This window comes from Microplitis mediator, chromosome 2 (genome assembly GCF_029852145.1).
Source record: "Microplitis mediator isolate UGA2020A chromosome 2, iyMicMedi2.1, whole genome shotgun sequence".
Taxonomy (NCBI): Eukaryota; Metazoa; Arthropoda; class Insecta; order Hymenoptera; family Braconidae; genus Microplitis; species Microplitis mediator.
In genome coordinates, this window is record NC_079970.1 from 8,885,751 (window position 1) to 9,029,929 (window position 144,179).

General features: G+C 29.1%; 1 protein-coding gene and 1 long non-coding RNA gene across 7 annotated transcripts; one reads left to right on the forward strand and one right to left on the reverse strand.

The window, feature by feature from the left end:
• Window positions 1-296: 296 nt before the first annotated feature.
• LOC130662944 (uncharacterized) lies at window positions 297-2,841 on the reverse strand. The gene is made up of 3 exons (XR_008989125.1): window positions 1,478-2,841; window positions 927-1,259; window positions 297-593 (listed from the first exon to the last, which is right to left on the reverse strand). It is a non-coding gene; the product is annotated as an uncharacterized LOC130662944 (long non-coding RNA).
• Window positions 2,842-5,666: 2,825 nt separating this feature from the next.
• Window positions 5,667-86,914, forward strand: LOC130678689 (optomotor-blind protein-like). Of its 6 annotated transcripts, XM_057486080.1 has the most exons (8): window positions 5,672-6,093; window positions 7,090-7,979; window positions 12,246-12,573; window positions 34,947-35,060; window positions 36,774-36,936; window positions 74,960-75,106; window positions 78,070-78,146; window positions 85,036-86,914. In XM_057486080.1, the coding sequence occupies exons 2-8, from the start codon at window positions 7,151-7,153 to the stop codon at window positions 85,883-85,885; spliced, it is 2,508 nt and encodes an 835-aa protein (XP_057342063.1). In that variant the 5' UTR covers window positions 5,672-6,093; window positions 7,090-7,150; the 3' UTR covers window positions 85,886-86,914. The 6 variants fall into 6 exon arrangements, with proteins under 6 accessions (XP_057342066.1, XP_057342062.1, XP_057342065.1 ...); XM_057486083.1 differs by lacking the exon at window positions 34,947-35,060 and adding an exon at window positions 35,332-35,445 and having other exon boundaries at window positions 5,667-7,979; window positions 36,774-36,927; XM_057486079.1 differs by lacking the exon at window positions 34,947-35,060 and adding an exon at window positions 35,332-35,445 and having other exon boundaries at window positions 5,669-7,979.
• The last annotated feature ends 57,265 nt before the right edge of the window (window positions 86,915-144,179 follow it).

A 144,179-nucleotide genomic window follows, 5' to 3' on the forward strand; every position in this document is an offset into this window, starting at 1 on the left:
CATAAATCGAATAAGTGGTAAATAATAAAATAAAAAATTAGTATACTGGATATTTTTGCTCATAAAAATACCGAAAACTTCTAACTCTTATTTTATAAATTCTATCCCATTGACTAATAATTAATATAAAATGTTATTTATTCGTTATTATAAATTAATTTATTACTTACATAAATCGAATAAGTGGTAAATTTTTAAAATTTTTCTATGTTTATTTGAATAGTAATAAGTAGATACCAATTTATCGATTCTTTTTCATATTAATTTTAATATACGAAATTACAAATTTTGCTCTTCTATGTGTATCAAATTTTAATATAAATAGTAGCCATTTTGTAATATAGAATGATCCTGGTTTGATATTAGTACACAAATATACTAATTTTGAGTCAAAAATAAACTACAAACTATTAAAATTTTGAACATCATTTTTTCCGTGTATTTATATCGATAGATATATTTCCTTCGGATGAATTATTATTACACAAGCATGGTGACTGTATTCGCGGCTGGTTTGTGTGTTATGAAGATGAGTACGTACCAGGACAGCTCGTAAGTCATTTGCGCGTCGTTAACGTGGAAGAGCGTAACGACTAAATCGAGACAAAACATAAAAGAGAAAATTAAATATCTTAAAAAAAAAATAGATGAATAAATAAATAACAACTATACATATATTATATATACATATATACATATTTTCAGTCATTTCGGTGGTAGACCGAGTTCTAAAAGCCACACTAGTGTTATATTGGTGTATTATAAATTACAAACTTCCAAGCTTAGTCATCAACATACATAATGTATAAATATAAATATATATTTTCATATTTATAAAATATATAAATATCAGTTTTGAATATTTAGTTGTTCACTTTCATAAAAAACACATAATGTGAGAGTAGTGATGCTCGTCACGCACATACCTCAGCAATCTATTTCATCAAGAGCTTTGTTTATGGTTGCAAGTGATTTATAGACTGCAACGCAAAAGTGTCTTCGTATTTTTCGTATATCTGATACATAGATATATATACACATACATATATGTAGTATATATAGGAGAAGAGTGCATAATCTCTATACCGATGCCGAAGAAAATTCATTTCATAAAGCAGCTGCAAGTATACATCATGTCAGCAAACTTGGATGTTTACAGTCTTTTTTCTATCTTTTATTCCGTCATATAGTCTCGACAAACTCAAGATCGTTAGCTTTTCTGACTGCTCTAGAGACTATTCAGTGTGTTTAGTTGTGAGCTATAAAAGTAGAGTAAAATAAAACCGTAAAACTTCAAAGTACATATATAGTTTTATTTATAAATATATTGTAAACGAACTAAAATTAACAATTTTTTAAAATGAATATATCTACTTTAAGTAATGTTATAAAATCTTTAATATTTGTAAAATGTAAAAAATTATTAATATATTTATGATTTTTAATTTATATTCCAAAAGCAGAAACTTCAACACACAAGTATATTATTTAAACACGTCACAAATAATTATTTAATTTCCAAGTTATGTATTTTTTTTAAATTTTCTTATTCGTCAATTTGTAAATTAGCTTATTTACTACCTATTATATGCAGAGTACAAAACAGTAAATATATTTCGTGTGTAATATCTTTAAGATCTCCGGACGTTCGACGTGGCTTCGGTAATAAAACAATTCACGACCGCTAGTCTGATCTTGAGCTTACTCATTCTGTGTTTCATAGCTGCACACACAATCTTACATTTGAACACACATCCAAAGATCCATGGGATTTGCTCTGTAAGCAGTAGATATATGTATGCATATATATATCTTTATCTTTATCACACATAGTTACTATTTTCTTCCTTCATTTATCTCATTTATATATAATTTATACATCGTCTTGGTCTTGGTCGTTGAAATGTCGATTATTCCGTGGCTCTTCGCGGGTTCCCCACCAAACTCGCGACTCTGAAACGACCAACTCCCTACTATACTTACAATACATGCTGTCTTTGTTACTCTTTTTACTATCGTACTATATAACTTTCTCACTTTAACTCATACATTTACTAGACTGTTATTCCCCACCAAAGTTACCACCGTTGATCCACAGCATTTGCTGATCCAACGAATCCACGATAGCGGTAGGGATATCACGGGTTTCGTGGGCGTTCCTTGGGTATGACCATGCCCATAAGCTTGCGTTGCCTTTTCCCAGCTTCGTAGGTCGTCAAATGTTTTTCGCCGCGGATTATGACGCGGTCTGCGCGATTATGACCACCGCTCTCCGCACCATAGCATGCACTGCACCTACATACTACATACTACATACTACATGAATCTATGTACATTCTCAGCATAAATATATGTGCGTGTATATGTATGTGAGTACATAGGACAATTTTTTAGTTTCTTTTATATCTTTATCTTTCTCTCTTACCCTCGTCCATGGTTATTTTTTTATTTTTCCTGATGCTACGCTTTTCTACGTCGCTCTTCCTTCGAATTTTTTTTAGTCTTTGTTGGAATTTTTTTTCTTATTGTATTTTATTTATTTAGTTTTTTTTTTTTTTTTGAACGGTCTGATGTAGCTTCGCCGTCTCGTTTGCTCTCTGGTTTTGTTTGCTCTTGCTCTATCTTGTTCCTGTTTGTGACGTTTGGTATTAGGTAGGAGATATAGGTAACTTTTTTTTTTATTTTTATTTTAGTTGCTTTTTAACCAAATTCTCAAACTCTTTTTCCACATTCATCAATCGGATATGTAGTGATTGCTTATATGCATTGAAGAAGTATCACGTCGTTTGTCTTGAGCTGTTTGTCATATCTATTCAATAATAATTTTTTATTATACATCCATATTTATTTATATTTTTTTTTTTAATTTTTATTTTATTTTAAGCAGAATTATACTTTTAACTTTTTCAAAGTCTTTTTATATCGAAATTATATTAAATTTAATTAATATAATGATTCTGAAGTTAGCCGACGTCTAATAATTTTTGGATTTTTGTAATAACGATAAATTATATTAAAAAAGTTTTTTAAAAATTGCACCTATAGATTTTTTAATTTTCTACATGTGCATTTTTTTAGTTTTTTGTAATTGATTTGTTGAAAAAATAATTTGAAAATTTTTAATTGTCTGCTAACTTCAGAATTATTTAATATATTGTATAAAATAAATTAATAACTTAAAAAATATATAAATGTCTGATAATAATTTTATCTGTCTTGTGAAAATAATAGTAACAAGATTATAAATAAAATAAATTGATTTATTTATTTGTCACAGTGCAAATAATAGATATAACATGAATTAGAACACACTTATATATATAATATTCTCACTGACCCAGTGGTTCTTGAACGGTCGAATTAAAGGGTCTCATTAATTTAAAAACAATCGATCGATGACATATACATTTGTATGTCAAGTGCTTACAATACACAATATAATACCTAAATTGTGGTGTGTAACTTCGATAAAATATATAGAATTCATAACTACCGTATAATTACCTACATAAACCCAATAACTACATAATTACCCGTAACCTTTCATATCAACAATAATAACTACGTCAAAACTTTATTAATTTTAAGTATTGCATGAATATAAAAAATAAATTACGAATAAAAAAATATTTTTAAATCCTGGGCACTAATAAGTATACAATAAAAAAACAAAAATTTATTTAAATATGTTTCCTATGTTAGAAAGAAAAAAAAATTTTTAATATAAGAATAATTTAAATTTTTTAAATATTTTTTTCTAAAAAGTAAAATGAAAAAAAAAAAAAAAAAAATTTGTTCATTAACTGGAATGTGTTTTTGAAATTTTATCACCTCAAAGGTCATTAAGTGAAATAATAATAAAGTACACAATAAATAACAAAAGCAAGTAGATATGGCCTCCGTGGGTGAGTCAAGTCCTATTCGTATTTGTCGTATATATAATACACGAATACACAAGACGAAGAAGGTACACACAAATATATATACAAGTTGACTCAAAGGCAAAAAAATACACTCACACTTGGATAAATGTACACATATACAAGCAAAATAGCTCGCACGGACGCTCTGGGCGTCGGTGTGACACTCTAAGCGCGAAGGATGACGACGTGGAGAAGCCTTGCGCGCGATCGTGTGAGTGTGTTGTGTCGTCGTTGTCGTCGTCGACGTCGTGAGTCGCGGTAGTCTCCCTCACATCTTCCTTTCAAAGTGGGGATGAGTTAAAGGGTGGATCGAGAACAACCGGCTGAGGTTAGGAGTGGGGGTTACATAAAATAGAAGTGGTGGGGGAATTCGCTGGTAAGGCGGGGCCAGTAAAATATTTCCCCTTCGACGCTGTATTCTGTTTAACCAACGCACCGTGTCAATGCGCGCGTCTCGCCTCTAAGCGTCAATTTTCACACGAAATCCTTCAACTTTCCGCGCTTTCATTTCTCGGTCAGACAGCGAGCTATTTATATCTCTCAATATGATATAACTTTCTCTTTAAAAGTAAACATTATCATTTTTTTTTTTAAATTAAACTTTCAAGATTTATTTGATTTTGTGTTCAGTATTTAAAGTAGTTTTATTAAATTTCTAATTATTTAACAAAAAATATAAACAAATAATAAAATAAATAGGTAAGAGTTAAATAAAAATATTTTTTATTATTAGTTAATATTCAATAAAAAATTTTACTTGTTAAAATTAAACTAATATTCTTAATTACATAATCATGTAATTAAAACAAAAAATTTTTTGAAAATAATTAATAGAATTTTATGAATTTGATATCTTTACAACGAACAGTCAGCTGATTGTCGAATAGGAGGATTAAGGCCAAGTTAAAATTAAACTTTTTCATCAATTATTAGATTATTATTAAACATAAATTATTTATTGCATGTATTGACATATTATTTTTCACTTAAAATTTCAATAGAGTATTTATATGTAATATCCTGTGGTATACTAAAAAAAAGTTGAGTAGATAAAATTTGTTGAAAGATTAAACTCTATATCGCAATCTCTGAGTGTTATCTGAATTTACCCCTTCCGTAAGAAATACCAGCAAGCATATAACGGGCAACTGGATGTAGGAAGGGTGGTGTTAATGGGCGTACTCGCGGTTAACACCCTTAGCGGATGGTGGTGGGGATGAAGGCAGCTATTCGGTACAGATCGTGGGACTTCGTGTGTAGTAGAGACTACACGTAAGTGGAAAAAAGATAGGATATAAAATGAAAATAAAGACGGAGTGAGCGTCGGAAAAGGCGTCGCGTCCAACGCCACCCGGATTGGCGCCGGAACGCCAATCCGGGCGTCGAGGCCTCATTATCGCCCAGATACGCCGAGCGGAGAGGTCGAAACGTAAAATTTTCTGGTATCGTATCGTCTAAGCTGTTCACCTTTCCCCGTTTGTCTTTAGTTATGTGCACAGTGGTTCGGTAACTTCGGTCGGGGTATAGTATAGTAAGGAACTTAGATTCAGTGACTATCTCCCACCAATATTTGTTTCAACGTTGCCACCTCTACCTCTACCTTTACCTCTACCTCTGCCTTTGCCTCTGCCTCTGCCTCTGCCTCTACCGCGACAGTAAAAGCATCAGCACCACCAGCAGCAGCAGTAACAACAGCAACAGCAGCGCCGCTTACTTTAGAGTTAACTCAGAGACAAGTCGTTCATTGTAGGGGAAGAGAGGAGGAGCTCAGCAAGGTCTCAGTCTTCGCGTTGCTGCCCTCCAGCATTCACGCCTACCGCGTTCGCGCTGGGAGAGTGTCCCCTCTCTCACTTGCGCTTAACTTTCTTCTCGCTTCCTCCAACAGTCGGACGATGCTACTCGGGACTTTAGCACACCAACACCTCCGTGCGAGCGTGAGGGAGGTGTGGGGGTGAATCCCGGAGGAGGTGTCAATCCTAGCGCTGCTCAGTGACCATCGCGGCGCCACCCAAGTAACACCTCAGTCTCTCCGCGGGCAAACCGGGCCTTGAGCCCGACGCGACCACATATTTCTTACACTAAATATTATTGTAACAGTGTTGTTTATATTTCTCTAGCTATCGCATCGTTCTCCTACCGGCTAAATATTTATCGATACATAAATATATATGTAAGTCGACAAAGTATTCATTTTTTTTCATTCATCAGTGGACAGTGTTATTATATTTTGAATATGTAATACATACATGTACATATGTATATGTATTTAAATGTGACATAAGTTGACGATTGGTTTATTTGTGAGAGTATACAGTGAATTATAAAAGTTGGACGGGTTTTTATGTCGAGCCACGACGAGAGTGGCGTTGCGTTTGTCGCCCGTCGGACGCTGACAGCCAGCTTTGTTTTTTTTCATTAATTTATCGTTAAAACTAATTCAAAAATAGTGAGTGAATATTCGAAATATCTAAAGGATGATACAAAATGCCTATTAAAATGTAGAGAAATAAAATGGATAATATTTTGTTATTTTTTAATTAGTATTATTGTTAAATTGTTTTGTGAAAGTATTTAATCAAGTGTACGATGATGATATTTTAAAAAATTTACCAACGTGTTCGTGTCTTTGGTTAATTATTCATTCGACAGATGACATTGACAGAAATATACATTTGCCGGATTAAATTGTAAATCACGAACGGCTAATAAATATACTAATTAATTTATTTTAATTGAGGATTAAATAAAATAATAAATATTTTACAGTGTCAGTGTATCGCAGAATCATCAGTGCATACAACAACAAATAATAATATGTGAATTTGTCAAGTGACTTATTTTACGTGGTGTGACAAATCAATAGCACATTTAAATAAATAATTTTAAAATGTTTATATTGCGTTTGAATTTAATGCGAGTGTATATTAACGAGATAAAAATAAAACGCGCGCGATGTCGCGTGTTAAGATATGGAATATAGTTTCGTGAGCTTTTGCTAAATAAATAACAAACAAATATATACATATAAATGTTGTGTATTGTAAAAAAAAAAAATGCCAAATTAATTTATCGGGAAATAATAATTAATTGCGATATATAACCGATAGCGAGTTATAAAAAGAAGGAAAAAAAAACGTAAATTAAAACAAGTGCGTTGTTTTTTTAGGAAATAGATTGAGTCACTCGAAGAGTAATCTCGCGCGACTCTGTTAATTCGCCCCATCTCGATGAGATTCGAACAAGACACGACGTGCAGGGGTACCCACTGCGCCAGCACTCCATTACAGGCACCCCAAAAAATAAGATCCAAAGAAGAGGTGGAGGTAGTGGACGGTATCTTGTCGGCGAAGCAGGATAACGCCGGCGTGTTGTTATTAGATCATCATCATCATCATCGTTACAATAATCACAATCATCATCACTCTAATCCTACTCAAAATCATCAACATCAGATTAGAAGAAGAGAATTTGAATTGGAGGTAAATAACACACTCGAGAGTGCGAATACGGGACTTAGGGGGGTGGGGGCGGGAGGGCCTGGGATGGCGTATCCTGCATCAGCAGCCGCGCCGACACTTAATCAGCACTCGCCATTCTCAACAATAAATAATTCGGCGAGCGGCAACGGCAACGGACATCTCTCATCCAGTCACTTACCGGCACCAGCGGCACCTCGGCCTACTGATTTTAGTGTATCCTCGTTGCTTACTGCAGCAAATACCCATCCATCACATCTTGGTGGTTCTTCGTCTCAAGGAAGTGCCTCGCCACCACCCGGAGGACCTGGAAGTCCAGCTGCTGCACCTGAAACACCTCCACCACATAATAATAATAACAATCACTCGCAACGTGATCAAATAGGACATCCGTCGTCAGCAGAAGCTGCCGCAGCTAATTATTTTAACGCCTTGGCTGCCGCGGGTTTTTGCAATCCGAGTGGTGTACATTTGTCTCATAACGCGTCTCCTGGTAATCCACATCATCTGTCGTCAAAAGGACTACTTGGTAGTCCACATCATCATCCCCAGTTTAATCTACACGGACTTACACCTCAAGGTGATTTATATTTTTAATTTTTATTATTTATTTATCATTTTCTTATGGTTTCTTTTTTACGGATAAAGTAAATACGTGAAGAAAGATATTTTTTTTTGTGTCTGGGTCTTGAATTTAAATTATTTATCAATTTTGAGTAGAGATCACGTCAGTTTCGGTTTAAGAGTTTACACGCGCGAACCGTGTCTAGGAAAGAAAAAGCCTTCAGTGTTTTATGTCCGCTTGAATAATTTAAAATCGGGTGATGTCACTTTTTTCTTTAAGTTAATTTTGAATTAGATTTGATTACTATACAAAAATTAGTCAGATACACAGCAAAAAAGTTGTCTTAAGTCAAGAAAATGATTTGGAAGATGAACGTTTTCGGAAACCAAATGAAGATTTTAATGATATACTGGTTAGCCGAGGTCTGAAAGTTTTTTGATTTTGTTCAAAACGATAAATTATAAAAAAAATAATATTTGAAAAAATTGCGCCTATAGTTTTTTAAATTCTCTACATGTGCATATTTTTATATTTTATATTTTTATCATTGATCTGTTGAAAAAAAAACTCCGAAAATTGTTAACTGTCAGTTAAATTCATGATCATAAGATTTTTTTGAGCAAAGAGAATTTGTTTTGATCAGAGGAGATTTCTACTTTATCCTAGAAAATTTAAGTTTTCAAAAGGACTTTCTCGAATCAAGAAAATTTACCTTCAGTCCAGAATTTTTTTTTTCTGGATAAGATTTCAAAAAATTTTTTTTTTAAATTATAACAAAGTTGGTACATAAAGTATACGAAGGATAAGTAATAAAAAAAAAAATTAAACAAATAAAAGAATTGGTGAAAACGTTTGAGAAGTAGCTTAAACTTACGGCATATTAATTTCGTGGAGCGACGCGTGACGCTCGTGCTGGTTCGTTCTTTCTAAGTGCTGCAGGCTCACAGCCAACTCCTGCTCATAGACGTTGTGGTGATTAATCTTTGCCAAGGGCAAACTGACGTGCCGCTTGCATTCGAAATTAAAACCTGCGTAATCATTACCAAAGACACATAGTGTTGTGGCGAAAAATAATAATATTTAATTCTTTTTGTTAAAAATAATATTTAACGTCGTTAAGTCCAATCAGGACAAGTAAATATTCACTACAAGGTTATTAAAAATTATTTATTGTTTTTTTATATTAATACTAGCAGATTCCATCCGTTTCGCGGGCAATAAAAATGTATCACTAATATAAATTATATATTTTAAAAAAAATTTTCATCAAAAATATTGTCTGCATAACAATACAATTTCTCAACATTAAAATTACTATCAGACATTTAAAACAAAATTTTTTGAACTTTCAAATAGGAATTTAATTTGATGATGATGATGATTATTACTATTAGTATCTTCAGTACTTTTTAAAATATTAATTAGAAAATAAAATCATATCATATGCCAAAAAAAAGGACAGATTCATATATATTATGCTCTTTTGTTTTATTTGAAAAAAAGAACAATCGATAATCGATAAAATTTATTAAAATGAAATTTGAAAAAGTATACTTTGTATCATCAAAATTATTACAATATATATCTAAAAACCTTCTTTGAAATACGCAGAATTTTGTGGTGTAAATTTCATGTGAAAATATTCCGTAGTTTTTACGTGAAGATGCGCGTTCAAAAACAAGACCTCTCATTTTATCGATATACATTTTATTTAACTAATTACCTTTACACGTTTTAAAATTAATAGTTATTTTTAAAAAATTTAATAACTTCTCTCCTTTATTTAAATTAATGAAAAATCAAATTTTCCTATGACGTCATATATTTAAAACAATATTATTCTAATGCATGATGAATATATTTATTGACATGGCATTATTGTATATATATTTATATAGTGACAATTGTCATATAAAAATGGGATGGCATGTGTGTGGTCTCTTTGATGAAGCCTAGACCTCAGTGACTTGTCTTGTCTCTTAACTTATACCCTTAATTTACATCAGGCGTACCGCAAATATCTTTGTGTAAATGTTTTACGCAACGTCGATTCTTTCAATTGCTATGTATATAGATATATATATCTCTTATATACATACATATATATAAATAAGAAATTAAAGACGGTATGATTGATTAAATAATTTTGTAAAATGTAATTAATTTCAAACAAGGCGTAAAAATAAATTAACGCATTAATAAAAAATTACATTTTAAATTTATAAAATTAAATTAATTTGAAATTTTATTTAACGTTTAAGATTTTCTTAATTACATTAATGTTATCTTTTTGTTTTATTTGTAATCTAATTGTTTATTAACACAAACAAAAATCCATGTTCAGACATGATTTATATGTATATATATTTCCCAGAAATATGACCGCGGGTGAGTTTGACCCTGGAGGACGAACAAATAGCAGCTCATCGTAGCAAAACTCTTTGATTTGTTTTGTGTGTCTCAATGATCAATCCTCGATAGAAAAAAAAAAAAAAATAAAGCCCGTGGGGTCTAAAAAATAATAGTAAAACCAAAAAAAATGATAGGTAGCAAAATATAAATATATATGTAGTTATTCATTTAAAATAATGTTTTTGTAAATCTATTACTGATTTCTTTATTAGCTTAGCGATTATTTTTTTTGTTAAAATACCCAAGAAATGTTGGTAGTATAGTTACAAAGTAAAGTAAAAAAAGAAAAAAGGCTTGTTCCAATTACTGTATTTTACGATCACAAGGTTCGTTTGTAAAATTGATATCTAGCAACTTGCTCGTTCAAGATCCCAGGAAGAGTCTTTGTACATAAAGAAAAGTGTGGGTTTGTACTTGTTGAAGAATATAAGAACTATGAAACAGAGTTCAACTTCGTAAACAGTTTGTGCACTAATACTCTACTGTACACTCATACTATAATATTTCTCTTCATATACATAAATATACATCATGTATATAATACTTGTCTATTTTTATTTAAAATTTTTTTTTACTTGTTGCTAAATTACTGTTTGAATCGCGTGGTCGAGTAATCAAGTTGGATTTATTTACTTTTATTCTTTATTTATATCACAATGACCATGACTATTAGGATGTTATTATTCCCTTGCTAAATATTGCGTGTGGTAAAAATTTACTAATTTTATTGTGTATAATTATAAATATATAATAAGATTTGATAGAAATTTAATTTATGTTAAGTGAATCTGTTGGAAATTATTGAAGCAATCATGATAACTAATAAGATAGGACTCATAAATCGCTAAAACTTTTTGAAGTACTTCTTTGACGTCAAATAATAATTACAGATTTTTGTTACTTTAAGTGAATTTTGAGTTTATTTAATCTTTAATTGGCAATTTGTCGATAATTTAAATTTATTTTCAATAGTGTAAGTAATTGGTGGTTTCATTTTGTTTTCAATGTAAATATTACTAATCATAAAACAAAGATTTCTTGGCGAAAAAAATTTTTACTCGCCCCAAGAAAATTGTTTCCATTATAAATTAGAAATGAACATTTTTATTTTGGGACAAGAAAAAATTTTTTGGGACAAAAAAAAATTTCTTGCGTCGAGAAAGTTTTTGTCTTTAATTCATAATGCAAAATATTTCTTGCGTCAAGAAATCTTTTTTTTCTGTGTATATGAAGACAAACTCCGTGGAAAATTCGAATTTGGAAAAATTTTTCAAACTTGGTTTAATATACTGTTATTGTAAATAAATAAATAAATTTTATCTTATTCAGTTTATGAAAAAATTTACATCATAAATTGAACAAACTTCATTATTTGTAATTAAGTAAACTATAGATTTTAGATTTATTATAACAGTATATTAAGAAAAATAGCTGATTGATGTTGGAAAAAAAAAATATAAAATATTACTGAAAATTGAGGTTTGTTATTTATTCAAAATATAACGGTGCAATTTTGTAAAATTTATTGAAAATTAATTTTAACATTTTTATTAAAAAATATTCTATTGATGAATTATTAAAATTTTTTACTAAATCCTACAAAAATTTAAAAATTCCATCAAATAAAAGTGAACAGTTTTAAAAATTAAATTTTCTTCTGTTTGTAATTAAAAAATTTCTTGATTTAATTTTACTCTTCCTTAAAATTTTAACGAAAAAATAAAATAAAATCGAGTTGATCTATAACTTCTATTAACTCCGTGTCATTAATTTTTTTCAATAATTACTTTAAGTACGTATATTAAAGTAGAAAAATTATCTTAACAGCAAAATTTTGTATTATATAAAAAAATAATGTTATGGTTCTAGGCCTAGGTCTTGGTCCTCATACACCAGAGGAAGCAAACGCAGCAGTTCTGGCAGCAGCAGCAGCAGCTCTTCATCATCATCACCAAGGCGGCCCAGGTGGCCCAACAATGAGGCCGTTGAGGCTGCCTCTTCCACCGGGCATGATGCACTCATCGCCGCTTCCTTTGGCACCTCATCATCCTCTTGCCGCTCCTCATCATTTTGTACCTCCTCATCATCCCGAAGAGGATGGCGTTGTTGATGATCCCAAGGTTACATTAGAGGGTAAAGATCTCTGGGAAAAATTCCATAAACTCGGCACTGAGATGGTCATTACCAAGAGTGGCAGGTAAAATTTCTTCATCAAATATTATTATACTCTTTTTTTTCTTCTTTTATGTTATTTACTATATAATTTATTATATTTATATAGAGATAGATTTAGGTAGATAATGTTATTATAAACCCAGTATTGTTATATAATAGGATAATCACTTGCCCGTAATTACCACCAGAGACGTTGTGTGAGATATCTTGATAAGGTTTAATTTTATGATAAATTATATAAATGTTATATTAATTTATAATTTATTTTTGACGCGATATTTTTCAAATCATTTACTGTAAAATGTTTAAGTTATTCTTACAAACTACTGGATTATTATAAAACCATTGAGTTTTTTTTTTTTTTTTTGTGTTGATAATAATAATAATTTAGTCGTCAGCTTGGGAAATCATGATCGAACTTCCTTTTCATGTTTGTATCTGTCTTATAAATCTGTGTGAGTTGCGGTTTACACTTTTAGACTCTTTCTTTTCCATTAAGCTGACGCTCAAACGGAAGACTATACCCGGCGAGTCGAAAGTGTCCCTACAAGAACGATCAGGAGTAAGCACTTTCTGACGATATGATTGGAAACTCAAGAAAGCAATAGTGATGTAGATCTCTCTACACACCTTGACGCTTTTTTATAGTCCGTTTAAAGTGTAAAGACTTACTATTTTTATACATCGCAGAGATACTTTTTACAAAAGACATCAGCTATGTATTTGTGCTGCGACAATCAACATATATCTTTTTTTCTTCTTTTTTGTATTTATATATATATAATCCACTAATCCTTTTGGTGACTTACACATATAACTTTTATTTGACACTACTTGACTATTATACATTCAGAAAAAAAAAACTACTGCTATATTTATTTTTTTAAAAATAAATTACATATATATGTTTCGCATAAGATAGATTTTTTGGGAAAAGAAAATATTTATTTAATGATAAAAATAAAGTTATTTGAATTATTGATATAAATAATAATAATATGTCTCTAAACACATTACTATCATTGTATTTAAATACAGAGTGAATATGAATGATAAAATTACATATGCATATTATATATATTAATGACAATGATATTAAGTATTAAATTATAAATTTATGAGATATAAGAATAAGCTCAGTCAATTATAATATAGAATGGTAACAAATGTATAGAGCTTTTCTTAAACGAGAACAATATAATTTATTTTGTTCTCTTATGTTTATAAATATGTAGATACTTATATGTTAAGTATTTATATGTCAAACTTATAAATTAATGTTTTATGAATATTATAGATGAGCTTATATTAGGGCTATAACTTGAGTATAAAAAAATAAAATTGATTTAATGACGTGATAGAAAGATATACTGAAAGGTTATGAAAATTGGATATAGAGGATATATTTATCTATATTGTTTTTTTTTATTTAGTTGCATTTGAAATCAAAATAACCACATCGCGAAAATTACATATTTTGTGTTAAAAGTTCTCATCTTTCAGAGAGAAATATCAAATTTGAAAAAAAAACTTTCCACAATAGCAGAAAAATCGCTTTTTCACTTTAATTGAATTTTTGAAGGCTTTTTCCGTTACTTATAGTAAAGAATAAATATTTTGATTGAAAAATTAAGAAATTTTTATAAAAAAAAAAAAAAAACAATATTCTAAAATTCATTATTACAAAAATATACTCAATATTAAAAGTTTAAATCTTCAGTGAGTCATTATCTTGATACAAAGAATAACTTCATAATATTTAAACAGATCTGCGGAGTTCACATCACTCAAAAAAATTTCATTTGGTGGAATGGCCCAAATATATATATAATAAATTAACAGAGTACATAAAATTTAAGCTGTTTACGTAAATATTATTTAATTGAGATAGCTGTCAAAAATAGTTTAAATGTACATGAGAAGATTTGGTGTTATTTATGCGACGTGTTTATAAATTTTTAGAAAATATTTTGAATATTAATAAATAGATATAAGAAGTTGAGAAACTTTTTTAATTAATACTTATCTTAAAATTTAAATATTTATTTCCTATTAATTTTTATTTCAACTATAATTAAGCATCAGCTAAATCATATTGAATTATTACAAACATAAAAATATTTAAATATGTATTCTTATTTTTTTTATATGTGAAAAACAAGCTAACATTAATGAATATACATTAACAATTCATATGAATATAAATTAATTAAAATTATTAAAAAAAAAAAAAGTTATATCGTCAATAATAGTCGAGTAGTATCAATCTAAGCATTAATCTTATTTCTGTTGACATAATCATCGAAAGTACACCAACTCGACATCATGTCTGAGGCGTAATATAATCTTTTCCATCAGTATGCTCTAAATCAATCTGCATCGATAAATCGTTCTAGACATGTCTCCTCCTTTACTTATTCTTTCTCTTCGTCTTTTTCATACCAATCATTATATTCGTACTGTTCATATATATGTATACAAATATTTTACCACTTGAATGTATGAGTTGCAAAAGTGACGATAATATATATACACATCCATCATCCATCATAAATTTAATGCATTCTACAGCAACGTCAGATAATTACACCTGATGAAAATTGTACTGGTATCCTCATATTCTCAGAGAGAATAACCAGTCTACCTGAACTGGCCTCTGCTCTGGGATCTTAGTCTCTACATCTCAATATGTATATATATATATACATATACATATATTTTGCTCACTACTTCATCTTGTTCTCAAGAACATATGGTCAACTATGTACATAAACTCACACATAGAGTCATAATGATTTGTGCGGGTGTACTTTACTTTAGGATTAAGATTCGCACTCATATATATATATATATATATATATATATATATATATGTATATATATATATATATATATATATATATCTTGTATTGTATTAGTGTATTGAGGATTGGTTTATATATATGCATACATGTATATATACTGGATATGAATTTTGTGTTAAAACGACGAGACTCATGCAGACAGACATGAATTTAAAAGATGTATGAAGACACAAACACAATGATGGTTAGTGAATCCACATTGGCATGTGGGTCTTGTTGGATGATCTGTATATATATATATATTGTATGTATATGTATATAAGAGAAAGAAGCAAATGGACCTCCGGGGATGGTCAGAAGTAAAGCAAGAATAGAGTTGAGATGTGAGTATGAGAGAGTAAAAGAATTTTGATGCACATATAAGAGTAAATAATGCAGGAAGAGTGAGAGGTCTTAAGTATAGGGTTTGGTTAACGATGTTTGTTTTATACATTGGCAGCCTCTTCGAACCTGTAATCTCTCTAAACGAGATATTATACCAGGTCTCTCTCACTCAGCATCTCTGTTCTTCTTTTTTTTAAAACTATTTTCATCTTTGTTACTCTTACACATGTGGTTGGTTTAATCATGAAAATATTCTGGATAGGTTGTTCTGTTAGGATTTTTTGTGTATGTGTGTGTGTGTATCAGCATCAAAAAGTCTCGCCACAAAACGACAGTTTGGTTAATATAAGTGTGAGCCTTGGGCCCCAAAATTACTTCCTTCCCTTCTATATAAAAACTTTCTCTCCTTTCTTTTCGTTTATAATCTCAGTAAGGCTACTTACTAAAATCAAAATTTAATTGCCAGACGTATATTATAAAATTATAAGTATTCAGACACCTTCTATACACTTATCAAAATCGTGGCTCTTATTTGAATTATAGAATAAATAAATATATTGACAGAATATTTATAATTTGAAAAATTATTAAATATTAGCTATCATTTATAAATTCAAGTGAAAATATCAATCATTAGCACAACAGTAATTATTGATAATTTGCTTCATAAGTCATTTTTAAAAGTTAATAAATATTTTTAATGCATCTTAAAAATATGTAAAATTTTATGAAATATATTTAGTTATTAGCATAAAACATTTGACAAAAAAAAAATTCAATTTACTTACGTCTTCAGTAGTACCACAGAAACTGCTAATTATTATATTCCGGTAATTATTAATATAAAGTGCTATATATTTTTGTTGAAATTTTATTAATTTTACACATTACTATCGTATTTGTTTTAAAGCATAAATATATGCAATAATTAAATTAAAAATTTATTGTTCCATTAGTGACGGTGAATAATTAATTACTCACCATATAATTATTAAATTTAAAACGGTAATAAAATATTTGATAAATTGAATAAATAATTGATGCGCAAAAGATATTTTATCGTTCCTATATAAATTTAGTAAATACATAAATTAATCTGTTATCAATATCAATATAAATTTTATTATTTAAAAAATAAAATATTTTTATTTATTAAATAAAAAAATTTATAATTTTTAGTATCAGGGGTTCTTACTTTTTTTTCTTTTGCACCCAAGTGGGTGAATGATATTATCTTTGTTGCACTAATACAGTAATCAGGAACTTTGGTAGAATTTTTCTCTTAAACAAAGAAATAGTATCAGAAAATTAAAGCGCACTTTGGTAGATTAGACAGTAATGTGTCAATGTGTAGTCTGTAGTTTGTATTTAAAAATTTTGTTTCCGAGAACAACTTGGCCGAAAATATCTGATAACTCCTGATATTGCTTATTATTTTCTTGGATTGTTAACCCTGAATGCGCGTAATAAAAAAAGAGGACTATATTTGCTCATGAGGAGTTCTGGTAACTTTTTTTGTTATATTTCACTTTTCTCATAATCAAATTTACCTAAAAAATTGGTTGACCCTTCAAAATAATCAGAATTCAGTGCTGATAGTTATCGGCTATATTTTATTTATAAAATAATATTTCTCAAAATATGGTCGATTGAAAAATTGATTGATCCAAAATTCAGTGATAAAACATAATAACATATTATTTTGTTTCATATTTTATCATGTTGGCATAATACAGGTGGCGCAAAACAAATAATCACGCGGGTTTTTTCAAATATTGATGAATATTACACCGGCACACAAAAAAAACAAGTTCTCTGTACTTTTGACGGGACCGATTTATTCCCATGTATTTTGACCCGCTGAATCCGAATCCGAGGTCCGTTTAACCCGTACACCCTCAGATTTTTAGAAAACTTTAAAAAACCTCAAAAATACACAAAAATCGACCGTTTTTAAAATTTATAAATTTTTTTAACCCTAACTAAGCATGATTTTTATGTATTTCGGTCCTCCACATACTAACCTGAAGTTTATTTAAAACATTAGCCATTTAAAGTCTGAGTAAATTCCAAAAAACCCCAAAAAATTGCAAAAAAGCAAAAAAATTCTTAGTGTTGTGATGAAAAAAATTTTATAGGGCTAAATAAATAATTATTTTCATGTATGTTTATCTGTCACATATAATTCTCGAACATCCATGGCTCAGACATCTCTAAAATTTTAAATAAATGGCAAAAATTCCCAAAAAATCGAAAAAAATAAAATTTGGTATAACAAAAATCATTTTTTAAATCGAAATAAATAAAAGAAATCATATTTTTCGATCTGTGATATATATATATAAAAAATATTTTGGCCTAAAACATAAAAAAATTTTAATATGCTTCAAAAAATTTTTTTTCTAAAAATTTTAGAGATGTCTGAGCCATGGATGTTCGAGAATTATATGTGACAGATAAACATACATGAAAATAATTATTTATTTAGCCCTATAAAATTTTTTTCATCACAACACTAAGAATTTTTTTGCTTTTTTGCAATTTTTTGGGGTTTTTTGGAATTTACTCAGACTTTAAATGGCTAATGTTTTAAATAAACTTCAGGTTAGTATGTGGAGGACCGAAATACATAAAAATCATGCTTAGTTAGGGTTAAAAAAATTTATAAATTTTAAAAACGGTCGATTTTTGTGTATTTTTGAGGTTTTTTAAAGTTTTCTAAAAATCTGAGGGTGTACGGGTTAAACGGACCTCGGATTCGGATTCAGCGGGTCAAAATACATGGGAATAAATCGGTCCCGTCAAAAGTACAGAGAACTTATTTTTTTTTGTGTGCCGGTGTTATCATAAATAAAAACCTACGCATTTAATAGATAGCATAGAAGAGTATAAAAAGTCTGAAATGAAAACAAAATTGACGAATTGATAAAAATGAATCATTTAAAAAATCCCGACTGTCGTGAATATTTAAAAAATAATTTTTTTTCAAACAATAATTTAAGATGAAAACGTAAAATATATCCAAGTAGGCGAACGTATTAAAAAATCAAATTTTGCTGTCATCAAAATTGAGTGACAAATATATTAATTATTTCCCCTGACTTGAATATATTTTACGTGTTCATATCTCAAGTTATTGTTGAACAAAAATTATTTTTTACTTTTTAAATATTCATGACTTTCGGGGGGTTTTAAATGATTTATTTTTGTATATTTTTTTTTTTTTTATAGTTTAGTAACTTGGGTATATTTATCGTGTACAGACTGTAAAAATACTTTGCGTGAAGTAAAGTCATTAAATGGTAGAAATAATATGGACTTAAGCTCAAATAGTATCGAGTATAATGCATATAATATATATATGGAGGTATTATAAAACTTATATATTTAATACAATATCTAAACAGGTACTATCGATATTCAATAATCCATATTATTAATAGACAAGTATATTATCAAATTTATACGTACTATATAATCTCGTATGATTGAGATGTATAAATATTTATTAATGACTTATGAATATATCATATCACAGTTAAATTAAATATTAATAAATACTATTAAGTAAAAGTAAGCTTATGAATTTGACATACGAGGGTATAAAGATATTATGATTCTTACATATTAGTTAAACATATATTATATATATTAGAGTAAAGCGGTTTAATCTCCTTAATTTCAAAATCAAACAAACGCCGGGAGATTTTGTAGGGGCAAACAAACCCATCAAGACACCGTTCGTGACAAAGACATCGTGTAGTTTCACATAAGAGAGAACAAGAAAGAAGTTAAGAGTAAGCGTAGGCGCTAAGCGGTAATCGGTTTAACAAAACTTGTCCTCAACCTTGTTAATCTCTCGTCTCTTCTGTCGGCTAATGATTAAAACGCCTACTGTAAGATTTAAATCTTAGATTAACAGTAACTTAGATTTGTAGTGTATTATAATAAAATACTGTACATAAAAAATTATTCGATTTATTTTTATTGAGTTATTAATTTTTATTTTAATAGAAAAAAACAAATTTTATATGAAAATAAATATCAAATTAATTACAGTTTCTGGTAATAAACTTTTATGTTATCATTATGTTTTTTTTTTTTTTTGTAATTCTGTTTCCAAGAGAACTTAATTTTTGAGAGTTTGATAAATGGGTAAATAAAAACCATGCGTTGAAAATTATTTGTGAATAGATTATTTAGTTAATATGAAAGAGCAGGTTTTACTTTTTTCCACATATAAAATTTTTGTAACTAATGCAAAAGTTGAAATTTTGCGATAATTTTTTTTTTTTTAAATCACGTTTCGAAAAGTGCAAAAAACAAATTTAAAAGTCAGCTGCTCCATAAATTTTAAATTCCGAAAAAGCATTTTTTAGTTTTTAAATCTACTTAACCTTATCAAAAATTGATGTTGTTCAATATTAATATTTTTTTTTTTAAGTTTATTGAGCCGAATAAGTGAAAAAACAAATTTTTTTTTTAAAGCCGCAAAAAAATTTTTATTAGCCAAAATTAGGTGCGGCACCACTTCGACATATTTACCAATTATTAATCAATAGTCGCTTCAATAACCGTAAAATTATCTATACATCTCAAAAATGATTAACATTAAAAATATTAATGGATTTGACTATAAAATTTGAGAGACGCCACCTGATTAAAGTCTCATTAAGTAAAGTATACTGTATATGTGAATATATACAAATTTTTTTTTAATAATCGTGATCAGTTAGAACGCTTGCGCTAATACTTATTTAACTTTGACGATCTCTGCGAGAAAAGGACGGGGAAAGAGACTGCGACCCTTGGGGTCCCGGTGCGGTAATTAGCCGTAGTGGGGCTACGTGTTCTACACGCGCGTGTGAGCTTGAAAATCATGTTTCGCGATTGTAAGACCGAGGAAGTGTTTCTATCCTACGCAACCCCTCCATACTTTGCATCTTTTCTGTTCTCTACCTATACTACATTCAAATATATATATATACTCTTCCTCCCATTTTTTCTCCCGTGCATTGACGTGCTTCCTACAGGCTTAGGGCGTCGGTGAAGTGGACGAGAAGACATATATAAGCAAAAAAGTACCGTATGTATGTACATATATATGTATTGAAGTTGTGTGTGTTAAAAAATGTGTAGGTGAAAATATAAGGTCAACATACTAACGTTGAAATTGTTATTACATATTGATGTGCTAATATTACTCTTTATATCGTCTCTTTTAATTCTCCATGACGCTTTTTATTTTCCTTTACATCCCCTACAGCTTATATAAGAGATTATTATTATTAATATGTGATCTGTAACTAATTAACTTACAATAACATAATCATCATTATATTTTTTATTACTATTTAATGTGTGAATATCAACACACTTTTCTCCACTTAACGTGTACTCTAAGTGCATTATCCCTTGCCATATAAAGTGATGATGACTTCTTCATGCTTCATACACTTCACCTTTTTTTTTTTTTTTTTTTTAACGGTTGAAAATTAAAATTTTGTATTTCACTAAATACAAAGCAATTTATTTTTCTATATCCATCAAAATTACAATTTCTGCTTATATATTACAGTCAACCTGTGGTTAACTTTAGCTTGTTAGGGTAATAATGTCTGCTCTAACAAATAATTTTTATAGATATCACATGAATAATTTATTTTTAATTCACGTAATCAATATTCAATTTTTGATTAAAGAAGTGAAACTATATATACTTTTAGAGTGAATCTGATATAAAATATAGATTACGAAATATTTTTTTTTTTTTTTTACATTTGGAATATATTAAATACAAGAACAAAAAATGGAGGCTAATAAAATAAAGTAAAAAAAAAAACAACATTTAAAAAAATAATTTTTTCAATTGCTCGTAGTTATTTTATATGAATTATCATGAGCTTGTTATTATACCATGGATGGCACTTTGCAGTATATATGTTTACAAGGCAACAAAAGCCCATACACGCGATAACGAGATAGAGCGCATCATATTTTGCTTTTCATTGCACGCAATCGAGTACTGAGTGCGTGTGCTTACACTTTTATATTCTGAAAATATACATTCTAATTTCTTTAAATATTTATTCAAATATTTTTTATTACTATTATTATTTTTATACGCCATTGATACATGCACTATTATCAATATATTATACCCATTTTAATAAATATAAGGTGAGACCTTATCGTATCCATCATGTTGACGTGACAAAATCATTTGATTTACTTTATGATACTACAGTAATAATAACTATTATACTTCTGTTGCTTTATCAATACTATGATTTATCAATTTCAAACTAAGTATCTCAAATCTCATAAACTTTTATCATGTGAATAATATTGAAATGTATTTTTAATTTTTTCTTTTTTACATCTTCATATTGATATAATTTTGTATACAGAAAAAAAATCTAATAACATGAATCAAGAAGAACATATACTTGAGGCGAAAATATCGTTATGAAAAAAAATTTTTTTATGTCTTGAAGATCGAGTCGTTTTTCGTGCGACGAAAATGAAAAAAATTTATGTAATTTGTTTGCTTAAAGGTGATTTTTAAGGGGTAGTTGGAGCCGGTCTGTAAGTTTCAATTGACACACTAGTATCTATGCGAGACATTTCAGAAATTTAGATCCAGTAGATGTTTTACTTTTCATTTTGTTTTTTTATTTTCGTTTAGCGAAAAACGTTCCGATCTTCAGGTACATATTTTTTTTTGGCTTAGGGATATTTTTTTCGTAAAATTGATATTTTTGATTTAAGAAAAAATTTCATCAATTGATAAATTTAAATTCTTGAGTCAAGTATAATTTTGTTAAATCTAAAAAAAAAGAAAATTTGCTTAGAAGACTTTAAATTCTTGTTCCAACTATATATGCTGGTGAATATTTTCTCGAGTTAAGAAAACAAAACGACTTAAAACAAATATTCAATTCCGAAAAAAACTCTTGATTCAAGTAATATTTTTTTTCTGTGTATCAGTAAAACAAACATAAAATCAAATTCGTCAGTTAAACGCGTGAAAATACTATTCAAAGTTCTTATAATGCATAAAAAATAGTAATAGGCTTGTATAATAATCGTTCGTATAATTTCAAGTCTAAGAATTAATTCAAAGAATTGCAAAAACTTTTATTTTGTCTCAAAGAGCTGACACAAAAACGTGTTCATATATTTAAAACAACTTTTTATACAACTACGTGTAACTTTGAAATAATATACAATCATAGTCAGCAAGAGCGATTGTTCAATTCGAATAGACAAAACTTTAAAACTTATTCTCCATTGTACACGTGTTGCAGTAAATATGCCACGCGGTCTTGTAATGCATTATTGTATAATTTTAAAGTTAATTATGTACAAAAAAGATACTTTTATTACTATCTACACATATATCAACAGTAATCATAGTTTACAATTATATATACCTATCATCAAGTATACCCACACAGCTACATATAAATGTTTGTTATTTGTAAGACATAAAAGTTATAAACTTTTAGTTAACTTACAAAAAACATAATTATTTAGTCCTTAAACATTTAAAAGAAATAGAATAATTGAACGATCCCGTTAAAATTTTACCACTATTTATATATATTTTAATAAAAATTGACTTAATGTAACATTGGCTGTTTGTATCGTTTTAACATAATTCCTTGGACACACATTAGTTAATGTCTACTTAAATACATATATTTATATATTCGTAACGCTCCTTATCGGTATCTGTCATATGTGTCAAGTAAAATGCAAGTATAGGTAAACTTATAACATGCGTTGCACGTTGACGCTAACTATGAGGAAAAGATAATAGAGTGTTAACTATTTCAAGTTTACCGACTAAAGCAATTAATTATATACTGCGATGAGGTTGTTACTTATAAATGTCTATTTTTTTTTTTAACTTTTAATCCGTAATATAGAAAATTTTTATACTATACGATCATCATTGGCCATAGTGAAACCGTTATTATTCAAATTCTTAATTTTTTATTCTACATCTACATCAATTATATATATTTTTTGAAATTTATGATACTAATATTTGATGTAAAAAAAAAAAAATAATTTAGTGTGAGTGAGGTTATAATACTTTTCCCATTGAAAACGCATAGAAATAAAAAGTTATGTTAATAGTACCCATCAGAAACTGCGAGTTTCAATGCCTTTTTTGATTAATTGACACAAGTAAATTTTTTGCCTGCTCAATTAGTTTCTGATTAGATTTTACCTCTGCTAGAATCGCATTTGTTTACTATAAATCTCTAAATACTTCTAAAAAATTACCAAACGTATTAAGAAATTTTGAAAATTAAATTTAGTTCTAACAAAAAAAAATTACTGAATTAATAAAAAGCCATTATTATCTTTGTTAAATTACTTAAATTTTCATATTTAAAATCCAGAGTATTATTTTTTTGTTTGTCTGTCGGTCAGAAATTAGCCTACTCCAACTGGCTTTACACGGAGAAATTATTCTTGTTTGAAATGCTATGGTGTCATAGTAAAACCAGACTATGTTCACCACCTGCAGAAAGTGAAATAAACATATGGAAAAATTACTACGATTACTACTAAGAAAACCTTAAAAAAAGTTGACACTTTTCTCTTTCGCACTCAAGTAGACCAACACTATTTTTGTTACATTTTGCACAGTAAATAAAAGCTTAATCCACATTTTTCTCATCAACAAATAATATTCTTGAAAAAACAAAAATGAAGATTGCTGAACTATATAGCAATACATAGATCCTCTTTATTTATTTATCGTTTAGAGTTTTCGTTCGAGAAAAAATTTGAACAGAAATAACTAAAAAAAACCCGCCTTAAAGTGCGCATGATCTTGTGTCGTTATTTCTTATTATTTTTTTTTTCAACATGTATGTATGTATCATTTTACCAAAATACGTATGTCATAATTTACCTCGACTATTTTTATACTCTACCTTGAACAGTGTGCAATGCAAAATAAGACATTGCATCATTATCATCATCATATAGGTTAAATACTCAAATACTTCACGGTAAAGCGCCCTCACACCCTCTTATGATACTTAGCCATCTGTAAAAAACGTTTTTGCATCTTCATATAATTATAACAGTATATAAACATGTTAAATAACAATAATTATCATATTAAATTAAATTAAAAATTAATTGTAAAAACCAAATACATATTAATTATACTAAAAATAATGTTATAAATAAATAAATATTAATGGATAATTGTGAGCATGCAATCGTCCCTAAAGTAAAACCTCTGAGTGAAGCCAAGCGTATATAGTGACTCGATCGATCGCTGCGATGGACTCTCAGAGAGGTGCATGCACGTACATATGTGTACTGATGTAGTCATATACATTTTTACACATATACATTCTTTACATGAAATATATACATACATACATATGAATACTACTACTCATATATTTCTATACAGCACACACTCAACACGTCTTTCCCTTCTTTACTCCTCCACACCATATTTACTCGATGCTCTGTAGTTTTGAATTAGTGGTCAGAATCTTTTTAATCATCAACTGAAATTCACTGCGAGTTAGTGGATAGTCACTATTCCTCCAGCTATAAATATACCACTAATTCAACCAGTGGTATACTTATATATATCTGGTTCCCAGTGCATATTCACAAACTCGCAATAAAGTTGACTAATTTATTTTTCGCGAATATATAAAATAATAAATTTATTAAAATATTTGATTGAGTTGTTTAAAATAATTTAAATTAATAAAAAATTTGTTTTGATTATTCTTAATAAAATTTTAATGTCGATAATACTAATAGTCTGATCACCCGGTGAGTTGACGTGGTAGGTATAGATATACGTGCTTCTCCACTTAGCATTTATATTGGCACGCCAGTGGCGTGAATAGATAATCACCATTTTACCATGCTCGGTTATCTCAACGTCGGTTTATAATACTAAGACCAGTTATATTCGCATAGCAAGTATAAAGAAACGACTACGTAAGATTTTAAGTAGTATAAAATCATTTACCAGATGTAATACTTTTTTTTTTAATTCAACACTACTTTTTCATTTACCGCAAATGAATAATCTTTGTGGCTACTGTTTTACGTATAAATTTATCCTTAGGTGTAACTTTTTTTTTTTTTTAATTTTTTATTACATCATGTTACTTAACATTTATTCTTGTTAGCTATTAATAATTTCTTACTATCAAAAGATTAATTCAATCAATTACCGTACTGCATATATTTATAAATGTTATCTATAAATGTATAGATGTATTTACGTATAATTTAATTAAATAGATAATACAGTAATTATAATTATAAATTTATTTAAAAGAAATTTGTATAGTTGCTATGCATAAAACTGTAGTTTAACGTATAAATTTATAATATAAGTAAGAAGCCAGCTTAAAACATGATGTGCAATGAAGACGTGACGGGTTTCTATATTGACGCTGGTGTGAGTGTGATAATCAAAGGGTTGCAGCATACTCCTGGCCTCCTTCTCTATTTCTTCCTCCCTTGCCATCAGAATTTCTCTTCTCTTCTCTTCTCTTCTCTCGTTTTTTTAATGCTTTTTTTTTTCTTCATTTTATCCATCTCACTCAAATTATAACTCGTCTACTGTAATTCTTTCTCACTTGCCCTTACGCTTGCACCTTTCTTTTGTGAAGAGCGACTGAAGAGCTACTGCCCTGGTACTCAAGTACATCACACATGTGCATTTTACGTGTGTGCAATCTACTCGTATGTATTATGATTTTACATACGACTTTTTAAAATGTCCATATAGTCTGTACTGGAAGAATTTTACGGATATTTTTTTTATCGTATAAAAATTTAATTTACTGTGGTATAAATTCGTATTTTTTTTTCTATCATGCATTTTTAAATAATGAAAAAAATTTTGTCTCCGTAAAAAATATTGAGGTTAATGCAATGAAAAAAAAATTCATTGAATTAAAGTAAGTTAAAAGTAAACTTTTATTTTAAAAAATTTTATGAATAAGCTTTGATTTACCGACAAAAATAAAATAATTTTTTTTTTTTACTAATTAACCAACCGGTAAAAAATGAAAAAAATTCAGTGAATTAATTACCTTTCGACATTAACTTGATCACCTATTATGACGCATTGAGAAGTTAGTTCTTGGGTAAAGTAGATGTACGTAGAAATTCCCCGGAGAAGCAACCGTGAAAGCGAGTAGAACGCGCGAGAGCAACGAAGTAGGAAGAGAAGGGCGCCTGTGGCGTAGTTGGCGGCCAATTTCTCAATGCAAATACCGTTGGTGTCGAAGGGCGAGGCTGAAAAGGGGGTAGTATGCAAATAGAAAGCTGTTACGAAACTCCTTCCATCACACTTTCCTACCTTTTCTTCATTTTGCACTCTCATGTAGTAAACCTCTTTCTCCTTTTACTTTTACGTTCTTTCGTGTTCCTACGGGATCTAGAATGTATCCCTCACTGTTATATATATATATATGTGTATATATACCTCCCCACTTTGACATCATCATCGCACCATTTGTTTTATTTTTCTTCTATATACGTAAATACGCATACACATCCATACATACAAATTCAAAAAATATATATATATATATTAGTCGAAAAAACGTCACATATAGTGGACGCACTTTTTATGTATATCACTCAGAGACGCGAGAATATTCGTATGGATTCTCACATGAGGGGGTGAAATAGAAAAGTGTGAAAGGGTTGGTGAAGAGTACAAGTTCTATCTCTAACTTTTTTTTTACTCTTCTCTCACTCACTCTCTCTTTCTTTCTTTCTTTCACTCTCTATCTTGACGCACGTACATTCACTCTTGAGGCTGCTCATTCAGTCTATGAACTTTTTTTCTTTATTTCTGTCTTTTTTTTACTCCGTTAGGTTTTTACCATTTTTTTTTTCTCTTTTTTTTTTTACCTCCGGGGCGAAATGGAACCGCGTGTAAGACCACTTTCTGCACGCAAGGTGAGAGATATTCTCAAAGTAAAATACACTTATATATTTAGAGTAAAAATCACTTCTTTTTACATGTATATATATAAAAAAAAAAAAATTGTACATTAATTTTTACAAATAATTATTTACATCCGTAAATAAAAAATTTTTATTTTTTTCCGAGTTGTGTAAAAATAACAATTAAAAAAATTTGATGGCTTGGATGTGTCTTAAAAACAACGATACAGTTTTAAAAGATAATTTTTTTTTTTTTTTCGTGACACGTCTTTTCGTTTGAGAGTCTATTGAAGTGGTTAAAAGACCGTGCAAGCTTGACTAATCTTGGCTTTGAGTAACGTTGGTCACGGTGTCCTTAGGGCCCCAACTCCTGGGTTGAAAATGAGAGGAGGAGATCGACCGTGAGGGAGCTACTCCGAGTTCTTGGGCCCCTTTCAAGGTAGCCACAGTATAATTTAGGCGTTTATGGCTTGCCAAGAACAAATAATAATTTAGTGGGCGTCTTGGCGCGTCGCTTCGCCATCCTCATGCCCTCGTCACGGGGCCTTACGTCTCTTCTCGTATCATACCTTCCATGATTTTTCAACATCGTATATATAAATAATACGTGGCGCCAGCCAAACTTCCACCGTTGCCTTATCTCCCGTGGTTTACATGGGCCCCATCTATATAGATCCCACTCTCGACTGACTGGTGTATCATCTCAATGATGATCTTTTGAATTTAAACCTAGTGGTTGTAATATACATGAGTATTCTATGGCGTCTCCCATCCACGATCCCGAGTTACATTATAGGTCTTCTTATTAGTCTAAAATCATCTTTGGACTTGTTTCTCCTCATAACGCCTTCTTTTCGAGGTGTGAGAAAGCCACCGTGTCTAACGGGTGGTCTAAAAGTTTTATTAACTTGACATTATTTTCATTTTTTAATATTTTTCATACTACAATTATCTGTTGGTATTTAAATTAATTTTTTTTTTTTTGAAACAATAACTCAGTTAATAAATTAATGTCTTATATTTAACATCGTAACAATCTTTGGCAGATGGCTAAAAGAAGGGTCATACTTATTTAAATTCTTGAAAGAGAATCCTGGGGCCTGATTAATTACTTTTCTGATATATCTCATTATTCAAATCATGTATACTTTGCTATGAAAACATTTACCTTATTTTAAGCATTTATAATCATGTATTTTAATTTACAAATACATTTTAAAAATAAATTGACATCGCTTTGTTTTCACAAGTAATGTTTTTTTTTTTTTTTTTAAATCATTTGTCTGAATTTAAAAATTGATGTGAACTAATTGCAAAAGATCCCGTTTAAATTTTCATGCACTAGCTCAAAATTTTCATTGATGATTTTTCAGTTGTGTAATTTATTTAAGATCATGAATTTTGTTTTTTCATCAATTTGCCGTCAAATAAGCAAAAATAAAACAAAGTCATAAACTTTTTTACAGCTATAATAATATTTATTTTTTACTGTTAAATATTTCACATAAAAAATAAATATTATATTTAAAAACTTTCTCGTAAATGACAATGAAAATAACTCTTCTCCATGAAGAAAAATGCATTTACTTTTAGCCTTGTAAAGAAATTTATTGCTCGTTACAAAGTCACAGTAGTTCAGGTAATCGTTTTCTCGTTAGTAAAATTAAGAACCAATTATTCGTTAAAATATGATATATATATTTTTTGAAATTAGAAAAATAAATTTAACTCACTCAAGTGCCATATCTTTAAAATAGAGTCCGTAGTTATTTTGTCAATGTTTAAAATAACCATTCAAAACAAATGTCTACACAACCAGAAAGAGTAATCAAAGTAAATAGAGAAAATAACGAAAATTAAAACAATTACCACTAAAAGGTAATTTATTTGAACATCGAGAAAAAATATTATTCAAATGAAACGCAATTACCGTTAATTATTTCCGGTATTGAACAGCACCAGTAAATACATATGTATATATTTATTTAAAAGTAAAAAGTGAATGTTTGATGTGCGAAATAGTTTATTTGAATACAGTTTGATTTAGTGTAACTTGGTTTTGATCTATACGACTACACTGTGTAGTAACATAACCCTGGCGTTGAAACGTATGCGATTGCATTTTCATTTCCGTCGTCGCTTTATGTTTGAGGAAAGACCCTTGTTGAGTGTTCTATCGTATATACGTATATGCATGCGTAATAAGCTCATATACGTATGACACCCAGATATATATATATATATATACATTGACACAAGCACACGTGGAAGGTTACCCTCAATTTTTTTTTAACTTCCTATTCATGATGACCGACTTTAAGTGTTTTTTTTTTTTTCTTAAAGATCTCTTGTCCGCTTTTATTCCTACCATTGGCTAGATTAAATCGTCGTGGACACTTTTAGTCAAAAGCAAGGTTAATAAAAAAAAAAAATTTTTTTTTTTAATAACAAGGAAAATAGTCTGGTCGTGACTCGGAAATACTGCGTTTCTGCATGACTCTGCAGGGGTTCTTGTCCAAAACGAGAGGACGATAATGTGATGCTAGTGAGAGGAATAGGTAAGAGAGGACAAAGATAAGATAAAATAAGAAAGAGAGAAATAAATAAAAAGGTAGGGAAGAAATAATAAAAAAAATAAAGACTGGCGACTATCGGACCCTTATCGTCTTGCTCATCTCTCTTTAGTAAACTGGACGTTGCAATGTTGCATTGAAGGTTCAGAGCCACATATAAGCTCAACCCTAACTGCTTTACAACGATCGTTTGTACCGATTTGTTAAACAACAGTCTAGAGACACGCCGACTCTCTTTTACCTTGTACTGATCATCTTTCTTACCCAATTCTATTATATATTATTTAATTTTTTACTGATAAATTATTTATTATATTATATAAATTTATATATTTTGTTCGTTTATATAAAAATAAATATATTTATAATTTTAATTATTTGACAAATTAAAAAAATTCTTAAATTCATTAATTTATGCAATGAATTTGTCGTAAATTATTTGTATCGGTATAAATATTGAGCAAAGCGCAATGAAGTGAATTACATTCTGATGCTACTGCACCAGAATTTAATTATCTCTCTGTCACTAATGATCTCTGCGATAAATAACAATTTAGTCCGATTTATTGACAAGATCTTTATACATTCACGTACACGCTCTATAGCGATGATAGTTGTTCCACGCTACCATTAATGAGCATTTATTATCTGACATCTTGTCCAGAAATAAATTTTATTTATTTATTATTTTATTTTATTTTTGTCTGGTTCGAAAATTAAAATCGCTAAATTTAATATTTTTCTATAAACAAAATTATTGACATATTTATTAGATAAACATTTTAATTAAAAATATAAAATCATTTCATTAATAATTAATTCTGATAATCAAATTTATTGAATCGTCATTAAAATTGACTTTTAAAAAATTAAATTTTTATTTTTTTTGCCCAATCTTTATATTATTCAAATATTCTATAGATATTAAAATATTAACCCATAATAATTTGATGAAATTAACCTCGTCTATTATTTATTATTTACTTTATTATTTTTTTTTTTCATCTATTTAATAGTCGGGACTTGTAGGCTATTAAAACTTAAAATTGTCGACACCTTATGTGAACGAAACGCCTATATACATATGTATATAGTGAACCTCCTCAGGGTTCCATCAGCTTCTCTTTTCTTAGTCTGATCATCTTCGCGTCTTGTTGGCGCCTCATTTATATTATACGCTTTTGGATCTCATAAAAAATGAATGATCGTATAATATGCTAGCGGAATGTTTATGATTTCGTAATTAGAAATATTTTTTTAACTGATTATATTACAAGTCATTGATAACATCTTCAATAAAATACAAAAAAAAAAGTTATTAAATTTTATGTAACTAATTCAAAATACCAAATTTTATATTAATTAAATTTGGTCTATAATTAATTGTAACTGATATTAAATTTTTTTATTCACAAAAACATTTAAGTAGAAAAGTTTGTGGGGGTTTCTCTGGTGGTGAGTAAAAAAGATAAATCTCGAGGATGTTTTTGCTGGTGCGGATAATCCGGCTTAGAATCCTCTCGAGAGTCCACCGAGGCATAAATGAGAACTTGGCTAGCGACATGATTATACATATACATGCTCCCTTTTTTTTTTATTTTCGCTCTTTTGCCCTCTCATCAATTCTCTCTACTGTCACCTATTTCGCGCGACTCTTCGCGCCGCTATTGAAACTTAAACTCGGCCAACAGTGGGCAGATGCTCCTGAAAATCTCTATTGAGACTTCATATACCTCAAGGCGGCACTATTTCATTCATTTTCCGGTTGAATTTTTATTTCCTGGATTATTTTATAAAAGATCCTCTCTTTGTTACATCCGTATTCATATATATATTGTATCTATGTCCACATGAGAATTTTCTCTTCCAGTAGTATAATCCACATATAGTCAAGCTGTGAAAAAAATAATTATATAAAAAAAAAAATTCATATTTTGATGTAATCATCAATTTATGGTCCCTTTAAAATTTACTCCATTGGTTTGTCGAATGTAAAATAAATAGCGGTGGTCGATACTTGGAATTAATGTTAGACATATAAACCACCCTTCTTTATTCACTTAAATTTGAAATAATGAAAAAAGTGATTATTCACTGTTTACTAGTGAAAAGTATGTCACCAATTCAAATAGTGGTATACTTTTCACTGGCAATAAGTGACTATTCACTTCTAAATAGTGATTGTCACGTGATTTTCATTAATTCGTTTTTAGAGAGTACCAATTAATTCTGTGTGTCGACTGGATAATTTAATTATCTCGTTACCTTCGATTATTTCTTTGTCTTTTTCAATTGTAATTCTTTTTCATTTTATTTTATTTTCTATTTATTGTCATCATGTATACTTACTATCTGTCAAGTTTGTCACTGGTTGCTTAGCATTTTGGCCTTTACAAATAAAACACTAGGTTTCTAGTTGGAAGAAACGCGACATGGATTCTCAGGAATAGGGTGAGCCAAGATGGCTGCCGTCGGACTGGTTAAATAAGTCAGACTTATACCAATAGCATCATATGTAATTCTCATTTTTACTCCATCTTTAAATGGATTTGAATTAATTTTTCTGTTTCAATAATCTATCAAAATTCTAAAAATAAATTTATTACCTAATAAAATAAGTAATGTCACTTTTATTGAACAGGACAAATTGCATAAATTTTTTATTACTTATCAAGTTAAATACACTGAAAAAAAGAAATATTTGTCCCAAATAAATCAATTTGTGATTTTTTTTTTAATATTTCTTAATGACAAATAAATATATTTGGTACAACTAAATAGGAGAGTTGATTCAAATACTTTATAATTTGACTGAAATATATATCATTTATTTGGCACAAATAAATATTTGGTTCCTTGAAATTACTATAATATATTTGTGGTGAAGATATTAAATTTGTGGCGAATAACGGAAAATTTGGTGATACTTAACATATATTTGAAGCACATGGTCCAATCAAAATTAATATCACTGCTGATGGTAATAATATTGTTTCGAAGGGTGATTTGTATTATTAATTATATAAGTGTTGCGATAAAAAATTGACAAATACAATTTTTTTTAATTTTGAAGTAGCTATAAATTATTAAAATATATTTAGCTTTAAATGTCTTTAAAAGTTGATTATTTACGTCAGCTAAAATATATATATTTGGAGCAAATGGATCATTTCTTTACCACAAATAACCCACTTATTTCACGCAATTAAATTGCTCAGATATATTATATCTTTTTTACAATTGAATATTTCTTTGGCCATATCCAAATATTCGACATCTTTGGCTGAATTAAATCTTAGTCGACCCAAATAAGTCTTTTTTTCAGTGTATTTAGGAATAATACTGTAATTATTGTTATTATAACTGTGATATTTTCTATAAGGTAATATAACTGATTTAAATACGGAGAAAAAAAACAGTAACCATGGCTGTATCAATTGATTATCTATACAATAAATGGGGTATAGAAGTACCGTTTTTGGCCACGTTAGGGCCAACTTTGGACTCTTGAAAAATTTTAATAAAATAATTTGTAAAAGACGCAATAACATAGTTAATTTTTTAAATATATTAAAAGATGCTTTTATCCCACTAATAAAATGGGAATTTTATTTTACACTTTTTCATTCATTAAAATAAAGTATTTAATGGCCAAAAATGAAGCAGTAGCCACGAATGGTAGGGTAGGGCAGGGCTAGTTGATCACTTTTTGGTTTGACCTTCCATAACTTTAAGACGATTCATCGGATTTAATCAATTCGTGTGCTGTTAGATTCCTAATTTAGTCTTCTTCAAAAGGTCTCGCGACTCAAAAGCGTAAATTTACAAGTTATTCCCGGAAATGCGCAAGCGCTCAAAATTGCTCAACGTACCCCACTAGTGGGGCTAGTTGTGCAATGGCTAAAATAAACGGAATGACTGTATAGAATGATATGAATACAACGTGAAATTGTGATTAACAAGCAAATATTTATTTATTATCATTATTGCATACTTATATTATTATTATAACTCTAAAATTTAAAATAAAATCAAACAAAATTAAAACTTCCCAATCTTTAAATTATTATTACTCTTTTTGTATTTATAATTATATATTTAACAATAATTATCAAGTAAATAATATCAAATTAAAGTAATGACTAATTATAGGACCAAAAATATTGCTAGATAATTAAAAATTCCAAATTATTAAATCATTTTTGTCACTATCACAATTGCATGTATACAAACGTATAGGTTAGACCAACGCTCGGCACGCATTTAATGCATTCAGCGCGCCTTGCTCAATTAGCCCCAAATGAGGCAACAAAGTAGAAGTTTTGTTTGAAATACAATTCGACTTATGATATTTCAAAAATAAAACGCCTTTTTTTTTCAATATTGTTTTCAGGGTCAAATTTAACACAGATAATTTTAATACCGCGAACTCACACCGGTTATGTTTTAAGTGCTGGTATATATACATTTTTTAATTGACATATGTTTGAATCAATTATATTGTGATTCAACAAATGTGACGCTTTTATTAGAACAAGACATAAATACAATAAAAATAGTTACTGTATGATAATAAATATATTATAATTATAATGCCTGTATTAATTATATGAAGATATAAGGCGTTCTAATCTGTGTGTAAATATTGATCCGGGATCTAGGCAGATGTTTCCACAAATGAAGTTCCGAGTTTCCGGTTTGGATGCCAAGGCCAAATACATCTTACTTCTCGATATTGTTGCAGCCGATGACTACAGATATAAATTTCACAACAGGTAGACTATTTGCTGGTGAAATATACAAGACAATAAAAAAATAAAAATTCAAATTACTACATTGCCTTTTGGATATTAATTTACCAGCATCTTCGTCCGCCATTTATAATGGTGTTTGTTAATAAAAAAATAAATAAATCAATAAACACAGGACTAAATTTATGTTTTTTATAAAAAGAAAGTATAATGTATAGAATATTTAACAAACAGTGGACGAAAGAAATCAACTAATTGGCAATGTTGTTTTCTTGCAATTGCAAATTGTTCGCAGACGCATGTTTCCCGCTTATAAAGTGAGGGTGTCCGGTTTAGACAAACAGGCTAGCTACATACTTCTGATGGACATCGCGGCATCCGACGAGTGCCGATATAAATTTCACAACAGGTGATTATTATTCGGATGAAATAATGTTGTTTTTTAAATATTCAAAATTCATCGAGTTTTTTTTTATCTATTAAATTATTAAATCCCTCGTGTTGTAAACGTGGAGCGTGCGCTGCGAACAATTCCTCATACACGTCGAAAATTATTATTTCCTTTTAAACAATTTATTGTAACTGGCAATATTGATATACGTTTATAAGAGTATATAATATATGATATGCATATTATGTCCAGTAAATATAAATATTTAATTAATTAATAAATCGCCGCTAATAATTTATAGTTTTATGATAATAAGACTTTTTATCATCATTTGTGATATTTTGATAACATTTTTATAAGCAAGTGAGGAAGATCATTTTTTCGACTGGTATGGGGATCGCAAGCTCTGACAATCGACGATGGAGATGAAGAAAAATAAGTTCATTATTTTATTTTCACACTAGAATCCCATTTTTAAACCTGCGCAGAAAAAAATAATTTTTTGGCACATGAAATTTATATTCACCCCAAGAAATTGTTGGCATTATGGACTAAAAACAAAAATTTTCTTGGAGTGCGAGAAAATTTTTTTGTGCCAAGAAATTATTATTTTTTGTGTAGTAAGAGCCAATTTTGACTTTGTTTAAAATTCTTCTGAAGAAAAAATTTTGCATCGCAATAGTTTGAAAAAAAAATGAGTTTTCAATAAGAAAGTTTAAAATTTAAAAATAAATTGAGCTCTTACTTGGTTATTTAATTGGGGAGTATACTAATTAAGACATCATAAAAGTCTATTGAGTTGGTCAATGAACACATTAATTACTTTTTTTTTTATAAATTATGGATGAATACTTTAAATAAAATGTTATTATCTTCATCTTCATCGCGTTTGGCATGTGTAATATTAGTATTTTTTTTTTTTAATTATAAATGTTTAAAAAAACATGATAATTGAGGAGTTTAAAAATAAAAAGTCATAATTTTTTATATTAAAATAATTGAGTTTAATTATATTGTGAATACAGTCGATTAAAAGTAATTTAACATTTATTTTTTAACTTGTACAGAATATTAAAATTTGTAAATAAAAAACGACTTTATTGATCATTATCACAGTACATAATTTTTTCATAATGATAATATTTATAATTTTATTTTATCAATTAATTTAAACTACACGTAGCAAGTTTGAAAAATTAATTAAAAAATATTTTACTAGAAATTAAAAAAGCATAAAAACGACTTTTTATTTTTTAACTTTTAAATTGCCATGGGCTTTTAAATTTATATATAAATATTTTTAAAAAATACGTGACTAAAATAAATTTTTGAATTGATACAAACAGTAGGTGGATGGTAGCCGGAAAAGCGGATCCTGAAATGCCCAAGAGGATGTATATACACCCAGACTCACCAAGTAGCGGAGAACAGTGGATGCAAAAAGTCGTGAGCTTCCATAAACTCAAATTAACCAACAACATGAGCGATAAGCACGGCTATGTAAGTACTGTACGTAACGCAAACCAACCAATCACTTACTACTAGTATTAAGTAATTCCTTATACTAAGCCTCATAGTTATTATAAAGTTAAACTTTAAGTATATATCTACATGTCTTATTCCATTTAGCGCATGATAATTGCTTATAGTCTGATTAAACTGCAGTAAATTAAATTATAGCAACAGAATTTTCTTGAATTTAACATCTAGAACAAATCCAGATTAAGTTATTAGGGTTAAATTAAGTAAGAGGCTTGACAATTCTCTTCCGTTCTCACATCCGTTTCAATTGGCTCTTTTTTTTATTATTATTATTTTTTCTTCTTCTACTGAAGTTTGGAATTTTAGTTTATTCTGGGGTAGTTCTGGCAAAAAGACAGCCACCACCCGGGTTAACATGAAGCCTCCCTCACCGACGTCCCCGCGAATCCCTTTTGCGGGTTTGTCGGCACCCTTTGAATCATCTTGCATCGCTGGCTCGTGAAATCTAGTCCTCTTTTGCTCAACCTCGATGTCAATGGCTGCTGGCTGGCGACCGAGCAGTGTGCGTGGCAGCCGACCTTTGTCAGGCCACTTTTTCTCAGCCTCACTAGCTGCCCGTCTTATTCCTTTCTCTTTCTTCATTATTCTTCTTCTTTTTTTTTCTTCTTCTCTTTACCTCTTCCTCATCTTACTTTTTTCCTTTACCAGGTTACGTTGTTGTCACACTCGTTTTCTGATATTTTTTTTTTTCCGTCCAGCATAGAGCTCACGATGAGTGTACATGTGCTTGCTCTCTTCTTTTCTTTATGAAATTTATCTTTCTCTCTTTCGTTTTACCTCCTCATCAATCTCTCGTCTCGGCTTGTTTGCTCGTTCATTCGTCGAGCTAATGTGACCGCGAATGCTTCACCTACATTACATTGCATAGACTAATATAAGACAAGAATATAGGAGAACCAGAAGAGCAAGCTGGATAACCAACAAAAAAGCTTTTTTTCAGGAGACTTTTATAAGACTTATGATCCTTTGACATCCAGATTGTTCACAGACCCATAAAATTAAAAATGAACCCTTCTATACGGCTAATAGAGATACTTCACCTGGTCCCGTTGTGATGATCTCTGTCCGGGAATCGGCATTAGCTCGACTCTTACATACATGCACCTATTTATTTCGGGCTGATGCTTATCCTTTATCCGTTGAAGATTTTTCAGTGTACCCTAGTCAAGATATTCCTTAGGTTGTTATTAGGTTTGACTTGGACCATACATGCACACATACTACTTACATTATTTTTTTAAATTCTCTTTTATTTCTATTCCTCATTAATTGAAATCTTGAAGATTTTTGCAAATGGCTTTGAAGTTAATTTAAAAGTCACTGTATCTTAAAATTCATTAGTGAACAATACTGACAGTTAGTGAAATTTCACTGATATAGATGGTCACTGTACGTATAGATTCGATCAATGATATACTGAAGGCCATTTATCAATAAAAATTCACTGCTTGTCAGTATTTTTCACTGATGTATTTTAAAAGCGTTACTAATAGTTGAAAATATCAACTTTTGTATGAATAAGTCATTCCTGTTAATGACTAAAAAAATTTTTCACTGTGATATAGTTTTTTAAATCTATACATAGATTTAATTCTCATAATAACATGCTCTAGTTACGATAACTTTATCAGTCCACAAAAAATAATTTTGACGCAAGAAATTTTACGCATTACGAATCAAGACAAACATTTTCTTGGGGCGAGAAAAAATTTTTTGCGCCAAAAAATCCTTTTTTTTCTGAATAAAACAGCTATGGCTTGAGTTTATACCGTGCTGTTTATTAGGAATCAAAATTATGTTTTTTTTTATGTAACTTTGTATTGGAGTCAAGAGTTCGCGCAAAATACGTCGAGCAATGTAAACAATGTAATTTTTTATTTATATTTTTTACCCGAATGGTTTTAAAAAGAGTGTTGTGTCTCTTGTCTTTATTGGAAGATTCTCTTCTCGGTGCGTTTATGTAGAATGTGGTCGTCCATCCACTTCGGGGACACAAACAGTGATGACGATGTGTTTGAGAATGACAAACAGATACTTTGAAGGAACGAACCAAAGGGACGCCGACATACGGGATAAGTAAAGGTGAATAAGGCCAGTTAGAAGATTCACAGGAGCATAAAAGATGAGAGAGTAAAATACGACAGCTGCTTCCGTTTAAAACGTTACCACATGTTATTGTGGCTTCTTTTTAGTTACAGGTATTTTCTTCTAAACATAATAACAGATAAAATAAAAGCGTAGGCGCCACTTTTGCTCTAATTCTCATATGGGAATAAGGGAAATCCCAACACAAAACCTATTTACACTACTCTTAGTACTTAAATTCTTATTTGACCTCCTGATGTTTTTCAAGGACGATAATTGCTGTCTTGCTAAGTACTATTTTCTTAACATTTTACTTCATCAAACATTTTACCCTCATTATCTCTTAGGGTTTTTAAAATTCTTAGTCATTTAATGCTTCAAATTTTTTTTCAGTAACAAATTTATCTTTTATTTTCTTACTTGGAATTTATTTAAAATTCCAAGTTTCTGTAATTATTACCTAAACTTACTGAATATAGACTTACGGTAGTCTCTCTGATTTATTTTTCTCAAAAATATATATTTTTGCAAAAGCTAAATTAGATAGACCTGTAAGGTTATAAACCCACTCATTAATAGGATGAACTAATTTCAAAAATATTATTAGTAAGAATTGGCCGATGAATCTCAAAATTTTTTAAATTTCAAAATCTATGCACAGAAAGAAGTGATATAATTTGGCCCAATAGCACTTTTCATAATCCAGAAAGAATGCCAAAAACTTCTTGGTTCAGAAAATTTTCTCTTGATATAACAAAATTTTGACTTCGTTTTTGGATCCTTTCTATCTGTGTAAGCGATAAAATATATAAGAAAAAACAATATTATACATGATGACTTTTATAAATTTTTGTCGAAGAATCAGTTGGATTTCATTGCAAATCATATCAAAAATTTATCGAAAATAAAATAAATGTATTTATACAAAAAGTAATATTTTCAAAAAATGATATAAGCCTCTATTTCAAAATTAATAGAAGCTTACCGTTCATATATATAACTTTTTCGAATACTAATATCAATATCACGTGTTTTTGAACAAAAAAAAACAATATTAATAATCAATTTAAGAATAAAATTGCAAAGCATATTATCAGAAGAATATATTTAAGTTCAGTAACGTGTTAAATTTCTGGTGAGAAAATAAATACTAAAGTGCATAAGGAACAATAATAATAGCGAATAAGATTTTCAACAATTGAAAGAGTTGCATGCATACATGCGTGCACGCAAAATGGATGTAGTGGTTACCCACAAAAACCCAAATTTTGTAACATTGTTGCTAAAAGATTCCTTTTGCATTGGGATACATAATAGCTTAGTAACCAACTATGCATATATAACTAAATATATATATGTATATATATTATGGAATACATTCGTTCCACTTGATATATGTAATACCCTTACGTATGCACTTCGCGTGGGCACGAGGGTACTCGTCTTGCTTTATTACGTAAAATCGCGTGCCTTAGACGAGGAGAACCGGCACCGAGACAGTAGGGAGCCATTTTGGCTGACGCTCTCTAGAGTTTTCTTTGACGCGTTCGAACTACTATACACGATGATGGGTATCAAGGTGTGTTCGTGCGCATCCAAGAGAAACGCCGATAGCTCCCTATATAGCTTTATACCATGTAGTGATTTGCGTCTGCGCATTATTATCATCTAAATGTTCATGCGCGTATTGTTTTATTATCTAAATATGATAATATATATACATAATAATTACATTATCAAATATCATATTAATGGCACTACATACATCTTGGATAATAGTTACCAGTTAAATTTTTTAAATTGGCTCTTCGAAATTTATTTTTTCCATGGAAAAAAGATGCATCAACAATTTACTTTATTATTTCCAATTTATCATCGATGCTTAATATATTCATTTCTTTATTCGACAATAACAATGAACTTTGAATACAATTATTGCTTTAAAAATTTATTTAAATCATGGCAATAGTTCAAAACTTTTTTTTTCACGCTAATTGTTTCAATTGTGCGGAAAATTAATTTAAAATCATATGCATAAATATACACATTGAAAATAAAGGATTCGTCAGTGTAAAAAAAAGAGAGTGTTAATTCAACACAATATTTGTGTATATATCAACACACGAATCCTTATTTATTGTGTATATATTGCATAAATATATTAGAAGGTGAAAAAAACAAAATAAAAAATATAGAAAAGCTTATTTGTCGTGCATAATAGTTGCTGCAGTTATTAATATATACTGATATAAAAAAAAAAAAAAAAAACAATCGAGTGGTCGTAAAAACACGATAGTCTTAAAGATAATTGGCAACAAGACTCATCCTGGTTACTATTATCTAGACCACATGCTCGCGTGAGTACGCAATAGATGTATAGACAAGGATCGTTGAAGTTGTAAAAAGTAATAAAAAATGAAGGAAATTACAAAAGAATATCATTAAAATAGATAAGTGGTGGTTAAGCCATGCGGGATTAAAAGGGCGATCAACGTTGTCATCCCCTATATCAAAACATTATAATCATGTAGAACATTGAATGGTGTTATATAGATAAAATGTAAGAGTGAATGAGGCAAATGAGTTTATATGACAAACGGAAAAGGAACAGCAAATACGTGTACGGTTGAAAAGGATAATTCGCAGGGCAATTTGCGTTCGTCGAGCGAGAAACAGGCGTGGAAGAATCCGGTAAACCGGTGCCGATCATTATAATAAATAGGATAAAGACATAACGGAATATGTGTATATATACATTATGATGTATCTGAAAGAACCATAATTTTATTTTTTTTAACGCCACTTCAAAAACTTGTAAATTATAGAAAAAAAAATTTTTTCTCACCAGAATTTTTTACTGTTGAAATTTAAAAAATGATCAAATTCTTGCTGTTCATGAAATTTACTTCTGTAGTTTGTTTATTTATTTTTAAAAATATATGTTTCATTTATTTCGTTGTTGATTTTTTGATTCTGGATGTTATAGGAGACAAAGAAACATAATTTCACAAGGAAATTTTTACTTTATATCTTTAGTAGTTTACCCAAATTATCCGATTTTATGTAATTTTTTTGTTATTGTGTAGCAGACTAAATTTAAGCCAAAAGAACTGATTCGAACTTTTTTTTTAAATTTAAAAAGTCCAGCTCGACTTTGTTTCTCTAAGTTAATGTTCAAAAAACGATATATTAAAGGGTTGTGAAAAGTTTTATGTTTACAATCTTCAAGTGATGGTAATTTTCTTTTTATACCCTTAATACTCTTAAATGTATATGAAATAAATTGTATATGTTAAAATTGATCTTAGTGCTTGCCTGTGTTGGTTTTGACATTCATTTTATGTACAACTTCGTGTAAAATATACACGTGTAAAATGTGTTTATAGTGTTCATATATTGACATAATATCTATACAATCTTTTTTTATTGCATAAAATATTTTACTGTGGATTCATAAATATTGTATATAATTTGAAAAGGCGATAACAGACGATTTTAGTACACCAAGAAAGGATTTGTTAGCGCAAAAAAATTTTTTTTCACCCCAAAAAAATTTTTCTAATCCTCAGAAAATTTTTGTCTTCAATTTATAATTCAAAATATTTCTTGTACCGAGGAATCCTTTTATTCTGTGAACACGGAGAGATTTTTTTAAACAATTTATCTTACAATTGCAAGTAAACTTAGGCCAAAAACCGAAGAAATATGCAAAAGATAAAAACTTATACCCTTTATTTAATTTTTTTTGCTCTATCAAAGTCTTCAAATTATTTGAAATTGAGTAGTTGTTGTCTTAAAACTAAACAATATTTATAAATATAAAAGTAATTATTCGTCCTAGATTCAATTCACTTACAATTTTAGAGTAAAATTAATGATATATATAATTTTTTCAGTGTATGAACTGTTTTTATAGATACAGCCCTTATGTAATGATCCATTGAAGGGGGTATTCAATGTACACGCAGATTTTTTAGCAAAAATTATCCCAAGAGTTCGGTGCTTTTGTTAATAAATATTATTGATATATATATATAGTGAGTTGGAATCAGTTATAATTATTATTAATTAAATTAGATATGAATCGTGTTACACTGCACTTATAAGCTCATTAATATTGATGATGGATTGATGAAAAATAACACTGGCACTGGTAGTGATGATAGACGTATTATTACATGATAACTCGCGTGATCTGTCGAGACACATTGTAATACAGACAGGAGGTAGTTTGTTAACGTAATGTAAACACGAAGCGGATGAATGATTTGCAAATGATGCAGTTGAGGATTAATGTCGATGAGCGTATAAGCGTTAAGAGTCTTCTATGTAACTATACATTCATAATTAATTTTTAATAATGCATACTATTAGATGATCCTAGATTATAGTAATCATTTAATAATTTTAAGTCTTTTTTCAATTTAATCCTATATCTTTAATGCTCATATTAATAGTTATTAGATTGTCAATGCATGCGTGCAGTAAAAAAATATGCACTTTAAGCATCTATATATTTAAAAGAATCATATATATCTGATAAAGATTTGCGAGCTAAAGGAAATAAAATAAAATATATATGTTGATAATATGAATTAAATACTTGTTCTCTGTTAGCCGCGAGGATAAAACTCACACAAAATAAAATAAATAAATAAATAATTATAAGTAAAAGAGTATGAGGTGGTGATTAGTCGAAACGAGTTCCGGACATGGTGACCCAACGGCCTGTCAAACCGTTATCTCCTTTAACGCCTCTCTTCACGACTACCCAACGATTCTCGTTAATCATTAAAATAAAACTTAGTGGTTGTGTGTATACTTAAACGAGTAAGAAAGAAGAATTAAATTAAGTTAAAGAAAAAGGATACAGTTTAAAACTGCTATATATATTTATATTCATTGGAATATTATGAAAATTTAAGTTGCCTTGAGATTTTTGAATAAAGCTTTTGATCTTTGGTACGAATCTCATGAGACCGCTGGTGCGATGAAACGATCATAAAACGAAGCTTTAGAGACATGGATATATTTCATCAATTAATTTATTCATCGTATATACCTTTTGCGGTCTAATTGAATTGATCAAAGCATACCGAATACTTGATCGTGATAATAAATATACTACGTTGAAATTAAATATATATATATATATAAGACGGTGATCAGTATTCATATTTTTCGTGTGAAAAAAAGAGAATGTAACATTAATCTTTCGATGTTTTATATATTATCTTTTTTTATTTTATTTCTTAATATTAATAAAACATTATACATACATATATATAGATATATACACCAGGGTAATAAAACTAAAATATCTTTATGGCTTCGAATTAATTATCTCTGAGCACTTTACTGTTTGTCTATCTCTCTTATTGTTGGTTGCTCTATACATCTTTACGTATATATATGTGTATATATAATTTATGGATATATATATATATCTATATATGTATGTATTAGGTCCATAGACGACGGATTTAGACGAATCGGAAACACGGTGTTGGAAGAGATAGAGCGAAGTAGAGCTCACAAGGACTAAATCCTCTTTAGGGGTTGGCCCGAGCAGTTGTAGGGGATGGTACAACTACCGCAACGCGCATTTCAGTTTAATAGATTCGAACAAGCCGTAAGACGATCCCAGACAATCTATCTTTCACTTGTGAGCGATCCAATTGAGACCCCAACGACCGCCGGCTCTGATTCAACATCCCTTCGATATCCACAAATACAGACGTTATACTGCATCAGTACTCTGATGTGTACTTATATTTGTATATGTATGTGAATTTCTCCTCTATTTCTGACCGTGTCTTCACGATGAGGGTCGAATTGAACACGATCAAACACTCTTCATCCCCAAACTGATAGATTCCTCAGCTTCATGTGTATCTCAATAAAGTGTAATGTTACTACTGTGTGCTATATATATAAATATATATGTATATATATATACTAATACCAACTTATATATGTGTGCAAGAAAAGGTTCTTTCACATTTAAATAAACGATCCTATTAATATTTAATCTATTCTTCCCTTTCCATTTTATTATTTGGTTTTTAACATTGAGAATTAATAACGGACGAAAAACACTATTATGATTTCAAAAAAGACTTGAATAAAACCCGGATCAAAATAAGAACATGATGGAGGCTGTAAAAAGTTTTTTTTCGTTTAAAAATCTTTATTTATGGGGTCGAGGATAAGATAGGGCAGTTTGCTTACCATAGGCAGCATAGACACTTGAATTAAAATTTTGAGAAAAAATTTCTTTGTAGTGCGCTCGTAATTTTTAGGAATTTTGCACGCCTCATAATGCGAAGAGTTTGAAGTAGTGCTCTACTCAATAAGTCAAGGCCAAGAAATTTTGCATTTTCGGTTTCTTGATTCTCGAAGAAAAAACTCGAATAACGAAAACTTTAAAAACGAAATTTTTTTTTTACACTCAAAACTTTGACTGCATTATCCGACTTGGTCGACTTACCCGATCCTTTTCGATACTGTCAATATTAAACGTTTTTAAAAAGAAGAAATTTTTTTTCAATTCCAAAATATTCTTCAATTTTGGCGTACGTACTTACGGTTCTTATACATTGTTCAATTTTGTCTCGGGTTCACCTGTACCAGATATTAATTTGAATTAGAATTGCTAAAAAAATTGAACTACCGAAATAATGATATTTGAAAATCGATTGTTATGAGGAAACGTATGGCCTCTTCTTTACAGTCTGTGAAAGAAATCAATCAAACTTTCGTCGTCGCAATCATCTAAAAAATGAGAATTTCAACAAAAATTTTCCACAAGACAGAATTTTTTTGTAAAAACAAACTTTTCAACCTTCGTTATGCTCTCAAAAAACGCTGAAAAGTTTTTATTCAAATTTTATTTTTCGAATTACATCTTCAATAATTATGTCTCTTAAATGATGAAAATTTTCATCGGAACGATTAATCTTCCAAAAAAGTTTGTTTTACAGATTTTTTTGAAGCTGCAAAAATTTCTATAACAATTGATTAATAATTTAAAAGAAAAGTGAAATTCAAAAATCCGGTTAGAACGGCCTAGCCTTAAACATGGACACGTTATAATGTGTGTTAATGTAATGCATTCGTAACACTCTTGGTTTTAGAGGGAATAGTTGCCACCCCTTAAATTATATAACTTTACTATATTCTTAAATTTTGTTGTTATGATTGTCTCTTTATCTAAAAACTTGAAACTTTATCCGAAGTAATTTAAAAAACATTGACTTCATTTCATTCACATGTTTCAATAAATGTAAATACACCCCCCCCCCCCCCCCCCCCCCCCACACACACACACCCATATACATTAGAAAAAAAGGATTTCTTGATGGAAAAATCGTTTTATCGTCCTAAGAAATTTTCAACATTACAAATTAAAAACAAAAATTATTTAGGATGAGAAAAAATTTCTTGCGCCAAGAAATTTTTTTTTCTGTATATATAGATGTACATGTACAAAAATTTGAAATGTATGTCACTACAGTCACACTCTATTTTTGTTGTTTTCTGTACATTTATACTAGCGAAGACTGCATAGCCGGATTAACGAATTTACTGATCGGTCACCCTGTGTGATACACGTATGTAATACATTCTACATGCGTTATACATCCACGCACATATACGTACACATATCAATACATAAAAACTCATCTCTCAGCGAGAGGGGAAAGCAGAGGGCGTATCTAGAGGCGGGCGTCGTCCCCACCGCGGTATAAAATGCGCACAAGCTGTTGCTAGTCGCGCAAACGTTCGCGAACATACGATAGTGTAGTGGGGGACATGTATGTGTTTACATTATTATTGTTAAAGACTTAATCCCAATTTTTTAAAAACTTCAAGTTAATTTTCCTACTTATTTATATATGATTATTATTTGTCGCTAGTTTTTTTTATGAAACATTTGAATATCTCTTCCCTCAATTATTAATTTTTTCAATTTGGCTCAATTTAATTTCTGATTTTTTAATTTTGATTCATAGTATTCAATTAACTTGTAAGAAGTAATCATCCCCAAATATTGTTTCACGCATCAAATTTTTCCATGAGTGATTTTCTTCACCAAAATTGTGTTACATTAATCCTAATCTGAGAACTCTAGTTGATGCATTACTTTTATGTCTAACGATTGTAATAAATTTTTGCCTTATCTCGAAAAAATAGGAAATTTCTTTTATTTTGTAATATTTAAGTTTAATATTTTAATGAGCATTTCTCAATTAATCTTACAAAAATAGCTTACAATTTATCACATTTTTATCAATTTGATAAAATCAATTATAGTTTTCCGGTGATACCATAATTGATAATGGTCGTTAATATTCAAATTTTTTTGATATATACAGTTCATCGGATACGTGGAATTTAAAATACTTTTCATTGATTACAGGACTTTGGAATTTTTTAGTCTTTATACATTTAAAAAGTTCAATGCACTCAAGTAATTAATTTCATGTACCATGTGTTAGAATTTTTGCTAAAAAATATATGCTGTCTATTTATTTACGATGAATAATAAATTTAAAACAGCCAATTTTATTATTATCATTTTTTGTTTGAAGAAATTTTTTTCAAATTCGGTATATTCATATTTAATAATTGACAAAAATTCAGTTAATTATATAATGAGAGCTTTTAGATGTAATTATGCTCAACGTCGATAATTTATTATAAATAATATATTTATTAAAATAAATCAAATATATATATGATTTGTAAACAAAATTTCCAACATAGTGTACTTTGGTGAATTGATAAATTTGCTATACATTAAAATTAATAATATGTATATATTTTTATTTAATTTAGCATTATAAAATAGCTTCATTAAAAGTATATATATTATATATATACTATTTTGTTATTTGTGATTCATGTTGAGAAATGCAATAATTATACGCTTTTATAGATAATGTACTCATAGTGTTTTTAATAGAAAATAATTATATTTTTTTTAATCTTTGCTTGACCATATCTCGAAAATAAATGCGATCACTTTTAGGATAATTTTTTGTGAAAACTAAAACGGTTTATCAATTATACACGCACTATAGTCTTTTAGAAACAGGGTATTTTTTTCTTACTAGAAATTTTGCTATTGGAAATTTTCAATTTCATATATTCTTAGTGCACAAATTCGAAGATTTTATTCAAGATAATTTTCTTGGTTGCTGAAATTTAGATTTAGATCGAGATATACTGATCATTTTCTTTTTTTTTTTTGAATAATTGCTCGATTATTTTTTTCATAATCGAATTTGATTAGATTCTGAATTCAATCAGTCCATGCAATAGACTTCGAGTTGTTTTGAAATGAAAAATATTTTTTTTTCGATTGTATTTAACTATTTAAAGTTAATTTTTGATATACTCTCCTAAATCTAAACTAGTGAAAATGGTGACTACTATATTTACTATTTTCTAATGAAAAGTATACCAATACTTGAAACAGTTGTATACTTTCCTCTAGCAATAAGTGAGTATTTACTGGAAAATAATAAGTTCCACTAATTTATTTTTAGAGAGTACTAATCAAAAGCATTATTTCTATTTATTATAATTTATTTGGACATTTGTAATTCACTTACATGATAATATATAGCCGATTAAAATTTACATTGAATAACATAAGTGTGAAAAATAATTTATGAACTGGCATTTCCCGTTTTATTATCAGTTAAAAAGTACAACAAATTGACTAAAGATATGTATTAGATAACTGCATTACATATTTATATATACCAGAGTTATGTAATAAATAAAATATCGATCCATTTAAAATTTTTAATTAAATTTAATCGCACATAAACTAGTTTTTATCTTATTCTCATGAGTATACTTACTATTTATCACTATTACAATTTTTTACTTCTGAAAATTTTTAAAAAAGAACAAAAAAATATTTAAATTTCAAATTTGTGCTTAAAAAGATGAAAGTAAATTTTACCAAAATATAAAAAAAATTGATTTCACCGTTGGGTATTACACTGAAAAACCAAAAAACGTTTTTGTAAAGGCAAAATTTCTTGGGCAGTTTATCAAAATTATTGTATAATTAACTACATGGAGAGAATTATGTATTTCATAATTTTTACTTGTTAATTGTGAGTAACATGGGGTCAGTATTATGAATAAATTCTCTTCTCTGTTTCTAGATATTGTTCAGTTCTGAGGTAAAAAATACTCAATTTCCAGTTATTTGAAATAAACAAAAGTAAAAATTAAAACAAAAGATATTCTGTCCTTATTTCTTCTGTTCTCGGCCCAGATTTATTTTAAATTTTTATCCTTGTCAGAGTAAATTTTATCAAAAAATTATCTGTGTACATATATAATTCAAAGAATAATTTTCTTAAGAGATAGAAATTCAAATTTATTTACAATATTCGAAAAAAAAAACAAAAAATAAATAAAAATAGCATATCTTGAACTAAACTCAACTCTGTTCTATTTATTAATAATGTTTTTATTAAATCTTTAAGTTATTATATATCAAAAGTAATACTTTATTGTACATTCGATTCAAAATTTTCAACGTCATAATTTTTCCGTAGGGAGAAAAACGTTATTTTTTCTTGTAGTATAGAATAAAATTTCGTTTTTTTTTATATATTTATTGCACAACTCAATTGCGAAGCAATGAGATTTGTTCTTTTAACGCATATCCGGTTCCAGCTGATTCACTCACGTAAAAAACTTATTTACATTTATTCAAATATGCTCGATTAGACTAAAATTCGTATCATTGAAAACATAATTTATTAATGAATAAAATGAACACAATTTTAAATCACTTTTCTTAATGATAATGTTTGAAAAAAAAAAAAAAAGTTGTGTAAAAAACCTGTGGCGTCCTTCAATATGCATGGAGGTTGGTAAACATTATCTTCGATAGTGTACAAACGATTGATCTAGTTGCTATTTTACACCTGAATTTTTAAATAGAAGAATCCGTTTGAAAATCATTATCCAAATTATTTTTGTTTCCCATTTATATAAACTTGAAACTGACAAAATTCATGAAAAAAATTTAGCTTCCATTTTTTTTTCTATTATTTCTTGCTTATGAGGGCGCCATCTATTGATCACTATTTTACACTCCAATTTTTTTTCTATTTTATTTTATTTACTTTTTTTTTTACTATTAACGAACATACGGAATTTTTTCCTTTTTCTTTTATTTTTTGAATGATCAGGTTAATTTTGCATGTTTAGATTTTCCAATTTTTGATAATTGTAATGAATGAATAGATAATTCAAATTATATTTACCTAGATTTAGTTTGATCAGGTCATATTACACCAGATTTGTCTATAATCGGTTAGATATTAGACATAAGTTTCAAGTTTAAAATTCTAGTTTATAGTGTACTAAAGTATTCAGTAAAAAAAGAATTGCTGGTGGTAAATATTATTAATTAGTTAATATTTAATCTCTAAAATCCTCATTTTTAAATCATTTTCCTCATATATTCTCAATTTATACCACTGATATATACCGCAACAACATATTAGAACTATATAGTTCATATATATGGCCATTTCAATTCTACAGGCTGTAGAGTATACAATCTATATATCAAATATATACGTTTATACATATATGTATATATAGTCATCACTATTTCATTTAACGTAGTTTCGTGGTATATCAAACAGCAGCAATGTGGTCGTCGGCACGTACTATTAACCAAATGAGTTATTCTAGTGCTAGGAGAGTTTTCGTTGATTGTGATTTGGCATCGCTCGGTGGCACGTCGCTCGAAATGGCGTTAACGCGAATAAACACATTTCGTCGAGTCCAATCACACCTTCCGGGATTTTAGTTTTACTGTGAACTGCATAATTAAATCCTATGCTCGTTGCGATCACTGTACAATAAAAGTATATTTACTTTATACACATTTTTTTTTTTCTTCAAGTTATGAAATTATTCTGATTGCATATTTTAAATTACAAAAATAATTATTCATAAAAAAATAATATAAATTCTTCATATGCTGTATGACAAGTAGATATGAAAGGTATAAATATATAATTTATCTTTGATAAAAAAAATTTTGTTGTATATAGCATTAAAAAGAGCTGAACGTATATACATATGCGTCATGATTGTCACTTAAGTCGGTTGATAAATAAAGAAAAACTAAAATAAAGTGTTAAAAAAAAATATAAAAATACATGTATGGATAAGAAACCAAGAGTGTGTAGTGTTGTAGAGTAAAGACGTGAGAAAGACAATGAGAGAAAAAGATTCAGGCAATGGTGGCGGCCACTCGATGACAAGCGAAGCGTGAGGCCGACAAGACCGCGGCTTTTACTTGCTGTTTGTTCAGGCTAAGCCGGCGCGACATCTCGAAAACCGCTACATGTCTTTTAGACGCCGGCTTCTTTCTATATATATTTCTGTCTTTTTCCTTTTTTCTTTTATACCTGTATTATAGTATACTCAGGATTTTAATAAGACACCCAACGGGGTAAGATGGAGACTTTAATTTATTAAATTTTTATCCAAACCTTTACTACGTTTTTTTGTTATCGCGAAAATAAATTTTAGTTTTTAATTTGTTTATACGAATTTCAAAGTTCTTAAACGATCTATAGACGGGATAATTATAAATTATTAGAAAATTAAGATATTTTTTCACGTGATTTATGCACAGAAAAAAACCATTTTTTGGTGCATAAATTTTTTACTTCCTTTGCAAGAAATTTTCCCGTCATGAAATGAAAATAAAAATTTTCTTAGGGCGAGGAAAAATTTTTTCTAGTTATATGAAAATTTTTGTTTTTAATTTATAATGCAAAATATTTCTTGTGCCTAGAAATCCTTTTTTTTCTGTGCTTATTTAAAAAACTTAAGCATGATGTCGCTTTTCAAATTTAAGCAAACACTATTAACGTATATCTTTTGATGACTTGCTTAAAATTGTTGGAGGAGTTGTCTATAAATAAATCTAAATATAACTAAGCTGATAAATTTTATGAAATTTGAGCAAATTTTTTAATTCAATCAGAAAAATTATTTCCATTAAATATAAGTATGTAACATAAATATAACCCTCAACAGTTACATTTCCGGCTCCAATCATAACGGTCACAAGGGTTCTATATAGGTCCCTGATGGTGACTTTGATCAGCTGTAGAAATTAAACTAATAAATATTTTTTAAACATTTTTATACAAACTAGTATCCATTACTACCGTATATTTTGTTTTTGACATGAAAAAAAAATTGCAATGATAAAAACACGAAAAAATTGACTTTTTACAATAACTGTGTTAGTTTTGAATATTCTCATTAAAATCTTGGGTCAAATTATTCAAGAATAAATTTACTTTGATATTGAATTTATACAAAAATTCACTTATCCAAAAAATATATTTATTTTAGCAAATCAAGTGAAAGATTTTCCATTGGAAATTTTAAAAAGTTATCAAAACAAAAGTGTGATTAGTTTTTTACTAATATCTCTGTAAATATTGAGTTATCTTGAAAATTGTAAGGGACCTTTTTCGTGGCGCTTTGGGTTCTCTATAAAAAATATGACTTGTGCCTTTTTGATAAACTTTATAGTTATTAAGATATTTTGAGTTTAAAATTCAAAGGATCGGGGTAGAGAAATTCACTCTGAAACTAAGCGTGTTTCAAATGCATTATTTTAACACACATTAAATGTGTTCTACCTTGAAGGCCGTAAGCAAAACTATAGTCTTTTGTAGTCACTTGAAACACATTTCACGGTGTGTTAAAATCTATAGATTGCTATGACGTTTCCATATCAGTTGGCAAGTGTGTTAATTTTGACTACATACTTGGTTTTAAAGTGTTTAGAGTGAAAAATTGCCGGATGGAATTTTCTGGACTCCATGTGACTGTTGAGGACTAAGAAAAAAAAATCATTGAAAATTTTTCATTATAGTATAAATTTATTATAAAATAATATCAATATTATATATATTTATTTTATTTATGCTCGAACTCAGAACTTGAATAGAAAATTAAATTGATATAAATGATTTTTTTGACCTTCTGTGCATAAAATTCTATACTACAGTTAAACAAAATCATGCCATTATTACAATAATTTTTTGTTTTACATTTTTTTAAAAGGAAACTTTACTTCTCATTTAAAAATTCTCAAATTCCATTGAATAACTACAAAAATATCATAAATCTTGAAATTAAAAATTCATATGCAATCATTACCTATAGATTATATAAATATTTTTTATATAAATTTATTATTCCCCTAGATATTTTTTCTTACTCCTGTCCCCTCTACTCTACTCAACACAATGTGCATGTTCACAGTTGTTATATGTTATTCGTATTCATTTAAAAGTTATGCAATGAGTCCAAGCGCGTCGAATGACAACCGATAAAACTGCACTTACCGACACGAAACTCGTATCGTGAAAAATGTACTCCGTAATTCAGGGACTATAGACGACACGTAATTTTATCTTTATTTCCGTTTACGATCAGTAGCTAAAAAATATTAACTACCAGTTTTTATCCTCAATATAATACACTTTTATTTGAGAACTTTTAAGTGAAAATGGTTGAAATTTTAATTAAATTTTCTATGGTAAATTTGGTTTTTTTTTTCTAGTAAAAAAAAATTTCATTTCCCATTCAATCAAAATCTCTATTCTTTCTCCAAAAGGTTATTAGAATTTCGATTAACTCATAATTATATAATCCTATCAAAAGTATAAGCTGTGTAAGTTAATAATTTAATTAATTAAAATCTTTGAAATAAAATTGAGAAAAAAAATACAAGTCAGCTTTTATTTTTATTAATTAAGATTAATTTGTAAGAGCATATGTTTAATTTTTATCTGTAATTGCATTAGCATAAATCGATTTCACATAAAAATATTTCAATTTCAGTAGAAATTTTTAACACATCCAAATATTATAAAAGTATATATAAATATATATAAAATAATTAATAATATCGAGGAGCCACACTGTCGTTCTTTGTAACGATAGATTGCAACGTATATATTCGATGTATGTCTTGAAGTATACTTTATATAAAGCCGGTTCTTAGTTTTCCTCGCGTGACATGTAACTCGTAATTTAACTACTGCGAAGAGCGTAAGAGGTGAAGGGAACTTAGTCTTCCTATATGTGTCGCGATATGTTTCACATAAGACATTGAAACGTCTACACGGTGTAATAATTTTTTAAAGCTAAGAGAGTGATAAACCTTCAACTATAAAATATTACATGTATATTTATATATATGCACATTTTATATCGAAAATTGTTTGATAACCCCGGGTCAAAAAATTATATTTGTTTTAAGCTAATGTTACAGTTTAAACTATTTATAATTATAAATAAAATTTTACATCCGTTATAGTCTGCTTATAAAATTTACTCGAGTTTTGTCCAAAGAAGTTCATATTTAAATTATAGTTCAGACTTCATTATCTGTAATTTTTAGCTGCCAAGATAAAAACAGACTATTCCTGCTTGAATACTAATAAAAACAATAGTTTCTATAAATATCATTAATAAATATAGATATCATAAGTAAAAATTTCAAACGAATCTTCTCTTTTCGGATAAGATTAAGAATTTTTCACAGTTTCAAATTAAGTCTTGTATTGTTCTTTAGAAATGAAATCATTTTTTTACAGAGCAGACTAAGAACCCGCACGGAAAAATTATATATCCGTATATATACTTTTTCCGTGCGGGAACAGTACAAAATTTTGAAAAAAATTCAACAAATAAGTTAACGAGTTCATGAAAAGACTAATGCCTGCAAAAAGATCAAAGTTTTCCATAGGATAGATTTTTTATACTATGTTTCATATTATTTCTATTAACGTTTTTTTTTTTTTTTTGATCATAAGAAGCTTTGCTGTATTCCGTTTGTGACAAATTTGAGGTAATTGATAGTTGTTTAATATATATACTAATATTCGAGCGTGAATCGACTTTACTGGGTAGAAAATTTGATAGAATTTAGTCATTATTCACAAATACATGAACATGATCTGCAGGGTCAAAAAAAAAAGAACGAATTAGACATTTTTGACTTGAATTTGTGTTAACTAAACCGAAAGAAAGTCAAATTTGACTTTTTTGATTTAAATGGATACTAAGTAGTTCAAGTTAGCCAAAAGCATGTCAAAATCAAATGTGTTCTTCATTCATTTTTGACTTGTTTTTGGCTAACTTAACCTACTCAGTATCCTTTTAAGTCAAAAAAGTCAAATTTAAGTCATTTTCTTGCCCCGCAGAGTTGAAAAAGTTATTTGTTTCATTGAAAATATCTTTGCTCTTTAAAATTGTTAAGTGTTTTGTAATAATTTAATACGGTCACAAGTATTAATTTAAAAAAAATTAAAATCATAATTTAAATAGAATACAATATCATTGTATTGTAAAAAGAATAAGTAACTAGCGTTAAATTGAGGTCATTTAGGAATTTTGTGCATTAGTAATGTTATCTTTAGTACGAAGATGAATTGTTATTGTACTTTTGTGACAAGTTAATTGCATAGTAGGCATTTGATTGTTGTTCAAGTAAAAAATTATCCGGAAAAATTTTACCTAAAATGTAAAAGGAAAAGGGTCACAGTGAGGTATGACGAATGGACAAGGGTCTTACTGGCGCCAGAAGTCATCAATTTAAACAGGAAATCGTAGCTCGATTTCATATTTTGACGTGGGCCCATCCTCCGTGACCTGAGGCTTCTTTTCTACGTCGTCCTTTTATGTCTAGAAATATATATGTATATATATGTATATACATATATCTTACTCTCAAAAATATTCTCAGCTCTTTCTATACAGCTTAACCCATAATTCGAATCTTCTCGACGATATCCCCTGGTATATCGGTCTCATGTCCTCCCATTCTTATGCATGAGGTTTTAACCTATAATTTAGTCTTCGCACCTCTCGAGAGCATTGCCGTGTGAATAAGTGGCTGTAATACTCGTACAAACATACGAAAATACACTCCCACATATGTGTAAATACACAAATATATGTGCATACATATATATGTATATAGTTTGAGCCGTCGTGTTCAATTGCTCGTCAGTCCTCGTGCCTTCTTGCGTGATGAAAATAATCCAAGTTTCATCGCCTCGCGGATCGATGTAATTTCAGGTTGTTCACTGCACGGCAAGAGTGTCTGCTGCAAGAACAAGCAATACTGAAGACGATCACACTGAAAACCTGCTCCCAAAGCTGCCTCACTTCACCACTTGAGAATCGAGACTTCACTCCATTGGACTTGAGACCCGAGTTGGAGTTACGTCAAGAGTATGTGCAGTATGTGGATTTTATATCCATCCATATACGTATATATGTGTATATATGTAACAATATGAGTATATACCTAACATATGGCTCGTGCGTTGATCGTTAGTTCTGATAAAACTCTAAAGCTTCTATTCCCGTCTAACTTAGTATATATGGGTGATATTTCTGATATAATCCTACATTATAGTTTGGTTTAAAACGTTTTTACCGGCTTATGAGGATTAGGGAGAATTGATGCTCACTGGCTGCCCCTGAGAATATCTTGATCTTTCTATATAATAAATTCATTTGGGGTGTTACATTTATCTTTACTTCAATTTACCTTTATTTCAATTCATCTACTGTCGATAAATATTTTTTTGCACACCTCAATTGCAAAGCAATACTCGGTCCCAGTTGATTCAATCACGTAAAAAACATATTTACGCTCGTTTAAATATGCTAAACTAGAACGAAATTCTTATCATTTGAAAGATAATTTATTAATGAATAAAACGAACAAACTTTTCAATAATAATGATTGAAAAATAGAAAACAGCTATTTTCGATACATACACGGAGCAATTATTCTTGTTTGAAATGTCATGGTGTCGTAGTAATGCCAAACCATGTTAGCTATCTAACGGAAATTTAAATAAACACATGCAAAAACTACTATGACCATAGTAAAGTTTACAATGGTAACAATAATTTGTGATTTAATCGTTGTCATTTTTACTACGGTCATAGTAATTTTTGCATGTATTTATTTCAATTTCCGTCAGGTGGCCGATATGGTCCGGCATTACTATGACACCATAGTATTTCAAACAAGAATAATTTCTCCGTGTAGGATTAAAACGAGGCATTACGGTACGCTTGCATTGGCGACACGTCTTAGGTTAAGACGCATTTTCAACGAAAACGAGTACATACATCTTTCTCGTACGTGCGAAGCAATTCCTATTATTATTAATATTTTTTGAATGAGCAAGTGAGTTGTGCACGTTTGGATTTTCAACTTTTATTTTATTTTCCATTGCCGTTGTATTCTGTATCAGTACGAAAAAAAATGAGTTATCTTTTCACGGTGAAAAAAATGACTACATTCTAGTAGTATGGTTTTGTACAGACAATTGACACAGTTTTAAGATTCTTAAAAGTGACTACAACGTTTCTCGACAAAAATTATACACTTCAAAAGTAAAAAGTAAATGGTTCACGGAAAAAAATTAATCGTGAATGCAACATGATGCAGTCATGTTGCATTCACATGATTTGTCATGTTGCATTCACATGATAGTCATGTTGCGGTAACATGAGAAAATCATGTGGCATTCACATGATTTGTCATGTTGCATTCACATGATAATCATGTTGCGGTAACATGAGAAAATCATGTGGCATTCACATGATTTGTCATGTTGCATTCACATGATAATCATGTTGCGGTAACATGAGAAAAATCATGTTGCATTCACATGATTTGTCATGTTGCATTCACATGATAATCATGTTGCGGTAACATGATTTGTCATGTTGCATTCACATGATTATCTCATGTTACCGCAACATGATTATCATGTGAATGCAACATGACAAATCATGTGAATGCAACATGATTTTTCTCATGTTACCGCAACATGATTATCATGTGAATGCAACATGACAAATCATGTGAATGCCACATGATTTTCTCATGTTACCGCAACATGATTATCATGTAGCCGAAACATGACAAATCATGTGAATTCAACATGATTTTCTCATGTTACCGCAACATGACTATCATGTGAATGCAACATGACAAATCATGTGAATGCAACATGATTTCATCATGTGAATGCAACATGACTGCATCATGTTGCATTCACGATTAATTTTTTTCCGTGTTTAAAAAAAAAAAAAATTCATTCTTGTAGAAAAAGAATTGACAAATTTTTTTCTTTCATCGTTAAAAATCTAAAGAATCTTTAGCTGTATCTTTTTAAAATCTCAAAATAAACCAATGTCCTGTTAATAGGTTATAAATATTATTTTAGAAATTTATTACGTAAACACTGAAAGGCTTGATAAAAGTATTAATAAATATTTAGTTACTGGAAATGAATTAAAAACATAATGGTTACCTTGAAAATATATAATAATGAAAATAATGGTCAAGATAAATAAGAAGTAGACGATCGTTTGAATTCAACGAATTCCGAAATCGCTCCCGAGAACGCTGACGCCAGAGACTTGGGAGAAGGAAAAGAATAAGAGTAAAGCTGATGTTCGACATACCTTCACGCGCACTACCAAAGGCGTGAGAGATGTCTCAATCTCACCTTCTTCTATCTCTCTTGATAAGTATTTGTGTGGATACCTTTATACATATATAAATACATATATAAACACACATAGAAAAGTATGGATGTACAATTGGATCAATCAGCTTTGCAGCAACTACTATAAGATTTACAGATTCGCGTAACGAGCGCGTGCGTTCACGTACGTACTCAATCCAATGTTATATTTCGCTGTCACGTGTATAACGCGTTCCACATTTTATAACTTGGACGAGATGTCGACGACAGTCATGTTATATGTATAGCTTTCGAGCATTCAGAGATAAAAAATTTAACCATTCGTCTTTTATGTCGATGCAATCATTATTTCGTTCAATTGATATTTTTATTCGCCTTACATACTTGTACGTTATTAAAATTATTTATATATTATTTCATATAAAACCTGATTTAGTTAGAAATTAACTTATTTATATACTATACTTTTACATTACTCTATAAATTTACAAGTGACAAATATCTTAATAATTGAAATTATTTTTAAAATAAGAGAAATTTCCTCGCAAGACTTTAATGATCTTATAATTATCAAAAAATAATTAAGGTTTTCTTAAAAACAAAATTAGTACTTTATTTTAAAAATGTTTTTAATTAAAATCCAACTCAATGTCTTGATTAATTACATAAAACATTTATTTTTATATGGTCACTTTAGATTTTAGGTGGCCAAAATAGTCCAACTTTGCTATAAAACCATACATGAAGAAAAAAACAGGAATTTTCACTATGTCAACATAGAGTACACGGAAAAAAAAAAATTCTCGATTGAGAGTAAATTTCTTGATTCAAGAAATTTTTTTTGAAAACCTTAATTTTCTCGGATAAAGTAGAAATCTCCTGTAATCAAGAGGAATTTTCTTTAATCCAGACAAGTTCTCTTGATTCTAGAAAATCTTGACTTGGTTTCCGGAGGCGTTTGTCTTCTAATATCTTTCTTAATTCAAGATAAATTTTTTTTCTGTGTAAATAGATATTTCATTTCATGTATGAAGGTATAATTCTTTTATTGACATAGTGAAATTTTCTATGTCAACATTTAAAAAATACCCATGCGAAAATAGGAAAAAATATTTGTTTTTAACTTCCCGCTAAGAAAATCGAAGAATTTCAAAAAATTGGGAAGTTATTGTTTACACCCCAATTTTCGAAAATCGAGTTCTCGTTAGATGTTGACGTTTAGAGGTCCTAAGAAGGACTCGCACTGTTTTCAGAATGATGTCCGAGTGAGTGTTTGGGTGTTTAAACATTTTATAACTTTTTAATCAATCAACCGATTTGACTGGTTTTGGGCGCAATCAAAAGAGTTTGTCAGCCATCAACTTACCTGTGAAATTTATATCAATTGATCAAATAGATTCTGAGCTATACGAGAAAAACAAAAAAAAATTTTCTTTTTAGTTTTATAAAAATTTCTAAATAACAACTCGATCGATTGATTTCAAAAGCTAATCAGGTCTAAAACTTGAAGCGCATCGATTGCGGGAGAAACAAATGGTATAAAACGGTTTTTTGCAAATATTTTTAGCTATAATTCAAACGATTTCAAAATTTAGTCAGCTCTAGAATTTGATAAAAACTATCAACAAAATAAACCTATTTGATTGGTCGTCAGCCATTTAAATTTACAAAGTTAATATTTTCTAGATCGTAAGATAAATTTCACTATTAAAAAAATTAGTGTAGTAAAGAGTTGAATCCTAATATTTACCCGGTAATAAAAAATGAACCGTCCAGTTAAATTTAAATTACTAATAGAAAAAAACTCAAACTTTCTTCTTTCTTATAGAAAATATTTTAACATATATATATATATATGTATATAAAATGTAAAATAATTATTCAAATTCCTAGTTTGTACAGCTATTATTAAAGTGTATTACTCGTGTTTGAATTTTACACTGCATTGAGTTTAACCAAGTAAAGGGAATATTATCTTTTCCACTTGATTTTTCTTTTTATACTTAGACACTTGGATTGCTTCCTTTTTCTTAAGGCATAACTGCTCCAAGCACGGGTTACTCTTATTACCCGAGTTATTATGCTTCGACATATTTCCATAACAAGTCGTTAAAACCGATCGTGAGACGCGTGTATTTGGTAAGATAGGTTATGTGAGCGTCTACCTGAACTAAACAGAAAAGATCTTCTTGAACCATACAAGATAGTCTTTTATACTAACTGGCCAACTAACTGCCCAACAGATCTGACTCACTGTGGGTGGCTTATTGGTAATACTTTTTAATTCCGTGGGAAAGCACGATATTATTTTTCACGATTGCGTAAAAAATTTTATTTTCATATTCCTAATTTTTTATCATACATTTTCATATCTATTAATTACTCGCAACATATCCTCAGACTAATTATAGTGTTATAATTTACATAAAATTATTAATTATTAGTCCGTATACTTATTTGTACTGCATAATTATGATAGATATTTTTGTATGATAATATGATATTTAAATCTCACTTTTTAAAATAATTCAGAATGAAATTCATCAATTGATCATTCGTAGATTCCTTCTTAAAGTGGTTAATGTCACCAACAAAATATACCTCTATCTACATCGAGTGTGTGCGGCAACCATGAAAGAGCTTATCCTCGCGTATACCCGTGGGCTTTTATCCACGTGGTAAAGGATTCTCGTGTACCGGTCTTAGATAGATCTTATTTATGCTCTCTCAGGCAAACAGCTACCGATTAAATCGACTTATAGTCACGTTTCGGGGATATAAACGAATCGCAGAAGCACTTCCAGGTGCTTGAAAGTAAACACACACATATATATGTATAATAACTATAGATGCTTACAAACATAAATACATTTAATGTAAGTGAATTGATCCTTCGAGGCGGGTGTTTCGAAAGATCATCGTCGCGTGTGTTGATTCACCTGCTTGTCTTTTTGGGCTTTCAATCTAAAAACTTGTGGAGAGCAAAGAAACGCCCATTGATTCGATTCGCCTGTTAGATCTAGAAAAAAGATAAAATTTAGACCGCTGGCAGGACGAATCAATTCACCAGGAAGAATGTCGAAGGACACTGACGAGGTTAGTTTAGCTTCTCATCTCGTTACCTGAGTTTAGTCAAGGGCCCATCAGGAACACAATATATCTATAGAATTGTAGGTTTTTTTTTTATACTTGAAACAAAGGCTAAGAATAACCGTGACTTTTGAGCAAAATAATGTGAGGGGATATGGGGCAAATGTGTCTATACTATACATATATATGTATATATAGGACCTCATCTAAATTACAAATCTACTTGTGGCCCATCGAGGCACACCTTAACCAATATAGAAAGCAAGTAGGATGTGGATCCCGATGTTAATAAGCAAGGAAACGTGTGTGCAGCCGAGAAGCACCTCTACATATTTTTATTTCGGTTATTTTTATTTTTTTTTTCTTTCGAACAACTTGTTTTGCTATACGGCCCTCTCTGTCCCATCTTCAACACTCCCTAGACCCCCCATGACATGGCGCCAGAGTACTCCGCCCTCGATCTTTAGCTCTCACCTCTTTATATAATATATTCTAAATACTAAAAAGACTATAAATCTCCTCATTCAGAGGTCTTTAAATAATTTCTTAAGTTATATATATTTAAACTAGCAAGTAAGCTCTCAATGTAAGTCTATAGTAAGTATACGTAAAATCTGGTGTCTATTAAAGCAAACTCGAGCTGCGGCTCATTCATCACTTAATGGGCTTAAAAGGTATGAGTAAAAAGAGTGAGAGGTAGCGCGGAGAAAAGTATAAAAAATAGTATGGTTGTTATAGGCCTCATCTCGGGGTGGCCCATGGCCGGCGGGCGTCCGAACAGGGGGAGAAACCTCGAATGAAGGGTTTGGGAGGTTAAACAAACATATGATTACCGCTGTCTACAGCTGGCTATATTATATCTGCCTACCAAGTAATTCTTTTTTTTTCTTTTGTTTTTTCTCTCTCTTTTTCTCTCTGTGAGAGAAAAGAAACTAAGAATAAGAAAAGGAATAACTGTGGCCAAAGGCAATGTGTTACCGAGTGAAGTAGAGAGGAGGCTCGTTCGAAGATGAAGAAATAAGAAGAGAGTTAAACAAGTTACTTATTTTTTTTGTTTTTTATTATTTTCTGTTGTTCAATTTGTTGATTTTATTATTTTTATTTTAAACTTTTTTTGACTTGCATCTTTTACCTTTTTTTTTCCACGAACGCAACGTAACTTTTACGGTCACTGAGTCGAACAACAGTCGCGTGCATAGGACTGTTGGGCTCCAGCAGCAGACCACCCTGTGAATATACCAAGTAATCGCAATTTTATCGTTTCGCCACGCCTTTCTGCTTTACTCGTTTTAAACTTGACTCTTAAAGGCTTTAAAACTCGATCGTTATACAGGCAAGACATCCCGTGATTTTCTTTTCTCACATTAACTGTCGCTAGTTATTAAATCGAACCCAAAAGCCATCAGTTGATTGAACACGTTGGACGAGTTGCTGAGTGACCGGCCATGTTTTTAAATGAATTGATATGATAAAATAAAGTAGTACCTCGCTCTGGACTAGACTGAGACACTGAGGAAGAGAGGGATGTTATAGTCTATAATGGGGCTACCACGGCGGGACAGTTTCCTGCTTAACGCCGAGCCACTCGCCACGTCCGCTTCTTCTTTCAGCTCTTTCAATCTCATTTGTATATCTATATATTTAAATATATGTGTATTCTCTCTCGCACTTGCCACAATCGTTCGTGCCACTTTAATTTACTCGCTCAATCAATCTACCAATCATAATTTATATCAGAGCCACCTCAGGGTGACGATATCGTCAATCAAAATTGCCCCATTTGCCACGGACTTTTGTCTCATATGAGTAACGCCCTCTCACTATTAACCATGTCCGTGGACAATTGATGCCTATTCTCGACACCCAGATACAATAAATTATATATTCAACTAACTCTTACTTTCAATTATTTGATTTTTTGACAATGTTGCCTCGTTAAATCTCTTAATCTACATTTTTAACTCAATTAGTCTCTATTATACTTTTATATTTATAATTTAAATCATTATATAAGATAGAAATTATATTAATTGCGCATACATACAAAAAAAATTCAACAGAAATTACTATGTCGCTAAGCAAACTAGAAATACTTAAAAAAATTAAATGATTTCTACGTATAGCTGAAATTAAAATTGCTGTGATACCAAAAAAAATTATCAAATTATGATCAATAAATGCAATTTAACTTCCAAAGACAAAAGCAAAAATACCGAAAAAACTTCTTGAAATTTTGGCTGTTGTTGGATTTTGAAATTAGGCAGCCTATAAGTAGAAATCGCTGAATTTTTTAAACATTTCTAGTTTACTCGACAATATAGTAATTATTTTACTAAACTTTTATTTTCATGTCAGTCTTATGCACAGAAGTTACAGTCGTTTAAACCGTAATTTCTAAATAAGTAGATAAACCAATAAGTAGATACTGCGTAATTTAGTAGATACAGACATGCAGCGACATTTAACAAACACTGAAACTTTTTTCATTACATTCTTTAAAAATGACTTAATTTTTTTAATAGTATGATTGTTTTATTGTATATGTTTAACTTTTTATTTATAACAATTAAATTATTTCTGTTAATACTAAATTCCATAAATTTATATCCTTCCATGATTTCAATACTTAGACAATGCTGTAGGTCGAAATAATTTTATTGGCTTTTTTTTATGGAAGTTTAACTACAATAATTGGTTATTAATTTTGGCTGACAATATTCCGAGTATCGATAGTTAAAAATTACTAACTGCGATTAGTTTTTTCTATAAAAATTTAAACTATAAAATAATTTGCGTAAAATTAAAAATAAATTGAACTCGAGATATTTTTTTTAGAAAATATTTCATTAAAATTGTATAAAATGAGTTACTTGAGATAACATAAAAAATTTTTATGTATGTGTGCTAAAAAGCATTTAACTTAATAATTTAATTCTTAACAAACAAAAAAAATAAAAAAGTAGTTAAACATTTTCCCTTTTCTATGTAATTCTTATATACATTAATTTCTTAACTGAGAGATAAAGATACGTTTTATTTCGCACAGTAGACATGGATCTTTTATTTTATTTTCTTTCTGTTATATTCACTTTCACGTCTTGCAACCCTTGAGAAATGAAGACAAGACCGTATAAGAAGTGAGAGAGCATACATAAAGACTTACCGCAACATACAAGCGGCGCCTTTTAGTAAATTGAAAACACCCGTTGGATTCGGCTAATTACCAAAACATAATGATGCCACTTTCTTTCTTTCTCTGTCTTACAATTTTGCCGTTACACTGCATCCATGCAAGTATATATATATATATATATATATAAGTATAACACACAGCCACCTTCTTTTCTAAACTCCTTCTTTCTACTTACTTATTTTTCCCGGGAGTCATTTTTTATTTTATTTTTCTTATTTAACTTCTCAACGTCTTCTTATTCTTTTCTGCGGTATTATGCGAGCGCCATATACCCCGAAGGCTCGTGGGTTCCTGGATTTCTTGGCGCCACTGGAATACCAAGCTACACGGAATTCCCGGCACTTTCCTGGATTTCCGGCTTTTTAATCCAACCCGGCATGCGCTAACATGAAAGGCACTACCATTTCACCATCTTTCTTCGGTTACTTATTCATTACTTTTTGATTTTTTATTGGCCAACTTGTAAGCATTCTGTATTGGCTCACTGGGTGTTCGCTTTTTTTTTTTCCTTTTACTTAAACTATGCTTGGAATTGTATAACATTATTTACATAATGTTTCGATTTTTAAATTTCGTGTTGAATTTTAAGCTTCTTAGCATATTTTTGCCTATATTTCTTAAAAATAAAAATCCGATTTCCTCCACATAAATTTCGTGTTGACAAATTTTGTCAGCCTACACAGTTGCAAATTTTGTGTTCTTGTGTATAAAAATTCAATGGTTAAATATTTTGTGTCAATTATTCAACACCATCGAGTGTAAATTTAACTAAAGTTAAATGTGTGATCTGATCTCAAAAAGTTTTAAACCTGTATTATTGTTTGGCAGAAGTATGTGTTAAATTAACACAAAAAATCGAGTAGGCCGTTTGGAACATGTGATTTGTGTTAAATTTAACACAAATTTTTCAAGTGTGTAACCAATCGAGATTTACTTTTTTTAAATTTATTTTTGAAGAAATAAAATATTCTTCTTATCGTAGCAAAATATCTCATAATAATTTTTAGAAAATTTGATTTTTTTCATGGTTCCAAAAAAACTGTAATAAGTCTATAATTTATATTTAGATATTTTCATACCAAAATAAAACAGTGACAGAGCTGAATACAATAACGCAAATGTGTCATTTTGAGATTGTCTTTTAAAAAATAGTTGACATGAGCTATTTTTTTACTAAACTAATTTACTATATTAATGAGTAATTACATATTCAAAAACTAAATATTTCATTGGGTTCTATCAGTTTTGTCACGATGTGGATTCATTAGTATTGCTCATACTAATGGGATTTTAAGTGAGTTTCCTAAAAAATTGTTATCATTTTTATGAATAACATCACAAGAACGTTAATAAACCCAATAATACGGCAGTTATATACATCATATGAATAACGTCATATTCTTATAAATTCGAAATCAGACAAGGTTGCTAATATGCCGAGTCAACTTTACTCTTTCTCACGGCTCTGGGTTAAGTAGTCTGGCCCTATCGATTGCTTAAGAGTTTCATACACGGCACATTGCTATTGTCCGTATCGGTAACTTGTTAATATTTTGGTTTTCAAATTTTTAAAACAAAAATGCCCTAGAGAATCACAAATACCGAAAAAAAAAAACGAACATATTATATTATTTTTTATTATTGATACGAATAAAATTGATTGTCAGTGACAGTGCAGGAAACATCATCGGAAACGAGGTGGCGTCGACGAATTATACTTGTCAAAAGTGTGTGGCGCTACTCGTTGAACCCATCTGCTTTGCATTAACTACCCTTTCAGTTTTTAATACGTGTCAAGTAATAAATAGGAAGCATGAAAAAAACGAATTTAGTTTCCGGTAAAATGTCAAAATTACTCACTTTTCTCAAGTTGGTGTGCAAAAATTTCATACAAATATGATATTTACAAATATCTTATCAATATTAAATTATAATGACTTATTATAAATACATTTTTCATTTATATCAGCTCGAAGCAAACAGTTTGAACCTCAAACGAGTCTGCCAATTATTGGACTATATATATGTTCATGATCAATTGTTATTACCCATCATAATTCATAATCATACATTCAAATTTTTTTTTTTTATTGATAACTAATTGATAATTGGTAACTAATGATCGTGGTACAAACAATGAACTAAAAAGCTTCATTATTAATTAAAAAAAATTTTTTTTCTCATAATTACTCGTATCTAGTTAAATGTATTTATATATTTCATGTCCCAGTTGAATTAATAATTATCGGAAAAATTTTCCCATGAGATAGATACCAATAAGAGATGCGGATAAATTTGAGGTATGAATATTAAAAAGATGTGTAGTCGAGTCGTTTCAAATACGGAAAAAAATATGTATACATATATCCATGCACATACAAATGAGGGAGGGAAATCAGTTAGCGGTTATTTAGTTGGTTCAGGATGAGTGTCGTGTGTGATCCAACGACATCAGAGGTGCCGCCACGCAAACTTTACTAATGGATGTAAGTGTACAACAAGAGAGAAAGAAAGAAGTAGTGTATAGTAAAAAGTGAGTTCTATAGATACAGGGATGAAAGATGTGCCGGAAAAGACTCCTCGCGCTTCCTTCTACTGTTTATCTTTGGAATGTTTTAGGATTCTTGTTTAACCAACTTACTTACTGCCTCTGTAGACGAGTATAGACAGCCGCTCCTATTTGCACACGAAGCATTTCTCCTCTATACCTTTCATTAAGTTTCTGTCTTCTGTGCTAATACTACTTATCGTCGTTTGCCTTCTTATTAATTATCTTTAAAGACGTATTAATGATTTAAACTACTATTTAAATATTTATTGTTATTATAGAGATTCTCTGTACTTATATGAGAACACACCATTCTTTGAATATGAAGGGATCATTAATATTGACGTACACTGACAAAAAAATTCATAGCAATCGCACCTATTAAGTGTTAATTTGATGATGAATGAAAATTTTGTATTCTGAACTTGGACGAATAAAATAATATCTACAATATCCGTACGGAAATTCATATAAATTAGGTGAATACATAAAAATCCTTAAATTGCTATGGGCTTCTGTGGAAATCTATGGAGAAAATTATGCATCCTATTAAAATTCAGGGATATAGTTACCTCTGTTATTAATTTCCGATAGGAATTCTGACGGAAATCAATGACATTTTAAAAAAATCCAGCTGAATAAATTATAGGAACCCATATGGATTTCTAGTTTAATTCCTGTTGTACATTTCAAAAATTGATTCTGTCATTGTATCTTTTATTAATTGTTTGATTTAAATTTTTGAAATGCACAAAGCTGGCCTTACAGCGACTAAAAACGATACCTCTACTCTCTAAAAACGCATTATTGAAAATCACGTGACAATCATTATTTGGCAGTGAATAGTCACTTATTGCCAGTGAAAAGTATACCACTATTTGAATTAGTAACATTCTTTTCACTAGTAAACAGTGAATAGTCACTATTTTCACTGTTTCAAATTTAAGAGAGTACCCTAAATATATTTTATTAGTTCCACTCTAAACGTTCCAGATATGAAACTATCTAGGAATCCATCTAAGAACCCATATGGATTTTCATGGATTCATATATGATGCATTCGGCTGAATTCCGCGGTTACCGCCATTGACCTTATAGAGTCTCATGAGTTCAAATATGGATTCTTATCTGGAGTTATTAACATAGAAAATTTTTCCACAGATTCTCATAAAGAATATACTTTTTCCATAAATTTCCATGATATTTTCGGCGAATTCATATATGGATTACTTTATAGTTTTTTTTTTTTAATTTACAAATAGTTCATAAAAATAATTTGTTTCTTATGGTGGCTATTGTCGAAATATCATTCATGTAAGTTAAATTTTAGCAAGAAAAACGATGATAGTTATATTGTTTTTGTCTGAATATAAAAAAATAGTGTTATTAATTATTCTAATTAGGTTAATGTACAGTAATTGATTTAACCGTGGTGATAATTATTTCAAATAACACTTACTGTCTCCGTCTACAGTTAATAATTGTGTAATTTATTTAACTACCAATAGATATGATAATCAAACTATTTTTTGCTCGTCTAGAAAACAAGAAAATTATAATGAATACAACTTGAGTAAAATTGCATGAGTAAAAAATATCAATAAGTGCACAAAAAAAAATATTTCTTTTAAATAAATAAACCAATTTAGTTGCGACTTTACGACAAATGAACATATTTAACACAACTGAATCTATATAGCATTTGATAAAAATACTATTAATATATACTACAAATGAATCATTTATTTATACGAAAAGAATAAATTTTGCGAAACTTTGTCGCTAGCAAATATACATTTGAAACATGTGAGAACTGAAATATGCCTTCGCGTCTAAAACAGCTGCCAAATTTACTTTATTAAAAAAATATAACTTCAAGTTGTTAAAAATGACTCAATGATTAAAAAGTAACCATGTTATTAATTTATAATTGATCAATTAATTGAAAACTTGACTTATTTGGTTTTCGAAAGGGCCTTCTCTAGAGTTTACTTTTTTTTCATTGCATGAATATTACAGTGTTTGATAATAAGTGTTCTGGTAATTACTACACTCAGTAAAACGTCAATTTGCAGTAACTGAAACATCTCGTTTAAGTTGAGATGCTTAGATAGACGTTTAATATTGCATGCCAACTATTTAGTTATACACTAACTATTTATCATTCTCTGAATTTACATAATTACAATCGAATAAACCATGAATGACTACACTAAGTAATTTTCACTAGTCAGGATAATAATATCCGTCAAAAAATGATATTTGGATATGACTTAAATAATTATTTACGATTACGCATTCAATATATAGTTCAAAATCTAAAATGCCAAATTTAGTGGCAAAAAAAACTATTGGAAGAAATCCACAAGTTACCCAGGTTAGACCAAAGTTACACAGGTTGACTGTGTCGTAATTTTAATATAAAAGCTCAAGAGTGAGGTCAAAAATTTTATTTATTTATAATTGTATATTCAGCTTGTTGAAATATTTGAATTTAAAGGAAAGAAAAAAAACTTACTTAGTAATGATTTGAAGAAACCAAAACCCAAAATTAAGTTTTAAAAGTTAACGCTGAAAGCTTGTAAGCAAAAGTCTGAAATGATATTTTGTTAGTGACAAATAACACGTCTAGTAAAAATACATATTTAGATGAAGTAAAAATAGTTGCCTGAAATTTTCAATGCCAGTGTATCGTTTTCGTAAGGCGAATATGAGCATCATATTAATGTGCTTGAACGTTGATGCTTGATGGCTGAAGTAATTGCGTCTTTCAAGTCGACGAAGCGTGACCACCAGACAGATTGTGACAGAGCAGCTTGTGGTCAAGGGTTATCATTTGGGCTTATGAGATATCTACCGTTTCTCTTAGAGAGATACTATATTATTTTAGAATAAAGTAGTCTTCTTTGTATGTGTGGTGCAGTTGCTACTTAAGTACATATATATGTGTACATGAAAAAAAAAATTTTATAATCCTAGTAATATGGCATTTTTTAAACTGTTTTTTGTGATAAAAGTCTGGATAAATCTTAAAAGCAATTCAAGATTATCATATTTCATTTCTTTAGATAAATTTATTTATTTTTATTATTTTATTTACAATGGAAAAAAAAATCACTATAATTATAGTAAAAAAAAAAAAAAAAAAAAATATCGTTTTCATTGTATGTTGACAAAAATTTTAAAAGAAAAAGAAAACGTATGAAAGAAAAAAAAAAAGGTCAAGTTGAAATTTGAGAAAATTGGTATTTGAACAACTAAATAGGACCCAAAATGATTATGTAGTAAAAACTGTTCGCTTGAGACAATCTTTTGAGGGGATATAACTTAAACTGTAAGAATAAAAAAGAAATGAAATACCAAGGCGAGGGAAAATTTAACGTGGTTTAACCATCATCATTGAAAAAGTTAGCTTAGTCGTCTGCACTTTTCTTTATTTTTTTATCTTTTTTTTTTTTTACGTTTGACCCGCGGCCGCAAAATTATGGGGTCGAGATGGATGAAGCGGAAGTGAAACCTTCGGGTGTCATCTGAGCATTTCAATGCCAGTTCCGCGACGTTGCAGGATAAAGAAAAGAAAGAAAATGAGAGAGATAAAAATCGAGGATAAAAAACCATTCGATCGGCTTCAATCAACGGGTCCATTGTCAGCACAAGCGATAATTCGAGAGTAAAAGAGAACATTCTGAATGTTTCCAGTTACTCTTATTAATTATTCATGAATCACGTATTTTTCGCTCATTATTATTATTATTAGTATTTCCTATTTTATTGATTAAATATTTTATTCATTAATGTTTTATTGTCTGATATTTTTTCAAATTGGTCGAAATTATTGTTAGTAATGTATTTTACTCTTGGCCAATAGCCAAATGAAACATTCTTTGCTGCACTGAATAAATGAAAATTCAGAAAAAATTTATTACACAAATGAAACGTTTCCTCTTTGACAATCAATGAAAATCTTTTCCATTAATTGATTCTCTAATTAAGGTAACATACCTATGAATTGTTCACATTTTTGTTTTAAATCAACGAACTCTATATTTGGTTATTTTTGAAGCTCTATTCAACAAATTTTTGAAAGGAATGCATTATATTTTAGAATACCATCTTTGCTTTTCTATTTTTCCATATTTCATTGTATTTTTTAATCTTTTATTAAACTGCTATCTATAAAAATATTTCGTTACTCCATGCAACTGATTACTAGATAGCACGAGAATGATTAACGTTAATTTTTCTCGGTTTAACTGTACACGATCCTAAGTATTAATTTAAAATTTGTCGTATTTTAGTTGCTTAGGCAAAATTAAATAAATATAAATATTCATAACAAGTGTTCGTATTAGCATATATACTCTTAGGAACTCTGAGGATTTTAATTTTTATATTTTGCCATAAATATTTATAATTTAAAGAATATCATTGAAATAATTTTACTAGTTATTTGGTACTGTTTTGAGTTACATAGAAAATTTTCATTTTCTTTATAACATCAGTCACTATTATAGCGAATTAATGCATCTGTTTTTGCGTAAATACCTCAATCTTATATTGTAGATTCTTTAGTTTTGTGTATACTTGTTAAGGCAATGAACCTTTTTCATATACTGTTTCAGTTTTAAATTCATTTAATTTAATAACTAGTATTTTTTTAATGCTTACATATCTTCACTTATACTTTCACTTTATTTTTCATTATTTTAGTTTTCAAGAATCGCATATATTTTTGCTTGATATTAAAAAAAAAAGTACGTAAAACCACCTCAAAGAGTTTTTCTTCATCCTCTTAATGCATAGAAGCAAAAATGGTATGGGAATAAAAACCTTTGTGGTAGTCGATGTAAGCGGCTGATTTCCGTTTAACGTTTTTTTTATTTTTATTTTTTTATAAGTTCCTTTCATTTTTCTTTTGTATTACACTTCTATCATCTCTTATAATATACAAATATAATAATAAATAGTTCTTAAACACTAAATTTAAAGAAACATATTCATACTTATAAATATACATTTGAATATTTTTTTAAATTTATTTTTAACTTTTTTTACTATTATTTAATAAATGACTGTGTGCTTCAAGTGCAAACAATTTTTTTTAAACACCTAATTTTCAGACAAGAGTCTTTTCGAGATTATAAATTTTTTGAGACGGTAAATTGCTGTAACAATTATTTATTTCTCATTAAAAATATAAGAAACAAAAATAAATTTTTAACTTAAAAGTATACACAGAATAAAAAAGATTTCGAGGTGCAAGAAATTTTTTTTTCGCCCCCCAAAAGACCTTTTTTTTTCAATTCAAAATGCAAACAATTTCTTGGGGTGATTGAAATTTTTTTTGGGACGAGTAAAAATTTATTGCGTCAAAAATCTTTTTTATTTGTGTACATAAAGAATTGCATAATTTTACCTACATCGTTTTTTATTTGAAATTACTCAGCTGAAAAAAAAATTATAAAAAAGTGATTGAATGACTGCAAAGATGGCATCGATGTTTTTTATCCTTTCTTTTTTATTTTAACTTCACCCTCATACTGACTATATATCGAATGCGAAACATGTCGCCTACGCCTTCTGTTCTCCCTTCGACATAGCCGGAAAATCCACCCCTTTTTCGGGCGGTCGATACTTAGGACGCTTCGCCATAGCTTCGACCGAATACCGTCTTTCACCACCTACTCCACAGCCTTGCCTTTTCTTTCTACCACCCTATACTCGTATATACCCTTTTTGCGCACATTCTTGATTCTAAATTACGCCACTATATGTGATGGCGCCACTTATAGTACCCTTATTTGATTATTAAATTTTTTATCTTAATTATAAATCGACAATTAATAAAATCTCGTTAAAACTTTTTAAATTTTTTTTCAAAATTCGGTGTATACATAACCATTAAAAATTTATTTACATCAACACTTACAACAATATACTTAATCATGTATACCATAAAAAAATATATACTGCTTTAATTTAATACTTTTTTATGGACTCTATTATATGTTGAATATAAAAAATTTTTTAATTATATCTAGTTTGGTACTAAACCTTATAGACAACGATAAAATTTTATCTATAATTTTATTTCTTATAATTTATTAGAATATTAAACAACTTTTAAAACAAAAATTATAAAAGACAAGAAAGGTGTAATGAATAAAAAAAAATATATATATTTAAATATCGCATAATTCGTAAAACTATAGACCGATTGAAGTTGTTTGTTGGGACTCGCCCTCGTGATTCCAAGTAGGTGGGCTTCTAGCCAGGTAGCCGAACAGATAACACCCTGAGATTACTGCGGACAGAGTCATTAGCCAAGTCGGCTTCTGTGTGGATGTAGTCTGTCCTTTTCCTTCTTTAATCTTTGCTTGTTTATATACATCCAAATTATTTTTTTAAATTTAAATTAGTATTGTCAAAATATCGACCAAACATATAAATTTTTGCAATATTCTTAATGTACTTTCTAATAAAAATTTTATTTAACAATGGATATGCTAAAAGTTTTAATTCTACTAAAAGACTTTTCTGGTAATAAGTTTTTAGATTAATTTTGCTTTGAAATTTTTCGCATTTGCATTGTGTTAATTCACTATTAAATTCTTCATATATATATAATTTTTTTTTCTCTGATCTGTATTTTCTTCTTTATCGTACCATATATAAGACGAGGCTCAAAAGAGATGCATTTAAAAATTAAAAAAAATAATTAATGTCATAAGATACTAAGAAATACATATTACTCGATATGTTTTCGCATATTTTTTCGAATGACAGTTTGTTAGCTGTATTGGATAGAGCAAGAAAGAGAGTATTAAAAAAAAAAAAAAGTAAATGAAAAAAAATCGTGGCGGTGGCATTTAGCTATAGTGTTGATAGGCTAATGACAAACGCGTAGATTAGCCTTATCTACCCGACACTAATTATTTCCTCTTTGTATAATGCCGCCTATGCCTACGATTCACCAGCAAATGGCGCTGGGATATTTTATTTATTACCATTCACATCCTCTCTTTTTTCTCCTCCTCTTTATCTTTGTACTCCTACTTTTCATCCAAGTTTTATCTCCGTCGGGTTCGAGGTGCTTCTGAACAAGTCTCATGATTATGACGATGGCTTTTGTCTTTTTTACTTTTTTATCAGCTCATGGTGCTCAATATATATATTTTATTTTATATTAATCGTATATTCTTGCAATTATTTCTTCTTAAAACAAAAATTATCATTCAGCGAAACATTTTTTTTTTTTACATTTTAATTACTGCAGTTTAATTTGAATAAAAGCAATTATTATAAAATCCTTTCCTTAATCCATCATACTAACCAAATAATATATATGTCGTAATACCTCAATTGCTATTACGAACTAAGCAATAAAGAAAAAAATTATTTTTAAAAAAAATTAATGCTGTCTATCCCATAATTTGTTTTTTCTCTTTTTCATATTTTTAGACGATATTAAATTCAATGCATAAATATCAACCGAGGTTTCATCTTGTACGAGCGAATGATGTCCTGAAGTTACCGTGTTCGACGTTTAGAACTTACGTCTTTAAAGAAACCGAATTTATCGCCGTTACAGCCTACCAAAATGAAAAAGTAAGTAACTGAATAATTTTTTTTATTTTTTTTCTTTGTTTTGTCAGTTATTTGATTTTTTTTCTCAAAAAAACTGCAAGTAGAATTAAATATTGACTTTTGCCGGCTCAAGTTAAACAGTGAATGGTAAAAGAAAAAAAAGTGGGATTCGGAAAAAAGATCTTAACGCGAGGGCAAAGTTTTATGAGACACCTTGGAGTCGTTCCAAGAGTTTTGTACAACTACTATATTGTAAACTGTCTCAAAATCTTTAAAAATCATTTTTTTTTATTTTTCTACAAATTATTAAATTTAAAGTAAAAGACCCTAAACCCGATTAGTACCATTAGTCGCTCACTTTAACTGATTAATATACGTTTTTATAATTTTTATAGAAAAAAATCATATCATTGATAAATAATTATTTGTCAATCTAAATATATTAGAATCTGGAGATCAAAGTAATCCGGCTTTCCTATGATCTATAGCATTGCAAATGAGAATAATTTCTCCATGTAGTTCGATTGTTACTGTCTTTGAGCGAGTGTATGGCCATGTGTTGATCAAATCATGGTACATCACTACGTTTAGTGAGCGACTATATGGGGTACACTCAACGACTTTATTTAAAAAATTAATAATTATTAATTATCAACATTATTCTTCAAATTAAAATTTTACTCTAATATTTCAAACTAAAAAAAAAACAATTATTTTTCATTTCATTTAGTAATTTATATTGATTTGGTGATTTAATCTCACTCCAATGAAAAATGAATGGATAATGGGTCTTTTACTTTATTATATAATTTTTATAGCGTGATATATATAATTGATTAAATATTTTATCAGAGTTTTGCGTCGAGTAATTCATGTTTGTCATTATATACAACAAAATGTCATATTGAAATCGATTTTATATAGGTTCTAAAAGAGCCTTGAAATTACCAACAAACGCCTATAAATATAAATTTATCGATTGTATTGAAATAAATATATAGCAATAATATAAATTTATATTTATGCATCTTTACATACATGCATATATATATATCGAATTATACCGCTATCTTTCTCTTCCTTTGTGCTTCTGATATAAATAGTAATTCTTTTTTTATCGAATTACAATATTACGTATAGAAAAAAATGATGGCTATAAACTATTTATTATTATCAATATTTAAGATCTCAGCTTAATCACAAAACGTTTTTTCATAGATTCAAATACGTGAACGAGAATATAATTATTTAACCGGCGGTCTTGTAACGAGAAGGTGTAGATTCTATCTATTCGTTGAAAAAAAAAAATTGTTAATTATTCATTTTTAATTTAAATTAGTTTTTGTTTTCGTTTATTTTTATAACTTGAAATTATAAATTTTTCCAATGAAACATTTTTGCAATTTTTTATAGCTCTAAGATATATTTATATAGATATATGTATATGTTATTTTTTATGATCGGCTTCTTTCATCTTAATTTATCTTATTTTTTATTGCAGCCATTTTATAGATTTCAATTTAAATTATGACCGTGATTATACTTTATTAAAAATAAAAATTCTTTTTAAAATATATAAAACTACTTGATATCAATGTGTATATATATAAAAGAGAACATGATTTATTTTTGACAATTATACATTTAATCGTTCTTAGAATCATTAATTTGCTTATCTAATCTATTTCTATGAATAAATATTTAGTGTTTAAACTATCACTTAATGACGTAACAAGGTGTCATGCTACTGAATATTTATTCAGTAATAAATAACTTTTAATGCAATAATATAAAATTATATTTTGAAGTTAAGGTCACCGTTAGAATTTATGTATCTGAAAATAATTGCTTTCCTTTATATCTGGCAATTGAAAAATAGTCTGATAAAATATCATAATTACAAGTATTTTTTTTTTCGGTATAAAATAAAATTTCAATATTTGTTTACGACTTACTGGTGAAGTAAATCTTATTTTACGATCACTAATAACGACAGCTGGATACGTTAAGATAATAACTGTTATTATTATAAAAAAATAGACTACCTTAATTTTTTTTTATTTAAAATTATCGGCCGTTACTTTATTGCATAAAATATTTTTAATTATTTTTCATACTATTTCTTATTATCATAATAAAAGAATGTCCAGAATCAATTACAAATAATATGATAATATATTTAATTGTCTGGGAAGATATAACTCTAGCTCTACGGAGACATAAATTTCACAATATAATTGGACTTGCGTAGATACAATTTTTTGATTACATTAAGATATATGTTTTCACAGAAAAAAAATAATTTCTTGGCGCAAGAAATATTTTGCATTATGAAATGAAAAAAAAAACACATTTTCTTATTAGGACGAGAAAAAATTTCTTTGCACAGAAAAATTTTTTCTCTCCCCAATAAAATTATTTTTTCAAATTCTAATGCAAAAAATTTTTTCGGACGAGTGAAAATTTCTTGCGCTAAAAAATCCTCTTTTTTTGTGTACTTACGTAGATTTATGCAGTTTCAAAATCAAATCGATATTTTTGTATCAAATTTTTTATAGATATTATTTAAACATTGTTATAAAAGCCGATATCAATTTTGCCATAAATTTTAATTTTGAAAAAAAAAAAAAAAATTCCAAAAAATTATTAAGAAAAAATTATGATTGCTTTTTTAGAAACATCTCTGTAAATATTGGGATATTTAAAACAAAAAATTAGAAATTTGTTATGCCTATTAAGAACACCAAAAAAATTGCTTAATTCATTGACACCTGATTAATTGCCTAATTAAATTACTTTTAAAGGCTAATTTAAACTCTTAAAAGGTTTTAATGAATTCAAGTAGATCTAAATAGTTTGATGAAAATCGAAACTTTAAAACAATTAAATTGACTTTGTTCTAAATTATTTTTTCTCGAATTTACATGAAAATTTAATTTTCTCTTGAAAAATTTGGTCTAAGTGATTTTTTTTTTTTTTTTCAGATAACACAGTTGAAAATCGACAACAATCCATTTGCCAAAGGATTTCGAGATACTGGAGCTGGTAAAAGAGAAAAAAAGTGAGTATCGCTTCTAAAACTTACGTAATTTTATTCTATATATTTTTTTTCTTTCTACTCGAACCGTACATACGAGTAATGAATTAAATTATACATAAAATTATTTTTTTTTTCTTCCGAAAAAACAATTTTACTCCAAAACAGAAATAAATAATTTAAGTTGGATTTATTAAATTCAATCAAATGTAATTTATTTATCACTATTTTTCTCACGATCAAAGTATATCTAGTTTATTTCGATGAACAATTGGAAAAAAATTGTATTCGATGTAAATAATTGTTTTTTTTTTCGTCAATAAATATAAACAATGTATACAAAAATATATATATATGGAAAGTATAATTGTGTTTGACATACTTTATAATTGAAATGCAAAACCGTATTGTATAATGTACGATTTTCTAAAGTGAGTCCCAGTAACAAAATAATAAATTTAAACTAGCAGTTGATGATCCCCAAAAAACCGTCAAGGGGTTTGTATTCGAATTCTCATTTGCACCCTCTAACGGGTCATGATCCGTCCATTTGTATTCAATATTGCAAGTTTATGGGCTTCATGTCGATTCACCCCTTGGGGCTATTGCTACCACATCGTCGTGGTTATATCACGCTGTCAAACGCTCAATGAAACCTATTTCGATTTAACTAAAGTCATATTGTATACCATAAGAGAGAATTCAAGTGGATTTTCATAGCATTAACTTTACTATGCATAGAATTTTCCTCACACATCAACATTAATTATGCATATAACATACACGAATGTGCAGCGAGGAGACTTAGTGAACAGTCCCTGCTATAGCCCGAAGGCTTATTGTATACAAATATACATTTTAATTATTAATTGTTTTAGCCAATATATAAGAGCGCTTTTTATTAGTGCCATAAATATGTCCAGCATATTTTCTTGCATTTAGAGCACTAAACATTTCTTTCTCAAAATCGTGTTAGTGAGTATCAATAAAATTAAAGAATTTTAAAATTAATACACCGGGTACTTTAAGAGCCAAATATTTTCACAAACAATCATTTTTTTTTTTTTTCGAAAATCCAAAAATGCACACCTCAGATTTTCATGTTGAAATAACAATGTATAATTGGAACCATGTATTGATATGCTATGTAGTAAAATGCGTATCAATAAAATTTCCGTGCTATAACTTTATTTACACATCATTTTTTTACAAAAAAAATTTTATTTCATCAATTAGTAATAAAAAAAAACATGTTATCATCATGCTAATATGATACGACCGTTTTTTGCCATCAGTAGAACGTCGGAATTGAAATATAACCGTTGGTCAGAAAATATACGACAGCTTTGGTATAGTGCAACAACAGTTGAACGAAGAGAATTAGAATAGTGATATTCAAAATAATTCCATTCTAAGAAATTGTGGATTTATTTAAAAAGTAATTAAGTTGATTCGCTGTGTCATTCGTGAATTATCTTGCTCATGTTCAGACGTACATACAGAAAATGTAAGATCAACATACAAAAAAATAATTTTTCGATATGATTATTATGATTTAATTGACTTTAGATACTATCAGATTTAACGTGAGCAAAATGATCAGATATAACTCATTTTGATTTGACAATAGAGTATTTTGAGCGTGTTTGCACTCAAGGTGTGTAAAAAAAAATTTCGTTGTTTTAATATCATCAGTTGATCTATTTGTACATGAATTTTTTGTTTAAATAAACTTTAAAAAACTATAATATAATTTTATTGAAAACTATTATTTGAATATTCGTTCAATTATAATAAATGAGTTATAAATAGTTTGAAAGATTCACTTAGTTGATATCTTTATCTATTCTTACTGTCTGCTCCCTAAAGAGTGGAAGCAACGCCACGCGCCCGTCACTCAAAGCAATTAAATTTTTTTTAGTCACAAGTTGGCAGTCAATAAAAATAAATTTTTTGTTGATATGTTTTTAACTATAAAGCTTCATTCATATTTAGAATTAATAAAGGTGTGCATTTATAGATTTTTAAAATAGTTAAATTTTTATTCAAAATATTGAAATGGATATTTTGCCGTAATGTTGTAAAAGGATTTAAAAAAAATGAATGGCTTTAGTCAGAAAAAACTGCGGGCATATATATATCGAGATAAAAATATATTAAAGAATTCAAAAGTGTGGAAAGTAGACACGCAAGTTGTGTTAAAAAGTTAAAAATGGTACGAAGACGTTAATAAAAAAGTGGAAGGATGAAAAAGCACGAGGGTCAAAAGCAAGGTGGTATAGGGATGAGGTTGGAACATAGCCAATCATCGGATTAGCATACTGATGTTCAGAGGCGGTGCTATCGTTAACGTTGAGGGTGCCACTCTTGAAGCCGGCTTTGAATTTTATATTAGCACTACGAGCTATTATACACACAAAGAACATTCTTGAGTCTGATCGTCCGCGAAAAAGATTACACACTCGCTAAATGCATCCATAAAATCTTTATTATTTATTTCAATAGTCAATTAATTATAACATTTATTATTTTTTCATCATTTCTGATGATTTTGTAAAAAACAAACAAATAAAAAAGAAATAAATGCGGTTTGAAGTTTAATTTTTTTAGAGGTGTGTCCAGAATTTAAAATCAAAGAAGGGATGGTGGTTAAACCCTCTAACATTATCTAATCCGAGTTCTAAAAAGGGTCGAAAGATCAGAGTTACATATATATACGACATTAGCTACTTTATAAATCATTCTTTCTTTCTTTATTATTCTTTTTCACTCGTTACTTGAATTTGTCGCAGCTATAAATGTAAAGCTAGTGAACGTTGAGGGCAATCGTGAGATGATGTTGAAAATGAACCCCCATCAGGGGTCGTATTAGTCTTCGCAAGCGCTGAAAGGGTGGATTATAATTCCGCACAACGAGGGGTCGCCGAGGGTGGACGATGATACTAATAATAGTCAAGCGAATCCTGCGGTGTCAAAGGCGTTGTCACCCTTTTTCCTCTAACACGAACGTGTCAGGCATAACATGCAGACCACAAATGCGTTGATTCTAACAAAAACGCGACCTTAAAGATTTTATCTTTACTCTGACGCGTCATAATAAATTTTAAATCTTTTTATTATAAAAATTCATTTTTAAGTATTCAACAAATCTTCTTAAAAGTTTTATGACAATAAGATTTTTTTTTTTTTTGTATTACAAAATGATGAAAAAATAAAATGACGAGTAATTTTTGGTTAATAATTAGTTATTCATTATTTAATTAATTATTCAAATGACATTGTCTAATATAATTGGAGTGTCAAAAGTCTATCATAATGTTACGCTTGTAGTCACAACTTGAAACTATTTATGAGGGAGAGTATATGTATTTCATTCCCCAGCAGACAGCATATATGAACCGAGGTACTATCGATTCGTACGCATAAAGTGCAAATATACCTACCTACTGGCAAATCATCTCTTTCACTTTTATATACTCTTTCATTTTCTCACTCTATCTTATCAATAGTATATATATGTGTAATGAAGACATGCGTGGCGTTCATGTACCCCGTTGATCGCATTATACGGTATTAGGGAAAGAGAGCTTGTAATCCGCTTTGTCGGGTAACAAAACCGAGTCTTATATATATATATTATATACTTTGTCTTCAATTTATATCATCAGAACTTACAAAACTGATGATGTTTGAAAAATAAGTTATGTATATGGAAAATAGTCAACTACAATAATTGCGTGGAAAAATGAAACGTAAATAAATCTTTTTGAACCCGGGTGTGAAAAAGTTCCAGCTTAAATTGTGATTATTAAAATTTGTTAGTAATAAAATTAGTATAATCTGGAATAATTAATTTTATAATTTAAAATTTAACTTGAGTTTTTGATTGACTAAAAAATATCATTTGAAACTTTGAAACCGCGAAAATAATATTCCAGGTTTCGAAGAGACATGCGCGAGTACATCATTTTAAATATAGTAATTCTATCATTGTAATATTTAATGCTTTAAAGGAAGAAATATAAAAATGATGAAAATAATATATGCATTAAAAATATGTCATATTATTAATTTTTGCACGGAAAAAAAAAATTATGTTACGATTACAGAAAGAAGGTTATTTAAATTACATGATTTATTTTATATAATGTTTACTGAAAAAATATGTCAATTTAAAAATATAGATAAATTTATTTGTGTTCTCATAATATCATTTTATTGTTATTTTCCATCCACGAATAAAAGCAAATTTGATTAATAAAAATTTTCAATTAAAAAAAAATCTGAAACTCGAAATTATCAAAAATTAACTGTGAACAGTTTAATTTTTTTTTTTAATAAATATATAAATATTGCATTACAACTATGTCATATTTACATGTGAAACTTGGTCTTATTTATATTTTTCCAGATGAAAAATTTAAATATTACAGCGTTAATTTGTAAAAAAAAAATTTATTTTTTAAAATTTTACAGTAATCAGAGCGTAAAAATAATTCAAGTATGTAAATTAAACAAAGTTGCATTACATAAGTCTATAGAAATTTTTTAACATAATTTTCACTGATTTCTTTCCGTGTTGTCACTTCTTTCCTATTCCAAACAGTAATTTTTAAAGTTTATTTTTTTCCGTGTGACTAAATTTGTAAAAAAAATGTTTTTTCTTATCATACTGGCATTTAATATAAACAAATAAATTGTTGCTTTTACGTGGGTGGATAAATATAATAAAATATCAGTGAACCAGATGTATCTAGTTAAGAGTTTTGCACACGTGTATATGATGCGATATAGTCACGATTTTTCATGTTGGCTAGTTTTCTCTAAAGACTAAATCTAAATCTATATCTATACTAGTGATAGTGGGTGGACATCAGAGAGTTTTTAGAGTCAGAGGTAAAAAAGGGTGCTTATACGCAGAGTAGAGAACATTGAGAGTTAGAGTCCCATCGTCAACGCGGTAATCGATCTGTCGAGGCGTCACGCAGTTCGTAAACACGAACAAGTCTATCGTGTGCGATCGACGCTTTGCCCGCAGGGATAAAAAAAAATAAAATAAAAAGAATAAATAAATAGTTGTAGCACTATAACGACAGAGAGAGAGTAAGATTAAACTCTGGCATGATCGTGATGCGGGACTAACGATGGGGCGTGCATGCAAGCCGCTTGTTTGCCCAAACGCGTGTGAGTTAAAACTTTACAAAGTTCTCTATGTATGTATAGAGTTATATAGACATGTGTGCATGTATTTTGTGTATACAACTACGGAGGATTGCAATTTGCGATGGTTAGAGGTGTGAAATACCTTCGTGATTAAAAGGTTGGCTTTATCCATTCCTAGCTATAGCTATAGTGTAGTTTCCCTCTGGATCATCCTATACTGACATTAAAATGATTTTTTAATCGATAGCCTTCTAACTATATATATTTAACTTATTTAGACATCAAGATGAGTATATAGTTAATTTACTTTAAAATATATACCGCTTGTATATCTTTTAATATTTTATTAAATTTTTTTATTGTTATTATTATTTAATAATTAACCAGATTTTAAATGATAAATATAAAAAACGCTATTTAGCAGCCAGAATGGAAGAGATTCAAAAAATTGATTGATAGCAAAATTTAGTTCTAAATTAAGTCAAAAATTTTTAATTTGCACTCTCTAAAAACGAATCAGTGAAATTCACGTGACAATCACTATTTGGCAGTGAATAGTCACTTATTGCCAGTGAAAAGTATACCACTGTTTGAATAGTGGCATACTTTTCACTAGTTGACAGTGAATAGTCACTATTTTCACTGCTTCAAATTTAAGAGAGCACATCTCAATTGCGAGGCATACTTTAGATCCTTCTAATCACAATTAATTTTATTTTCGTATGGGGTAGATTGAAAAGAAAGAAATTTCAAGTTTATCGTTCGAACTTTAATCTGCATTTTACAATTTTTTTTTAACTTTTCTTAACAAAATTAATTATTTGCGAACTTGATCAAGTTAATCACCCAAAGATAACGCGTAGAAAATTGCGATCCGATTAGTACTTTTACGCGTTGTATAGAATAAATATATAAACTTTCAAACCGCGGATATTTTTCGAATTACTTAAGTAGTTGATTGATCATGACTTATGATAATGCTTTTTTCAAAGAAGAAAATTATTTATTTAATGACAATAAAAATAATTGTTCAATAATTTTCTTTTAAGTGATATCATAAAGTAGAAACTTGATTTACAATTTTTTGCTTAAAATAAAGAAAAAAAAAAAACAGTTGTTTACAGTATCCTATCAAAAACAAATCAGACAAAACTTTCGCGAATAGAACAGTGACAATATATCTTAAGTATTGCGAGGTCGTGACACATGTAATTGACGCGAAATTGAAAAAAGTTTTGCCTGAAGGCATGCCGTCATTTCCAGGCGAATAGAAAAGGCGTTCGCAGCACGATTAAGATAATTAATTTAATACCTTAAGTGCTTGAGGCACTATTTGCTGAAGCTTGGACTCTCATAAATCCTTTAGTTTTCCTTCTAGGTACTCAAGTACGCTACCAAGTAAATGAGCGTAGTTATTATTATCATCGTAAACAGGTTGTAAGGATAACTAAACCCACAATTCATCGTGCGTGCTTTATAGCGGTTGTGTGTTTGCATCGTCGACTCACCGACTATTTGCCGATAGTGACCGTTACGCGTAACAACTTCATAAGTCACAATCCATGCTTTTTCCCTCTAGCTCTCTGATTCAAACGTCTGAGAAACAGAATTTTTCTGACTAAAAATATTATTATTATTCTATCTTTTACCATGTTATTAATTTATATGAATATTGTCTCTTATTATTACTTGCATTCGACATTGTCGAAGTAATTTATCCTCAATTGCTAACTCTCAGTCGTTGTTGCAGAAGACAGGCGATGTTGACTGTTTCTGGAGGTACTTCCCGATTAGCGTCAGGCGCACCAGCATCACCAGAGAAACGTAGATCGTCAAATTCAGTAAATGATATGTTGGATGATGATGACAAACTACTGGACGTAGTGGGACCTGATACACCACATCCGGCACAACATCATCGGGAACGTGAACACTCGAGGGAACGAGACGATAGAATGAGTGAACGTGGAGAGGGCAGTGAGTCTTCGGGGTCAGAAAGCGGTGGAATACCTGGTGGACCAACTTCTGAAGGTCCAAGGCCAGATGTATCTGTTGGACCACCTGTACTGCATCCACCTTTGTTACCGTACTTTTATCCACCAGTACCTGGACTTTATCATGGACATAGCCCACTGCTACCACCAAATCCACTAGGACTTCATGGTGGTGTAACACCAGGAATGCTACTCAATGCCCAGCTTGCTTTGGCAGCCAGTCAACATACAGCTTTATTCGGTCATTATCCACATCCTCTTACGAGTCCACTTCATCAGCTTAAAGGACACCGATTTGCGCCTTACACTTTACCTGCTCCATCACACGGTTCGGCTTTTGAAACAGTAACACCCGGAAGTCGAACTCTCAGTCCCAGATCACCTCCACCAAGACCACCAACTGGATCTCCAACTCCTGGCACGGGTGGTGGGCATGCAACTGCAAATAGTGGATCAGCTTCAGCTACTGGAGAACTTAAATCAATTGAAAATATGGTAAATGGACTTCAAGAGAGACGTAGCAGTAGTAGCATTAAAAAAAGATCAAGTCCAAGTTTAACGCCTGGGCATCGGAATGAAGCCGATGGTGGTGGAGGGAGTCCGTGACATGAAAATGAGCCTGTCACTAGTACCAAGGTAGATACTGAGGATGAGGATCTAGATATAACCAGTGGTGATGAGTCTGTTGATGAACAGGAACTCGAGCCAGATTCCACATCAAAGCCTTCGTAGCCGAGATTATCCGTTAATGTTCTTATAAGCGAGACGTCTTCAGACAATTTATTATTGTCTAGTATCAACACCAATGACGACTTGTTGCTTTAGTCTCAATGAGGTTATTAATAAAAAAAAAATAACAATATGGCTACGATTACAAGAATATGGGAATCATATAAAGTGCAATTTTTTGAGTGTTACAAGTATTTTCGACTAACGGCGATGTGTTTGCGTGATATAATTAAATTTTAGACTTTACGAATTTAAAAAAATAAAATTGTAAAGAAAAAGAAAGAAATGAGTTGAGAAATATTTATTTTCTCTTGTGACGTGTGTAAATATAGTTGATATATATAATATGCCTGTACTGGAATTATTACGAGATTGAATCAGTTAATAGTGCTGTGGACACTTATTAATAAAATGACGATCTATTTAGTGATATATATAAATATATATTATATTATATTATGTAATCGGTGCCAGAGCACGTAAAATCTTTGTACATTTAATCAAATAATAACAATGACCGCGTTACGTGAAAAATTATAAATATTTAGGAGAAGAGGAGCCGCAAATATTGCCTGCGAATACTTTTAGGACTTAAGAAAAATTACATAATGATCTTTATCTATGAGTAAATATTGCAATATAAAATAAAAAAAATAAAAAAAAAGTAAAAAAAAAATGTTTAAAAAAAACATGAGCACCTCTACTCTTTGCAGACCCAACTGTAAATATGTACCCTAGCGATATATTAATATTATATAATTATATAAATATATTATAAATACAACTACCCCCTTCATATTAATTATTGAGTATAATAATTATAATAATAAATAAAATTAGTGCTGCAGGAAACAAATCAATGTTTTGAACACCCACGCTGTTCCCACCATAAAAAAAAAAAAATAATTATTTGCGCCGCAACATAAAAAGTATTTAAAATATGTGATCGACTGTTAATTTTGTTCAACGAGATTCAATTATCTCAACATATTTTTTTTCTCAGGAATATTTTTATAATTATTATTGATTAAAATATGAGAGTGAATGTAGCAGATATGAGGCAAATTTTAAATTACAAATAAACGAATTAAACAACTAAAAAAAAAAAATGTACATACTGATTTTTAAATTCTATAAATGCGCATTTTTTAAATTTTATTCTATTTACATTTAATTCACTTATTTTTCAAATTTAAAAAAATTGCCGATTGTCAGCTACAATCACACTCGTATTTAAATATGGTCAAAGGAATTGGTTACGTTATAATCATTACAGATAAAATATTTTCAATATTTATAAAATGTGATTATAAATTTATATTTTCGGTACTTACTATAAAAATTTATTTCATATTTTTTTTTTTTTATAAAATTTCCACTCAAAAAGTTTCACGTTTGATAAATTAGTTTTTTTTTTTAATTCACCCGTTCAAATTAAATATTTATTTATTTAAAAATTTCATACTTTTTTTTTATGAGTGTAAAAAAGAAATAAATAAATTGATTGATTAATTTGTTTTTGATAAACTTGTATAATATAAATATAAATGTAGATAATTATGATGTGCGTAATTGAATAAATGAAATAGTAAGAGAATAATGCAAAGCATCGCATGAAAATACAATAAAATGTAAATGGTGATTAATAAATAAATAAATAAAAATTCGCATTAATATTTAAAACATTTATTATATTACTACTAATAATAATATTAATAATAACTATAATTATAATAATAATAGATGTAATAATGATATATTAATAATAATAGTAATAATAAATTTAAAAAATTAGATGCAAGTGTTCCTTCATTGTTTATATAAATATCAATCTTATTAGATAATGTCAAAAATAAACATCACTTTTAATGCTTAAACAATTTTATTGACTTATAATTAAATATGTGGAGAATAAATATAAATATTACAGCCGTAAAATATATTAAATCTAACTGCATTGATGACCTCTTTACAATTTTTACATATTCAAATAATGCAGTTTTTTACTTGTGATAGTTGTGAGTGGAAACGAAAAAAAAAAAAAAAAATTATGATCCTGAAGTTAGCCGACAGTTAAAAATCTTCGGATTATTTTTTTTTTATCAAATTAATTACAAAAAAAAAAAAAATTTTAATGCGCAGATAGAAAATTAAAAAAGTAATAGGTGCAATTTTTTATATATATTTTTTTTTTTTATTATTGTTAACAGTGTATAGCATATTTATGCCTTTTACACTTCTTGCCTTTAATCGCAATCGCTACCTTTTTCTATTCCCTCCTCTTTTTCATGCGGCTGTGGACCGACTTGTGCTTCTGTACTGCATCATTACGTGATGCCCTATACCCCACCTTTTTGCCGTGGGAGTATAGCGGCAAAGGGAAACCACAGAGAAAACCTTTTGCCAGTACAGCTGTCATTTTTCGGAGCAGGTGAAGTTCCAGTGATCGATAAAATTCCCATTTTACCGATCACTGGCTCTTCAGTCCGCGCCTAGCGCACAGAGACGTCCGATCAAGCTCAATGCATGGCTAAGCGGTCACCCAGCCAAACAGTAACCACGCTCGGTGCTGCTTAACTTTGATGATCGCCCGAGCCACACATGAACCGATCGGCTGCCTCTGCCCCTTCAATTTTTTATATATATTTTTTTTCAATAATTAATCGTTTTTAGAAAAATTCAAAAATCATTATACTAATGATTGGCTAACTTCATTATCATAAAAAGTAAATGAAAATAATAAATTTTATTAAATAATTTTACTCCAATGATTTTATATTTTGTTCAAAATTTTTAGCCGAAAAAATTTGGAGTAAAATATTTGTTATTATTTGTTTTTAAAATGAAAAATAAAAAAAAAAAATTATCAGTAGTATTGACCAATAGATCAAAAATTTTTCTAATGTCTGTTATAAAATATAGACCAAGATAAAATATGAATCTCATGTACGAACAAAATGTCGATCAGTTAATAATTAAAATGACAAATGTGAAATATTAAAAATTTATTAAAATAAAAAACAAGTATTGACTTTTTAAATTGTAATTAGATAATGGCGCTTTTAAAATTTGTGGAAGCTCATTTAAGGGGAAGAAAAAAAGCAATAAGAAAAAGGTCATTATATTGATCTGATTATTTCCCGAATCATTATTATTCCTACGGTATGTATTGTATATTATACACCTATAGAAAAAGTCAACCTTTCCCGTTCCTTTTTTCCCTAAACCATGAAAACTTCCACCCGACTAAAAGTTATATATATATTAATTTAAAAATATACAAATGTTTTATTATTTATTTAATGGCCTTACAACATAAATTCCCTTTATTTTATATCCTTTCATTTGAACGATAATTAAATATTATCAAGTAATATTTCGTTAAATGATTGAATTCAGCTGAAAATTTTTATTGTTTAGTTAAGAATTTCGGGATCCATACTCAGATAATTTTTAATTTTTAAACTTTTTACATAACTCAGGGTAGAATTAAATTTTTTTTTTGTCATTTTTGTAAATTTTTTATAAGCAAATTTTTCGCACAGGAATTTTTTTTGAAATTCACATAAAATGTTGATGAAAGGGCAACAAATACAAGGAGAAAAATGTTGGTTCGAAACCTACCAATTTTTATTATGCCGTCGACCAAACTTGGAACAGGAAGTGATGCATCCAAAAAATTAATATGCTCATACGAAAAATTATTACGCTGCATCACAATACTTACTACGCGCGAGAAACTTATCAATGAGCTTTAATAACAATTACTTTCACACATTATAATAATTGTGATGTGGCATGTAAATTTTTTACAAATGCATAATAACTTTTTGGATGTGATAAAAATTGGTAGGTTCCGAGCCAATATTTTTCTCCGTGCAATTAAACTGAGCGAAAAAATAATTTTAACAATTCAAATAATCTTGATTCAAGAGTTTACCTTAATGATGATCTTCAATGAAATAAAATTTTGTCATATTCAGGTGAATAATAATTTTTTTTTAAATTAATTGTATATAAATTTTCTGTTAATAAGACATTTTTTATGTCAAGCGATCATATATTTTTTAATAATCTTTTTTTCTGCTCTAGTCTTGAATCAAATTTGTTTTTTCTTGTCAATTAAATCTAATTACAAAATTAAATCCAAAAATATTAATTAACTAGGACTTACAAATTGATAATTAATTTTGCTGCGAGATTGTAAGAATGGAAAATTTTTTAAAAAATTGAATAATTTTATGAGCGTTTTAAAAACGGAGAATTTTAAAAACATCTATAATATATTTATGAAATAAAATTTATGCATAAAGAAAAAAAATAATAGAGACAAGGGAATCACTAATACGATAATAGTAAATTCTATGACCTAATAAAATAGCCGTAGGGTTATAAAAAAAAAAGTTAAATAAATTTTTCATCTGTCACTTGGATCTCGACGACATCTGAATCAGCGAATCTATCAACATATTTTTCCATATTAGCCAAGACATGTGTCTCACTTGCTCAGAATAAAACATCTACGTTACATTCCAAGCAATGTACGTATGTACGTCAGTTCTATTTTTTTTTTTTTTTCTTTGATATTCCTCGACAATTCCTTTTCTGTAGTGACCTTCCTATACCAAATAGAGAAGTGTGTGGGACTAGATTTGTTGAGTAAATCGATTGTTATTCTCATCTCAAAGTGATTCAAGTGAAAATTCAGTAGAAATTAAAAATGCCATCATTAAATTGATGCCGATTCATATGTATATGTACCGTATACCGTAATTTACGCGTTAACCTTATTTATTATCCATTCAAGTATTTTAATTGCTTTTGCGTTGGTGTAAAAGCCTCAAGTTGAGAGAAAGAAATAAAGAAAAGGAGACGTATTATCGAAATAACTATATGCATTCCGATAATTCGACGTTTTTTTGTTGAAACAATCCACTTGATATGCCGACAAATTCCAATTATTGAATAAATAAATTGCCTCTATACGTAAGAATAAGTACTTAATACCATGTATAAGTATCCCATACGAAAATATTTATAACCGAAAATGTAGTCAAATATGTATCCATGATTATAACTTGGATATATCCTAGATTATATGACATTTTGCCGCAAGATTATAACCGTGAGATATAATTTAGAATTATAATCGAGATTACAATAATCATATTCTAATTTCAAAATTGTAATTTAAATTATAATTTTTCAAATATAATTTTAAATTATAATCCAAATTATAAACCATAGATTATAACTCTAAATTATAATTTAAATTCTAAATTTTCAAATACAATTTTAAAGTCTAATCGAGGTATAAATATATAATTATATATAACTTTATTAAGTTACATATACAATAACAGCCATGAAAAAAATAAAAAAAAAAAATCTCGCCGAGTCATGGGCTCGAACCCAAACTCTTCTGATTCGAAGTCGGATATATTAACAACTGTGCTAAATGAACCACTTGAAAGTAGAAGTTAATTGTATTTATTTGGATACAAATCAACTTTAGAAAATTGAAGACATCAATAAATGATTGATTCTATTATTTGTATTGTATTCAATTATGTTATTGTTTATAGGGTAAAGAGACCAATAGTGGTATACCCACTAATAGCGGGGCAATAATTCCTTCTTTTGGCAAATTAAAAAAAAAATGAGAAGTTAAAATCTTTTAAACTTCACTAAAACTTTTTTAATTTTATATCTGAGTTTTTTATAACATAATTAATCGTTGGAACTTCAAAATTTTTTAGCTGTCATCCCGCTTTGGGTTTTGTTAGTTTATTTCCAAGAATTAAAAAAAAAGTTTTTCTTTATAACATTTATGAATGCGGTAATAAATCAATAGTATATTACACACCTAGGGAAGTAAAGTAAGAAATGTCTCAAATCACATGTAATTGTTGGCCGAGGCGAAGCCGAGGTCAACAAAAATGTGATCTGAGGCTTTCTTATTTACTTTCCGAGGAGTGTATACTATTTTTCTCCTCGACGGAGGCGGAAAGCGGCAACTTTGTTTTGCACAGCGGGACAAAAGTTGACGCTTTCCGCCCGGAGGCGAGAAAAAAATTTTATAGACTTTGTTTTCTAAATCATTTTGCAGTTTTTATGAATAGGCTTACGTTGTTTGGTTGTATCTAAATTATTTCACAAAATATTATGATTCAAACACCCGCACAGCTTGATATTCACTCAGAAATTGCGATTCGATAAAATTTTTTAGAACTCAGTTGTATAAAATTTTATATAATTATATAAAATTTTTTCGAGCGAATGTAAAAATATGTATGATTATATTTAAAATAACAGAATTATGTATATTTATATAAAAATATATGATTATATACAGTTATATAAGACTATATATAAATTTGAATAATTATGTATATTTATATATAATTAAAAATAAAAAGTTTAAAATAATGAGATATAATCATGTATAATTATACAAAATTATATAATTATATATGATTATATATTATTATATATAATTTTTTCTTCCCGGGAACTTCAAAGATATATTTTAGGGTGTAATTTATTATAATTTTGGTTATAACTTCGGATGTATCTAAGGATATAACTTAAAAGATATATTTTAGGATATAGTTTACTATAATTTCGGTTAGAATTTGCGGATATATCTGGGAATATAACCCTAAAAATATATTTTAAGGTATAATCTATTATAATTCTCGTTATAATTTTCGGATATATGTAAGGATGTAACTCTGAAGATACATTTTGGGGTATAATTTATTATAATTCTCGTTAGAATTTTGGATATATCTAAGGATATAACTCAAAAGATATATTTTGGGATATAGTTTATTATAATTCCAGTTATAATTTGCGGATATATCTGAGAATATAACTCTAGAAATATATTTTTGGATACAGTTTATTATAATTTCGGTTATAATTTCGTATATATCTAAGGGTACACCTTTAAAGATATATTTTAGGGTGTAATTTATTATATTTTTGGTTATAACTTCGGATGTATCTAAGGATATAACTTAAAACATATATTTTAGGATATAGTTGACTATAATTTCGGTTAGAATTTGCGGATATATCTGAGAATATAACTCTAAAAATATATTTTGAGGTATAATCAATTATAATTCTCGTTATAATTTGCGGATATATATAAGGATGTAACTCTGAAGATACATTTTGGGGTATAATTTATTATAATTCTCGCTAGAATTTTGGATATATCTAAGGATATAACTCAAAAGATATATTTTGGGATATAGTTTATTATAATTCCAGTTATAATTTGCGGATATATCTGAGAATATAACTTTAGAAATATATTTTTGGATATAGTTTATTATAATTTCGGTTATAATTTCGTATACATCTAAGGGTACACCTTTAAAGATATATTTTAGGGTATAATTTATTATAATTCCGGTTATAATTTGCGAATATATCAGCGAATGTAACCTTAAAAATATATTTTGGATTATAATGTATTATAAAGTTGCTTATAAGTTGTGGATATAATTTTGTGGATATATTCCGACAATATATTTCAAATTATAATAATTATAACCGATTATATTTTAGGTTATAAATTTTTTCGTATGGGATATATGGGACATTCCATGCCCAATCGACCACTTTTGAAAGTTTCAATTTTTGATTCCACTGAAATTTCAATATATTATTACATACATTTTTTATTTAAAGTTATGTTACGGTCTGTTGACTGGTCTCAAGAAAGTTTTCTAATGAAGACAATCAACAATAAAATTGTTGATAATAAGTAAGTTTATCATTCTTTATTATTTAATGGGTATAACAGAATCGATAATAAAAACATTAATTTTTTTAAAAACTATGAAAAAATTTAAAGGGAAAATTTTCTCACAAGAAGTTACAGGAATTGACATTAAATAAATGGATGTTGTTTTTAAAAATTTTTTTAATCATATGTGAAATGACGAACTCGAGTCGAAAAATTATTCCGGATTTTGTCTTCGGGAGCACTAATAAAAAAAAATATGTGCTGAGAATTTTCATCAATTCGCTCAAACGAGACATCTTTCACTCAAAATTCAGCGTCGTTGAGACTACGGTGACTTCGATGAGAGAACTGTATCTAGTTCGGAGCACATTTTTTTCTCAGGGAGTAAATTTTGGACTCATTTCGCCCTCATTTGGTAGGTTTTCTCGGATTTTTCTCAATTTATTCTCAACAGCTCAACTGAAGTCTCATTTTGACCTCAATGTAAATATCATTATGTGAAAAAAAGTCTGTTCTAAATTGAGACTGAAGTAATTTTAGCTCTATTTATTATTGAAGAAGATTAATTTACACTTGGGACATGAAAAATTATCATAATTGAAGGTTGTAAATTTGAATCCATTAAAGCCGAAATGAATTTCTAGGTTAATTTGAATTTTTTAATCTTAAGCATGTTTTCGACGTTTTGAAGAAATTTCGTTCCATTACAATCTTGAAGGGATATACGTAAGCAAATCATTTATATGGATATAAGAATATTGAAAATTCGAAAAATACCAAAAACTAGTTTACTTGACCTTTTAAAATTGAGCTAAAAAATTTTGACGCCAGGAGGATTATATATACATCAAATACAATCATTTTTTTTTTACCACTTTTTTATATGATGAATAGAAAATGAATACATCAATTGTACAATGCAACATGAAATGTAATAATGTCAATATTTTAATGTGTTAATCAATTTTTATATTTTTCAGAAACTTTAAAAAGTAATAAAACCTCGCAATTAAAAAAACAACTTTTCATTGCAGTCCATAAATTCTCTAAATAATAGCTATTTATCTTTATTCATGTATTTGGTTTGATGTGGAAAAATGTCATATATATCATATGATGATCGTTGTATGGAATCATGATAAGTAATCATAAAATTGCCGGTAAATTTAAGTTGTGTGACCATCGTGGTTTAAAGCAAAACATAGCTATAAAAAAAAAAAAAGAAATAGATAATATATAAATATAATAAAATAAAATAAAAAATATAAAAGGGAGTCGAAAGTGAATGGTACCAAGCAGAACGTCCCAACGGATAAGGGATCTCAGCTTAATATCTTTTATAAATTATTCCTAGAAGATAGACATCGGCATACAAATTGGTAAGAGCCTTTTGCAAGCCAGCTACTGTCTCTTGGGAATGCTCTGACATATTTTTGAGATCAAGAATTTATTTTTACTTCATATCAAATTGCATCTTATTTTCTTATTTTTTTTACTTTCTCTATTATTCTCTTCATATATGTATATGTATGTAGCGGTGCTACTTAACGGTGTTAAAACGACGTACATGCGGAGTAAAATAACTCCTATCGGAGTATAAGAGGGTGTGAGTATAATTGTTTTAAGATCTACAAAACAGAAAAAAACAATAATAATAATATTTTGTTAGAATTACGAAGTTATAATTAATTAAGATGAAAGCAATTTGATTACTTATAAATTAAGCAATACCACTTTATTTTACTAAACTGAACAAATTGCATAAATTTTTTTATGATTTTAAATGATTATATTGATCTACATTATTTTACAATTTTTCAATAATTTTAAGTATTATTCATATTTTATAGATTACTCACAGACATGTAGTGTAGAAAGAGAAAAAAAATTTTATTTTATTTTTATAAACATTTAATAATTAATATGTAATTTAATTTTTTATTTTATAATTTATTTTTTATATAGGTTATTGTATTTTATTTGTATCTTATACATTATTTTGAAATATTTGTTTACTTTTTAATAATCATTTTCATTGTTATTTATTTATTTGTAGAACTATTAATACAATCATTTTATACTGCATATAGGATAAATATTAAAATGTATTGTCGACGCAGAAAAAATTAATATTTGAACTTTAAAAATCGTAACTTGAGCTTTAAAAATTTTGACACGTATAATAAAAATTTATTGTATAGAATGTTAAAGTTCTCTACATTGACAACTAGGTTCTGGGTTATACATAATTTCAAACACTAACTTTTAGGTTAATTTTTTGTGTGTAAGATAATAACTAATTAATCATTGATAATTTTATTTCATTTTTCTCGCTGATTAAGTTTGAAAGAAGACTTGAATCATAAGAATCTGTTTAGTTTCTCATATTTTATACAATAACATTAATATGTCATAGTGGATAAATATTCTTTGGATTTTTCCATAAATTGGCAAATCTGTCGTATCATTAATTTTTTAAACAAAAAAGTTTTTTTTTTATTCCCTCTAAAAATGAATTAGTGAAATTCACTGCAAATCAGTGGATAGTCACTATTTCTACAGCTATAAGTTTATACCACTAATTCAACCAGTGGTATACTTGGTTTCCAGTGAATATTCACTAATTCGAAGTGAATTTCACTGATTCATTTTTAGAGAGTTTGAAATATTATTCGACTTCTGATACTTCAAAAAGAAAACGACGTTTTTCTTTAACACCAGGAAAACTCTTGAAAATGTTTGCGGGGTTAAATTTAACACCGACAACCTTAATACCAGGATAGCGTGAACTTAGGCCGTTTTTTTTTAGAGTGTAAAGTCGACTATGTTAAACAAGATTTTGGAACAGTAATTACATTAATTATTTTAAAATAAAGTCTAATAGATGAAATGAATTTGAAGAGGAGTTTCAAGATATAAAGTTTAGTTCCAAGAGGTGGCTATTACGGAGAATAGTGTGTCCTCTCACGTTTTGGAATTCCTCTATCTCCTGCGATTCCGATTATAATTCTATTGGAATGCCCGGGTTACTTTGACTTCTCAGAGGTCTACATAGACGTTTGTCTTGAATTAAAGGCCTCTCTTACACACATTTAGCCGTCTTTCGTTGTATCGTAGAGTTCTATAACCAGTGGCACACCCGAACTTGTAGTTTATATGAGGAAGCAAATGGATAGCGGATGGTTAGTTTACTTCTATCCTCGATTCTCTTTTCAAGTAGGGACGAGGATTTAATTGACACCGGGAGGTGTCGCCGCACTAAACTATGCAAAGTTAGACGACGCGTCGATCGTTTTAGTCTTTTTCTCTGTTTTAAGAGCCTCTAGAGAATGGAACATCTCCTTTGGTTTTTTGCCGCGCATGCCTGAGTTCTGAGTCTTGGGTTTCCAATTGCTTTAAAAAAAAAAAAAAAAAATACTTAAAGATATTTATATACATAATTTAAATAAATAAAATTACTAAAGATAAATAAATTAAGAAAAAATATATAACAAAAAAAAAAGTAAAACATCCATATTGAGAATGATTGCTTGCCTCTCACCAATCGAACACGATGATTTCACGATTCACGCATCAGTGGAAGTCAAATGAAGCGGAAGAGATGGACAGGCTCTGGTACTGGCACTGGCTGTCGACGGATAAAATTATAGAGAGAAATGAGGAAAAGATTTAAGACCAAGGAGTAAAGAATTTCGTGAGATTATATAAGTGAGATTTAAAAAATAAATGAATAATAAATAAATGAACGAATCAGTGAATAAAAATAAATGTTTTTAAAAATGCCAACTTCTCACCAGTCGCAGTTACTGCATGGCGACAAAGGGATGTTAGGTATCCTCTTTGCCAGGGAAATAAATCTCATGGCTATAAGACCCAACTTAAAGCTTGGCTTACAACCTCGAATCGACTCTAGTACCACTACTTCTATCTCATTCTCTCTTTACTGTATTTTATTCGCGGTTCAGACTCTTTCAATGTCGCCTGCTTCGTCGCGTTGGCTCTCATTTACACTATACTCTGGTCTTAAGGATTTACTGGCCACGGAATACAATGCAGGCCCGTCCATGTCCATCTCTAACCCACCAACCTGTACTCTGCCACTGCCAGTTCTCTGTTATTATTCTTTTTACTTTTCGTACCACGAGTTCTGTTGTCTTCCCTTATTGCCACTGTGAGAGATTCTATACATACATATACATATACACCATAGATATTCTGCTCTCACCGGGATTTTACTTTCGCCAATTTACCACCGAAATTTCAAACTCTTGTTTAGATTCTAAATTAAGTGAATTTTTAAACAATTTTAAAGACTATTCAATATCAATGTATATATATCATTGATTTTTTTAAATATTTATTTATAGGTACATACAGAGAAGGGGGAGGGGGCAAAGTGACTTTTAAAGATTCTATAATTTCATCATCAAACTAAACTGGCACCACTTTATCATGATCGACTGAAAAAAAATTTCCGTAATTTATTTGATATTACGTCTCGAAAGTTTAAAAGAGAAGCATGATGGCTTACTCCGAAAATAATGACAAAATTGATTTTTGGGGTTTTTTATACTTTGTCAAGGAATATAATGGTTCATTAGAGCTAGAAACTTTAAAAATAAAAATTGAAATAAAAAAAAAATTTTTTTTTTTTCATTTTCGAATACATTAATTGTATTTTTATAATCTTCAAATCATTAAATAGTGGACTATGAATACTAATATTTGTTGCTAAATAAAATTTTTATTATGAATAAAGATAAAAATGAATTAAAATTTCAATAACAAAATTTATCTTTTTATTTATTTGAATTGTCCGAATAGCCCTAGTTATTTATAAAGCACAATATAATTATTTTGTTTCTGACAAACAAAAAAAAAAAATACGTAGAAATTAATTTCAAAAATTTTTTATCATGGATCCAACTTGCCCCGGTCAGTGAGTTTGTATTGATGAATCAGTTCCCCCCGAATGAACATCAAAATAAAAAAAAAAATTAAAAACTTTTTAGAGAGCGATCGTCATGGGATAGGAGCCGTTTTGCCCCCATATCCTCAATTTAGAAAATCCGGTGCAAACTGACACTATTTTCGAAAATCAATTTTTATTTACGGTGTCGAGAAATAAATAGGGTAATTTGGACACTTCAGACAATGCTGATGAACAAGGGAAATCGATATTAAGAAAGAAGGAATTGCAGGGTAAAATGAACCACTAAAAATAAAAATGAAAATTTCTTTTTTGGTAGAAATTTTCGACATCCCTACTGCTCCATTCGTCCTTAGACCATGTGAATGTCTTTTAACAAAAATTTTTTTTTTTTTTTTCAAAATGATATTTACCCTAGGCCCCTTTGAGTAACTGACAGTTTTTTCAAATAATCTAATAAGTAATGTAATGTATTAAAAAATAAATTACCGATAATGAAAATTGATTGCTATCGCTAACAGTAAATTATATATGTAATAATTAATCAAATTACTATATAAGACTAATCGATGATAGAATTAATGATGTCTTTTTTAATGTCAACGGGTCTACATACTGCCATTCACATGTGTTAGAGCATGTCTATAATATACCAAGGCGATCACTGACGATGCTTTAAGCTGAGAAAATGTAAGTGAGGAATATCTATATGAGTGGACTATACTTAGTGTATAGAATAGTGAATGAAGAAGGGGCTACTACTAGTGAGACAGCGTTTGTCGGCACGTTTGTCGGTACCGACACTGCCTCGAGGTGTAGACTCGTAGTGAGCCCTCACGGGAGTAAATAACAATGCTAAAGATCCTAGTTAATTGTACAGTAAATTTACAAAATAAAAATAAATTAAGCGGTTATTAATTTACACAAACAACTAGATAATTGTATTTAAGGTCTTTAGAACCATTAGCCGCAAATAAAAAAAAAAAAAGAAAAATATAATCCTTCAAGTTTAAACAAAGTAGTATAACTATCTACATTTTTTTTTTTTTTTTATTACACCACGTTATTAATAAAAACTTTTTAATGTATAATGTATTATGTGTAGTTTAATTTAAAATAAATAAATAATATAGTGGTGTGTTGATAATATATATGAGAAATAAAATGGTAAGATGAAGCATTGAATTTAACGCGCGGAAATAAATGATGATACGTTAGAGGATATGTAAGAAAAAATATTGGGCGCCTGATTCACGGGGTTTATTCATAACGTACTCACGAGTCTGCACAAAGGAGTCATGGTGAGATGGTAGCCTACAAGATCGGATAATATGGGTAGTTATTTGTCGACGCCGATGTTGGTTTTTCGGTTTGGATGTGTATAGGTGAAGGAGGCACCTCCTGCGGCGACAAACTTGCTGGATCCCTTTTATTTTTATTATACCTCTTTTCTCTCTTTACTCTTTTCGTTTCTTTATTTTATCGCTGCCACTGAATTCAAAATTTTTTTAAAAATATATACCTTCCATTCACCAGAGTTCCATAATATATAACATTCTCATATATTTTATTGTTAATTTATTTTATAATTAATACTGTGATGTTTGATAAAAAAAAATTTCATTTAAAATAATTATTACGATTAAGACATTGAGTAATTTATATTAAACACTAAGTTACATGTTTTTTTTACCCATAGTTTTAATATATATTTTTTAGTTTAAAAGAGTAAAGTAAATATAAATAAAAAAAGACAAAAGAGTAGAGTGATGTTATGTGCCGAGTAACGTCTTTTAATCACGAAACTTGCCGGCGCTTTTGCTGAATTGAGTAAATCAATAAATAACGAGGACCTCTCATGGCAATAACACCTGGGTCCAAGAGAAACATACACATCCACACTCTTTATACTATATATATATGAACATAAACAACGAGTTTTTTCTCTTTATTTGCTTTTTTTATTCTCAACTATCTCATTGACACGCTGTCTTTGTTCTTTATAGCTTATTCGTTGGACGTAAGCTATTGACACTCAACTTTTGATGCAATAAAAAAATACTTAACTTGATTGGTTTTGTTGTACTATCAACTTTAATAATTTAATAATCTAATTCAGCTAACGAATTATATTTAGAAAAATAAAATATATACTATTGTAGTGTAGTCATTCGACCAATAAATGGATGACCCCCAATAATTAGACCGAAAATATTTTTATAAATTTCACTAATGTAGTAAAAATAAAATCGAGGTGTTAGCTAGCACCTGACCAGTTTCGCTAAAGATCATTTTAATCATATATGGCGGCTGTTAAAATTCTATTAATAATTTCAAAGTTTTAGGTTATCCGTTAGAATATTGAGAATATCAACTGTAAATGCAAAATCAAACTGATACGTTTATAATGATAAATTAACATAGCGGAAAGAATGGCGTATGTGCTAATTTGTATCATTTGTTTTGTCATAAGAGAAAAGTATACGGCTTTCTTTCCTCTAAACAGAGCAGGAATTTAAACTTTCGGAGCAGGTATGGTGAAAAATCAATGATAGTGTTAATAAATTTATTATCATTTCTTGTAGTCGACTTGTTTATGATGATTGTTTATTCATAATTCATTATTTTACCGATGAGAAATTATTTGGTGTTTCTGGGGCTCGAGCCTGAATTATTTTGCCTATATAGGTTGAAGAATGTACCATTCTGTCAATCCACGGACTTACGAGTCGAGATTATATAGAAGGTTTTTTAGCTAAATGTCAGTAGGATCTAATAAGAGTTAAAAATGTTCTGGTAACTTGTTAGAGTACTTAAAAAAAAAATCTGAAGCAAGAGCTTGTTAGATCTTAAATAGTACTTGAGGATTTAAAAGTACTTAATGATATTATAGTTAGCACCTAATAGGATTTGAGTAGAACTTTAATTTCGAATCGGGCAATGGCAAAGTGTAAACCTAGTGGCAAAATTTGATACAATTATAATTCTAATTTTACAATTTCAAATTTTTTTGCAAATCTCTTTTTTCACTTAAATTAGATACAAACGATTTCATTATAGTAATTTTTTTTAAGAAAAAAAATAGTTATCTTTCGGGGTTGGTCCTTTTTGCCCACCCGGGGAAAAAATATTTTTCTATGGCAACTGGAACCGTATTTAAATGCACAAAAATCCATAAGTTTCTTATAGTGGTCCCGTTTTGCCCGCCTTTTCCCTATATATAATAAAAATAATGGAATTTAAAATATCTATGTAGTTGATGAAAAAAAAAAATAAATAAAGCCCAAGTTAAGTTTAAAATATATAACTTAAAATTTATTTGGGATCGAATAATCGTTTAGACAGAAGATAAGGTAAGGATTATTAATGAGGTGAGATGAAGTTCGCGTTAGAGAAAAAAAAATGGTTTAAAAAATGAGTAAAACAGAATCAGAGGCTGGACAGACTAAGGAGAAGGCGCCGAGGCCAGTTTGCACCTGCGTTTCTATATACTTTTGCCGCAGGTATATGTAATGAAAGCATGTATTAAATATATATATCTCGCTTTACTTATACAAGTGTCGATAGTAGGTTAAATGCTCTGGAAGGAAGGTCGTTTCGGATATACAACACATTTATCCACCGTGTGAACATACGACGCCGATGCCTTATTCCTCACTGTCAGTTAATGTGTAACGCCGCTTCTTGATCTATGTCTCAATTTTATCATGTACTTAAAGGATAAAACTCAAGTCAACATAAATTACAAATGTATAATCTTTATTTCATTTTATTTTAAAAATTTAAATTCTTTCATGCGCAATAAATTTATTTTTCAAGACAGGCAAATCTGGAGCAAAATAAAATAGCACTTTGCAAAAAATCATATACTTTTTCTTTGGATTAACAAATTTTTATTAATGGTATCCTAGGAGAAGAAACAAGTTCAACATTCTAGGTAATGCGGCAAAGATTTGGAGTAAAATAAAATTTTCCTTCAGAGTTTGTTGTTTGAATCATTTTCTAAAATTAAGAAAAATTGAAAAAAAAGTCAGAAATTTAAAAAGCTACTATGAAAAATCGAAGAACAATGTCTCATTCTACCACAGATGTTCTCATATTTACGTAAAGAAAAATTACATTTCACATAATTATTGGATGCAAAGAAAGAAAAAAAGTTTTTTAATAGTTTTAATCATAAAACCAAAGTCATTGACATTTTTCAAAAATCTTTCACAGAAACAAATTAAAATTGTGCTTAGTTATATTAAAGAAAGGAAGTTTGGAATGTTTAAAAAATATTTTAAAAAACAAACTGTTTTTATAAAATTTTTGGGGTATCCTTTTTTGCTCCACCTACCCCGTTTTGCCCCTCTCACCCCTATATATGTATATATAGTGGCATAAAAATACCTTGATACTTACAAATCATTTTAAAATAACTAAAATATTATGATAAATTAAAAAATCATCAAATGCTGGTTATTTAAAAATGTGTTTTTAATAATCGAATTCAAAATACAATAAAGAATACTTATTTTAAGAAACTTAAATTCTATAACAAATGTATTTTTTGCCATTCAGTTGATATGACAACGAACAAGTACCATCTGTTTCATGGAGATAAATGATCTGCTAGATATCTGACATGCATATAAGATTTGAACATTACAGTATGGAATGCAGCTTTAATAAGCTTGAATTCGAAAAGCTCGTTTCAACAGTATACTCTAAAACCAAGTGTTACAAGTGTATTATTTTAACACATATTAAATTTGTTCTATGTTTAAGGCCATAAAAAAAACTATAGTTTTTTGTAGTCATTTAGAACACGTTTCACGGTGTTTTAAATATCTATAGATTGCTTATGGCGTTTCAATGTTATTTGGCAAGTGTGTTAATTTTGACTCCACACTCGGTTTTAGAGTGTAGCTTATTATGCCGTAACGATAATCCTGTTTTCTGTTTTTCCGTATAATAATTATTTTTTACAAAACTTATGTTCAAACATCAATAATAATTAAATAGACATTTAAATTAAAAAAATTTTTTTCAATTTTTATTAAAAAAAAGTTTTGAAAAATAATCCATTTTATCAATTCAATGAGAATGCCCATTTAAAAAAAAAATTTTCAGTTGAAAGTGGAATAAATTTATCTGAGTATAGTAGTGAAAAAATTTTAAATAGATATAAAAAATAAAATTAATCTGATAAATATTTGACTGATGCTTTATATACAAACATAGTAAACATATCACTCACTTGTATTATAAATCCAGGCTATTTCTATAGAATTATATTAAGCTGATTTTATTTCAAATTGATTGAATGTGACTTATATAAATACTCGTTTATATAGTGTGAAATATTAATCAAACTATAAATGCATGTTGATTATAGAATTAATATTTTGTATAAATTAAAATGTTTATTTAAATGTTTGCAAATCAAGAGAGAATTTATGAATTTAATTGACTGAAAATTTATTGAATGTATTTTGATTAAAACTATCTATCGGTTTATATTGACGTTGGTTTATTTACAATTTATTTGCATTGAGATAATAAATAATAAACAGTTCAAAATTTGAAATTTAATTGTATGTAATGCTCTAACGTATATTTTAAATTATCTACAAAAAATTAAACGTACAATGTAAAAAAACGAGAGTGAGTACAGATTTTATTTCAATCAGAAATCGCTCCGTCACGCGAAGTTCTAGAGCTTAAAACAATTACTCTACATACGTGTGTGTATGCTGGGTTACCCAGTCCTGGACCAAATCTGGGTTGCCATTGAATGATCAAGACAGGGGAACCCAGTCATGGCCCAAGCTCGGGTAATGATTGGGATGGTCAGTATTGAGTAGCCAATCTTGACCCAAGTATAGGTCAATATTGGTATGCCAAAGCTAGGTTCCCCAGTGCTGGGCCAAGTAGGGCCCCGTTGTTCAAGTCTGGCAGCTCCTGCATGAGAAATAACCAATGTTGAGTGATCATCAAAGTTCACAAGCATGAATATCATTGAAGTTGTAAACTTTAAGTGAACCTTCAGAAGCCACCGTCCATCTTACGGCTTTGAATAAATTATAGTAATATTAATTGAAATTTTTAATTATGTGAAATTAATAATATGATAATTTAATAAGATCGTGACAGTTGTTTTTAAAAAATAATGCAGTGTGCTGAGTAATACATCAATGAAAAACTATAGTTACATACTTGTGTAAATATAGTGTTAATACAAATCTATTGCTTTTACACTGTAAACTGAATTATAAGTAATCTAACTTTCATTTAGTGTTAAAAGTTTTTTAGAACTTCAACGGTAATTGTCATAAAAATTTAATTAAACTTATTATTTTTACATGAATATCGATTTGATTCAAAATTTAAAAAATGAAAGCACAATCCTTGATGAAAGTATAATGTGACTTTTTAAAAAAAAAAAAATGGATCTGAACAGACGTGGTCCGATAAAATTTTATCTGGGCAGATAGTGAATTTGGATATGACCATAAATATTTATTGATTTACTTATTCAATCAGTGGTATACTTGGGACTGTTTATAGACTGATTTGCAGCACTTTTCACTGATTCATTTTAAGAGAGTACATTGGTAGGTTATACTAAAATATATTAAATTTTAATAAATCTTCGAGACTCGTTTTCTCTCTGTGCAAATAGTTTATTTTCAATTTATGACATCTAGATACCGGTTTATTAAATACTAATACGATTTCATTAGAAACATCACCAAATAAGTGTTAATTAAATGTAAATAAATATTATCAATTCTGATTAATTTGTCTTTCAGTGGGAGTTTGTAAGTCTTAAAAATACATGATCTTGAATAGAAGTATTAAATCATTACATGCATTGAGAAAAATTAACGCGCCTGTTATCATGAAAATAATTTTTCTATTAATAGAAAATCTTCGGTGTACGTAATATTTAATTTTTTTTTTACCTTCCTTTAGATACACTTTTATGAAAAAAATCATAATTAAGTAAATTATTTAAGGATACCGTCATTTATCTAAGATGTTAATATAAAAATGTTGGTGGTATGTCACCAGGCAAGTCTGTAAACCCAAGTATGTTATCTTGATCAGAATATCGTACGATTTAAAATATATGGAAGAGTGGTTATTTAAAGATCGATAATCGACAATACTGGATTTTGATCCCTAAGAGTTCATTTTTTAAATTCCTTAATTCGGTTATAAAAAATTATTTTTTATTTGTAGACCTTACAATACTTTTCACGTAATATATATGGGTGAAGAAGATACGTAATGTCGTTCACATTGCCCGCAATAGATAATTAATCTAGTAATCTTTTATTTGAGCATTGCAAAATATAAGAATATACTCTCTATAAATGAATTAGTGAAATTCAGTGTGAATCCATGGATAGTCACTATTTCTCCAGCTATAAGTATGCCACTAATTCAACCAGTGGTTGATTAATTTATGTACACATATTAGCTATATTTTCAAAATATGAATACGCTCTAAAAAAAACCAGTGTAAATCCATGGTATTTCGGTGTTAAGATTGTTGGCGTTAAATGTAATCCCAAAAACGGGGTTGAATCTTTTCCCGGCGTTAAGCGGTGTAAAAAAGTAGTTTTATTTTTGATGTACGAATTGTACTTCAAATACAAAAAAAAAAATTTGTTTACAAATCAATATATTACTTTAAAAATTAATGGTACAGTAGGGTTTCCAGCTTATGCACTGTAAAAACAAAAACGCCCGGGTCAAAAATAAAACTTGATTTAGACTTGGTTTACCAAGTCGAAATTTGGAGCCGTTTTTCACAAGACAAACTCGACTTTTTTTACGGAGGTATGAAATATATTAAGTTTTCGCCTTGGTTTAGACTTAACTGGCTTACTTAGTCACGATTTAAGACGAAAAAGTTGAAATCAAGTCGAAATTGACTTGGTTTAGACTTATTCGACTTAAATTATAAGTCGAAAAAGTCGGAACTAAGGTGAAATAATTTTTATATATTAAGGAGAAAGTAAGGCGAATAAATGACTTTTTTTCGACTTGGTTTAGCAAGTCAAAAGTAATGTGAATGACTATCGTGCTCAAAGTAAAGATGAATAAGTTGAAACTAAGATGAAAAAAGTTCAAAAAGTTGAAAAAAATTAAATTTAAGTCGATAAAGTCTTATCAAAAAATCGTCGGCAAATCGATAACTTCAAAAGAAAATAAGGCGAAGCGAGCCTGAATCAAGTTTTATTTTTGACCCGGGTGGTAATAAAATGAACTTACACCGATGTAAAAATTATTTTTAATTTTACTTTTTGTACGAATAAGTAAATGAAATTTTTACTCTCTAAATATGAATAAGTGAAAATAAGTGAATATTCACTAATTCCAAGTGCAAACCGAACCACTAATTGCAAAAAGTGGTTCGGTTGGCACTCAGAATTAGTGAATATTCACTTATTTCACTTATTCATGTTTAGAGAGTAAAAATGACCCGGAATGTGTTGATAAATTTTAAATACCGAAATCATGCAGTAATATTTAATTAGACATAACTTTACGTCACTTGTTCAGACATAAAAATTTTTTATCATTACTTGAAATATAAATTTTTTATTCCATATCCGTTTCACACTAATCTATAATTCCAGTAGCGATGCGACGACCACTAGATGCAATCAGAGAGATCGTCAATGAGATTGCCGCATTATTTAAAAGAAAAAGTAAAATATCCACATTGTTGTCAGGTCAAGTAAAGAAGTGTAAATAACGTACAAGTTCTTTACTTGGTCTCTAAGATTACCAACTGTCGCGTATCGTGTAAACGATCCTCGCGCTTTCAACAGCGGATGTAAGCGCGTGTAAACCTGTGTAACCTGCAGAAGTCCTGGCACACTCACGGCTTACGGGACAAAACTTACGACGATTGCGACGCCCTCTGAATAATGTATCCACCGGTTTCTCGATCGCACTTATTCTTTTTTTTTTCTACTCTTTTTTTACCAATATAATTATCTATATTAGTCCTTGTTCTGTCACTCAAGTTGTCTTATCTATACTTCTCTCAACTCCCTTATACTCTCCATGTTTTACCACGTTAGTAATTTTTTTTTATCGTATGTTTTTTTATTTAAAAAAATTTTTTTTTTATATTTTTTTAGCTGGTGTTATAGAATGATCCTGAGAAATAAGCAATTAAGTCAGACGACTGAAAAAGGATACGCCAGAACGCCAGTGTGAGTGGAGACGTGCGGCCATTAAAGGCAGCCGCTACTTTTTCTTGGCGTTGCTAATGGCACTGGCCGATGAGGTCATCCCGTCAGTTAGGCAGCTAGCTAGATTCGTCTCTTCTCTTTCCGCAATATATTTTATATTAAATTAACAAACATATAAGGCCTTCAATTATATATGCATTTAATAATTATCCTTAACCAACTTAAAATTGTTATTTATTTTCTTCTGGTATGTTTAATAATGTCTTAATTTTTAAATTATCATTAATAATTATTTAAGTGAAAATAATTTCCTTACCATCCATTATCAATTAATTTACTAATTATTTAATTTAAAAACAAGTTTTATCCATTTGATTTTTTTATTTATATACTCGTTAACATTCACTATCAAATTGTAAGAAACGATCATGTGTGATGTTAGTATACGTTATGTTTTAAATATTATGTGTACGAGCTAACTCTTGTATGTGGATGAGTTACTTGAATTTAAAAACTAATGTTTGTTATTAATTAATTAATATATTTATTCATTTATTTATTTTCCAGAAATGATTTCAGCTGCTTCACTGTAGTGACCCATGGGTGTCAAGAAAATATTTTGCACGATACAATTTTTTTTTCTAAAATTCGTAATTTATGTTTTATAATTGGCATTAAAAAAAAATCTTATTCGTTTTCCAGTAAAACAGTCGATTTTCTTTTTATGGCGAGTCTTTAACTTGTTTTGATTTTCATTTCATAATTAATTTTACTGTTTCATGAGGGTTCAAAATTTTTTTAATTTTTTTGAGAAATAGAGTAGAAGGACCATTTGTGGCCACTGCTCTATTTTCGGACATCTAATACTTCTTTATTTTAAATAATGAAAACGTATTAAAAAAAAAGTTCATTGTAATAGTTTGATAAAAATATCTTCAAACAGATTGAAAAAAATCAACTATGCCATTGCGTATTGTACAAATTATTTAATTTAAAATTTCTAAGTGGCCAGAACTGGCCTTAGTGGCCAAAAACGGTACTTCTACCCTATACCTTCCATTTTGGCTACCAGGTGGTACTTTTATTAATTGGACATAATAATAGAATTTGGAGTGAGCTGAGTTGTATAAAATATATCACGTAAATATAATTAGTAGGATTCGCGGTTAGTGTAAACATAAAAATCGCGTCATTTTATGTATTAGTTTAAATCTATTGTGATAAATGAGAAGACTAAAAAGGTTCATCGATGGTAAAGACGAGTGAGGGAAATATGGGCCAGCTTAAATGTCTTATAACAAAAAACGATAAGATCCAAAATACACTTTGTGGACATTATTGGCATTTTCAACTTCCCGCTAAGAAAATCGACGATTTTCAAAAAATTGGGAAGTTATTGTTTTCACCCCGATTTGCGAAAATCGAAATTTTATCAGATGTCGACGTTTTGAGGTCCTAGGATGCTATTCTGACTATTTTCAGAAGTCCGAGTGTGTGTATGAATGTATATATATATATATATATATATATATATATATATATATATATATATATATATATATATGTGTGTGTGTGTGTGTGTGTGTGTGTGTCAATCGAAAGAGCTTGTTGGCCATCAACTTTTCTGAAAATTTCAGACCATTTGATCAAGTAGACTCGATAATATTGGCGAATTACGAAAGAAAAAATTTTTTTTTTTAGTTTTTTATTGATTTCTCAGAAACGACTTACACGATCTACTTCAAAATCTAATCAGCTCTAGAACTTAATAAAACGCGTCGATTGCCGCCTTAGCCATCTCAATCGGAGTATTCGTTCGAGAGTTATCGCGGGAGAAAGAAATGGTAAAAAACGGTTTTTTGCGAATATCTTTGAAACAACTGAACCAAACAATTTCAAAATTTTATCAGCTCTAGAACTCAATAAAATACGCCGATTGCCGCCTCAACCATCAAAATCGGTCACTTTGTTCCTGAGATATCGTGGGAGAAAGAAATGCTAAAATCGGTTTTTTTCGAAAACAATGGCACACAAAAGTATTTTCGAGCTCGATGAGCTCGAAAATGTATCCACAACAATGTTTTCGCGCTCGAGGAGCTTGAAAACAGCGGGATGTTTTGGGGCAGGGTCAACCGATAGACAGATTTTTTTTATAGCGTTAAATCCGTTATTCCTTATTTATGGTAAAAATTATCTAAACAAAAAAATATGTCCTTTTGTTCGCTTTGCAGAAATAAAAAAAAATTGATTTTTTACAAGTTAATAAAATTCATTAGTTTTTTTTTATAACTACAGAAATCTTCAAGATGCGACCGAATCACTAGTAGGCCTCTCAAGGAGGTCTTCCGTAAATTCATATTTTAAGTCTTCAGCAAGTCGGCGTCATCAGTCTTTCGAAAGTCGGAAGTGAGACTTGGATGTAAGATAATTTTTTGTGGCTAAAAAAATAAAAATTAAGTAATCAACTATTGGATCTTCTGAATTCAAAATTTAAGGATTTGACAAGACATTGAATGAACAAATAATGATTAGTTTCAATGGTAAGCTTCATGGTAATTTACCCCAAGCAGGTCGACTAATTATTCCCACAAATAATAGTCATTATCATTAATCATTAATATCACATACTATACATTGCTAATTTACTTTTATCAATAAATAATTATCCAATACAGTAAAATTCAATTAAATTTAATCAATTAGTTAAGGAAGTAAGTAAATGAAGTATAAACCCGATGAAAGAAGATTTTATACAATTTTATAAAATTATATACAAAAAATGGCCCGATCCAATTGTATACAACTGTATAAAAATTGTATACAATTCTATACAAAATGTATACAAGTCTATATAATTATATGCAATTTTATACAAATTGTATACGATTGGATTGGGCCATTTTTTCTATCCAATTTATATATAGTCTATATATAATTATATACAGTCTATATATGATTATGTATAGTCTATATATAATTATATATAGTCTATATATAATTGTATAAAATCTTTTTTCATCGGGAAAAAAAATTAATTAATTAAATGCTAGACCTAGACCTAGACCTAGACCATTCTACTAATTCCTAGGATCAATATTCTTTAAATATGTATGTATTTATTTACTTTAATTACTCTATTGTTTCATTAACTTGGCAAATTGAAGCGTGATTTCACGTAATTAGCCTGTAATTTATAAATAATTAATTATTATTATTATTATTATTATTATTAATAGTCGAGTAGAATTTAAATCAAATAATTTTATCCAGGTGGAAAAATATTGTAAGTAGTCATCATCATTTGCGCTCGTTATTTCATCGTAAAAAATGTCTGCTAGCAACAATAATGGAAAGTTATATTTTTCAAGACTCAATTTGTCTTTAAATTGACATCAATAAGTAAGTTAGCTCGAAATGGGCGTGGGCCCAGTTTTGGAGGACAAAATGCCAGCAAGACTTAAAAATCAAAATTTGATGTCAATTTCCACTTTGATAGAAAATCTAACCAGCAAGTTCAGGATTCAGGTCTCCCAAAATCTACGTCTGCTATCGGATGTAAAAACCTCAGTAAAAGTTGCAAATTGAAATTTACAGTCGACTTGCTCAGAAAGTTCAATTTTTGAGCACTGGATGGCGTCCGCAAAGGTGCTGATTTCCAGATACCCTCCCTGATTAAACAATTGAATTCGACCAAATTAAAAATTTTAATTCTGTTATTCTGCCGAATTCAGCAAAACAGAATTCAACTGAATTGAAAATTTGAATTTGAATTAAACAGAATAAAATCGATTTAAAAATTTCAAATTCGTTTTAATTTAGTTCAATTCGGATTCAGAACCAGAAATTGGAGAATTATTTTCGAATTAATCAGAATTAAACCGAATAGAATTATTTAAGTTCGTTTTAATTTGGACAAATTCTGGTTTTCCTGCCGAATTAGACAGAATTCATTTTTAAGTTAGGTACCGGATTAACAGAATTTATCTGAATTAAATGGAATTAAAAATTTAATTCTGTTTAATTCAATCGAATTCAGTTGTTTAATCAGGGCTACTTTACTGTCTCTATTTTGCGGCCTAGGCTGCAAAATGTCCCTTGACTGTACTTTTTCTCTACAACCGGACAAAAATGAAAGGGGCTGTAGAGAAAAGAATCACATTCTAGCTTGCCAACCGAAGATTTTGAGTAGTTTTTCAATTTAATTACTACACGGAGAGAAATAAATTATTCTATCTACAATACAAAATTTATAATTTTAACTATCTAAAATGGTAATAACATTTTTCAGTGGTTATGATAATTAGGTTAACTATTGAAAATGATAACAGTTACAATTGATGATGGTAACGGTTACTATCGAAGATGCTAATTGTAATTATTAAAAATTATAATTGTTACAATCGAAGATGGTAACTATTACCATTCAAAATTGTAAAAATTCTTAACTAAGAATGTATGTGTGCATGAGTGTGCTCGCGTGTGTGTGCACGTGTAAGTGCGTGGGTATATGTGTGTGTGTGTGTGTACATGTGTTCGTGCGGTTGGGTGTGCATGCTCTCTAAATCTGAAACAGTGATTTTTCACTGTTTCACAGTTATAAGTATACCGAGTGGTATACTTATAACCGTGAAACAGTGTATATTAGGGTGGCTCATTTGAAACGACTATTTTTTTTTTGCTCCATTGACGGAATATTGTTCTAGACATAAAAAAAAAATTTTCCACAAAATTTGAGCCCTTAATTTTAGTTTTAAGAACTCGCTAATTGAATTTGAAATTTTCCCATTCATTTAGCATGTAAAGTGGAGGTTTTTTTTTTTAATTATCTATAGCTCTGCTGCATTTCACGTTTTTTTACTGTCCATAGACAGAAGTTGTAGGGGAACCTTTATACTTCAAAAGTTCCTACAGTAAAATTTATGTGACAGGAACGGGGTCAGAGTTAAAAAATGTAAAAGTCGATTTTTATCGATTTTTGCGTATTTTTTGAGTTTTTCGTAGAAAATATTGTAGTTGCCGAAAAAAGGTAAGTGATAAATTTGTAGGAAATCAAATTTGCTACAAAAAAGGTCCTGTACGTCAAGGCTGTAAAATCTGTTGTTTCTGAAATAAATTGAATTATACATATGAAAATTCAAGATATCTTTGCAGTATATGGTTTGTTAAATTAATAATTTAATTTTCATTTATTAAATGTTTTTTTTGGACATCATATTATTTTTTCATGAAAATATAACTTAAAAAAAATTTATCTATATGGGGAATTCCACGCCAAATCGGACGGTTTCAAAAATTGATTTTTCCGATTTTCTTCAATTTTTGGTATTGTTTAGTACCCCTCAAAAGAGGCTTTCCGGTAAATTTTGAGATCTTTTTGATTAATGGTTCAAAAAATATCGAATTTAAAAAAAAAAACCGCTCTTTTTATGGTTTTTTGATCATAACTTTCGTAATAATGGTCGGAATTCAATGTTTTTTTATTCCAAATTTTCGTTTTTAGTTGCCCTTTACAGACAAAAATGCATAACAAATATACGAAATGTTTTTGATCGAGATGGCTTACAGGACCTTTTTTGTAGCAAGTTTGATTTCCTACAAATTTGTCATTTACCTTTTTTCGGTAACTACAATATTTTCTACGAAAAACTCAAAAAATACGCAAAAATCGATAAAAATCGACTTTTACATTTTTTAACTCTGACCCCGTTCCTGTCACATAAATTTTACTGTAGGAACTTTTGAAGTATAAAGGTTCCCCTACAACTTCTGCCTATGGACAGTAAAAAAACGTGAAATGCAGCAGAGCTATAAATAATTTAAAAAAAAAACCTCCACTTTACATGCTAAATGAATGGGAAAATTTCAAATTCAATTAGCGAGTTCTTAAAATTAAAATTAAGGGATCAAATTTTGTGGAAAATTTTTTTTTTATGTCTAGAACAATATTCCGTCAATGGAGCAAAAAAAAAAATAGTCGTTTCAAATGAGCCACCCTAGTGTATATACACTACTTTTTAGTGGTTTTCACTGTTTCAGATTTAGAGAGTGAGTGCACGCGGGAATATGCATCTAATTTTTATTCATGGTCATATTTCCTATTACCTTAATTTTTTCGAGGTCATAATTTTGTCAAATGACACCAGGAACTGAATCACAGAAAAAAACCAACAAACAAACACACGGATGCTATTAAACAAAATAACTCTAAGGTAAATATATATCCAAGGATAACAATAGTTTTGACTTCCATGCATGAAATATCGATAATTATATATTTATAATAAATAATTATAATAATTATGTGACTTACCATTATTTTATGATTTTCGTTCGATGACGTTACATTTTTTTGAATGTTTCCATTCATACATTATTTAAAAAATTAAATTCATTACGTAAGCGCACCATGAAAATTTTTTAATAAAAAGTCAATGTTGGCGCTGATTCTTCCAGTTCTTGATCAAATTTATTCAACGATGGATCGTTGTAATAAAAAAAATATTTTAAAAACATTCACTATTATTATAACATTTTTATTCATTCCTGCTGAAGTAAACTGCGATATCATTCCTTTAAGCAATTTATCTGCTGGCGATATTATTAATGGGATCGATTTGAAAAACGAAACTAGTGAAATCGTCGGTAAACTATTCGATGGCAATATGATAACGAAGTATGTTAAAAGAGATAATACACGATATAATTCATGGCCGATCGAGAAAAACAAGATTACAATTTATAATTGCGAACAGATTAGTAACTCTAATTTTTACCCGGATATTCAATTTATTGATGCAAGAAAGAAAATTGATAATGAGAGTTACAAATTGAATATTAATTTCCTAAGTATTAATGAAAGTTACGTTGATAAAAAGTATACTTGCATGGAACGTAAAACTTGTGAAGTCAAAGGTAGAGAAACAGTTTCCAATAATTTGACGAACGTATATAATATACCAGAATATATCAAGCAATTAGCTAACAAAACGGGAGTTTTTAAAATGAGAACTGAGGAAAAGACGTACTTTGTTTCGTCTATTCTGAAAGGTTACTGTTTACATCAGGTAAGAAGTTGTTAATTTCCCGCATGAAAAAACTATAAATTGTAAAATATATATATATTAGACTACTTTTTTTTTGCGACTATTTTTTTTTTTCGCTCCCATCCCGAAATTTTGTTGGAAATACCCCTAAAAAACTTCCCTGAGAGTTTGAGCCCTTAAGATTAATATTAAGTACACGGAAAAAAATAAATAGAACTGGCTACCATGTCAGATAGTAGTCAGTGCCACCTGTAGAAAAAAAAAATTAAGATAGCAGTGGGTCCTATCTACGTAGTACTGGCTACTCTCTACATTATACTCAGCGCCATGTCGGATGTTGCTCACTACTATCCTACATATTACACTCTTACATATTGCCCAGTTCTATGTACATAGCAGCCAGTCGTATGTCAGATAGCAGAGGTTACTTTTTGCACATATTACTCACTGCTATCTGCAGATAGCGCCTGCGTCTATTTTTACATATTGCTGGTTACTGTGTATCATAGTAGAGAGTTCTATGTAAAATAGCAATGAGTACTATCTGAGATATTTTTTTCCGTAACAACTTGAATAATTTTTTTTAGGGATGGCGCTAGTATTTATTACTGACAACGAACAAATAAAATTATTATCATAACTAAATTATTTATGACTTATTCAACTACGTTTACGTCTTTAAATATATAATTATTAATTATATATGATATTTTTTTTTATTTGTTTACATTTATTTGTATTACGTATTTAAAAATATAATTATATCATATGAGTTAGTTAATTAATGAACACTTAAATTTTAAATTTTATTTTATAAAATAAATTTTTTTCATTTATGTTAATAAATTTATTATTAATTATTATTATTATTATATATTTATTAATAATATATTTATTAATAATTATTATTATTATAAATTTAATAACAATAATTATTGTTATAATAAACGTAATATAATTATAAACGAATAAAAAAAATATCATATATAATTATATATTTAAATACTTAAACGTAATTGAATAAGTTGTAATTAATTTAGTTATGATAATAATTTTATTTGTTCGTTGTCAGTAATAAATACTAGCGCCATCCCTAAAAAAAATTATTCAAGTTGTTACGGAAAAAAATATCTCAGATAGTACTCATTGCTATCTTACATCCCGACTAGAATTTCTTCCTGATTTGCCTGAAGTACCATAAGGATCTTATCAGGTTAATATAAGGTTTGCCTTATTAGGGCGAACCTGACAAGTTCCAGATCAGAACCTCGTCAGGATATCCTTATACAAAAAAAAGTTATTTGTCATCGGGTTAACCTGGCGAGTTCCTGATCAGGACCTTATCTGGATATCCTTATTCAAAAAATAGTTATCCCATCCCTTTAAATATTTCATTTACAGGCTAAAAATTAAAAAAAGTACAAAAGAATATTATATAAAAATCACGTCAATCATTGTAGCACAGATTTTTTACCTCTTCATCAATTATTCTTTGACATCATAATGAATATTATATTTACACTTTCAAAATCACTTGTGTATGTCAGCCCAGTGGATAGCATCGAGGACTTTGAATCGAAAGGACGCAGGTTCGAGCCCAGCAGTTATCGGAATTTTTTTAATCAATAATATAAATATGTTTACTCCCTCTAATTAATGCTTTCAATACAATAGATAACGTTCTCGATCGAATTAAAATTCTCTTATTTTTTTTTGCAATTAAATATTTTTTTAAAAATAATTACTAATAAGGTAATCCTGATAAGGATTTGATGAGGATATCCTGGTAAAGACCTGATAAGGCATTCCTGATAAGGACGTGATGAAGATATCCTGGTAAGGTCCTGATAAGGCAATCCCGATAAGGACCTCATGGGTCTTAAGCGTTACATCCATATCAGGATCCTCGTCAGGATACCCTGATCGGGACCTTATTTGAAATAAGGTTAACCCGATAAGAACCTCGTCAGGCCCTTATGAAAAATTCTAGTCGGGATAGAACTCTCTACTATGATACACAGTAACCAGCAATATGTAAAAATAGACGCAGGCGCTATCTGCAGATAGCAGTGAGTAATATGTGCAAAAAGTAACCTCTGCTATCTGACATACGACTGGCTGCTATGTACATAGAACTGGGCAATATGTAAGAGTGTAATATGTAGGATAGTAGTGAGCAACATCCGACATGGCGCTGAGTATAATGTAGAGAGTAGCCAGTACTACGTAGATAGGACCCACTGCTATCTCAATTTTTTTTTTCTACAGATGGCACTGACTACTATCTGACATGGTAGCTAGTTCTACTTATTTTTTTCCGTGTACTTTCCCAGAGCAGGTGAAGATTTCCCATTTAAAATACACGTAAACTTGGGTTTTTATTCTATAACTCCGTGGCATTTTATGATATCATCTCGCCCAAAGTCGAGATTTTCTCAAAATTAAATGCTCTTCAAAAGTGCCCATTGTCGCAAAGTCGTACTTCATACGGGTGGGGTAGTACGGACCGCTAAACCGAATTTTTTCATAGAATTCTTGTTCTTTCTCTCTTTATCTCATAAACAACAAGACCTACAGAAAAAATGTAAATCACAATTTTATAGGAAATTTAATTTCCTATAAAAAGGTCTTTAGCACCAAATCACTACGATTGATATTTTCTGAGATATCAATTATTAAAGTTTACGTAGCATTGAATTCCCATAAATATCGAATCAAGTCTTAGAAAATATTGATTTTTTATTTGACTAATATCTCAGAAAATATCAATCTGAGTGATTCGGTGCTAAGGACTTTTTTTTGTAGAAAATGAAATTTCCTATAAAATTGTCATTTACATTTTTTTTGTAGGTCTTGTTGTTTATGAGATAATGAGAGAAAAAACAAGAATACTATGAAAAAATTCGGCTTAGTGGTCTGTACTACCCCACCCGTATGAGTTACGACTTCGCGACAATGGGCACTTTTGAAGAGCATTTAATTTTGAGAAAATCTCTTTGGGCGAGATGATATCATAAAATACCACGGAGTTATAGAAGTTTGAAAAATAAAAACCCAAGTTTACTCGTATTTTAAATGGGAAATCTTCACCTGCTCTGGGAAAGTACTTGATATTAATATTAAGGGCTCAAACTCTCAGGGAATTTTTCGGGGGGTATTTCCAACAAAATTTCGGGATGGGAGCGAAAAAAAAAAATCGTCGCAAAAAAAAAGCAGTCTAATATATATATTATATATATGTGGCAAGTATGTGATAAATATACGGCAGCCAAAATATTTAGGGGAGTGGGGGGCAAAGTGGGCCGCTTAAGGAAAATAATTATAATATCATTAATTTTTTGTACGTGTTTACTTCTGTTTGGACCCCTGATACTTACTTTCACTTCATTATGCTGAGTCCATTAAAATTGAAAAATTGAAAATTAGGGGCAAAGTGGGCCCTCCAAATACTTTCGGATTTGTTTTTTTTTTATCCTTTACACGTGTGATATTTGCAAATAACTATAAAAAAATTGTATTTTAATAATGTAAAAAATCATTGCAACAGTCTGCTGCGATATAATTTGAAACGTACACGGAGAAAAAAATAGAGCTCCTCGAACGATCTAAAGTATAGCAACTCGTAGATCGTTACCACAACAATATGTATACTTATGGTGACAATACCGTATCGTTTCTGTAACTATCTATTAGATAGCTGTGAGCCCTATACGACTTTCCGTATAGTCGTCACCTCACACGGCACCACCTAACCTACTTAAGCATCCATTTTCGCGTCTATTTTGTGTATCGGGTATAATTGTTGCTAGCAGACGCTTAATAAATAAATTATTTAAAGATTTTTAAAAGTCTCATATCATTTGCAACGCATGTGACGTCGAATAGGGCTCAGAACGATACGGTATAGGTCTCAGAGCTATCTACCGTATTGTTGTCAGAACGATACAGTAGATCGTTGCAGTAACAATCTAGTAGATAACTTTTTCGTATTGTTACTATAACTATACAGTATACTTCTCAGAACAATATTTTCTTCTCCGTGTAACCTTATTATCTTTCACTTTCTTAATGAATTATATTTAATGAACAGTTTGGGTGGTCTATTTTAGCTCTCATTATATAAGAAATTTCGATAAGCTTATTATCCGTCCGAATTTATTGCCGTATAGAAAATTTTGAGGGGCCTACTTTGCCTCCATATTTTTTGAAGATTTTAAATTTTCAAGAGGCCCACTTTGCCCTCTCCTCTCCTATATTTACAAATATATGTTTTTTACATATATTGAATTATGTATTTTTTCGCATATAAAATTTTTCCATGCGGGTTTAATCAGTATTGGGAATTATGTATAAGAAAACTTGGGTTCAAATCAGATACGATCAAATTTCCATGTTCGGGGTAAAATGTATAACACATGTTACAGTGCCATAGTGGAGAAAGTAGTATATTATACACCAAGAGTAAAAAATAGGATATTCCAACCCAAGTGAATGATTGCCAATTGGTGGCAAATATCCGCAAACTGACGACGGATCAGATGTCGGTGGGATCAATTTGTAGAAAACACTTGTCGTGGTATAAAATTGTTGAGACCAGTTAATGGCACACGGTCAGCCCTCATCTACGGCTTGAGCAGTAAAATTCACCCTGGTATCAAATCGTTTTGTTTCATCCCTTGTCACATAATACAATAATTTCGCTAAAAATGTTCGTTTAAGGGTCTCAGAAAGTAGATGACTAATAGACTTTCGTGTACTGTAGCTATTCTACTGATGTTCACAATTTTAGAGAACTAAACTCCTACTAGTAAACAGTTGAAATGTTTAAGTATGTTAAGAATTCTGGAGTAGCAACATAGGCTAATCAGCCTACACTGTTGAAAAAAATTTGAATATTACAATATAAAAAGAATTAAATTTTCATAACTAGATATTTGAATTGTATTTCCAATAAAAAAAGCTTCAAATTTAATATACGTAATTTAGTAATCAAGCTGGTATTTAAAATTAAGACAAAAAATATGAATTTTAATAAACGTACTCAAAATTTATACTTGTTTTTCAAATTTTCAAACTAAGTATTGAAAATTCTAAGACATTTTGAATTTTAATAATTCCATTTGAAATTTCATAATACTTATTTGAAAATTCAAATGCTTGTATATGCAATTTCTGCGCGTGACGTGCTGCGCGTTCAGTAATCAAGGATTGTGTAGTAAAATATATAATATCTGTGTGAGTAATGTGAGCGGTGTACATCAGACTTTATTATTGTTAAGTTTTTCTTTCCTCAATAATATAAAGTAAATAAAACTTGTGACTGAACTGAACATCATTGACAGTATGATAAATGATAAAATGATACAGTATTAAATGTGATATACACTGTTAAAGTAATTGTTTGAATTTTCAAAACATTGTATATAACGCAATAAACACATACAATTGTGTTTGAAATTTCATTGTAACGATCGTATAGAATTTAAAATACACGCTTTTGAATTTTAAAATAAACGCTTCAGATTTTCAAATACATTTATTTAAAAATTAAAAAGAAAGTATTTGAAAATTTAAAAAAAAGTATTTGAAAATTCAAAAAGAAGTATTTGAATTTAAAAAAAAAAGTATTTGAATATTAAAAAACTTGTATTTGAAAATTCAAAAAGAAGTATTTGAAAATCCAAAGTGTTAATTTGAAAATTCAAAAACTTGTATTTTAAATTCTATGTGAAATTATTAATGAAAGTTCAAACACAAATGTATGTGTTTATTGCGTTATATACAATGTTTTGAAAATTCAAACAATTTTTTTAAGAGTGTAAATGTGGCATCTGCCCCTAAAAATCGTAAATGAATATTTTTGGGCAAAACAAACCTGAAAGACTTTTTGGAAAAATTGTTTTCATAGTTTATATTACCTCTATTTCTTGTGACTCTTGAGAATTTCATGTATTGATTTTCATTTACAGGTTCAGGTTTTCGTACGTCCTGAGCGAACAAATGGAAGCCGTGATCTCTCTAAAAAAACTCCAGTCCACATTGGTCGAGTTTCAGTAGCAAATAACAACAAAACACTTGAAACCTGGGTCAACGATTATTTAAACGGCGCACATCAATCATTATTCAATATGACTTTGCTAAATAGAATGATTATCTTCGAACAAATCAAAAATGTGACCGTTATTAACCTTCAATTAGAACCACTCCCGGCATTGCCGCCTCAGTAACAATAACTACTATTTAGAAAAAAATAAACTACACGGAGAGAAATTTATAGTGACAATTACAATCGACTATGGGATAGTTCCCATAAAGTATGGTAACTAGTTTTTTTGAAATATCGATTGTCGGAATGATACTCATACAAATCATGGTAACAATTTCCATTCCCATTTGTATAGTTCTCATTCTTTTCCGATATGGAAATAGTTTTATATAATTAGTGTAATCTGTACTTATAATATTCGTAGTCTACCATAAAAAAAATTAAGATCATATTTTAAAAACAAAGCTATGTAATTTATAAAAACTATAACTTAATATAATAAATTTTGTCGTGGTTAATTTTATTTTTACCAAGAAAAATATTATTGATTCATGAAATTTCTTTCTAGCAATTCGGCACTGAAAAAGAAGTGTTTTTCCTCCCGGAATCCAAAGTATTATCGATCCAGTTTTCCTATAGTAAGTAAACGTATTCTTCCTGTAAGAAACCTGGTATAATTCCCATAGCAATACCGAGTTTTCTTGAGGGACTAAAACTTTATACTGCTTTACTATAGCAAATATTGTGGTGTCTCTAGCACTTGCATACTTATCTTGTAGCAATTTTTGTTTCCCGCATTTTTACTTGAGGTTATAATAAAAAATTCTCCTATCTACATACATTCATGCATGCCAATAAAGTAAGGTTAAGTTTTTTTTATTTTAATTGTGGTATTGTGCCTACAGCAATACTGAGTTTTGCTACAGTCAGTATACGTATTGCTCTGTGAAATAAACTTTGGTGTTCTTACAAGAATAACAGTATTGCTACCAGAATAGAACATTTACTGGGACGAAAAAAACTTCCAGTGTGAAAATGAAAATTTTGTTGCACCAAGTAAATAATTACCTTGAAATTTTTTTCTCCTCAAGCCAACATATTTTTACGTTTAAATCGAAAATTTTTTTATTTATTTAAAGGTTTATTTGTCAACATGAGAGAGATTTTTTTAATAAAGATGTGTCAATTTTTTGTAGTAATATTGCATTTTTTTGTTTGGAGAAAACAAGATTTCTTACAATAAGTACTATTAAAAAAAAATTGATTCAAATTTAAATTGTTAACTTTAGTTGCATTACCAAAGCAGTTGACCACCCAGTGTTTTTCTATTAATGTCTACTTAAATGTCGTCTGAAAAACATTGCACACCTCAAGCGCGAAAGCGTGATATATAGAGAATTTATTAAAGAACTATTTGAACCTAATATTAAGTCGATTCGTTATTTTACACTGTAAAAAATCCGGAGTGAATTCGGAGTGAAATTAAATCCGAATTCACTCCGCATTCACTCCACCACTCGGAGTTCCAGAGTTTTAAAAAAAATCACTCCGCATGCGGAGTGAATTGGGAGTTTTTTTTAAGCGGAGTGATTGTGGAGTGACGCGGGTTTTATTTCACTCCCAATTCACTCCGGTCCGGAGTTGTAATACTTAAATAAATTTATATTAAACTGCTAAACAATGTGTTTTAATACATCGATTGCCGCCTCAACCATCAAAATCGGTCACTTCGTTCCTGAGATATCGTGGGAGAAAGAAATGCTAAAATCGGTTTTTTTTTAAAACAATGGCACACAAAAGTATTTTCGAGCTCGAAAAGCTCGGAAATGTATCCACAACAATGTTTTCAAGCCCAAGGATCTCGAAAACAGCGGCAAGTTTTAGGGCTGGCCCGCAGGATCAACCGATAGTCCGATTTTTAACTTCCCGCTAAGAAAATTGTAAATTTTCAAAAATTCCGGAAGTTATTGGTTTCGGTCCGATTTACGAAAATCGAATTTTCATCAGATGTCGATGTTTTGAGGTCCTAGGAAGCTATTCTGACTTTTTGAGATATTTAAAAAAAAAATTAAAAATTTTTTTTTTTTTAATTCTTTCGACAACGGTTTCTCTTGAACGAATGAACCGATTTTGAACTTTAAGGTGTCATTCGACGCGGCTTGTCAATATTTTGAAGCTGTGGGAAATTGAGCTTGATCGGTAGGGCTCGTTCAGAGATATTGCAAAAATAAAATTTTTTCAAAAATGTTTTTTTTGGATAACTTTTAATGTGCTCGATAGATTGATTCTAAAATCGACTGGGCTTTAGAGCTTTATAAGCCGCGTCGAATGCCACCTCAACCATAAAAATCGGTTCATTCGTTCAAAAGAAACCGTTGTCGAAAGAATTAAAACAAAAAATTTTTTCTATTTTTTGTTAAATATCTCAAAAACGACTCGATAAATCGAATTCAAAATTTGATCAGCTTTAGAACTTGATAAACCGCGTCGATTGCCACCTTAACCGTCTTAATCGGTTTGTTTGTTTGAGAGATATCGTTGAAGAAAAAATGGTAAAAAACTATTTTTTTCGAAAAGAACGGCATACAAAAGTATTTACTCACGGAGCTCGAAAACAGCGGGAAGTTTTAGGGCTGGCCCGCAGGGTCAACCGATAGACAGATTTTTTTTCTTACATTCAAATCTTTAACGGGTCAAAATAAGTAGAGCTCCATTTTTTCATGTTTACTAAAATAATTAAACGTAAGGGAATTGATGGATATATTTATGAAGATTTAACAAAAATCTGTTTACGGTAGTAAAGTAAAAAAGAAATTTTTTGTGTGTGGTCTGTGTACCCGTGTAATGAAACTTAAAGTTGATTTGAAAAATAATTTTAATCTTGGTGTCATGTAATTTTTTTTTTACACATTCTTAGATATGCAAGCAAGTATTATATATGTGCACGATACCAGTTTTATGTATTAGTTACTTTATATTGAGGTACATAATTAGTGTGAGACCAACAGGTGAGTCGAGGACAGCTGCCGTCTTGCTGTTGCTTTAGCTTCTCTTCTCCACTATAAAACCTTATTCTCTTTAAGTTATACTAGTTTAACTTGGCAAAGACTCCAGGTGATTAATTCGAGCGAACTTCATCGATAGAATATACATTTTATAATATTACCGGGTTCTCATGATCGAATTAACTTAATTACAATTTTAATCGAATTTTATCATTTTTTTTTGTTATTATTATTTTGTTATAATTAGATTGCAGGGCATATTCTAAGATCGATTACATTAATCCTTATATATATATATATATTTAAATATTATGTAAGTCTATTAATTGGTTATTTGGTTTATTTTTAATCAAAAAATAAATAAATACGTAAATAACATCTAGAACGTTAATTGTTAAAAAAAAAAACATTACAAACATATTGTTATTTAATCAATAAAATAATCTTTACACTGTAAAAAAAGTGGTGTTAAAATGAACTCCACCGGTGTAGCAGTGATACTTAGCGGTGTTAAGACAGCGTACATGCGAAGTAAATTGACTCAGATTGGAGTATGAGAGTGTGAGTATAAATGTTTTAAGATCAACCAAAAAAAAAAAAAAAAAAATAACAATATTTTCTTAAAATTACACAATTATCTTTAATTAAGATAAAAACAATTTCATTACTTATAACATAAGCAATGTTACACTTATTAAACTGAACAAGTTGCACAGTTTTTTTTTATCACTTATCAAATTAAATATGTAGGAACAATATTATAATTATTTTTATTATAACTCTGAAATTTTTTATAAGGTAAAAGCAGATTCGAAGATGATAAATTAATCATTTATCATTTTATTTTTCTCGCTGATTTAGTTTGTGAAAAGTCTTCAATCATAAATATCTGTTTCTCATATTTTACACAATAAACAAAAACACTTGTTGTATGTCTTTGAATACAAATCGATTTCTGATACTTTAAAAATTAAAATACATTTTTTTTTAACACCACTTAACACCGGGAAACAATTTTAATGATGTCACTGGTGTTATTTTAACACTGTTTTGGGGGGTTTAATTTAACACTGATAATCCGAACACTGAAACGTGGACTTACACCGGTTTTTTTTTACAGTGTACAAAAAATCATTAAAAGAATATATTGTTATTTCGTCAATAAAATAATCACAGTGTTACTACTGGATGAAAAGAAATTTTTTTTTATTCTGTAATTTTTGTTTTTTTTAAGATAACTATTAACTGAAAAGTTGCTTGTATGTATGTATATTGTATATATAGCGGTTGCAGGATATCTTTGTCAGACTGTGTTGTGGCGACGAAAGAAACATCACGCCAAAAGTGAAATGTTGGTTGATGTGTTGTATCGTATAACTTGACAGAGAAGAGTTAAATTGTTACTTTACGTTCTTGAGAATCTTCCATGGACGACAGTTATGTATTAAATGATAATTAAGATTGTACACTTTTAAAGATAGTTTTTATCATAATTTAATCTGTTGTTTACTTCATAAGCAATTTCTTTTAAACTCACCATTATAATAATTATTGACGACTGATATAAATAAATACAAATTAAATCGATAAATGAAATTTAGAAAAAAATTCAAACATAAACTCTAATAGTTGTATTTTACATTAAATGAATGGTGGGGATAATATGGTCACTCTATAAAAAAATCTCTTCGGTGTCCACGGGCCTATTTTACGCCCTATGGTTATAATGTATGAAAAATACAAAGAGCTCATCTTTCGCCCTCCCTTCTCCTTTCCTCGATCTATTTACACTTTAATGTGAGCACTCGATATTCATTTCTAAGTAATAAATATAATTTAATTTCCGTGACAACTGTCCTTGAAACCGATAAAATTTTTAACACACCGAAAAAAAAGAGCAGTGGAAAAATTACAGTTTTTAGTGCAAAAATACACAGAAAAAACAGATATCTTGAGTCAAGAAAATATTTTTGAAAACAAACGTTTTCGGGAACCAAGTCAGAATTTTCTTGAGCCAAGAGAATTCGTCTTGGTTGGAGAAGATTTCTACTTTATCTGAGAAAATTTAGGTCTCCAAAAAAATTTTCTTGAATCAAGAATATTTACCTTCAGTCGAGAATTTTTTTTTTGTGTGTACGTCTTGTAATTTTTACAGTTTCTAAGTAGAGGGACTTTGCTAACAATTGAAACTGTAACTTTTCCACTATTCTTTTTTTTGTGCAGTGTAGGTCATTTTCCGAATTATCTACACGAAAAAAAATGATGCTCAAAATTTTAATAGCTCGTAGTTGATTTTTGACTAAAATTAGTATATTTGTATACTAATATCAAACCAGGATCATTATATATAACAAAATGGCTATTATTTATATTAAAATTTGATACACATAGAAGAGCAAAATTTGTAATTTTGTATATTAAAATTAATATGAAAAAGAATCGATAAATTGGTATCTACAGTTATTTATTACTATTCAAATAAACATAGAAAAATTAAAAAAATTTACCACTTATTCGATTTATGTATATTGTAAATTAATTTATAATGATGAATAAATGATATTTTAAGCTAATAATTGATCAGTGATATCAAATTTATAAAATAAAAGTTAGTAACTTTTGCAATTTTTCAGCTGGAAAAATCAGTATACGGAAAGAAAATTATGGGAAGTTTTGCTATGCATTATGCGAATAGTTCTCATAATGGTATAGGAATTGTACCCATACTATTATAGGGGTGCTTCCCATATATTATGGGATCCATCCTTATAATAGTATGGGTAAAATTCCTATAACATTATGGGAACCATTCCCATAATGGTATAGGAGTAGTTCCTATACCAATATAGGAACCATTTCAATAATTTTATGGGAACTATTCCCATAATGGTATGGGAACTATTCCTATAATGTTATGGGGACCATTTCCATAATATCATAAATATTTTTTTTTGCAAAATAGTGTAGAAATTTCCATCATGATATGGAGAGATTCAAATAAAATGTCTTCGACGCTACATTTATTAAAAAAAAAATGTTTTTGTCAAATGAAAATTTTTTTTTCAACGTTTGAATTTTTGTTTTTATATTTAATAATATTTCTGTGTATTATAGAAGTGATTTCCAGACTTTTCTTTAAATTAATTTTTTTATAATAGTATGGGAACCATTCCCATAATATTATAGGAATGGTTCCTATAATGGTATGGGAACTATTCCCATAATATTATGGGAATGATTCCCATAATGGTATAGGAACTATTCCTATAATTATAGGAACTGCTCCCATGATTTATGGTCGTAATTCTTATGTTGGTATAGGAAAAAATTTCACAAAATTATGGGAACAGTTTCCATAATTTTCTTTCCGTGTATCTAAGATACCAATTCTCAATTTGACCAATCATTACGTTTTAATTAATGTATGCCATAAATAAATTAATTTTCACTAATAAGTCACGTATTTATACCTAAAAGTAATAATATTTACTTACTTTTTGAAAAATTGATAGTAGTTTTTAGGAATCTACAAAAATTAGTAATCTACTTTGCATTAAGTACATAATAGTACTAACTATTGATAACAGATTCCACTTTTTACTGTTATTTATTAATTTTTGATATTCTGATTTTTCCGTGTAGAGATGCTAAAAAAATCCAGCTATGTCTTTCCTCTTTAATTGACGCTGTAATTTTTTTGAATCTGGAATACAGTTATAACTAAGAAAAAAAAATCGATAGGCATCACCTGAAAATACCCTTCAGAAAATTTAAAGTAAAATGTCATGCTAAAATAGTCATTTTTGCACGTCTCTAACGCGAAGCGGAGAGGTTGTGCTTTATAACGGACTTGTCAAGTTCACGCGATTTTTTCACATTAAACGGTATATAATATTTAGTTTTTTAATATGAATTTAATGAGCTAACATTAACAAGTTTGGATGGTACTTTCTCTTGAGATATCCTGCACTAAAAAATTTGCGAAGTGAATTCAGAGTGAATGCGAATTGAAATAAGATTAATATTTATTCCGAGTTCACTCCACAATTTTCACAGTGTATAAGATCTTCCAGTAATCTATAAATATTCATGAAGACGTTATCTGCTATAATAGTTAGATAAAACAACTTCCTCTTATATCAAATAAAGTGAATGTTTAATTTGTTATGAATTATAAATATAAAAAGAAAGAAAAAGGATGATGTTACAATTTCATTATCAATCTAATGAGAGATTGATTATGAAGAATATGAGGAGATACAAATGATTAATTGATGTATTGGTGTAAAGTTAAGTCTATATAGATGTTGAAGAAGATGATTATAGTATAAAAAAAGGATTTGAAAGCAAAAAATAACTGGGTAGTTAGTTACACATGGATCTTTTTTTGTCAGAGGAATATCTTATATATATATATATATATATATATATGAGATCATCTGATTGCGTGTGACTGAGCGAAAGATTCAATTCTCTCAATTAAGCTTTCGCACTTTTTGATGACAGGCACTGACGATGGGGAGTGATCTTTTCACACTTAATTTAATATTCCTCTCACTGAAAATCATCTCAACAGATTATAATTACATTAAATCACATTTAATTGAATTAATTAATTTATTTGTTGAACTATATTATGTTACACGCTTGATACAATTATGTGAATATATACAGAAAAAAATCGTGATACTAAAATACCCGTGTATTTGTAGAATTATAAGTTGAACTTTTAGTACTTTAATAGTAAAAAATATGGTTGATTTCAAGCTTTACGTGAACGAATTTGAAGTCAGATGATAAAATTTTTAAAAGATCTTTCTGAAAACCTACAATTGCTCCATGTTCCCTTCGACTATGAGCTTTCAAATTAAAGATTTTTTTGAACGAGAGACAAGTGTAGCAAAATACGTTTTACGAATTATGTTTTCAAAAGATTCTTACCTGGCTAAAAGTTCATCGACGCAAAGTTCTAAATCAACCATATTTTTTACTATTGAAGTCCTCAAGTTCGAAAAAAGTTTAACTTGGAGTTCTAATTTGTCTTAAATTTAGAAATTTTACATGTCGAACTTTTTTGGAATCTTTTTAGAAGTAAGTCTGTTTACTCGGGTAGTATCTTTTTCGATATTATTAAAATATTGTAATGAGTGTCGTACAAATCTAGAACCACAGTGATACAAATTTTGTATAAGTAGATTAGCGAGACTTTGCGCTTCGGTTTTTTACCCCCATCATTAAGGCGCAATGTGTTAAATATTAAATTTAGATTGTGAGAGTAAAAACCGAAAATATCCGAAACGCAAAGTTTCACTAATCTAACTATATCAGTTTTCACGCATGCTCGAACTAACCGTAGAATGTAAACAGCGATAGTTGAGTTATTGTAGAATCCTCATTTTCAGATTGATCACTTTAATTTTTAATTTTATTAATTTATTTAAAAAATTAAAAAATTGAATTTTTTGGGAATTTGATAAACAAAAAATGAAGGGCGTTTTAATTATTTATATAATGTAACAACAAAATAAAAAAAAAATTTTTAGGTTATAACTGTATTCTCTGTATACTAAACTATATAATACGTAGTGCGTTAAACGTCATTTGAAATACATTAGATACAGAATTCGTAGTAAAAAGTGGTACCAATTTAGTATCATTTTATTTGGAACCAGTACTGTTACAAAATTTGTATCCGTTGGTACAATTCTAGTATCACTTTTTTCCGTGTATGTAATGAGACAATTTATAAATGTGATAGGTGGTGTAAAAGTGAAGAAGAAAATCAGATATAATCGTATTAGAGAAAGCATAACACCCCTTGTAAAGTATATATGGACTAAATGTCTGGACAAGATGGCTATTGAACGGGTCGAAAACATGACAAAACCAGCACTAATTTCACAAACGAATAAATGCCACCCTCCAGAATTGAGGGGGTTGGGGTCGTTTGTCGATCCAACCGACACAAATATGTTACGTTGTCTTGTTTCAAAGGGAACTGTAACTATATGTAAAGAAAGTACGAAATACTGAGAGTAATGATAGTTAAAAAAAGACAAATAGATACAGAGGCAGAGTTGGAGAAAAAGGAAAAAGAAAATTCCAAGTAAAGAGAACGCGACAACACATGGGGTGATACCGATACACCCTCGTGATCCACGATTGAGATGAGTCAGCTACACGAGGATGCTCTACAATCTACCCTAAAAAATTTCCCCTAAATATGAGCCTGCAATTTTGTATACCGATAGATACATGTTGAGGAAAAGTGAAAGACAAAGTTAAAAATAAAAGATAAAGAGAAAGGGTGAAATTTTGATGTCACGTTTGGTTTTAAAATGTAAATATCACTCTCGTTCTTTTTGCGTTTAACCAAAGGATCAAACTGTTACTTGTTATTTGTAATTGAAATTAAATTGTAGATGCAGTTATTATGTTACTGATTTTAAAAAATATTTTTTTAATCATATATTTATTAAGTAGTTTTTTTTATTGTATCAACACTTTGGTCTTTTATATGCATATGCAGCTTAAATTTTTCTTTACTTCCTTTATTATGCTAATTTAGCAGTCAGTAAATTTATTAATATTCATAAAGTAGCAATTGATATTAATTTATCAAGGAATTAAAATAACGTAAAATTATAAAATATTTTCAATGAAATTAACTTTGAATAATAATACATATGAATAAATTAAATGTTAGTAAATTTAAATTAAATATTCACTTCGTAATAATTCAAGTGTGTTTTTAATTTAATTTTATGATCAATAATGTGCATGTAATTTAAATTTTATTGTGGTGTTAATACCATTAATGCTTAAAATTTTTTTTCTTTAATTAATTTTATGTGAAACTCGATATACGTTAAACTTCTTAAAAATTCATAGATTATTCAAAAAACAATCCTAATTACTCTATAAAAATTTGTCATATATTTTAATATCCTACGTTTATTATAATTAATTCCTAAGAAAAATTACTTGACGAAATGTAACTCTTAAAATTGTTTTAAAATGTTACAACTGATCACATTCAAGAATGGGGTGAATCGGAACATTTGTTAACGAATTTGTTAACGAAAACTTTCTTAATGTGCAATCGGATTTCCGAATTTTTTTGTATACAGAAATTACTGCTCTAGTAATAATTTGATAATAATTTTGTCCATTTATTTGTTTTAATAAGAAATAAATTTATTCATAAATATGCACACATTTCAAATATGCGTAGAGTTCAAATATATTTTAGTACAAAAAATTTGTTGATTTTTCTATTTTTTTTTTTTTTAATAAGGAATAAAAATAAAAAAAAATATGTTAAATCATATTTTTTTTAGTGAGCCCATACTGCCTCATATTTGAATTTTTTTATCAATATATCCGTTGTTATAAATAAATAATCTTAAAAAAAAAAAGCATCCCCCCCTCATATTATGAACCCAATCTACGGAATGTTCTCGTACATAGTTTACACAAAATAAATTCAAATGTTACGAGTTTTTATTTTAGCCATCGTCACGGTTAATACTATTGAGTTGTCATTAATTTGAGTATCAGGATTTTTTTTTTGAATCCAGCACTTGATCCCTGATAATATTCTCATGAACGATTATAGTTTCTCTGTTGTTGATCACGATTAAAGTTAGTCGTTGCAAATATCAACGGTGGTCGGGTGTCGAAACACCTCGACCAATTATCGAGAAACTGGAATCTCTGACCACCCAGGACTTTCATTTGCTCGTTTCACTAATGTCGTTCCTTGTCTTATTCATTTTATCAGAACATGAATTTATCTTTGTCTTGCTTACTTAGCCGGCACAATCGGCTCACAAACGAGGTTCGCGGCTCGAGAGTTAATTAAGGCTGATCCTCGAGCGGCTAAGGACCTTCTGGCTTACGCTTAACGCGCGGTCTGCAAGCTTTACTTCACATTCACATTCACATTTACATTTACATTCACATTCACATTTTCATTCTTTCTTTCTCTCTTAACTCTTTCTGATTATGTCTCTCTACTTTATATACATTGACTCTCTTTACCTCTCTCTCTCACTCTTTTTTTTCTTTCTCTCACTAACGTCATTTATTTACTTCCCTAGTGGCTTTTTCTCTTTCCTTTTCTATAAACGTGGATCGCATGGGACTAAGAGTAACGGCAATGGTATTTTCGAATCGTTCAGATGCTTGTACAAGTTGTCCAGCCAGCGCCGCCGTACGACGCCATCAAGTCCAAGGCTCCACGGGGATTCCAGTGCACTTGGTGTTTATATATGTCGGTCTTATAGTCCCTCGTATTGAGAAGAAAGATAATTGTCGGTAGAAGAATCTTCTAAGGGAATAACCGATCCCAGCCATTCCACGAGAACCGTCTTTACTTTTATAATAAAAATAATAATAATAATAATAATATTATATTAAAGAGGTGTCGTTGTACAATTCACTCATAATAAATAAAAATAAACCAGGTGAAAAGACAGTTGTCTCTGTTATAGTTTGCTGTAATTTATGTTAATTCATACAGTTGTATATATTTATATATACACATATAAATTTTATCGATTGAAAATAATTATGCGAATAAAAGACGAGAACGTGATGGATTTAAATTAATTACAATCGAATAATTTATTTTTTTTATGTGTATTAAAATTTGGGAGACTGAAAGGGGGTAAAAAAAAATATTTGAATTTTTATAAGTGAGAGATAGATCTGTCGATAAAATCAATCGCTTAAACGGGACACGAATATGTGAATCTAATTGCCAAAGATGTAACGACTAGTCCAGAATGATATTGGAATATATGATGGAATTTTTCCTTCTAGATGTATACTGTTGTCTTGTCTAGTTTAATCTTTTATCTGAGGATCATTGTCAGCGAGTGATACGCCTTTGAATTCTTGGGAATCTGATGTGAGACTGATGTGTGTGATCTCTTGGAATTGGATTGTATATATTGTGTGAGTGTATACAGCAACTTCATGTCAATCTTTTTGACACCCACCGACACCAACATGCTGCTGAATTTTTATGTGTCAACCCGAGGGTAAAATTGATTTTTATAAATGATAAACTAAAAAAAAATTAATTGATGATGAATGGACTCGCTGAGAATGTCAATGTCATACATACTGATAAATATCATTTTTGACGAGGAGTTTTGCTATTACTTTTGGGTAACTTGGGAGAAGATGCCATGAATAACTGAGTAAGAATATGATGTTAAAAAAAAATATTTACTTATCAAAATTTAAATATTATATTTATTTAAATATAATAAATATTATTTTACCTAATAAATAACTATAAATTTTTAAAAATCAAAGGAAAAATTTTTCTCACAAAATAATTAAATTTTGTTTTAAGCTCAGCGGATTTTCTGTAGACTAAAATTTGGAGTTGTTACAAAATTGTACTCGTGCGAAAATTTTTTATTTCTAATTGTATCAAAAATTGACATTATTTTGAATATTTAAGGGCAGGGATAAAATGGAAGGTGATATTTTTTTAACTGTTCAAAGTGACAACAGGAATAAGATGGAAAAAGAATCGTCTGAAATTTTTTTGAAAAATATTTTAAAATATGAAATCTGCCTTACAAATTTTTAGACTAATAACTTAATTAAAATTTTTTTTCAAAGAGTTAGTCAAAATTTTTTTCGATTGTGTTTTATTTATAAATAAAATTTTTATTACATATATATAACTACACGATATGATACATAGGTTACTTTCAGTAATATTAAAAATAAAAAATTTTTTTTCACTAAAAAAAAATAAATCGTCAAGTAAACTTGTTCCTTCAGCATATTTTTGAGTTTGTAAAAGCGCAAGAATATAAATTTCACCCACGCGGGAGCAGAAACCAAGATTCTAGAGGGGTGGTAAGGTAAACGAGTACACGATGAAAAGCATCGAGAAGAAGAGACGAAGAAACAAAAAAAAAATTTTTTTAAAAAAGTAAACACGTGCTCGCGACCACGGCGGGTGTCGGATGCATACAAGATAAAGTTGCTCTGCAGTTTCCGGTGTGCTCCGTGACTTCTTGACGAGAGAACGAAATAGAAATGAAGTTAAATAAAAAAAAAAAGAGTAGAAAGATGAAAAAAATGAATCCAAGTAGAAAACAAAAAGGATCATTCTCTGTCTTCTTTGCAATGAACAAATTTTTTTTCACTCTCATCTACAAGAATCATAATAATAATAACAATAATATATATATATATATAATTATAATGATAATAATAAAAACTGAAAACGTGGTGGAACTACGTAATCCCCTACTCTTTGAAAGATAGGATCTTGGCGACGAAAAGCCACAGCACGATGCGATCCACGAAACCCGACTACGATTCCGGCAGTCCTTCATAAACTACTTGTCCATGCGTGCTTATAAAATTATTTTTAACTTTATTTTTTATCATCGTTGTAATGTTAAAGTGTTTTTTATTTATTTTAAAATTAAAGAGCCCAAAATCATTATTAAAAAAAAAAATATTTTTTTAAATTACTACAACTAAATTGTCATTTAGTGAACTTTATACCATATTATTTAAATCAAGCTTCGCGCCATCAATTCTAATGTATATCATTTAAGTGTTATTCATAAAATTATTTGAATCATTAGGGTAGTTAATTTATGGTTAAATATAAGAGATACGAAAGGTTAATTCAAAGCCAAAAATACCGACGAGATATAAAAAAGAATATAAAATCAGTAAAGTCATTATATATATTTATCTTCCTCTCATCGTCATTCATGCCCGGTAAGACTTTTTCGTTTCAGTTTATCAGAGTCAAGAGAAAATGCGCAGGGAACATTGGATTGCGGTATAAACTCGTAAAAGTAATCTATAACTCGCTCATAAAACAATAAAGTCTCTGCGAATTTCATAAAAAAAAAATTAAAGAAATGGTTAAAGTATCGAATTTTTCTCATTTCTGTAGTTTAAAGTATAGTAAAATATTAACTTTTAAACAGTAAATGGATAGAAATTTTTTTTTCTTTTTATGTTACAGTTTTACCGTAAAAATTTCAAACATTTTCATTTCTACAAGTCGAGATTGAACCTGCGTGTCAATTCTATTCCTCCCAAATGTTTTTGAGTTTACAGAGTTTATGACAATTATATTGAATTATTCATTTTTGAGCTGTATAGTACTAAAACCAATAATTTTTTGGGAAACTTGGTTTTTTAATCCTTTTAAATTAAAATTAATTTCTTCTCTGTTAATAAAAATTATAGAATGGAATAAAATAAAGATAAATGATTCATATTGTAATCACAATTATTCAAAACCTTCTGCTTAAGGAGTATACAAGATTTCATACAATTTTAGAATTATAAACTTATCTCATCCGTTTGTTCAAACTGTAATTACCCATATAAAAAAATATCTTATCAACAATGTTCCAAAACAATTCATAACAGTGAACTACCAAATTGGAGTCAATTCTAAACTTTGAGTTGATCATTTCTGGAACTTCCGAAAAATTCGAGAGTAAAAAAATTTCAATCTCCAGAACTCGTTCTTGAAATATTCTTACAAAGAGTCAGAAAATGTTCATAATTGGACTTAAAGTATTGTTTTTAATGTTGTTAATGCCAGCAAACCTTTCGTCGAATTATTTTTGCTTAAAAAATTCAGAAAAAGTGCCTGAAAAGTACACAGTTGAAACTTTTTTAACGATTGAAAGTTTTCAAAGTTCCAAAAATGATCAACTCAAAGTTCAGAATTGTCTTAAATTGGGAAGTTCTCGGTTCTGAATTTTTTTAAAACATTTTTAGAATGATTTTTTTTTTGTACACGGTATACACGGTAAGGGTAAGCACTTTCTAACTAAAAACAATTTTATTTTGTTTAAAAAAATTTCGCCTTATTGTTTCCGACAAAAATGATGATTCCTTATATAATTAAAAAATTAGACACATGTGTTAAAAATATTTTTTAAATTAACTTTTATATCATTTCCTAATTTGTTAATCAAAACAAAAAATTTGAATTCACAAAATTGTATATAAATTAGTAACTGACGGGCATTTAAACAAAAATAATTTTAAAAACCTATGAAATTATTTGTTAGTGTTAGATTTATAAATGAAAAAAAGATTTTTTGATAAATTCTTAAACTTATGGCCGCGGAACAGGTTGATATATATATACAATAAATTAAATGAGTTTAAAGATTTTTGTTGAGATGAAGAAATTTTATTTTTATGGTTATCTCAAAAGAAAGAAGAGAATGGAGCGATATCTAAAGTGGCACCATCGATCGTGAGTTGAGTCCACTCAGCGGTATGTAACAAACGTATACAAAGAAAGACAATAATGATGATAAGAAAGAGTGAGAAAGCTAGAAATATTTTAGCTACCAACACAGTAGCATGTTCCAATCTACATCTCTTGAAAGCAAGTTTCTTGGTCCTCTGGCACCTCGCTAGAATAATTATTTTCGTGTTTTTTGGCTCCGAAAACTTGATGATTGCCATCTCCGACTCGTTTTAAACAACGTTTTTCATTCTCAAGGACAATAGTTTCGGTGAGTTAAAAGCTATTTTTTCCTCTTCTTTTTCGTTCTTACAAGCTGTTGAACGTGAGTTGAATTTTTCTCTCATTAGCACATTTTAACAATTTTATAATAATATTTTACTCACTCCATTAATAATATTTCTCTCACTAAAAAAAAAGTGCATTGGTAGAAATTTTTTTTTTCAATTTCAATATGTGAAATTATGGGTTCCGACTACTTTCAAATTATTTAAGCATTTTTTTTATTTCATCGTTGAAATTACATGCAATATAAAATTTCGATTACTTTTTTTTTTAAAACCGGTCAAAATGGCACACTACTGTAAAGTAAATAGTTTTTTTTGTTAGGTTTTTCATATTTTTAGTACTCCCTATTTAGAAATTCAAGACAGTTCCGATAAATTTAATAATAAATAGTATCACAATCGTAAGATATACAGTATTTTTGAAATGAATAATGTACTTCAAATCATTCTCATCCAGTTTTTTTTTTTTTTTATAAAAAGCATTGAGCATGAAAAAATTTCAAATGGTCGGTAAATTGCGATTTTGTACACCTCAAACGCAAAACGCTCAGGGTGCTTTACTAAGATTTCATGTTTGAAGCAAAAACTTTTTTTAGACTCTGTTCATTGCTCCAAAATAGATTGAATTAAATACAAGCATAGAGAGAATTTGATAAGGAATAATTTTAACCTAATATTGAATCGATTTGTTATTTCATTGATTTTAAATCAATCATTTGAATCCAAATAACCAGTACTCCTGGAAAAAGAGGTTCAGACATAACCATACCTGTTCATGTATGATCAGTCCTGAAATTAGACATGATCATGCCTGTTCGTGTATGTTCATGTCTGATGTCAGATGTGATCATGCATGACCATGCCTGCTGTCAATTGTTTCATATGAATCTTCGTAAGTACACGGAAAAAACAATATAGTAGTGGCTACTCTCCTGGATAGTACTGAGTACTTTCTGTAAAAAAAAATTTCAGATGCAGTCTAGATAGCATACAGTACTGTCTGAAAATTTTTTTTACAGAAAGTTCTCAGTACTATCCCAGAGAGTAGCCACTACTATATTGTTTTTTCCGTGTGCGATAACTCTCAAAAGATAATTAGTTGGCATCATTTTTTTTCTTATTAGCGTTGTATTTAGTATTGCACGAACCCTTATGAAAAATTACTGTCTAAATTCTGTGTGTTTAATTGTAGTTAATAAAAAATTCAAAACCGATAATTAAGCGACCTTTTTTATTATAATTGTTAGTATTTCATTTTTGTTTTCTTCACTAACTACTGGCAGCAGCATTGAGAGAAGAATTAAAAAAAAAGCGACATCTAAGAAAAAAACTAATTATTTAATCAAAAATAAAAAAATTAGATTAATAATTTAGGAGTTAAATTAATATTCATAATGGAAAAAATGGTGGAATTAATTTATAACATAATTATAACACAGAGGTAATGATTAAAAAATGAAGTGAGCAATTGAGGTTTTGCACGTTTCGATTTTTTAACATTTTTTGTTTGTCTGCTAGAAAAATCATTATCATTTTGAAGCATTGCTTTTTATTCTTTATACAATAATATGGATAAGAGAACATGGTAGAAAAACTTAAGAATCACAATTATGATCCATTTGGAATTAAAGATTTTAATTAATATAAGAATGAAAAAAAATAAATATTTTATCAACTACTAAAGAAACAGTTTCTATTTTTAATAAAAATTATTATAATAATATGATTTATTTAGTTTAATGATAATAACAAAAGTATAGTAACAGTACAAGTAGTAGCAAAATTTTACCCTCTCTTTAGTAATTTTTCTTTACGATTGTTTTTTTCTTTTTGTGTTAGTTTACTATCGGAATTTATATTATACCCTCTCATAATTATGAGAATGAAGTTGCTATACATATATTTTGAATTCACAAAGTAATTTATTATAAAACTGATTATGATAAATGTAAAAACGAGGTAAAACAAAATGAGTTTTTAATAATAAATAATAATAAATCCCTATAATTTCTATGTTTTATAATTTTTTCATATGATTTACTAAAGAGAATAATATGTTCCCTTGTAGGTTAAACATACACCCTGTCATATATTGACATGATAATTTCGAGATTGTAATTTGTTGCACGATGACCGCACGTGACTATTTGCGAGATGTCGTTTTAAAGTCACGCAACCTGTTTCTGACTACTGAGAGGTAACATCTGGTGTTTGGAGTATTATCACATTATGATACACTTACTATATATACAATATATATATATAATATATTAAACGTATAACTACTTATATCGTTCAATAATTGGATGCGCGGCAAGTATGTGCTCTTTTCATAAAGAATTTGATGGTGTCAGACGACATTTGTCGTCTCTTTGAAAAAATTTAGTTTTAAAAAGTTGATGTCCACTGTTAAATTACATTGACGTCGAGATAAAAGGCTCACGAGACGACTGGGAATTTCGATACACAGTGTATCCCGTACAGAAAGAACTACTTGTCGTAAAGATGACGATCCAAGACGCGCCGATGGCATCGGCCAGCTTCATCCATCAGCTGCAATTACAGCAATGTCTTCTTGGCACATTACGTGCAGCAACGAAATTTAGCAACAATCTCTGTCACAGCCAAAGCTTATTGTATACAAATATACACTTTAAATATTATTTTTAGTTAATATACACTCATGCAAAAAGTTTTATAAATTTTTTTGTGATTTTTGAAAGGCTGTAACTTTGTAAAAAATAATCGTATCGAGATCGTAAAAAAAGCATTTTAAAGCTTCAAGCCTTTAATTTTAAGACCTTTAGATCAAAAGTTTTTTTAGAGCTACGACTATCACGCAGTCATGAGAAACATCTCGAGACAAGAATTTTCCAAACTTGTTTTTTCTTTCAGAGTCCACGGGCCGTGCAAAATTTTTTTCAGCTGAACCAATGCATAGGTCAGTTACCAAATCTATTCAGCTGTAATTTAGTTTTTTTGTAGCCTCGTACGACAATTTGTCGCTGAGATATTAGTCTTCAAACAAAAAAGGATTCTCTTGGTTTTAATCGTCGATATCTCAGCCATCAATGATCGCATAGTAAACCAGAGGGCGGCTTTAAAAAATTTCATAAGTTCCCTACAAGATCTTTTAATAATTTTTTATAAAAAATTTTTTTCTATCTCTAAAACATCTATTAGAAATAAGTACAAAAAATGTTCTTTTTTTGGTTTTTCAGTAAATTGACCTTTACTTAGGAAATATCGATGGAAAGACTGATATTGCCAGGTTCTTTTTTTTAGCTAAATGTACCCTTAATAAACCTGTACATTTTAAAATTGATCCATCTAACCGTTTTTTCCGAGGTGATTGATCAAAATTTTTGAAAACAATTGGAGGAACAAGTTTCGTTCCGAGAGCCCCCTCGATTTAAACTGGACACTTGCTAGCAAAATCGGGGCAGTTCTAGGGATTGTGCACTACCTATAATTACATAATTGGCATTGCATACTTCTATGCATTGCCTAATTGCCATAGATCAAATACGAAAAATTCAAGCAAAAAATAATAATTTATTTTCAAATAATGGCCCATTTTATTTAATATTTAGGTTCTTTTCTACTTTCAAAGACATTAATTCTGATAAAACAATTGATAAAACATTTTTTCTTACTGAAATTTTTTAATTTTTAAAAGGTGTCTTATTTCGGCTCAGACGTCTATAGGGATTTTGGTATACGAAAAATATGTCTCATTTTACCCCACCTTTCTAAGTTAAAAAATATCATGAACAAATTAAAATATGGACACATATATATAAGCTATGAGAATAATCGGTCTTATAACAATTTCACCTGCTTTATACTTTTTAAAGCAGGTGTCTGTATGCGTGTTGATAGAAGACAGTGTTTCCAATACCAAGAAAAGCTATTCTTGAGATGTTATCATCAAGTAACTTCCATCATTGATCGCAGACTTTATAATAAAAGAGAACTAAAAAAAATATAAAAAGAAAAAAATAAGAGCATAAAAAAGGTGTAAAGGTCAGAATTATTTCAGGTGAATAAAATTAAAGTATATATTGTTCTCGATCAGGTAACTTTTGTTGACATCACAAATGCAAGAATGGTCACGCGTATGAATTAATTTTCCTTTTTTGAATTGTCACTACGTGAGTATTATTTCGTGACGATGAAGACAGTTTTACTTTTTACGAGGTATGAAAAGGCAACTGGTGCTTAAAACACGTCGTTATAATTCTCAAAGCGTGCTAAGAACCTAAAGAGTTACTGAAGAGAAACCCTTAAACCAACACCGGCGGCTTATCTGTTACATCAGGACACCCCGTTTGCCTCGAAAAAGGTCATGGCCTAAACGTCAGGAAGATAGAGTATAGTTACAGTTTTTCTACAAAGCATACCCGTTTTTAAAAATATAAAAAACAACTTGCATATCAAAACAGAGTTTAACCCTTCATTTCCAAGACCCAGTAAACATTACCATAAATAGAAAATGCTTTAAAAAAAACTTCATATCTGCATACAACAAGTGTTATAAAAGAAGATTTATTTAAATTATTTTTTGTTTAGAATTATTTTGCAGTAAAAAAATAACATTCAGCAGTCAGAAAAGAAGTGGAAACTCAACTAAAATAAGCTTTGATTAATTATGTCTTTTGAAAGTTATCGTGCTTATGAAAATTCATACGTATCATTTGACAGAACTGATTATTTGGATTAAAATAATTTATTCCGAATCAATGGAATACCGAATCGATTCAAAATTGGGTATAAATTATTCCTTATTAAATTATCGGTATGCTAGTTTATAATTTATTCTGTTTTGGTGCAATTAAAAAAGTGTGAAAATAAAATGCTAGTGAAGCACCCTGAGCGCTTTCACGCTTGAGGTGTGCAAAATTGATGAACTTTTAATATGAGTTGTATTGAAGCAAGATTTACTCGGAATAATCGAGTTACTGTTAATAAATGCTAGAAAATAGAAAACATGACATTTACGTTTGATTCTGTTTTGAATCGTTCGACGGTTAAAATCAAAGTGAAATAATACCGGCTAATGTCTTTTTCTACGTGTCTGTCTTTCGTAAGATCGTGTGTATCAAGAAACCTATGTCAAGATTTGTGTTGTTGCTCATGTTATCGTATTCAAGAATATTAAAGATATCCTGAACACGGTGCAATGAAAAAGTGTCTGACGCATTTCTTGCACCAGTAACTTATAGTAGGTACTTACGCATGGCTTGCTCAAGATCCACTCAAGGGTCAAGGTTAATTTTGAGCTTTGAGCAGTTCTTGAGTAAGCCATGCGCAACTATTTTTAACTATAGTCTTCCTCAAGAATTGAGCTATAATATGGCACGAATTTATTGTATAAGGCTTGCAATTTAAATCTAGTCACAAGTATCTGCAGCAAGACATACGTACAAAAAGACACTAGCACCTATCGATCTTAAAGAGCAGATTTGCTCAAGAATTGAGAAAGATTGTTAGGGGAGGGTGGGGCAGAGCGGCCCCCCTAAGCCAATTATTATTTTTTGTGGCTTTCAACCATAAGATCACTTTACTTTTGTCCTATTTCGAACAAATTTATGGACATTTTGCCAAAATTCTGAAAAAAATTTTTTTTTTTTGTGGGGCAGAGCGGCCCCCCTTCAAAAAGTGATAAAAAAATTTTTTTTTTCGTTTTTTTTTTTTTTAAATTGTTTTCATCATTAAGAATGTATTTCTTTCTCTTAAAAACTATTTTTGGTTTTATATTACTCGAAAAAAATTTTTTAAAGCGTAAAAAATCGTTCACTCTCGATTACCTTAATTACTAATTGTTATTTAATAAAAAAAAAAATCAATTCTATAATTTTACTTTATTTCAAAAATTTATCAACTAAAAAAAAAAATTTAATTTTTATAAATTTTTAGTGACCAAATTTGCCTCTTACATAAAGAAACGGCCGAAAAATATGAAAAAATAATTTTTTCGGAAGTTTCGGCTGATCCATTTTGCCCCAGGTGTTATGCGTAGGGCCAAAAATGTGGAATTATAATAATTTTTTTTTAATTTGACGATAAAAATATGAAAAAATCACTTTTTTTTAATTTTGGGTTTGTCCATTTTGCCCCAAATGTCATGCGTAGGGGTAAAAATGCGCAAACATATCGGATTTATAGTAATTAGTCGAAAAAAAAAAAATTTTTTTTTTGGTCAAAATTTCAGGGGGGCCGCTCTGCCCCATGGGGGCCGCTATGCCCCACCCTCCCCTATATGGGTCTGCTTAGGTTATATAAAACGCTAAAGACTATATTCATTTAAGGTTTCTAATTTTTATCGGTGAATTAAATTGAACCAAAAAACGTTTACGATTACTTCTTAAGAGTTGAAATTTCCATGGAATAATTAGTTCGACGTAATCAATAAAATTTTAATGAGTTAGTGAAAAAAAAAAGTGTTCGTACCAAACGTACCATTTATATAATATGGTATACAGTTAAACATTAAAGATTAATTTCTTTAAATGATATAAATTTATTGAATTTACGTCTATTTCATCTGACAGTGTAATAAAGTTTATGAAGACAGAGTTAGTCGTTATTTAATAAGATTTATTGTAAGTTGATTTGTGCATAACTACAAGTGAATGTTACCATTCAATGGTCGTAATCTGCATCACACTTTCTGGTGTTAATTGGCCCTCACACGTATGAGGATTTTACAACTTCAGCCACTTAATTGGATCGGTTTACAGCATGACTCTTAGAAGACTTAAATTTGTTTACGATCACCAAGGTTTTTTTATGAGGCTTCAAAGCATTATTTTATTATTTTACTACATGTTAATAAATCTGAGTGTGAATATTTAAATACAAATCATCAATTAAAAACTTAAAAACAATCAAATCATTTAATTCATGAATTCAGTACTTAAAATAATTAATAAAAAATACAATTTCGAAAGTAATATAAATGCTAAATTTTAGTATTATTTATTATTGGATAAAAATTTTATTGCCAATTATACTTTTTTACTTAAGAAAAAATTTTTGATGCCATGCGTGATTACTTATAGACGTATTAGTTTGTAGTACAATAAAGTTATATTGTATATTGCTTGGTTCAATTTTATATGTGACTTTAAATTCTGCAGGCAAACAGCTGCCCAATCTGCTTCATTGCGTATAAATTTACTTCATTTAATTCTTACAAAATTTCCTATTAAAACGACTTCCAATTAAAACTTATTTTTTTAATTTAGTTGATTGAAATTATTGCACGGAGAAATTATAAAGTTAAAATTGTTTGAATTCTGTGAGATTAATTGTTGTAGCAAATGTAAATGTTTTACTTTACTAAGTACACTTAAATTTACAATAATTCCCCATTTTACACCTATGCCCAGAAAGCATATGGGGGAGAGGGAAGGGGCAAAACGGGATTCCTTCAAAGTTTTATAAAAATTTTTTTTTCTTTTTAAATGTTTTAAACATTCCAAAACCACTTTTGTAAATATAATTGAGCGTTATTTTGAATTTTTTTTTTTTTTTTCACCGTCTTCGAAAAATTTTGTTTATGTAAAAAAATAGTACACGGTAAGAAATATTTTCCGGATATCACTATGCCAGTATGGGTGTG

Coding starts and splice junctions, on each gene's coding strand:
- LOC130678689 (XM_057486079.1), top strand. CDS start 7,151: ATGAGATTCGAACAAGACACGACGTGCAGGGGTACCCACTGCGCCAGC. Junction 35,446..36,773: donor CGATATAAATTTCACAACAG/GTGATTATTATT, acceptor TGATACAAACAG/TAGGTGGATGGTAGCCGGAA. Junction 36,937..74,959: donor AGCACGGCTATGTAAGTACT/GTACGTAACGCA, acceptor TCATATTTTTAG/ACGATATTAAATTCAATGCA.